The sequence below is a fragment of the Pimephales promelas genome, chromosome 20 (genome assembly GCF_988280905.1).
Source record: "Pimephales promelas chromosome 20, fPimPro1.hap1.1, whole genome shotgun sequence".
Lineage (NCBI taxonomy): Eukaryota > Metazoa > Chordata > Actinopteri > Cypriniformes > Leuciscidae > Pimephales > Pimephales promelas.
Window position 1 is genome coordinate 5,192,421 of NC_142788.1, and position 103,335 is coordinate 5,295,755.

The following is a 103,335-nucleotide window of genomic DNA, read 5'->3' on the forward strand; positions in this document are numbered from 1 at the left end:
AACCTTCCATTTCTAGAATGACGGACAAAAAAAAAAAATCTAGTTTGACGTCTCTATTCCGGAGGCGTCAAAATTCACAAATTCAAAACAACTGCATTGTTTGACAATACCTAGACACCACTCGCATGCAACATGAAGACGTCACATGCCAACAATTGCATGCAACTGTGTGAAAAGTTTCTCGCTGCATAGTGCATACTGTTTCACACACTACTTCTAAAAATAGTATGCAGTATCCGTTTTATACTACTACGAAGGTAGTATTCTGTTCTGAACATAAACTGTGTCTGAATTCGCCACATTACCCTCATTCACTAAAATGATATGTTGGCTTTAATATACTTTTTATGTCAACAGGTTCCATAAATTAACTTTTTTATGTCAACAGGTTGCACATGACTGGGTTACATTAAACAAACATCATTTGTTCATATAACTTCAACACATTCAAACAAATGATATGTTGGCTTTAATTAACTTTTTTATGTCAACAGGCTGCACATAACTGGGTTTACGTTGAGCCAGTGTTTAAGTTAATGAGATAATTAAGTGAATAATTGAGTGATGATTGAGCATTATTTAAGACACCTGATGTTAATAAGCAGAATCACTGAAGGAGAAAACTGGAATCACCATTATGGTGATCGGTGTTTGTTTTAGTTGGGCTCTTGACCCTTACATCATTAACTTTATATTTTGTTTGGCTGCTGTATCTGATTTATAACAGCCATATAAACAAATATAAAATGTGATCTGATGTTTTTGGTTGTGTTTTAACATAATCATTATATCACAATTGTTTAGGCTAGAACCCCATTTCTGAGTTAAGTTTGCCTTATGGGCTGAAACAGTACTGTTTAGTGATGGGAAGTCCGGTTCTTTTCCGCGAACCGGTTCTTTCGGACAGTTCGTTTTAATGAACCGGTTCAAAAAACCGGTTCACCAGTTCTTTTACGTCATCACGTAATGACGTCAATTCTATCATCCCGGCGGATAAAAATACTTCAAATTAAAGGCATTTGTAATCACAACTTCAGTTAAATAATAGTATGCATTGTCATAATCATCTTGGATAAGTTTCTTACATTTACATTTTGAAAACGAACCCTGCTGCTGCCTAGGCGATGTGCTAACGCGGATGTTTTACATGTTTTAAATATATAAAATGCATAAATGGTCTTCATCATTTTATTTGTTATTAAATAAACTTACATTTCGCCGATTCGCCCTCTCATTTAAGTCCTGGGTTCACCCGTACTACTGCGTGCTCATGTATCAGCACAGGATCAGCCGGCCGAAAGAAAGTTCTGTTCAGAGACGGTGCTATCACGCATGCGCAGTATCTCCAGCTCATCGGTTCTCCGTATCGAACGTGTCCGAAAGAAACAGTTCTCGGTTCTGTACTAGTGATTCAAGAACTGCAACAACCAGTTCTCGACTCGAGAACCATAGCTGTGTGCTGAGCTGAAACCTGAATATACAGTCGACAAAACTAAAAAATCGATGCATGTCTGTCTCCAATATAGCCTTCTGTAGCCATACAGTATACATCATGTTTATAATGTGTTAACATAACGAATTAAACATATATGTTTAATTCGTTATGTTAACACATTATTTACTAAGCAGTGCACCAAACCTTAGCAAGAGTTTACATCAATGATTTATATTGTTAGCCTACTTAGAAATTAAATGAGCTGTTCCTGAAAATATTATTTTAGTATAATAAATGTTTAGTAGTTAAACAGTTTTAGAATCCAATCATTATTTCCAATCGTTAAAATAATACAGTGATACAGTAATGTGATAAACATGTTTCCAAAATGTTTTATTTTGTTACACTTACTGATATGTTCAACTAAAGACATGGAAACGTACATTTCGTCCCTCAGAAAAAAAATGCACGCATGCTCAGCTCATCAACTCATCAGTTCTCAATATGTCGAACGTGTCCGAAAGAAACAGTTCTCGGTTCTGTACTGGTTATCCGACCGCTGTACCTGTATGTTCGGTAGTACACGCATGCGCAGTATCAGCTGCTCGTGCTCATCGCTTCTCTCAGCACCAACATATGTCTCCGTTCAGTGAACTTTTTGAGTTACTGAATAAAATGTACTAATGGATATTGGTTTATTTCGATTCGGAGGGACTGTCAGGCATGTCTGAAAGTGAGTAACTTTAGTAACTTGTGGTTTAGCGCTGACGCAAGACGCGAACTGTTTCGAACGATTCAGTCCGATTTAGTGTACTGGTTCGACCGGTTCACTAAAAAGAACCGGTTCAAAAGAACGATTCGTTCACGAACCGGCCATCACTAGTACTGTTATTGTAGAAAATACCATTTTTAACCTTTTCAATGAAATCCAAATGATCAAATCAAGAAACTTCTTAAAAAAAAATTATGTAGACATTAAGAACATCATACACAGACGTCAAGAATCAGACTGTGAATCTCAATAATGGTGACAAATATAAAGCATGTTGCAGTGCATTCTGGGTGCCACACATCAAAACTCATTCATGGCTCCCATCATGCATTTCTGCATGAATAAATAATGAGCTTTTGTTCAGAGTTGATCTGTTTGTCACCATTGCTGAGATTCATACGCTAATTATTGATGTCTGTCTCTGCATAGAAATGTTTGTTTTTTTATTGATTTGATCATTTGGATTTCATTGAAAAGGCTAAAAATGATGTGCTCTACAACGACAGTGCTGCTATAATCCATAAGGTAAACTTAAACATATTTTTTTGAGTGCTGAGTACGCTGGAAGGGCTGCCGCTTTTGCATAGTTTGTGCTCGATGTTTAAAGGGATAGTTCACTTTGAAATTAATTTTTGTTATGTTTTAGCTTACCTCAAGGGCATCCAAGATGTAGGTGTCTTTGTTTCCACAGTATTTTCAATTTTGTCATTTTTCGGTCAAACCGTTGTTGTCTGCCAGTCATATAATGCAGGTATGGGGGTCCACGTCAAAGAGCATGCACTGAGAAGACAAGATTAAACATGATTTAATGACTTGTAAATGTAAGTACACATTGATGGCCTAAGACACGAAACGAGCGGTTTGTGTGAGAAAACGAACAGTATTTATATCGTTTTTACCTCGTGTTACCACAGCCATGTCGAACTGATCTGAATCAGTTGTCTAATGTTCAACTGAATCATGTCCAACGTTCCGCCGGAAGTGATCGCTTGCGCGTCTACGTCACTCATTGTTTACACAGAGATCTAAACATATTTAGATATACAGGAAATCGCAATGGAAGACGATTTCGATATATCTAAATATGTTTAGTGAATGGTAAAACTTCCGAAACTTCCGAAACTTCCATGGCTGTGGTAACACGAGGTAAAAACAATATAAATACTGTTCGTTTTCTCACACAAACCGCTCGTTTCGTGTCTTCGTGTCTTTCGTGCCATCAATGTGTACTTACATTTACGAGTCATTAAATCATGTTTAATTTTGACTTTTCTGTGCATGTTCTTTGACGTGGACCCATGACTGGCAGACAACAATGGTTTGACCGAAAAATGACAAAATTGAAAATACCACAGAAACAAAGACACCTACATCTTGGATGCCCTTGAGGTAAGCTAAACATAACAAAAATTAATTTCAAAGTGAACTATCCCTTAAATAATCATCTGAAATTTGCTTAAGGGAATAAGGGGCGATTTCAGACACAGCCATAGATATTCTAGTTCCACCACTTTCTGGTTTGAGGTTGACATTGAGTCTGCTGCCCTCTGTGGTCACTGTGGGATTTGCATACAATACAGATGGCCTGAGGAATTAAGGGCTACATGCTCCATAGCACATGCTGCAATGCGTAAAGACATGGACATCAAGACGATACCTAATAGAATAATCAGCGCAACAAGGCATGGACTGATGGTGAGACAGTATGAGGAAAACCGGATAGCCTGTTGTGAGTCATATTCTGTTTAAACACAGTGACACTGGACGAGTACCCCGTAACTGCACACTGAATCTGTTATATGAACTTTGTACTAAAATACAGCAGAATGGCCTCATGAATAACTGTTCAATTGGATATTATGCTATTAGGAGTATTATATACTCATGTCTGTAATATCATTTTAAATGTAATCTGCACAAATAATGTGTATCCTGTACTTGCATAACTGATGGGTCATTTCTTTGTTCAAATCTGTTTGTAAGTATGTATATTATTTTTAAATATTTGCAAACAGATATTAGTAGTGAGCAAGCTGTTCCCCTCCTGGCAGATAAGATCAATATATATATATGTACAGTGTGGATATTTTTACTAAGATTTTTTTGATTTTAAACAAGACTGCATTGCACATCTTCAGGGAAAGTCGTTCATATTAAGTCTCTGGCGTTTTTGCCATGTTATTAGATCGGACAATCAGAGCTGCCTCCAAAGGTGTGTTGTCCTCCAGTCAGGTGATCAGATTTCCTCAACGTAATTGGCCGGGTATAAGCCTGTCCGGCCGCTGTCCAGACGACCTCTGCACCAGCCCTGGTCATCTTCCTCTTCGATCTTTGATAATTCATCACCTGTGGGTGATACATATTATAACTGACATACTTGCCATATGTATATCATAAATCTAGGGATGCACCGAAATTTTTCCCAGCGAAAATTATCGGCTGAAAATGGCACCAAAATTTGAGCCGAAAATAAACGTCGCCCTGCCTTTCAATATCCAACACTCAGGTTTCACTCTCTCGCAGCATTTTTTGTAACTTTGCGAGCAGCTACTGAGGCCGAGCAGGGCAGGACAGTCTGTACCAGCACCCAGTACAGCTCCTCACGGCCCGAGAACACGCTCCTGTACCGCTCGCACTCACTGGAAAAGCAAAGTCTGCTCAAATGCCGACATGAAATTTCTCTGTAGTAGATATTGTTCTGTTTGCAATAGCTCAACTGCTGAATTATGGTGTGTATAGCCATGCTGGACAACGCTGGTAAAACGATGCTACAATCTGTAGCAAATGTAAAGTAACAGGCTTGACGGTATACATGAAACATAACTAATATAATTCATTAATAAAATGTATCTTTGTTAAAGCTACAAAAGTAATTTTCTCTTTCACTTTTGTTGTTTGATCAACATTGGTACATTAAGCTGTTCTCTCTTTAAAATGAATGCACAGACCTAATATAGTTTTCTTTCTCAATTGTTTACATTACAAGACATAACCGACTGTGTTTACGAGGATACTTGCCGAGACGGGCATTTTCACTTCATTTTGCGTGTACGTGTCCATTTAAGCTCAAAAGAAAGAAAGAGAACTGAATTGGCCATTCACATGCTGTCTGCACGGCTCTGTGCGCACGCACAAAAAAAAAAAAAAAACAGAAAACGTCTTGGTTACATATGGTAACCCTCGTTGCCTGAAGGAGGGAACGGAGACGTAGGCCATGACTGACCAATAGGAATCTCGCTAGAGAGGCCAATCTACTTTGAGTGAAACAAAAAAAAGGCAATTCACATTGGCGTGCAATCATTTGCATCAGCTGTGCAGCCTCGCAGCGCTGGTATTTAACGAGCAGCTGTTGCGATTACACACTAGTTTTTTGCTGAGGAGCCAAGCCTGAAAAAGCTAACCACCCCAGCGGGCGGCACCAGATGAGGCAACGGGACCAACATCTCCGTTCCCTCCCTCAGGGAACGAGGATTACCGAGACGTTCCCTATCGGTCAGTCACTACAACGTAGGTCATGACTGACCAATAGGAATCCCTACCAAAGTGCCACAGCTGGAAGCCTCTACAACTTCTTGCCTGGAAAGACGATAGGAGGAGGCTTACACAGAATGAGTCTAACACTGTTGTTCCATGATAAACCATACAGTGAGATATTGGAAAACAGACAGAGTCGGGCTTCTACCCGTCTAAGGAGAGAACACGGGAGGAGACCGGCTCTACACGTAGGCTATAATATCTAGCGAACGTGTTAGGTGTCGCCCAGCCCGCAGCTCTGCAGATATCCGTTAGCGAGGAGCCACGTGCCAGTGCCCAGGAGGATGCAACGCCTCTCGTGGAGTGTGCAAACAACCAGAGCCATTATCCAGTGGGCCATCCTCTGCTTGGAGACAGCCTTTCCCTTCTGCTGGCCTCCGTAACAGACAAAGAGCTGGTCTGAGGTCCTGATGCTTTGAGTTCTGTCCACATACATACGCAAAGCGCGAAAGGGACAGAGCAAAGCCAGGGCTGGGTCTGTCTCCTCCAAAGGCAGCGCTTGCAGGTTCACGAGTGGTAGGAACCTTGGGCACATAGCCAGGCTGGGGTCTTAATACCACATGGTTGTCACCTGGCCCGAACTCTAGGCACGATTCGTCAACCAAAAATGCGTGCAGGTCTCCTACTCTCATGACAGAGGCCAGTGCAACCAGCAGCAAAGTCTTCAAGGAAAGAAGTCTACTGGTTGCAGAGGCTCAAAGGGAACATTCTGAAGTGCTCGAAGCAAGACACCCCCGGCAACGAGCAGACTGAGGAGCCGTGGGTGGTGGGGTGGAGGTAGCAGCTGACCGCCGCAGCAGGGTGTGTCTGATGGCCTCAGTCTGCTTCTGTACAGCCGAGAACTGCTCGGCAAAGTTCTTGACCGCATCGCCAAAGAGGCCGGTCTGGGACACAGGGGAGTTATGGAATGAGAGCTTGTTGGTCTCTCTAATGTCGGCACAGCCAGACACAGCCAGAGATAGGGTTCCTGGACCGCTAGTGTGGACATCGAAGGACCCACCAGCCAGGCGGTAACCTTCGTCACACGAAGCCCAAGGTCCATTGCAGCACGAAGTTCCTGGAGAACTTGTGGATCGTGACCACCCTCGTGCAGCTCCCTCAGTGCCTTGGCCTCTATAGTGTGCATGGCAGAGGAAGCTTCCCCACAGGCAGATGAAAACCTAAACGCCGAGAAGGAAGACGCGGTTCTTCGCGCCAAGTGGAGTTAGGGCACAGCTGCATTGCAGCGGCCCGCTCCACTGGCAGGATACGTGTGTTTCCTTTAGCTGCCCCACTATCAAGGGTGGTGAGGGAAGAGGAGCCACCGGAATGGTTTCTGGCAGTGAAAGGTGCCATCCACATCCCTGTGAGCTCCTCATGCACCTCCGGGAAGAAAGGCACTGGAGTGGGTTGCTGAGAACCAGCATGTGCCACCCCAAGATACCAATCAACCAGCCTTGAGGTTTCGGGACATGGTGGAGGGTTCCACATGAGCCCGATCCAGTGGGCGGTCTGGGAAAGCATGGCCATCATCTCCGGAAGACTTCTGACGCTCCCTCCGATGCAGTGATCGACATCTGGTCATAGTGGGGAGCACCAAACGAAACGACTGGTACACACCTCGAAGATGGTCCAGCACGTTCAGTTGGTAGCTCTACTGGCTGCCGAGCATGAGAGGGGTGAGGGTTCCTCGGGGGTTGGTTCCCTCGCCGTTGAGCACTTTAAACGCACACCTCACCAGCCGTGAAAACAGCTTTTCAAAAAGCTAGTGTGCAATCGCAACAGCTGCTCATTAAATACCCGTGCTGCGAGGCTGCACAGCTGAAGCAAATGATTGCACACCAATGTGCATTGGCTTGTTTTAGTTTCACTCGAAGTAGATTGGCCTCTCTAGCGAGATTCCTATTGGTCAGTCATAACCTACGTTGTAGTGACTGACCGATAGGGAACCTGAATAGAGCCCTGAATTTCAGCCCGAGCCCGACGGGCCCCGACTTATTTACACTCCTCGGGCCGGGCTTCGGGCCAATTTTAACGTCATAGTTCACACGCGGGCCGGGCCTCGGGCCTGTTTTAGGTTTATCTTTTTTATAGCCTATTTTAGATATTACTTAAAATAAAATATGAGAAGATGACTATTGAAAAGCAAACATAGAAAGACGTTTTATAACCTATCATACTGACATGTATGACTGACAGTCTGCTCACGGCACGCACACGCGCACACAGGTTTCCCGGCAACGCGCGATCCGCGCGACCGGCTCGTTCTCTGTTTAGTGTCCCGCCAGCAGCAGAAGTAGTGAGCGTGACTTCAGCGCAGCTGGAAAAAGTACGACTGGATTAAAACTTTCCTCGGTGGATGGTGCTTTTTCTGCACGATGCTCTGTAAGAGACTGTTTAGGAGGTTGTCTTGTTGTTTTTTGTTTGATTGGACTTTAGTTTCATGAGTCTATCGGAAACTTTTGGAAATACGAATGGCCATGTTCTGTAGTGAAGACTTGATTTTTGAGGTAAGATAACCTGCATGTTTGTTTTTAATGTAATTTATCTGATTTGTTAAGATTGCATTCTCTGTATTGTATTGTATTGTAAATTGTATTGTACGAGCGCTGTTGCGAGCAGCGGAGCAGTTTGCCTCAGCTTTTCAAAAATGACAATAAATGTTTAACAAACGTTTAAACTAACGTTAACTAAGTTGTTTTATATCTATGGATTTTATTGTAGCCAAGTAAAGTGTTGATTTGAGAGGCTATAAATGGATCAAACATGTTTAACTCGCTGTCAGGTGCTTGGTCGTCATAAATAAATAAATAAAAAGAAACATTTGTCTTAATTAACTTTATAAAGAAATGAAAATAATCTAAACGGTAACTACTTTGCCATTGAGGACAAAACATATCTGTTTAAATGACTGCTGCAACAGGGCAGGCTGAGTAAGGTGTTTTTTTTTTTTTAATAACGGGCTCGGGTCGGACTCGGGCTGATCATTCTGATGAGCTGTCGGACACGGGCCGGGCTAGGGCCTGGACGTCTCGGGCCAGGGCCGGGCTAGGGCCTAGATTTGAGGCCCGTGCAGGGCTCTAAACCTGAAGTCGTCTTGCGCTTGATGCCTGACTCAACTTAAAAACACATGCAAGTGATAAACTTTCACTCTATGATGGTTAAACTTTGCACATAATTCGCAAATCAAATATTTCAGATTTTAAAATATATTTTGTGACTTTACATAAAAGTGTAATTATTTTATTTGATTGGCTTGTATTTTTTATTTATTAGGTTTTATTTGGCTTGTATTTTTTTATGATTATGTTTTATTTTTTTTATTTTTTTTTTATTTTTTTAAGTACTCAAAAATTTTTGGTTTCAGCCCAGAATTGTCATGTCGGTGCATCCCCACAAAAATCATGTGGTCTAAATGGACGGCATTCTACTTAAAGACTTGTTTTCAGAGAATACATCTTGAATTATTTCTTACCCAAGTGGGAAATAGTTTTTCTTGTTGTAGGCCAATATTTTAAACAATTTAGTAATGTTCCTTGACACCAGAAAAACAACCTTTTGTAAAACTTCTTTGTAAAAGACCCGTTTGGGTTTTTTTAACTACATTTTAATGAAGTTAAAGGCCTCAAGTCTTCATAAGTTTTGTCTCTTAAAACAAGCACTTTCAAAAAAAAGTTTTACTTTAAAATAAAATTTAAATCATGTTTTAATCTTTTGTTGTGCTTTAAAGAAGTGCACTTATTTTGATGTGTTTGACTAACATACATGTAAAGTACTGATGCACTTATAATTGTAACTGTTGTGTTGTTCGACATTATATTTAAATTTACCATATTGTAAATGTACCATTTTGCACCTTCATCATTACAAATGTGTAATTATACATTTATTTAAAAACATGACAAACAAGTTTGTTTTGGTCCAGTTTGCATTAACATCACTAATGACACCTAACATCAGTTTTTTTTATTTTTTTTTATTTGAAACTGCACTTTACCTGCTTTGAAGCTCAGCTCATCCTGCTCTTGGCCTTCATAGTCATACAGCGCCCGCACTCGCACGCCTCCTCTGCTGACCGTGTCATCCTCGAAAGAGTTTCCCCCGCCGTTCGTCTCGTTCCCCGAGTATCCGGCGGGCTGATCGTCATCGGACCATTCTGTGGAGTACGCCTGGTTCTTATCATAGCTGCTCACACTAGACCGAGACAGGGGACATGTGCTGTTAGCATGATATACAGCAACCGCTTACACTTCAGGTTCTACACTTTGGTTGATGGTTGATCAACAAGGTTGAGAACCTTCCTATGGTCCTAAGGTTATTTAGAAAGCCGTTGTTGTACTGTTAAAGAAAGCAAAACAAGAGTGCTCAAGGGGTTGATGAAATGTAATGTTCATAATCATTTTAATGGGGATTTAAAAATAAGCAGTGCTGTAAACACTGAAATGATTTATGTATTTGCTGTGTAGCTTTCTAAAGAGCAGTGTTCGAATTGAGGAGAACTTGGGGGTTAAACATTAAAACTAGAGTGCTAGAAACATGAAACTATTATTTATTTATTTATTGTAAAATCATTGTGCTGCTGACACAAAGCTACATTGTCCCTTATTTGTCCCAGAGATTTTTGTCTGGAAAAACACGCTCAAGTGCGCCACACGCTGTTTTCTGAAGTCATTTACAGACAGTGATGTCACTGAGTGAAACATTGGCTGGGGAATCCTCGTTTTCACTAAATGATGATGGATTCTTTGTTTAATGATTGTTTGGTACACATGATTTACTGATATTCAGCATTTATCTTAGAGCAGAACAGTCACTAGGTTATTATAATTTTGTTATTCAAGTAGTCCTTCTGTATCTTATTCTAGCTCACTCTCTGACAGATGTAATTGGTTATCTAATGTAATTCTGAGACAAATAAAATCTCAGTTGTAGCTAGCAACCCATTCTGAATTAAAGGGGGGGTTGATTGTGATTTCACTTTTTTCATTTTAAATATTGTGTAATGTTGCTGTTGGTGCATGAACAGTATCTGCAAAGTTGCAGCGCTGAAAGTTCAGTGTAAGCAGAGATACCGTCTTTTTAAAATCCGGAAGTTTAATGCCTACAAAAACGAGTCGATTGGGACTACAGCCGGGTTTTATATGTCACTAACCCATACATTTGCATCAACCCTCCCTCCGGAATATGCAAAAAAGGGCATGGCCATATTTCTGCGGCTCGTCCAGTGAGTTGTGTTCACCCAGCTGACAGGTCTTCTGTGTTCGAGCTTCCCACGGATGCTGTACTTAGTCAACAATGGATTCAATTTATGTTTGATTATGTTCCTGAAAATGACGATCGTAATTTAGCTCTCTGTGCTGTGCATTTTATGGAAGACAGCTTCCAGAATCTCCACCAATTCAATGCCGGATTCAACAAGAAACTGTTACTAAAACATAAAGCAGTTCCAACTTGAAAACCAGAGGCAGCAGTTGTTGGGCCACAACCTGTAAGTAGGCTAAGACTTAATTATTTTAAATGGATTTGCATGTATAATTTCAGACGTAGCCTTGTGTTTTAGTTTTATGAAATGCCAGCGCTGGCTTTATAGCCATTATAGGCTACTAGTTATGCTATTTTGTGTCTACGCCAAATGCGTACAAACATTATGGACCTGAATTTTGTATAAGTACTAATGTTGTAAATGTATTTTTCATGTATATATACTTTATGACGTTATTTTCGATTTGATCAAGTACGTAACTGGGTCTGATTCTGCTTCAAACTGATACTGCAGTCTCGACACCATTATTTACATGATTGGACCAGAGGACATGCACGTTTCGCCTGTAAAGGTAATGGGCGTGAACCTTCCGGACAACGTGAGCTACAGTTTAGCCAATCACAACACACCAGCCCGAACTAACCAATCTGAGCCCACTGCCTGTTTCTGAGGAAGTGGTTTCATAGAATCAGGAAGTCAACCAGTCGTTCAAAGGACAGAGGAGGAAGCGGCTTACAATAAAGGTGAAGTTTATCAAAAATAAGACTTTTAAAAAAAGAAAAACCACGAATACATGTTATATTGCACCCCATAAACACAATCATGCAAAGAAAAAAAGCAGTAAACCACCCCTTTAAACAACTCTGTGATTTTTAAATCTCGTAACCTATTCAAAGACAGTGTTAATTTCATTAACAATATGAATTAATATGAATTATAACAAAATTTTAATTAAAACAAACAAACAAAATAAGAGATTGCCCTGTGTAAGATGTATTTTAGGTCAGATCCCTCAGAGATCAGAGTTAGCGGGCACAGTTAAATGCTTTAAATTGCTGCAGTTATGTAACCAAGATAAATTATGAAAGTAAATAAAAGCATAAAATGAGCATACATATTTTAATTAAGTATATCAATTAACATAAAATTAATAATGACTAATAATGTATTCATTGACTAACATGTTCTGAAACTGACAATAAAAAAAGAAAAGTATGTGTATATTAAGAAAAGAAAGTATATTATACGTATATGTATAGATAAGAAACGTATATTATCAGGTTGAGATTTTTTTTTTTAAGGGGGAGGAGTTTAGGGTTTGACACAATTTGAACACTGCTTAAGAGTCAAATGTAATCCCTAAATATTTTAAATAATTTTTGCCACAATAAACTCCAAATTACTGCTTAAATAGTTCATAGTGAGAATTGGACACTAAACTAAAGTGTTACCAACATTATTATTTTATTTAAATTCATTCATCATTATAATGCATTATAGCATAATTGCCTAAGTCATTTTGTGTTTTTTCTTGTTTTCCAAAGACATTGAAATATGACTTAGGCAATAATGCTATGAGGCTAACACAATGATAAACGAACCCTGTATGGCCAGAAACCATTGTTAATCAGAAGTGAGTTATTTGTTGAACTTCACAGAATCTTTATTTGAACGAGTAAATGGGACGGCAATCAACCTCTAAAAAGAAAGAAGGATATTCTCAATGAAAGAAAGGACGCCAAGAACCGATGGGAAAGCAGAAATGACGCCTGACCTGCCGCGGTCGCCGGCTTGACCCGCATGCTCTGTGTTTGGAGTAGCAGGAGCCACTCCGTCTGGCTTCTTCTTTTCTCTCTTGGCAACAGGGTTGGTGGCGTCTGCATTATATTCCTGAGAGAAACACATTCACAACAGAAAATCTGTTTCAATACACACAGCATTCCATTTTCCAAAATCTTTCAGAAAAAAAAAATCATTAAAAACACCAGCATAGTCAAACTTTTCTGAAATATGAAATCAAAAGTAATAAGAAAAGCACATATTTAATAGATTATCTGCATTTAAAATGTATTTAATGGCTTATTAGCAAACCGTAAACAAAACATGTGAAACAAAATTCATAAAACAGCAGAAAATGAAAAGGTAACAAATTAAATCTTGTATTTTTTTTTAACAAGGTTTAAGAAACCAACATGAAAACTTCTAGAGTGCAACTGGACCTTTGGCTTAAAGCCTTAGTGGGATATTAAAGTCAGTGATAACTTTCTCATGTGACCACTAACCCCGGTTTCTTGTACCTTAGAAGCACACTAGACAAGGTCACACAACTGTTAAAACCTCTTTGTTCATTCAGAGTTGTGTACCTCAAACTGGGGCCAGTTCATATGCATGCCAGGGCCGTGATTATTACTGAACCACTTGAGATCCTCTTGTGTGTTGGAAGCCAGAATGGTGCGTTCAAACTCGCGGTACACTGACGCATAGCTATGGCATGGAAAACACAAAAACACAAACTTAACATTAAGCTCTGACAAATGCATTACAGCTAGACAACAAGTCTACTAGACCAGCGGTTCCAATCCAGGACCCACAATTTTAAAACCCACCAAAATATTTATGAATAAAATATTTTAAGAAAACGTGATGAAATGTGTGTGCGCTGGTAGAGTATATGAAATATGTTCACAAGCTTGAAACGCACTCTCTTCAGTCTATATATGACCTGTGAACTCGCGGTGTTCAGTGTGGAAAGCGATCTTATACTCGTTCGGTGTGCATCTAAAAGTCTTTTCACAGACATACAGTGCATCCAGAAAGTATTCACAGAGCTTCACTTTTTCCACATTTTGTTATGTTATAGCCTTATTCCAAAATGGATTCAATTAATTATTTCCTCAAAATTCTACAATACCGCAAAATGACAACGTGAAAGAAATTTGTTTGAAATCTTTGCAAATTTATTTAAAATAAAAAAGGGAAAAAAAATACTCAAGTATTCACAGCCTTTACTTTGACACTCAAAATTGAGCTCAGGTGCATCCTGTTACCACTGATCGTCCTTGAGCTGTTTCTACAACTGGATTGGAGTCCACCTGTGGTAAACCCAGTTGATTAGACATGATTTGGAAAGGCACACACCTGTCTATATATAAGGTCCCATAGTTAACAGTGCATGTCAGAGCACAAACCAAGCCATGAAGTCCAAGAAATTGTCTGTAGACCTCTGAGACAGGATTGTTTTGAGGCACAGATCTACGAAAGGGTGCAGAAACATTTCTGCAGCATTGAAGGTCAGAATGAGCAGTGGTGGGCAGATCGAGGCTTTGAGAAACACTGAAACAGTTGAAGCAAATGTGCCGTATTGTGTCAAGGCTTCGAAACACTCCGTATCCATGGTGACCCCTAGTGGTCAAAACAGTGTTAATGCAACAAAACAAAAAACAAAAATTGAAAGTAAAATCATTTTGTTAGATTTTGTTAGTTCTATGAATGGCTCAGCTGAACAGGCCAATAAGATACCTTTAACTACCCTTATTTTTTGGATTATACAATTTTTTATATATATTTTAATTATACTAATGTCTAATCAAATAGTCTACAAATGTGATCAGAGATCAAGTAAACCCTACAGACACTTGTTCAATGGTTCTCAGTAAATCCTCATGATTTAGTGGTTGACAGAGATAATCGTCCACGGCAACCATCTCTGCAGCACTCCACCAATCAGGACTGAGAACCTTCTGGAAGATCAACCATCTCTGTAGTACTCCACCAATCATGTCTGAGAACCGCTCTGCATTTCAGACCTGAGAACCTTCCAGAAAATCAACAATCTCTGCAGCACTCCACCAATCAGGCCTGAGATTCTTCCAGAAGATCAACCATCTCTGCAGTGCTCCACCAATCAAGCCTGAGAACCGCTCTGCATTTCAGGCCTGAGAACCTTCCAGAAGATTACCAATCTCTGCAGCGCTCCACTAATCAGGTCTGAGAACCGCTCTGCATTTCAGGCCTGAGAACCTTCCAGAAGATCAACAATCTCTGCAGCACTCCACCAATCAGGCCTGAGAATCTTCCAGAAGATCAACCATCTCTGCAGTGCTCCACCAATCAAGCCTGAGAACCCCTCTGCATTTCAGGCCTGAGAATCTTCCAGAAGATCAACCATCTCTGCAGCGCTCCGCCAATCAGGCCTGAGAACCACTCTGCCAATCAGGCCTGAGAACCTTCCAGAAGATCAACCATCTCTGCACCGCTCCACCAATCAGGCCTGAGAACCGCTCTGCATTTCAGGCCTAAGAACCTTCCAGAAGATCAACCATCTCTGCAGTGCTCCACCAATCAGGCCTGAGAACCTTCCAGAAGATCAACCAACTCTGCAATGCACCACCAATCAGGCCTGAGAACCTTCCATAAGATCAACCATCTATACAGCGCTCCACCAATCAGGCCTGAGAACCTTCCAGAAGATCAACCATCTCTGCAATGCTCCACCAATCAGGCCTAAGAACCGCTCTGCCAATCAGACCTGAGAACCTTCCAGAAGATCAACCATCTCTGCAATGCTCCACCAATCAGGCCTGAGAACCTTCCAGATGATCAAGCATCTCTGCAGCACTCCACCAATCAGGCCTGAGAACCTTCCAGAAGATCAACCATCTCTGCAGTGCTCCACCAATCAGGCCTGAGAACCTTCCAGAAGATCAACAATCTCTACAGTCCTCCACCAATCAGCCATGAGAACTGCTCTGAATTTCAGGCCTGAGTACCTTCCAGAAGATCAACCATCTCTGCAGTGCTCCACCAATCAGGTCTGAGAACCGCTCTGCATTTCAGGCCTGAAAACCTTCCAGAAGATCAACAATCTCTGCAGCACTCCACCAATCAGGCCTGAGAACCGCTCTGCATTTCAGGCCTGAGAACCTTCCAGAAGATCAACCATCTCTGCAGTGCTCCATCAATCAGGCCTGAGAACCACTCTGCATTTCAGGCCTAAGAACCTTCCACCAACTCTGCAATGCGCCACCAATCAGGCCTGAGAACCTTCCATAAGATCAACCATCTTTACAGCGCTCCACCAATCAGGCCTGAGAACCTCCCAGAAGATCAACCATCTCTGCAGCGCTCCACCAATCAGGCCTGAGAACCTTCCAGAAGATCAACCATCTCTGCAATGCTCCACCAATCAGGCCTGAGAACCTTCCAGAAGATCAACCATCTATACAGCGCTCCACCAATCAGGCCTGAGAACCTTCCATAAGATCAACCATCTCTGCAGCGCTCAACCAATCAGGCCTGAGAACCTTCCAGAAGATCAACCATCTATACAGCGCTCCACCAATCAGGCCTGAGAACCTCCTAGAAGATCAACCATCTCTGCAGCGCTCCGCCAATCAGGCCTGAGAACCTTCCAGAAGATCAACCATCTATACAGCGCTCCACCAATCAGGCCTGAGAACCTTCCATAAGATCAACCATCTCTGCAGCGCTCAACCAATCAGGCCTGAGAACCTTCCAGAAGATCAACCATCTATACAGCGCTCCACCAATCAGGCCTGAGAACCTCCTAGAAGATCAACCATCTCTGCAGCGCTCCGCCAATCAGGCCTGAGAACCTTCCAGAAGATCAACCATCTATACAGTGCTCCACCAATCAGGCCTGATAACCTCCTAGAAGATCAACCATCTCTGCAGCGCTCTGCCAATCAGGCCTGAGAACCTTCCAGAGGATCAACCATCTATACAGCGCTCCACCAATCAGGCCTGAGAACCTCCTAGAAGATCAACCATCTATATAGCGCTCCACCAATCAGGCCTGAGAACCTCCTAGAAGATCAACCATCTCTGCAGCGCTCCGCCAATCAGGCCTGAGAACCTTCCAGAAGATCAACCATCTCTGCAGCGCTCCGCCAATCAGGCCTGAGAACCTTCCAGAAGATCAACCATCTCTGCAATACTCCAGCAATCAGGCCTGAGAACCTTCCATAAGATCAACCATCTATACAGCGCTCCACCAATCAGGCCTGAGAACCTTCCAGAAGATCAACCATCTCTGCAATACTCCAGCAATCAGGCCTGAGAACCTTCCATAAGATCAACCATCTATACAGCGCTCCACCAATCAGGCCTGAGAACCTTCCAGAAGATCAACCATCTCTGCCATGCTCCACCAATCAGGCCTGAGAACCTCTCAGAAGATCAACCATCTCTGCAGCGCTCCGCCAATCAGGACTAAGAACCTCCCAGAAGATCAACCTTCTCTGCAGCGCTCCACCAATCAGGACTAAGAACCTTCCAGAAGATCAACCATCTCTGCAGCTATCTGCCAATCAGGACTAAGAACCTCCCAGAAGATCAACCATCTCTGCCATGCTCCACCAATCAGGCCTGAGAACCTCTCAGAAGATCAACCATCTCTACAGTGCTCCGCCAATCAGGACTGAGAACCTTCCAGAAGATCAACCATCTCTGCAGCGCTCCGCCAATCAGGCCTGAGAACCTTCCAGAAGATCAACCATCTCTCTGCAGCGCTCCACCAAAGAAACAAAATTATCTGGTCTGATGGCAAAAATATTTATCTTCTATTCTATATCTATTACAGACCTTATTCAGAGCAGCGCCATGACAGGTATGAAAGTGAGGCTGTGAGGGATAGACTTACCGTGTTTCCAATGGCATCCGCTGTAAAAAGCGGAATAAAGCTCCTAGATTACTTACAAATTTCCACAGCTTACATTGTCGGGAGTTTTTTGTCAACTGAGATTTCTTGGAAAGATATTTTTCCAGTGTTTCATGAGCGGAACAATCCGAAAACACATTAAATAACAGTACAGCCCATTGAATAGATGCCTATCCCTCGCTTTCATTCTCATTAAAAATCAAAGATGGCGCTGCCGTGAATGAGCCGTATCTTAATAAAAAGAAAAAGTACACATACTGCTTTAGATTACACTTGGAAGGGTCATAGCACTTGCATAGTGTTGTCCTATTGTACGTTTCACTGCTTCTATTGTTCTCATTTGTAAGTCGCTTCGGATAAAAGCGTCTACTAAATGATAAATGTAAATTTAAGATTGAACTTTTTGTCCTGAACTGCAAGCTTCATGTCTGGAGGAAACCAGACACCGCTCATCACCTGGCCCTATACCATCCCTACAGTGAAGCATGGCGGTGGCAGCATCAGATGTGGGGATGTTTTTCAGTGGATCGAGGGAAAGATGAATGCAGCAATGAACAATGAACTCGATTGAACATTTCTGGAGAGATCTGAAAAAAGCTGTGCACCGACACTCCCTATCCAACCTGATGGAGCTTGAGAGGTTCTGCAAAGAAGGGGAGAAACTGCCCACAAGTGTGCCAAGCTTGTACCATCATACTCAAAAAGACTGAAGCTCTGTGAATACTTTCCAGATGCACTATATTTTCCTCATGTTTTGGTATGTAGCCCAATGCATGTGAGGGAAAAAGAACGCACTCTTACGAAATATCTCTGAAAGACATCAGCACTGAGTTGAATAGAGATGACAAAGATGAATGAACAGACCTGAAACAGTGTGACATTTGAATCTCCAGAGTAAAGCAAACGAGTTTCTGCTTGTTAAAATTGCAGACTGAGCCGCTGAATAATGAAACGAGCTGTTCTGAGACGCGGAAAACATTGTTTTTAAAAGTTGCACGCTACTCTATAAAACATGCAGCTAGCACATACAGTATATTACGGTGGCCCAGTAGTGGGCAACACAATGAAATGCAAACATAAGTTCACAACACAACGGAAGTTTGTTAAAGTTTGTTTTCCTTGCCACTGTTCTATAGAGTCGGCAGACTAAAATATATATCAACGCCACGATTCGTTTTAACAGTATGTAGCTAACCATTGTATATTGACAATTATTATTTATGTACTAAGCATACCCAGACAGCAAACTGACATTGAATCAACATGGAAACGACGTCTCTCATGACATTGAAACAACGTTGATTTTGCTCATCGAATTAACGTTGAACCAACGTCAGACGCGGCATTCTTCAAAGCTAAATGAAAATCGAAAATTGGTTTGCTTTCATAACGTTGAAACAATGCGTTGATTTCAAGTTGATTTTCCGTTAGTTTTGAAAGAATGACGCGTCTGACGTTGGTTCAACGTTAATTCGATGAGCAAAACAATGTCAGATCAACGTTGTTTCGATGTCATATTTCCACGTTGATTCAATGTCAGTTTGCTATCTGGGTATGATCCCTAAAGGAATGTCAGCCAATTCCTCCAAGTGGTAAAAATCTTATTTGTGTTAATTAAAATTACTTTTAACATTCAAAAACAGACAAGTTCAAAATCCAAAGCTTGATTGTAATGGTAAGACTGACTTACTATAGCTGACGTTTTTCCAATACCGCCCTTCATGTATTTACAGGAAACAATTATTTTTAAGAAACAAAATTTCTGTAATATAACAAAAGTTGTTTTTTTCTTTTATCATGTTTTTAAGGTTGTTGCTCCTAGTAACCAGACTGACTTATTACAGGTGAAACTGTTGCCAATAGCTCTCTGTAATTCTGCAATTCACCAAATGGTTTTGATTTATTTTTATTTATCAAATTATTTTATAATAAATTATTAATTTAGACTTACTTTTGGAAATGGCAGACATTCCCTCAGGGATCATGCGGTGTGATACGGGTCAAAGCATTATCATGTCTAAAATTAAATACACAGCTATGTAGGTGATTTTGACTCTATGGAACAGTGGCAAGAAAAACTGACTTTACCACGATGGTCGGGAGCATTTCTGTTCTTTTGTGGTTTTATTTCATTGTGTTGTGGCTTAATTCCGTTGTGTTGCGGCTTAATTTTGTTGTGTTGTGTTTTTATTTCATTATGTTGCGGCTTTATTTAGTTGTTTTGTGGCTTTATTTCGTTGTGTTTTGGGTTTATTTCGTTGTGTTGTGGCTTTATTTCGTTGTGTTGTGGCTTATTTCTGTTGCACTGTGGCTTATTTCCGTTGTGTTGTACATTTTCTGTTGTGCTGAAGTTTATTTCCATTTTGTTGTACATTTTACATTGTGTTGTGGCTTATTTCCATTGTCTTGTGGCTTATTTCCGTTGTGTTGTACATTTTCCGTTGTGTTGTGGCTTAATTTTGTTGTGTTGTGACTTTATTTAATTGTTTTGTGGCTTAATTCCATTGTGTTGTGGCTTTATTTCGTAGCATTGTGGCTTAATTTCATTGTGTAGTGGCTTTATTTTGTTGTGTTGTTGCTTAATTTCGTTGTGTTGTGACTTTATCTAGTTGTGTTGTGGCTTATTTCTGTTGTGGCTTTATTTTGTTGTGTTGCGGCTTTTTTTCCGTTATGTTTTGAGTTTATTTCGTTGTGTTGTGTCTTTATTTCATTGTGCTGTGGCTTATTTCTGTTGTGTTGCGGCTTTATTTCATTGTGGCTTAAAGGGGTGATGAACTGAGAAATCTAATTTTTCATTGAGCTTTTGACATCTAAGAGGTCATCATATTATAAGAATATCCTGTAAGTTTCAGAATTGAAAACGTCCTTGTTAGTCCAATAAAAGCTTTTATTGACACCAGCCCCAGCAAACGACTCGTTTTTCAAAGTGGGGAACTATGACGTCAAAGAGGATAAAACACCACCCCCGCAGAAGAAGATCAACTCCTACTTCAACACGGCCGGTTTAGCCCCGCCCACCGATTCACGCATTACACGCATAGCTAAATAACATAGATGCCTACCTCGTGAGGACAAACCGGATCGAGCTACCGAGCGATACAAAATATTGTGCAGTGGCTGGTTGTGGAAGCAGACAGTCGCTGCATATGCTTCCTCTGGATTCCTCTAGGACTGCAACTTTATTTTTCATGACGTTCCAGCTGATCCAGGGTAAAACATTGTCCGTCTGTTCGCTTCATTTCACTGAGGATTGTTTTGTAAACAAGACTGGATTTGCAGACCGATTAAGAGTGAAGAATGGTGCTGTGCCGTCTATATTGGATCTGACAGGAATTGTGCAACACACGGACTCTGGGTCGAACATGTATGGGCGAATCATTCCATTTGCCATTTTACAACATTGGACGTTTTCAAAATAATTTCCCCCAAGTGCATCGACGGGTGAGTTGAAACTTATTATAATATGCAAAACTGTTATCCACTCACAGCAGTGGGAGTTTACTTCCAAGTCCTCAGTGCGAGACGCCCATAAAAACCGAGCGGTTTTTACTAGGGTAGAAAATAGCCTATTACTTATTCATTTTGATGTTTTTGAATGCAAAAACCAACCGAACGTCATAAGTTGACCTCAGACAACAATATAATAACATTTAAAAAGCCAGTTCATGAACCCTTTAATTCCGTTGTGTTGTGAACTTAGGTTTGCTCTTTAAATTGCATTGTGTTGTACACTACTGGGACACCGTAGTATATACATATAATAAAATTGTTGTTTTTGCGACTAAGCAGTATCGTGATTTCATATCATGCAGCCCTAGTACAAACTGTTTTCTTGCGTGTGTGTGTGTGTAATTCACTGAAAAACATATTGATCTGCAGTCAAGAGAGTTTGCGAGACACACCTGTTCTCACTCTGTGTTTGAAAAGTTTGACCAGTTTCCCACAGTTTGAAAACCCCTGACCTCCACAGCTGCATTGCTTTAACTGCAGTGAGCTGTTCACCACTGAGACCGGATCAAGACTCGCTAGGATATTCAGAGGTCGATCACTAATGAGATCTTAACTTTTGTTTTGGTATCTTTGGTCTCTATATTGAACTAATTTGTTTGTAAATGAGCACAGACACACTGGTTGTGTGGTTTCCACTGACTTTTGGTTCTCGGTGAGGTTTAGGTGTCGTTTGATGTCCAGAAGAACCTCTTTGAGGAAGGTCAGCCGCTTGACCTCGTGCTGCTGGCACTGGTCGAACACCTGCTCCATGCACTCCATGTACTGTGGTGTGCACTTCGACAGCTCGTCCAAAGACTTCTCGTACTTCTCCTTCGCCTGCCACACACACACAACATACACACATCATGAACTCCTCCAATGGGAATTACAGCTTACCAATGCTAAAGCAATACCATTATAGGACTGTAACTTAATAATTCAATACAGTTAGAGCGATTGTTATATCTTTAAATGTCATTGCACTTCACTTAAGAGTCACTGCTCCTTTTAATAGCTCAATGTTGTAAAAAATCTCTCATATCAGTTGTGCTCTAGATCAAGTTCTTTGCTCGAATCTGAGTATTGTGTATTTACTCAGTGTAGTAGGTAGCATTGCTATATGTACACATTTGTAAGATTTGTATAAATTACTCAATTCAATTCAACTTTACAATTTACAAAAGAAAACACAGTTCCCCTTCAAGGGAACTCGCACTGCGTCATCGTTATGACACTTTGGGGAATGCCCCCAGCGTAGCGTATCTGAAGCATGAATGAAATCTGTCCGATCCTGATTGGTGCTGCGTCATGACGTAGTAAATGACGGCAAAACCGGAAGATACAAAGGGGACGCTGACACAAACAACACCAGCTTTTTTGCTCTTCAGCTAAGCGCTCTGTGTGAATTGTTTGTCCTATTTACTGTTTTTGTCATTATATCTCAAAAACTGATCATGTCTAGCAAGCATTTTAGACAGTGTGTGCATCCGTGTCCGCGCTATATTTCGGGCACGGACACACACCAGCTGTATGTGCATTGTTTGGGCGTGCAGCACGCTAAAGCGGCTCTCGAGGGAGTCGCTTGTTGCGAGTGTGAGAAGCTGCTGCCCAGAACGTTGCGCTCGCGGCTGGCCGTATTTGACGAGTCAAGCGGCCATGCTCGCGAGCCTCGCGGTTCTGGGCCCGCGGTTGCTGAGGCAACGCGACGCCGCAGCTCGTGGGGCTCACAAATGGATCTCTCAGCGGGGCACGGGACTGCTTCGGCATCTTCCCAGAGGATTCAGATGCTCTCCCGCCCCATGTGGAAGCCCGCAAAGCGGCTTCTTCCCACGAGGCGGGGGACACAATGCTACATTTATCTGGCTCTGAGGAGTTAGATAATTCAAGCATTGAGGTGTGTGATGTGGAGACTATTCAACCACTTCATGCACCTGGTCAAGAGGAGTTAGTGGAGGTTTTGACACGCGCTGTTGCCAAATTATAAATTGATTGGCCACAAGAGGAAGTAGAAATTCAGCCACCAAGCAAGCTGGATGAAAGATATTTTAAACGCAAGTCTCAACCTCCACGCCGGGACCTTTCATTATTCCATGACTTGCATAATGAGTTATGCAAGTCATGGGTGAAACCTTATTCAGCTAGACTCTCCAACCCCCCAGTGCTTGATTTTGCTAATGTGCTGGGGGCGGCTGAGTCTGGTTATGGGACATTGCCTCGGGTAGAGGAGGCTCTCGCAAGCTATCTTTCGCCCGAGGCCGCATCGTCCCTTAAGGCCCCAGTACTGCCCACTAAGCCATGCCGCGATACATCCACGCTGGTGGGCAGGGCTTACATGGCAGCTGGGCGGGCTGGTAGCTGCCTGCACACTATGGCGGTGTTGCAGGCCTACCAGGCCGACCTCCTCAAGGAGCTGGATAAGGGTGAGGGTCCTTCTCCAAGTGACATCACGGAGCTGAGGAAGGCCACCGACCTGTCTATCACCAAGGAGACGGCCTGTGTCATCGGCTGCTCCATGGCTGGTTTGTTGTGTGTGGAGAGACATTTATGGCTGAATTTGTCGGGGATGGAGGAGAGAGAGAAACATTTTCTCCTAGACCCCCCAATTTCACCTTCGGGCCTCTTCGGCGACGCGGTTAATACCGTCGTCGGGAGGTTCCAGGAGGTGAAAAAACAGTCGGTGGCCTTCCATCAGTACCTTTCTTGCCATTCTGGCTCCTCGAGGAAGGCTGCCTCCAAAGGACAGCCTCGGCCGCCTCCCAGCTCCTCGCACCGATATGTACAGAAGGAGAGTGTCGCCTCCCGTGCCCCTCCTGAGGGAGCCTGGCAAAGGAGACGGCGCTCTCATGGCAAGTCTTCTGAGCCTAAGGTCGATTTGAGAACTGTCCTCGAGGCAAAGAAGGCTTCCGTTTGCAGCCGGACCACTGAGAGCTGCCCCCCCCCCCCCCGCCCAGGGCGAAGCAATCGAGGTCGCATTCGCCCCGGAGCGCTCGCCTATTTCCCGCGCACGCACGCCACTCCCGCCGCCTCCACTAAGACCTGCGGCTGGGCAGCAAACGTGTCCGCCCACTGAAAACAGTTGTCGACCGCTCCCTGCCGGCCAGCCGCTTCTGGGGGTCAGGAACGAGTCTCGAATAACATCCGAGGCCAGCCTCGAGAGGCTGGTTCCCTTAGTAGATTATCTCGGCACATGGTTATGCCTTCCGAATATTTCTGCATGGGTCCTGCATACTGTAGAGCGGGGGTACAGGCTGCAGTTCAGTTCCCCTCCCCCGAGGTTCAACGGGGTGGTCTGGAACAGGAAGTTCAATCCCTGTTGGTCAAGGAGGCCATAGAACGTGTTCCTCGGCCAGACAGGGAGTCCGGGTTCTACAGCCGGTACTTCATAGTTCCCAAGAAGGATGGGGGGTTGCATCCAATAATAGATCTCAGGCACTTGAATCGTTCTCTGAGGAGATTCAGGTTCAAGATGCTCACTATTCCAGCTATCTTGAGTAAGATCCAGTTCGAGGACTGGTTCGTCACGATAGATCTGAAGGACGCATACTTTCACATATCCATCCTTCCAAGTCACAGGAGGTTCCTGAGGTTCACTTTTGGGGGCGAAGCGTACCAATATCGGGTTCTTCCCTTCGGCCTAGCTCTCTCCCCTTGCACCTTCACCAAGTGCATGGATGCAGCACTGGCTCCGCTGAGACTCCAGGGCATCCGTATACTCAACTACATCGACAACTGGCTAATATTGGCAAAGTCGCGAGAGATGGCAGTTCGGCATCGAGATGTCGTTCTGGGCCATATCAGGTGCTTGGGGCTGAGACTCAACACAAAAAAGAGTGTGTTGACGCCCTCCCAGAGGACTACGTTCCTGGGAGTTGTATGGGACTCCACGACAATGCGGGCACAGATGTCTCCCGCATGCACGAAGTCCATACAGGCAATGGTCTCCAGAGTGAAGCTAGGCCACAACCTCACTCTGAAGCAGTTTCAGAGACTGCTGGGGCTCATGGAAGCAACGTCCATACCTTTTGGCCTGCTACACATGAGACCCCTACAGAGGTGGTTGAGAGCCAAGGGGTTTTCCCAGAGGGGAAATCCATTCCGTATGATCAGGGTAACCCGCAGATGCCTTCGTTCCCTCGGCATATGGAGGAAACCTTGGTTCTTGTCCCAGGGACCGGTGTTGGGAGCGTCATGTTGCCGGAAAACCGTTTCAACAGATGCCTCCCTCACTGGTTGGGGCGCGGTCATGGACGGCCGCTTTGTGAGAGGTCTGTGGGAGACCCGGCACTCTTCCTTGCACATCAATTGCCTGGAAATGCTGGCGGTCTGCAAGGCTCTGAGGAGTTTTTTCCTGGACCTCCGCGGCCACCATGTCCTGATACGCTCGGACAACATGTCTGTAGTTGCGTATCTGAATCACCAAGGGGGTTTGAGGTCGCACCCTCTATGCAGACTGGCACACCAGATCCTTCTGTGGTCCCAGGGGTAATTGTCGTCTCTCAGAGCGATATATATCCCTGGGGATCAAAATCAGGGAGCAAACGTCCTGTCGAGGCAGGGGCTGAGGCCCGGGGAGTGGCGACTCCATCCCGAGGTGGTGGAGGCCATGTGCGTGAGATTCAGGCCAGTGGAAGTGGATCTGTTCGCGTCTCAAGAGACGTCCCACTGTCCACTGTGGTTCTCTCTCAGGTATCCAGCTCCGTTGGGGCTGGACGCTATGATATAGACGTGGCCGAGGCTGCGTCTGTACGCATTTCCCCCGATCGCTCTGCTCCCGGGAGTCTTGAAGCGAGTCCGCCGGGAAGGGATCAGCCTACTTCTAGTAGCACCCTGCTGGCTGACCAGGGTATGGTTCTCGGACATCGTAGCTCTTCTAGACGGCCTCCCGTGGCAGGTCCCTCTGAGGAGGGACCTGTTGTCGCAGGCAGGGGGCACAATATTTTACCCCCAGCTGGAGCTATGGAACCTTTGGGTCTGGCCCCTGAGGGGGCTCGGTACTTAGAGGCTGGCCTGTCAGCAGGTGTTGTCGAGACCCTCCTCAGCTCCAGGTCTCCTTCCACCAGGAGACTGTACAGCCTAAAGTGGAATGTGTTTTCCACTTGGTATAGAGAACGTGAGGTGGACCCAGTTAACTGCCCAGTGGTTTCAGTGCTGGAGTTCCTCCAAGATCGTTTCTCTGCCGGTCTTACCCCATCCACGCTTGGGTGTATGTGGCTTCCATTGCGGCTTTCTACTCGCCTGTAGGTGTTGGGCCTTTAGGTAGGCACCATTTGGTTGTACGTTTCCTCCGTGGGGCTCGGAGGATGAGGCCTGCGTCTCATTCCAGAGTCCCAACCTGGGACCTGGCAGTGGTTCTTGAAGGGTTGGCTGAGGCCCCTTTTGAGCCACTGAGACAAAGAACCTGACCTTTAAGGTGGCCTTTCTCCTTACCATCACTTCTCTGTGGAGAGTGGGGGATCTCCAGGCCTTGGCTATATCGCCAACTTGCCTGGAGTTTGCCCCTGGCAGAGTTAATGCCATCTTACATCCTAGACCGGGTTATGTACCCAAGGTGCCGTCTAGTGCGGCATGGTCAGTGGTTCTTCAGGCCTTCCATTCTCCACCTCATGAGACAGCGGAAGAGGGGAGACTTCACCTGCTCTACCCAGTCAGAGTTCTAAGGGTTTACTTGGAGAAGTCTTCCCAGTGGAGGAAGTAAGACCAGTTATTGGAGTGCTTTGGTTCACCCAAGAAAGGGAAGTCTAAATCCAAACAGACAATCAGTAATTGGATTTTCCAGGCTATAGCCGTGGCTTATCAGGTGCGCAATTTGCCTTCAAATTGTGGGTGGGCCACCCCGCACACCTTCATATGTTTTTACAGTCTGCAACTCCCCGTGACGCCTGGCGCTAGAGTGCTCGCGTCCTAAGTGTGCCTGGTCTCCCAGCTTCACACTAGGACGGGCGTGATTTCGGTGTGGCATAGTGGGCATTTCGTTCCCCAAAGTGTCATAACAATGACGCAGTGCGAGTTCCCTCAAAGGGGAACGTCTCGGGTTATGACTGTAACCCTTGTTCCCCGAGAAGAGAAGGGGACACTGTGTCTCACCACCACACCTATCACGAACAGAGTGCTTGCTTCATTGCAAAAGAGCTGGTGTTGTTTGTGTCAGCGTCCCCTTTGTATCTTCCGGTTATGCCGTCATCTACTACGTCATGACGCAGCACCAATCAGGATCGGACAGATTTCATTCATGCTTCATATACGCTATGCTGGGGAGATTCCCCAAAGTGTCATAACGATGACGCAGTGTCTCGTTCCCTTCTCTGGGAACAAGGGTTACAGTCGTAACCCAAGACGTTTTCTTGCATCAGGCTGAATGTGTATTCAATATATATATATATATATATATATATATATATATATATATATATGTATATAGTCAGATTAAATAACATTTTTACTTGCATGAAACCAGTTTATTTAGAAGCTTCCACATATCCCATGCTATTTAGGCTATCTGAAAAAGCTAGCGTGCGCTATTAAAAAATTAAATACAAATAAAAACAGTTTCCCACAATTATAATTCCTGTGTAAATACATTTATACCGGCTCACATTATTATACCCATTAATAAATTATCCTGCCATGCATTAAATGTTCTGTGAAACTTGTTTTTGATTTGATTCTCAAAGTACTGTATACTTGAAAGTGAATAGCACTTGGATTAGTGGTAAAACCTTATTTTGATGGTCCACTTTTGAACATTCTGTTGACAATAAGCAACTTTGTAATTATTTGTCAACTAGCTCTCATTAGAGTATTAATATATTGTCAGCTTAATATCTGCCAACTCTTCATTGTGATGCTCCTCCAACAGACATTCTGCTAACTATAAGTAACTGTGCAACTACATGTCAACTTATTCTAACCCTAACCCAGTCTATTAAAGGGATACTTCATCTCTGGAAAAATGAATGTGTATTTAGAATTCCACATTTATGTAGAAGAAATGTGAAATTATTGTCGAATTTGGAGCTTTATACACTGAGAAAAGCCAGAAAATGTATTTTTGGCTTTTGTGGATGAAAGACAACAACTCCCAGAATGCACTTGCTTCGCTGCCCCAGGAGGTCACGCCTACCGGTAACAGAGCGCAGTAGTCAAACAACAAGTCTAGGCAACTAGTGAGTCTCCGTGATGAGTCTGCCCAAAAATGTGTTTCAAGATTGCCCAAAATGTCCGGGATTGGGCTTTTGCATTCTACAGTCGCCATTCATCATGTTTACTGTGACAAGCGGGAAGAGTGAGGGCTGTGGGAGAACGGCGCGAGGCCAGTGGCGTGATTACCGATGAGCGACACCTGTGAGATGCACCGGTCTCGTATCTCTCACGGAGGAGCGGGAATTTTTTTAGCAATGTTAAAGGAGCTGTATACAAGATTGTGGCAAAAACTGGTACTGTAATCACTTTCAAATTAGGGTGTATCCCCCCTTCCCCCTTGACTCGAGGTTGCCAGATATGCTGCAGGTTCCAGCAGGAATGTAGACTGCTACAAGAAGCTTCCAAGTGACGAGTCCTACACAGTGAGTTTTTTCTGTTAATTATTTATTTCGGACTTTGTAACAAAGTATTTCGGATTCATATCAAGTTTTTTGGGGTTTCGCAATGTTAGAATTTTTTTATCCGATTCCGACAGGTTTGTATCTGCAGCTGTGGTAACTAGAGCAGAGCTGTCAACCCGAATGCCGCAACACTACTGAGTCCGTGATTGGTAGACCGGTGGAGGGTGACACATCAGAACAAAACACAACTTGACAAGATCAACATCAGTCAAAGGCTGCGACTTCACTTTTTAAATGACAATATCCTGGCCGGACTACTGTTGTCAGTGATATAAGTATTTGAAATGAACATGATTTCTCAATGTCTAGTGACATATCAGGGAAAATTTAGGATTAATTCAAATACATTTCTTGCATCCAGCTCCTTTAAAACGCACATCAACCTTGTTTAGCGTTCATGTAAACACAACATTCAGATTCACCAATCGGAATGAATTCAGTTAGATTGAAACAAAAGGTGTGCATGTAAACGATGAATGTCGACAGCAGAAAGCAAAAGCTGAATCCCAGACATCGACGGCCGGACATGTCTGGGAAAAAGACGATGCCCCTACTACTCAGCTTTCTCCACAGGACAAGAGCCTGCTAGCTTAGCTTCCAAAAAAAGATGGCTGACACTATGTGTTCATTCTGTGAGTGAGATCCCCCTCTATGGGCGGGTTAGGAACATGCGGGACAAAGACAGGCACTACTGACTGTAGTCTTTAGCCTCTGGACAAAAAATCCTCAGATGACGCAAAATGAATATTTTTGCGTCATCGGAGGATTTTTTCCAGACAAAAAATACATACATCTCTCGTCTCAGGGGGATATGAGGGTGGAAAGCGCGGTAATTCGAAAATACTACAGGTTTCCTACTAATACAAAGCTTAATGCTAAATCCTGAAATATCCCTTTAATGCTCAACTAACACTCTAATGAGAGTTAAGAGAGATGTTACTCATACCCAGATAGCAGACTGACATTGAATCAACGTGGAAATATGACATCGAAACAACGTTGATCTGACATTGTTTTGCTCATCGAATTAACGTTGAACCAACGTCAGATGCGTCATTCTTTCAAAACTAACAGAAAATCAACTTGAAATCAACGCGTTGTTTCAACGTTATGAAAGCAAACCAATTTTCGATTTCATTTAGCTTTGAAGAATGCCGCGTCTGACGTTGGTTCAACGTTAATTCGATGAGCAAATCAACGTTGTTTCAATGTCATGAGAGACGTCGTTTCCACGTTGATTCAATGTCAGTTTGCTATCTGGGTAGTCAACAGAATGTTTTAAAGGGACCATCAAAATAAAGTGAAACCGAATCGGTTTCTCTGTTTGTCGTGTGTGTGTTTTCCGCACCTTCTGCACATCCTGCTTGCATTTCTCTGTCTTCTCGTGCAGTTTCTTCTGCTGGTCTGGAGTGACAGAAGCGTCTGCCTCGCGCGCTGCAGCCAGCTTCTCCTCTTTACATGCCATGTGGTACGTCTTCTTAGCCGTCTCCATCTGCAGACAGACATGCATATAAACTACTGCAATGACGCTTGGAGACTGAACTGACTGAAAGATTTTATAAAAGTCATGGTCAGTTCTGAGGACACTAGAACGCTTTCACAAATAGTTCCTGCTAGTTTCCATTCTATTCATACTTTCCCGTCACGTGACTACCATGGATACCTGGCGGGCAACAAACGCTGACAAAATGGCGACAAACAGTGGTCAGCCAGGGGAATTGCAGCCTTTTCCAAAACTACAATCGATTAACTATTTAGACCATATGTCACTGAATGTTAAAATTAGATATCAAGAAAAGATTAACATACTACACAGATTAAAGGTGCCATCTGTAAGAATTGAGGTTAAAATATCCCAAAAATGAGCTACACGCATCAAAACAGTGAGAAGAAATAAGGTTGATGAAGTTATAGTGCTGCCGAGATATTAACCTGAATTAGCATGCTAAATTACTAGCCCCGGCCCAGCAGGTGTCATAATACCAGTTTCGAGCATGGGAGGCGGTATGCGGCGGGCAACATAACCACCAGCCAAACTGCAATACACAACTAACTCCCCATATAGCTTGACCCCACTACTACATTTCAGTTCAGGGAAGAGTTCAAAAAATTGATTGGTCGACATTATGCATGAGGAATACATTTTGGTAAGCTGTAGCATATTGTATCTTTCAACAGTGTTCGTGTTCTTTTATTATTATTAGTATTACTATTAGCTAGTAGAGATGATCAGTTCACGAGTGCTAGGGATCTGTCATGTAACATTTACAAGCGCCAAAACTGTATTTATTGTTTGAATTGCGTAATAAAATTGACAGAATCTGAGAGCTGAGTTTTTTTTTATATATCATAACTATTCTGATCTGTCTATGTCGGTCTCCGTGTCCTTTTCTGTGCATGACAAAATTGATGTGTGGCGTGAGAGCGTGTGAAAAGTGTCAATTGCATGTGTCTCACGGTGAATTCGTGAGAGTTGGCGGCTCTGAATGGCACTAGCTTGGTCAACATCAGCGAATGCTGTCTGTCAAATTAATTCAAACTAACAATAAAAATGTACTATGAACAAAACGAATACCGTAAAACTTCAAATAATAGCCCGGGTGTATTTGAGACGGCATTTATAGTGTTGAGATGTTGTTCATTGAGTCTCTAATCTCTAAAAATCTCCAAATGCTCTTCGTGAAACTGTGGTCTTCCAACCTTTTACTATCGTGTCAATTGATTTGATTAATATGCACGAGGGAGAGAGAGCAAGACAGCGCTCGCTCGTGTTGTTTGAAGACGTGAGAGAGCGCGCAGCCGCGGCACAACTCACTTTCTGGAGGTATACTGCCCCCATCTGGAATGGAATATGGATTATGATTTGATTTTTTTTTTTTTTGACAGATGGCACCTTTAAATTAGACAAAGATTAACAACCACAGCCATGTCCAACTGATCTGAATAAGTTGTCCAATGTCCAACTGAATCATGTCCAACGTTCCGCCGGAAGTGATCTCTTGTGTCGTACAGTACGTCACTCAATGTTTACACAGAGATTTCGGAAGTTTTACCTTTCACTAAACATATTTAGATATATCGAAATCATCTTCCATTGCGATTTCCTGTATATCTAAATATGTTTAGATCACAGTGAAAAGTAAAACTTCCGAAATCGATAAGCGATCACTTCCGGGGGAACGATGGACATGATTCAGTTGGACATTGGACAACTGATTCAGATCAATTGGACATGGCTGTGGTAACACGAGGTAAAAACGATATAAATACTCGTAGTTTTCTCACACAAACCGCTCGTTTCATGTCTTAGGCCATCAGTGTGTACTAACATTTACGATTCATTAAATCATGTTTCATTTGGACTTCTCTGTGCATGCTCTTTGAGGTCGACCCCCTAAACCTCCATTATATGACTGACAGACAACAGAGGTTTGACTGAAAATGTCAAAATTGAAAATACTGCGGAAACAAAAACACATACATCTTGGATGCCCTTGAGGCAAGCTAAAACATATCAAAAATTAATTTCAAAGTGAACTATCCCTTTAATATCCCACACAATGGGAAGATTATCAGTGAACAACAACCCATTTTTACACAACACACAAAATCACATATGGCTTGGTACTTAGTTTATGGTGCTTTTCCTTTAAAGATTAAGTCCTCATTATTTTGACTTTCACAGAAGAAAGAATGTCATACGGAGTAAATGATGAAAGAATTTAAACTTCATTTAAACATGCATTCACACTTCACTTGAATTTTGGACCGCATGCATTGATATGCATATTTAATATGTATTTGCAATGGGAAAAAAAGCCATAAAGTGACATTAACACAGAATTGGCAGTTAAAGCCTTTTCTTTGTACCTCTTTGAGTTTCTTAGCCCAGGGTTTCTGGGCTTTCTTGAAGCCCTCTTCTGCCTCTTTGGTCTCCTTGAAGCCCCCGATCATCTGTCTGTGGTATGAGTCTTTCTGCCAGTTTTTCACCTTCTCGATGTCCTCGTTCATCAGACCGTTCTTGACCTCTTGATGAAGCTCGCTCACTTTATCAGCCTCTGTCATCATAGCTAACCAGGCTCGCTCCACAGAACCGTACTGAGGCCCTGGACACACACACACACATATAAAACATAGACGACAAAATCAGAGATGTATGAACTTATTAAATCACAGTTCTATTAAATCCTGAGCGGATGAAGAAAGAAGCTTTGGATAGATATAGCCGACCTTTCTCGATCAGTTGCCTCCACCTTTTGGACCATTCGGTGAGCTGTGCGCTGTAGGACTTCTCTATCTTGGTACGCTCCTGAAGGCAGTTCATAAGATCATTGCAGAGTCGATGGCCGTCGTCGATTCTCTTGACTGCACGCTTATAATTCCCCACCTAGAAAAGAAAAATCATAATTCATTTCACATCATATTACATGCAACTTGATGTTCAATTCTGCTCATACGTTTACATGGTCCACGCAGAATCTGTGAGATGTTTATCATTTAAAAAGTAAATTATTATTAATAATAATATGAGAGGATTCTGAAAATTGCATTTAGTTTTAAATTGAGTACTAAAGTTATTGTACATAACAGATGTCTACATACCACTACTGTTCAAAAGATTCATTCATGTGTTTGAACAAAGTCTTTTACGCTTGCTAAGACTTAAAACAGTAAAATAATGCAGTAAAAACAGCAATATTGTGAAATATTATTACAATTTAAAATAACTGTTTTCTATTTGAATATAATATAATATAATACAATACATTTTTAGGTATTATATTTTCCCCATAAACATGTGTGGTTGTCCCAGAGCATGTAGTTCTCCCTGGTTCCTGCAGGTGGCATAAGGAAGGAGTGCGGGTGGGAGAGGAGATGATATGAGGGGGATGGGGCTCATTGTTGTGCATGTGAAGTTATGCAATGACCACCACAGCTTTTGTGTCCATGTGCTGCTAGTGCTCTAATCCTGCGCTTCACTGCACTAACAATGACATCTCGACTGCACACACGTCCAAGAAAGCTCAGCGAGGTTTAAACCAATGAAAGGCACAACGTCTCCACACAGCCTCACTGGAATTTATAAACAACACAGGTTATTTGAATGCCTTTTACAAGACTGAAGTAGGCAAAATACAATCAGCAGGTATATTGCCCGACTCTAGAGGGCAGTATATTACACAGCTCACTGAAATGCTTGATTCTTATTGGTCAGTTGTTCCCCGATAATGAACGTTGTCAATAGCACTAATGCTCACCCGAAGCTTTCTCCATGTCTCTCGTATTGCACCACAGATGGACACGCTCTCTCTCGTTTTGTTTGAATCTTGCACCTTAATTATCGATAGCATTTATTGTAAATTAAAACCAGTGCAAGACAAACGATTGTTTTGTACAGTGTTATGGACTGTAATATAACAAGCAAGTAAAATTTTAAAGTGACATGAAATACACTTTTCTTGCCTATAGTGATGTATATGCGAGGAAAATAACTTCTGGAACAAGAGTGAATTTAAGCGTGATTAAAAAATGTAAAAACACAAGACAGCCAATGTTAAAACCAACCACATGGCAGTTTAACGTAATGTTAACCCATAAAGCTAAGTGGTTCCTTAAGTTTGATAATTAATCTGCTATGTTATGTTTATGACATATTTATTGACAGGTTGTGTTGTCTTAGTAATGTCAAGTTGCTATGACAAAGACACTGACAGGTTATGATGTATTGTTTTAAGTCAAGTTGTCATATCAAAGACATCTCAAAAAATGTCATGTTCGCATTACAAATGTCATAATTGAGCGAATGACACTTAATGACAGTTGTCATAAACATGCATAAAACCTTCATATCACGTCATGATTAAGAAAGTGTCATGTCAGTCTTATGCACGCCCCTTCAAGTAAAGTGTTGCCAAAAAGTGTTACCATATAAACTGTAACCTAGTAAACTATATTATTATAACTACACGTAACATATAACAAGGGCTCTGTAAAATAAAGTGTCGGCTTCTTTACTTTTGTGGCAAGTTGGCGTGAAATAAGTAGGTTGATGTACATCTAGATACAAACCCTTTTGGGTTTTTTTTTTTTTTTTGCGAAAACAACTGCCAGGATGTCCGTTATCCTAAAGTAGGCTATATATTCCTCAAGATGAAGTAAGCATTATATAAGTTTTTGAATTAACTTTATAGTACATTCCCCTTCCGGGCAGGTTTTTTCAATGGCACTTTATCTCACACACAGTCAGTCAGTCAGTCATACAGACTCACAGTCAGTTATAGTCAGTCATACAGACACACAGTCAGTCATACAGACACACAGTCGGTCATACAGACACACAGTCAGTCATACAGACACACAGTCAGTCATACAGACACACAGTCGGTCATACAGACACACATTCGGTCATACAGACACACAGTCGGTCATACAGACACACAGTCGGTCATACAGACACACATTCGGTCATACAGACACACAGTCAGTCATACAGACACACAGTCGGTCATACAGACACACAGTCGGTCATACAGACACACATTCGGTCATACAGACACACAGTCAGTCATACAGACACACAGTCGGTCACACAGACACACAGTCGGTCATACAGACACACAGACTGTCATACAAACACACAGTCGGTCACACAGACACACAGTCGGTCATACAGACACACAGTTGGTCATACAGACACACAGTCAGTCATACAGACACACAGTCGGTCATACAGACACACAGTCGGTCATAAAGACACACAGTCGGTCATACAGACACACGGTCGGTCATACAGACACACAGTCGGTCATACAGACACACAGTCGATCACACAGACACACAGTCGGTCATACAGACACACAGTTGGTCATACAGACACACAGTCGATCACACAGACACACAGTCTGTCATAAAGACACACAGTCGGTCATACAGACACACAGTCGGTCATACAGACACACAGTCGGTCATACAGACACACAGTCAGTAATACAGACACACAGTCGGTCATACAGACACACAGTCAGTCATACAGACACACAGTCGGTCATACAGACACACAGTCTGTACAGTGGGGCTCGACAGCCTTAGTCAAACGGGTCGGCGCGTATGGTTGGGTTGCGGAAAGTTCACGTTACGGAGAGTTTGTGAGATAGTGGTTTCTAACACCGACTCCCGTATAATGGAAATCATTATGAACATCAGCTATGCTAATTATTTCCCATCTGCCTTTCTGCTGTTATCTCGGGACGCTTGTCCCGAGAAAAATGGCATTCGTCAGGTCCAGTTTTGTGTCCAGCCTCTCACAGGGATTTCGGATGCCCCAACGCCTGTGATGAGAAGACCAACGCCTGTGAAGAGACAACTCAACGCCTGCGATATGTTATGGCGCCATTTTATACATTAACAATATTTATATTTATTATTTATATATAAACAATATAAATGTAAGCCAGAGGAGAACTGGCCCCGACTGAGCCTGGGTTCTCCCAAGGTTTTTTTCTCTATCCAATCTGATGGAGTTTTGGTTCCTTGCCACTGTCGCCTTGCTTTTGGCTTGCTCAGTTGGGGTTATTTAGTGTTTAGCAATATTATTGATCTGTGTTGTACTACTTTCATGTTATCAGTGTGAAGCTGCTTTGATACAATCTGTATTGTGAAAAGCGCTATATAAATAAATGTGACTTGACTTGACTTGACAGTCAGTCGGTCATACAGACACACAGGCTGTCATACAAACACACAGTCAGTCATACAGACACACATTCGGTCATACAGACACACATTCGGTCATACAGACACACATTCGGTCATACAGACACACAGTCGGTCATACAGACACACAGTCGGTCATACAGACACACAGTCGGTCATACAGACACACAGTCGCTCATACAGACACACAGTCGGTCATACAGACACACAGTCGGTCATACAGACACACATTCGGTCATACAGACACACAGTCGCTCATACAGACACACAGTCGGTCATACAGACACACAGTCGGTCATACAGACACACAGTCGGTCATACAGACACAAAGTCAGTCATAGTCGGTCATACAGACACACAGTCTTTCATACAGACATACAGTCGGTCATACAGAAACACACAATCGGTCATACAGACACAAAGTCAGTCATAGTCGGTTATACAGACACACAGTCGGTCATAAAGACACACAGTCGGTCATAGTCAGTCATACAGACACAAAGTCAGTCATAGTAAGACACACAGTCGGTCATACAGACACACAGTCAGTCAGTCATACAGACACACAGTTGGTAATACAGACACACAGTCGGTCATACAGACACACAGGCTGTCATACAAACACACATTCGGTCATACAGACACACATTCGGTCATACAGACACACAGTCGGTCATACAGACACACATTCGGTCATACAGACACACAGTCGGTCACACAGACACACAGTCGGTCACACAGACACACAGTCGGTCATACAGACACACAGTCAGTCATACAGACACACAGTCGGTCATAAAGACACACAGTCGGTCATACAGACACACAGTCGGTCATACAGACACACAGTCAGACAGTCATACAGACACACAGTCGATCACACAGACACACAGTCGGTCATACAGACACACAGTTGGTCATACAGACACACAGTCAGTCATACAGACACACAGTCGGTCACACAGACACACAGTCGGTCATACAGACACACAGTCAGTCATACAGACACACAGTCGGTCACACAGACACACAGTCGGTCATACAGACACACAGTTGGTAATACAGACACACAGTCGGTCATACAGACACACAGGCTGTCATACAAACACACATTCGGTCATACAGACACACATTCGGTCATACAGACACACATTCGGTCATACAGACACACAGTCGGTCATACAGACACACAGTCAGTCATACAGACACAGTCGGTCATACAGACACACAGTCGGTCACACAGACACACAGTCGGTCACACAGACACACAGTCGGTCACACAGACACACAGTCGGTCATACAGACACACAGTCAGTCATACAGACACACAGTCAGTCATACAGACACACAGTCGGTCATACAGACACACAGTCGGTCACACAGACACACAGTCGGTCACACAGACACACAGTCGGTCACACAGACACACAGTCGGTCATACAGACACACAGTCAGTCATACAGACACACAGTCAGTCATACAGACACACAGTCGGTCATACAGACACACAGTCGGTCATACAGACACACAGTCGGTCACACAGACACACAGTCGGTCACACAGACACACAGTTGGTCATACAGACACACAGTCGGTCATACAGACACACAGTCGGTCACACAGACACACAGTCGGTCACACAGACACACAGTTGGTCATACAGACACACAGTCGGTCATACAGACACACAGTCGGTCATAAAGACACACAGTCGGTCATACAGACACACAGTCGGTCATACAGACACACAGTCAGACAGTCATACAGACACACAGTCGATCACACAGACACACAGTCGGTCATACAGACACACAGTCGGTCATAAAGACACACAGTCGGTCATACAGACACACAGTCGGTCATACAGACACACAGTCAGACAGTCATACAGACACACAGTCGATCACACAGACACACAGTCGGTCATAAAGACACACAGTCGGTCATACAGACACACAGTCGGTCATACAGACACACAGTCAGACAGTCATACAGACACACAGTCGATCACACAGACACACAGTCGGTCATACAGACACACAGTTGGTCATACAGACACACAGTCAGTCATACAGACACACAGTCAGGATGCAGGTGCACTAATAACTGGCTGGAAGTAGACCTCTACTTAATATTGCTCAAACAGAAACAAAAACCCACAAAACATCAGGGGCCCTATTTTAATGATATGAAACGCAAGTATCAAGCGCAAAGCGCAAAGTAGCTATTTTACCAGCGGGATAAATGACTCTCACGTCCGACGCAAGTTTACAGTAAAAGGGGTTGGTCTGAAATAGATTCATTATTCATAGGTGTGGTTTGGGCGTAACGTGAAATAAACCAATCATTGAGCATCATCCAACACACCCTTTAAAAGCAGGTGCGCATGTTGCATGGCGGATTGATATTTTTATGGCTTATTTACCAGGTGATTTTGAAGTCTTCAGATTTTTCTTGAAGGACAAACTAATTTTTAGATGTCATTATATACATGTGTCTTGCCACTATTGGGCAAACAGGTCTGATCCATCCTTACAACAATTAGCCGGAAAATTGTTTCTACAATTTTTACATCTTCATGGACACCACAATGATTTCCCTCATGTGTCAATAGTTTTCCTTGTTATAATGTATTATTTGCAAAAATAAAAACTGCATCTGCAGCTGCATCTGTGTTGATGAGAGAATTAAAGTGTATTCACGTTGTTGTGCAGCCGCTACATTATAGCCAAGCATGCACGCTTAAAATAGCATTATGAACAACGCGCAAAGCGCCACTGACTTTAGACCAGGTTCCCTATCGAGGGAACTCAACACTGCGTCGATAAAATCGACTCTTTGGGGACGCTCCCTAAGCGTGCGCCTCTGAAGTATGAATGAAACTAATCCAATCCTGATTGGTGTTGCGTCGTGACGTAACATGTGACGGCATACCCGGAAGTATAAAAGTGACGCTGTCACAACACACACTAGCTTTCGCTCTTCAGCAAGCGCTTTATGTTGAAACTGTCTGTCTTATTTGGTGTTGTTTGTCTTATTATTGAAAGAAAGTATGGCCAGTGAACAATTCAAGAGGTGTGTGCATCCCTGTCCTCGTTACATCACGGGTGGGGACGCACACTCTCTCTGTGTGTATTGTTTGGGAGTGCAGCACGCACGGGCAGCTCTCGAGGGGGCTGCTTGTGAAATGTGTGAGGCTTTGCCTATTAGAGTGCTGCGCTCCCGGCTGGCGTGCTTTGACGAGCACGGTCAGGCTCGCGTTCCCCAGGGTTCCGGTCCCGCATATGTCGAGGCGATGCGGCGACTGAGATCCTGGGGTTCGCAGCGGGATCTGGCGGAGGAGAGTGAGAATGCTGAGGCATTTTCTCGCTCGCCATCGGCTGATCCCGCAGCCTCTGAGAGTGGTGTGGGAGCCCGCGCTGCGGTTTCTCCTACCCGCGATCAGGTCCCGGTGCTTGAGCTGTCTACTTCTGAGGAAGGGGACGTGCTCAGCATCGATGCGGACGACCGTGATCTCAGCACGCCATCACGCGGCCTGGGTTATGAGGAGCTGGTGGAGGTTGTGACACGCGCTGTGGCCAGACTAAACATCAGCTGGCCACAACATGAGCAGGAAACGCAAGTCACCAGTAAAATGGACGAGCGTTACCTGCAGCGCAGGTCACAGCCTCACCGCCGGGGTCTGCCGTTTTTCCCTGATCTCCATAAAGAGATCTCGAGAACGTGGGAAAGACCGCATTCGTCCCGTATTTCGAGTCCCAATGTAATAGATTACAGCAATGTTATGGGGGCTCGAGATATGGGATATGGGAAGATGCCGAAGGTGGAGGAGGCTTTAGCGAGCTATCTCTCTCCCGAATCGGCGTCTTCCCTAAAGACCCCGGTGTTGCCTAGTAAGCCCTGCAGAGAGACATCTGCATTGGTGGGCAGGGCTTACATGGCGGCGGGTCGGGCTGGTTCGTGTCTGCACTCAATGGCGATTTTGCAGGCATACCAGGCCGACCTCCTGAAAGATTTGGATGAGGGGGAGGGGCCTACTCCTGAAGATGTCGCGGAGTTGAGGAAGGCCGCAGATTTGTCTCTCCGGGCCACTAGGGAAGCGGCCAGCGCTATTGGCCGCTCTATGGCGGCCATGGTGGCCACGGAGAGGCATCTGTGGCTGAACTTATCCGGTATTAAAGAAAAGGATAGGTCCTTCCTGCTGGATGCGCCGCTTTCGGCTTCTGGCCTGTTCGGCGACGCCGTTAATTCGGTTGTCGACAGGTTTCAGGAGTCGAGAAAACAATCTGCGGCGTTCCAGCAGTACTTCCCCCGGAAAGCGAAGGCCAAATCTAGTAGGGGGGGGCAAAGCAATCAGCCCCAGCCATCAGCCAGCTCCTCCCACAGGGCAGAGCAGAAGGAGAGCGTTTCCTCTAGAGCCCCCCCTCCGGGGTCTTGGCAACAGAGGAAACGCTCCCAAAAACCGAAGTCCTCCAGCCAGAGGGGCGACCTGAGGGACGTCATTCAGGCTAAGAGGACTTCGGAAAAGAGGTCCTAGCCAAGGCAGGACTTCAGAGGGCTGCCCCCTCCGCAGTGAGACAACCGAGGTTGTTCTCACAACGGGGCCCTCTAGGAAAAGATGCAGGTCCGCCGTTAACAGCGCTTCGGGCCGCATCAATTTCCAGCGAAAAGACACCAGAGGCCAGCCTCGAGAGGCTGGTACCCTTAGCAGATTTTGTAGAGGGATGGTATCATCTTCCCAACATATCTCCATGGGTCCTGCAGATAATACGAGTTGGGTACAGACTGCAGTTCGCGCACCGCCCCCCCCAAGTTCTCTGGGGTGGTGCTCACTGCGGTGGTCCCAGAGCAGGCTCAGGTGTTGGAACAAGAAGTACAGACTCTGCTGTCGAAAGGAGCCATAGAACGTGTTCTTCCGGTAGACAGGGAGTCCGGGTTTTACAGCCGGTACTTTATAGTTCCAAAGAAGGATGGGGGGTTAAGGCCAATTTTGGATCTCAGGGTGTTGAACCGGTCTCTGAGAAGGTTCAAATTCAGAATGTTGACCATTCCAACAATCGTGAGTCGAATCAGATCCGAGGACTGGTTTGTCACGATAGATCTGAAAGACGCCTATTTTCACATCTCCATCCTTCCTTGTCACAGGAGGTACCTGAGGTTCGCTTTCGGGGGCGAAGCATACCAATATCGGGTTCTTCCGTTCGGCCTAGCACTCTCTCCCCGCACACTTACCAAGTGTATGGACGTGGCCCTTGCTCCACTGAGACTTCAGGGGATTCGCGTATTGAATTATCTCGACGACTGGCTTATTTTGGCCCAGTCTCGGGAGATGGCAGTTCGGCATCGAGATGTCGTTCTTGGCCATATTCAAAAATTGGGGTTAAGACTCAATTTGAAGAAGAGTGTGCTAGAACCGTCCCAGGGCACGACCTTTTTGGGAGTCGTGTGGAACTCGATTACAATGCAGGCACGTATGTCTCCCGCACGTATCGAGTCAATTCTGGCGATGGTGTCCAGGGTGAGGCTAGGTCAGGCCGTCACTGTGAAACACTTTCAAAGGATGCTGGGCCTCATGGCAGCGGCATCCAACATTATTCCTCTGGGCCTCCTTCACATGAGGCCCCTCCAGTGGTGGTTGAAGACCAAGGGGTTCTCACCCAAAGGAAATCCGTTCCGTATGATCAGAGTAACGCGCAAGTGCCTTCAGTCTCTGCAAATATGGAAGAAGCCTTGGTTCCTATCCCAAGGGCCAGTGTTGGGGGTGTCATGTCGCCGGGAAACCGTTTCGACAGACGCCTCCCTTACGGGCTGGGGCGCGGTCATGGACGGCCGCTTTACCAGGGGTCTGTGGCAGGACCATCATCGCACTTGGCATATAAATTGCCTGGAGATGATGGCGGTATTCAAGGCTTTGAGGAGCTTCCTCCCAGACATCGAGGGTCGCCACGTCCTTATACGGACAGACAATACGTCAGTGGTGGCCTATCTGAACCGACAGGGGGGACTCAGATCGCGCCCTCTGTGCAAACTGGCGCATCAGATTATCCTTTGGTCCCAGGGAAAGATATTGTCAATAAGGGCAATGTATATCCCAGGGGTTCAGAATCGGGGAGCAGACATCCTGTCGAGGCAGGGGCTGAGGCCCGGGGAATGGAGACTTCATCCGGATGTGGTGAAGTCGATATGGGAGAGGTTCGGACCGATGGAAGTGGATCTGTTTGCGTCTCGAGAGACGTCCCACTGTCCACTTTGGTTCTCCCTCTCACATCCAGCCCCACTGGGGTTGGATGCCATGGTACAGGCTTGGCCGAGGCTTCGCCTGTATGCTTTCCCCCCGATCGCTCTGCTCCCAGGGGTCCTGGAGAGGGTCCGTCAAGAGGGCATCAGTCTACTTCTGGTTGCCCCGAGATGGCCGACACGAGTATGGTTCTCGGATATAATATCACTCCTCATAGCTCCGCCATGGCCGATTCCTCTGAGGAGGGATCTATTGTCTCAGGCGGAGGGCACAATCTTCCACCCTCGCCCAGAGTTGTGGAAGCTGTGGGTCTGGCCTCTGAGGGGGTTCAGTACCTAAATGCCGGCTTATCAGCTGAGGTGGTTGAAACCATACTTAGCTCTAGGGCCCCATCTACCAGGAGATTATATGGCCTCAAGTGGAAGGTGTTTCACACTTGGTGTGGAGAACGAAGGTTGGATCCAGTAAACTGCCCAGTGGCTTCAGTTCTGGAATTCCTTCAGGATCGTTTCTCTGCGGGTCTCTCCCCGTCCACTCTTAAGGTGTACGTGGCTGCCGTTTCGGCTTTCCACGCGCCAGTAGATGGTGGACCTCTGGGGAGGCACCAGTTGGTCATTAGGTTTCTCCGTGGTGCTTGGAGGATGAGGCCGGCGATCAGGTCCAGGGTGCCTGCCTGGGATCTGGCAATAGTTCTGGAAGGGTTGTCCCTCGCTCCCTTCGAACCTTTAGAGTCGGCTTCGCCTAAGGACTTAACGTTGAAAATGGTCTTTCTCTTAGCGATTACCTCTCTTAAGAGGGTGGGAGATCTCCAGGCCCTGGCGGTAACGCCAGCTTGCTTGGAGTTTGCCCCTGGCAAAGTAAAGGCCTTTTTGCACCCGAGTCCGGGCTACGTGCCTAAAGTTCCTTCGAGTACGGCTCGCTCTGTAGTCCTTCAGGCATTCCATCCTCCACCTCATGTGTCGGCGGGAGAAGAGAGGCTTCACTTGCTCTGCCCCGTCAGAGCTTTGAGTGTATACTTGGAAAAGTCTGCTTCTTGGAGAAGATCTGACCAGTTGTTAGTATGCTTTGGGTCACCTAAGAGGGGGCTCCCGGCGACCAAACAAACTATAAGTAACTGGATTGTCCAGGCTATTACTGAGGCTTACAAGGTGCGTGGGGTTCCTTCACCTTTGGCCTTAAGGGCTCACTCGACTAGAGGCATGGCTTCCTCTAGGGCCCTTCTGTCGGGAGTACCTCTGCAGGAGATTTGTGAGGCAGCCGGCTGGGCTACCCCGCATACTTTCATCAGGTTTTACAGTCTCAGCCTTCCCAGTACGCCCGGTGCACACGTACTCGGCCCTTGCTGAGTGCCTAATCAGTTTCACTCTGGGGCGGGTCTGTTCGGTGCGTGGCCTAGTGGGTACTCGTTCCCCAAAGAGTCGATTTTATCGACGCAGTGTTGAGTTCCCTCGATAGGGAACGTCTCGGGTTATGACTATAACCCTTGTTCCCTGAGAAGGGAACGAGACACTGCGTCGTGTTGCCACGCCCCCTTTTCAGACCCTTGAGCGTCTTGCTTCATCGCGAGGCTAGTGTGTGTTGTGACAGCGTCACTTTTATACTTCCGGGTATGCCGTCACATGTTACGTCACGACGCAACACCAATCAGGATTGGATTAGTTTCATTCATACTTCAGAGGCGCACGCTTAGGGAGCGTCCCCAAAGAGTCGATTTTATCGACGCAGTGTCTCGTTCCCTTCTCAGGGAACAAGGGTTATAGTCATAACCCGAGACGTTTTTTCTGGTCGGTGGCGGAATTGTTTTCTTAAACTGCAAAATAGCACTAGGGAATGTTTGCGTCGCCTCTTTTTGCGGCGACCTGCCCAAGGAGCGCAAGTTCATTTCCTAGTTTACCAACGTGCGTCTGTGGAGGGAAAAGCCCGCTTTGCGCAGGGTGCAAAATCGTAATGATGCATGCGTCAGTGTATAAAGTCATGTGCGCCGCGTGCAAGATAGGGCCCCAAGTCTGCATCGCTATCTGAGCAATGATTGAATGTTGACATAATACTGACATGATGTTAAGATTGTACTGACTGCCAGACCCTCACAAAGGACGATGCGAAGAGCTTTGGCAACATCACAGGGACCGACAGAGCCGTCTAAATAGAGCTTGTTGTGAGGATTCTGGCAGATGCTGATACTGTGAACACAACATCCCCCTGTTCTCCAGCTATAGCTGGCTAAAACACAGCACCACTATTGATGACCGGCTGAATGACTTAGCAGTGTAGCATTTAAAGGAAGGAAACGGTGGTCTTTGTACCTCCCAAAAGCTGTCCATGGCCTCATCAGAGACAGTGGATTCATCGTAGGAGCCAGACATCGTGCTGGGTGATGCGAAGCAAGACTGAACACGTCTGCAGGAAAGCGGACTTCCTCAAGCACTAAAAGAGAGAGAGAGAGACACAGAGACACTGTTTGGACACCTAAGTAACACTCAAAATGTGTATGAATGCCATTTTAATAGATAACTAAATATCAAACTAACTGGAATTTGTTTGAAAGAAAGCACAAGCACACATTTCAAACAAAACATGTCACAAAACGTTTGTCTGAAATGATAAAACAAAAGATACTCATATTCAAGAGAAGAAGTGCGATTATCAAACACTAGTGGAATAACCAGAGGACTTCATTTATAAAATGTTACGTAGAAACGTCCTCCATTTGATTCAATATCATTTTCTCAAATGTGCTAACGTGATTCAGAGAAACGAATGTGCTGTGCACACTAAAATTGTGCGCCTGTCTTCCAGTGTGAAATCTATTTCTGCGTTATCCACCTTTTCCTGACGAGTTTGGGGAAGTTCCACTCAAAAAAGACAGAAACAAACCATTTCAAATCATAAGGTTCGATGGGTTCGCAAACTGTGTGCAAATGTTTTCATGATTCATCATGAGTGAATAAGACCCAATGTCATCTCATTGTACCCACTTAAAAAAAAAAAAAAAAAAAAAAAGTGTATTATGGCGTTCACAGAGCGAACCTCTCACTGATCGTTTACCAGGAAATGTGAGTACGCCAGCTTAGAACATGGGGCCTATACCATGAAGACGGTTCAGTTTAGCTTGCACCAACCCTTGGTTTTAGGCACCATGAAAGTGGTTTGGCTTTCAGTTCACCACAACAGTAATGGCTAACCTGTTCTATGTAATAGATCTCAAACTAAAATTGGACCAATCAGCTGTGAGTAACACGTCTGATGCAATAAAGTCACTCCCCATGTTTGTACTCCAAATCAAAGGTTTTTTTAAAGACAAAATTTAGCAAAGCTTTTTTATATGCTTTAAGTATCTCTACCTATCAGACAGCAACATGTTGTCAGCCCAGATCCGGGCCACATCTGGTGCATGTGGATTTTATGCACTATTTTTATACACTATGTTGCTGTCTGGGTAACTTCACTACTTTAACTGGCACTGATATAGCAAGATTGACTTCTTTTAGTTTGGTCAAAGACAGCACTTTTTTAAAACAGTGAAAACACAAATTGCTGAAAATGTCAATGGTGGGGAAAGAGTTAACCAGACAAAAGAGGTATTATATTTAAAGTATAAAATATTTTATTGAAAATAAATAATAGGGCTGGGTATTGAGACAAATTTCACAATTCGATTCGATTTCGATTCACAAGCTTTCAATTCGATTCGATTTTGATTACGATTCGATTCAATATCGATTATTTTGGGTATCAGTTACCATAAATGGCAATTTTTCTCAAGGGAATTAAATCTCTCTAACTAATGATGTAAACTATGGGAGACTAGTTGTAGCCTACTAGGCTTCATTAGCCTAATAGGAAGGTAATAATGAATGAATCACTTAAATTACACTTTTATTTATTTTTATAATAAGATTATATGAAATATAAACATTTAAATGGTGGCTGTCATAAAAACTTGCCAGATTTATTAAAATATGCATTAAATATTGAAGAACTTTAAGATTATAATGCATATGTAATATAGTGTATATATTTAGCAAAATGCTCCTCTCTGGAGTTATTTTTTCTAGCTGACTAACGAGTTGATGTGGGTCTTCTGAGGTAAATATGACGATACATTGATTACAAGCTGTTTAACTGACGTCTTTCCACGGTTGAAACGCTGATTGAGCGAATGAATGTGACATGATACGGATTCCGATAAGTTGTACTCTATCTTTTAACACACTTTCAGATGCTCATTCATGTTTATTTCGCGCTGTGACTGGTATTATTAAGCCGGAAGAGACGAGATCAGCGCTGCTGCTTCTCTAGAGCTGCGCCAGAGCGATCTCACGCCACAGCGCCAAAACTCTATTTATGTTTTTGAATTTCTAAAGAAAATGGACGTAATTTGAAAATTGAGACTTTGTTTCATATCAATAGTAACAAAGGACAAAGATTATTGCGATTTTTTAAAAATGCGCGCGGCCGCGATACAATGTCCCATTCATTCAAATGAAACAGGATGACTAATCGATTGAGACTTGAATCGATTAATATCGAGAAATCGATATTTATTACCCAGCTCTAATAAATAACATTCAATTGAGTGAAAACCTTGCATTCAGTTTGCACTTATGCATAAAAGTATATTCTTTTGCATGTTTTCGTAGTAAAGACCCCTTTTTTCAAAAGTGTGCTAAAGTGTTCTTCTTTTCACAAGGGTTTGGCAGATGCATATATTCAAAGTTACTGCATTTAGGAAGGCATGCGTTTTATCAGAAATGACTTGCTGGAAGTCAAAGCCATGACCTTGGTGCAGTGCTCCGCTGTGTGAGCTGCAGGAACACTCCTGTGAACACTCATTCGTCTGCTGACTACATGCACAAAAAGGCCAGAAATGCTATGCTACTAATTAACGCATTTTATTTACTGCAGATTGCTTAGCAAAAGAAAACAATTGCTGTCAAAACTAATTACAGCAAAAATAAAGCAGACACTTTGTGACCCACTCTACCACAACATGGCTTCACAAGCCTAGAACTAGATCTGAGGCTGATACACACAGATTCATAACATTGTAAACCTGGACCCCTGAGCAATGCACAAGTGAATGTGGTTTAATGAGTCTTTAACCCAGTTTCTAAAACCCAGATTCCTTAAGCCCACAATGTCTGATGACACAAATTGAGCAAAGTAAAGGAAGCACAATGACACAGGCAGCCATCTTGTAAGAGTCTTCAGGTTTGACTTTATTAGCTATTTGCTCCTCATGGCTATATAATGGGCAAGGAACTAGCATGCATGCATGCATATATACGTACATACATACATACATACATTACACATTCATGCATACATGCATTCAAGCATACATTATGCATAAATACAGTATGCATATATACATTATACATACACATACATTCAAGTATACATTATGCATACATAGAGTATGCATATATACATTATACATGCATACATACATGCATATATACATTATGCATACATATATACATAAATACATGCATGCATGCATACATGCATATACTGTATACATTATGCATGTAAGCAAAATAAATACATACATACATTCATACATACATACATACATGCATGCATGCATGCATAAATACAGACATACATACATACATACATGCATGCATGCATAAATACATACATACATACATGCATACATGCAGACAAATACATATATACGTTCATACATACATTATACATACATACATGCATGCATGCATGCATAAATATATACATGCATACATACATACATACGTACATACATGCAGACATAAATACATATATACGTTCATACATACATTATACATACATACATGCATGCATGCATAAATACATACATACATACATACATACATGCAGACATAAATACATATATACGTTCATACATACATTATACATACATACATGCATGCATGCATAAATACATACATACATACATACATACATGCAGACATAAATACATATATACGTTCATACATACATTATACATACATACATGCATGCAGCCATACATGCATACATAAATACATACATACATACATGCATACATACATACATACATACATACATACAGGCATGCATGCATACGATACACACATACATACATACATACATACATGCATACATAAATACATACATACATACATACATACATGCAGACATAAATACATATACTGTACGTTCATACATACATTATACATACATACATGCATGCATCCATACATGCATACATAAATACATACATACAAACAAACATATATGCATACATACATACTGTACATTCATTAAAAAAAGTGATGTTTGCATATTCAAGGAAGCCACGCTGTACTGAAATCACTGAATAGTGATACATTAACAGAAGGGTTCAAACAAAACAGAACATACTGCAAGATCAATCAGTAGAAAATGGAGCAGATACTGGTAATTTTCTGTCAATACATTTTTTGTTAGGTTTAAAGACATTTCCTTTAAGCCTAAAAAAACAATAAAGCAGATTTCGGAACACAACGTGAAAAATCAACATGGAAAATCTAAATCTGAACACTACACTGTGCCCAATTTTCCAGACTTTTAGAGAATAAATGGACGGTTTAATGGGATTTTCTACATTGATTTCTGAGAGAGCAGTTTATTCCTTCTGCACAATGGGGTACTGTACACTAAATAAACTATTAATACAATAAAGAGTGTTTACACAGAATATATTCTTACATATTGACCCTTTTTTTTGCTCAACACACTTTTAAATGACCCTTTCTAGTGTTATCTCTACAGATTATTTAGCTGTTAATCAAATTCACATGAACCATTTAAAGGTTCTATATGTAACTATTTTTATAAAATGAATCCTTTTTTATTGCCTGTGTTTGAAGGGGTTGTAATCACACATTGCAACGATGCACTTTTCGGGTTTTGCCATTACCTCTGAAGGCCAATATTCTTATTTATATGCGAGGTCTCCGGGTCGGATTTCCTGCGAAATCCATCAGAAGTGACGTGCATGCGCGCTCTTCTGCGAGTCCCGAGCCTCTCTATCCTACAGTCTATCATGCGACCAACGGCACTTCAGCTGACGACATGGAGTCTGATAACCCCCCAAAACGTCCTGCCTCCAGCACAACACAGACTCCAACACAAACTCCACATAAATATAAAAAACAAAAAAAGTTTTTATCTGCTCAAACTCGTCAGGCAAAACGTGAATCTAATCGACTCCGGATGAAAACGCGGATCAACATAGTAAACTCAAGTGAAATAACAAGGTAAACTACAACATTACATGAATACAAAATAATGTTCCAGGATAACATTAGTATAACATTTATTATGCAACTTATTTTATTTACTAGATCTAACGTACTGACTAATGTCGTCATCCCACTACCATATTGTTTATACACATTTCCAGACACGTTCAGAACAGTATTGTTACTTCCTACGATCTTACTGAAACTGTTCAGTTTAGTTCACTAACCGTTTTCATTATCATATTATACATTCACCTATGTTGACATTGCTGATTGTGAAAGATACACGAATAGTTAGAGAAATGGCTTATGCTATATAACATCACATGTCGGCTAAATGCAGTTTATTGTAACATGATCATGGTACGAGCACAGAGCATTAGTTCAACGTCAAGCTGATAAAAGTAGGCTATTATTGTACCTGCAGTGGGAGTTTACATTAGTTTCCAGCGTGATAATTTCGTTTTGCGTTGAAAGTCTCCGTGTGGCTGGTAGTGAATGATTGCTCGCCCTTGAGATTGAGCACGAGCACGAGCGCTCTAGTTGCATTCTGAAACATCACCGCTAGAGGTCGCTAAACGTTGCATACAGCACCTTTAATGAAATCATATCCACTTCACAACATGTATGATGATGCCAAGACTTGTTACATTTATGGTTAACCAGTCACCATTTAAACAGCATGCCGTATAAACATCGAGGCGAAGCTGATATCAGCAATCCCTTTGTGTTCGGTGTCAGGAGGACAAAAGTACAAGTGGTGTTGACGAGACGGGAATATGATGGTAGACAACGTGAACAATGTTTCTATGTGCAGTTTGTTAACATATAACATTAGACGTCGTCTTTTTGTCTAATGACTGTACTTAACATTAGTCGTTTGCGGTCAAAACACTGGTATAAACACAGTTTGATATTGCGATTTTCACTGCCCAGAGCCTGTTAAACTGTTATCATGTTAAACATGTTAGCATGGTGGCGCTCTGGTGGCGAAAGATATAAAGTTTTTCTTTTATATGTTTACATTTGTCATGATTCTTATATAATTTTTGATTACAGCAGAAATCCATCTTGTAAATCATGTAAACTTGATTGAGTGTTTCATTTCCCCTTTAGATAAATAGGAGATGTGTCACACCCCACACCCAATTCGGCCATTTTTGTAGTTTTATTAGAGATATACGATTATATAGCGTCTAAGAACATTTTTAGTCACACGTTGACAAAATGTCAACAACGGAAGACTTGCCCTTCAAGCCTTACATGTGCGATCCAGAGCGAGCGAGTGGAAAAAGACAACGACGAACCTGCAGATCAACGTCTTAAAATGGATGCAGTGGTACGTAACTGTATTATAAGTGAAAGTCGATTATTTCTCTTGTTAAAACAAGCACACTGACAAGATAAATGACTACGGTCTAATCTTACCACTAAAAATCTGTATTGATAACATAATACGTTTAGAAAAGCATCAAAAAACACAGCAGCTAAATGACCATTGATGAAACTCAAGAACAATAATACTGCAGACATGTAACATTACTTCAAAACAAAAACAAAGAAAGACAAAGGTGCTGCTAAACCATGACCACCATGTGTTTTAAGAAAGTAAAGCACTTTATTTTTATTAACGATATTTACAGCTTATCGAAATGCTCTCCAAAGGTAGAAGTAATTGACCCCTCATTCAGACGAAGTCGTTCGGCAAACCCTTCTTTATATTGGCGGAGGTCGTTGAAGCGGGAATCCTTGAAGTGCTTCGGGTCACTACATCCAACAACCGAACAATTTGACTTGCCCTCTCGTAACTTCTGCATCATTGAGCTTGGACTATAAAATCAGAGCGAGAAATAAAAATAGCGGATTCCTCGAAGTGTTGGACCGTTGTCAATGTCCTTGTCAGTTCCGCTGCAAATACTGTGACATAATTGTTCATTGCTTTAATTTCAAGAAGGTCTACTACTATTATTCCGGTCTAAAAAGAATTAGAATAAAGTAATCAAAAGTAAAATAGCACTGCAAAGTTTATCATAGATAGATTTATGCTTATTAAAGCTAAAGTTATTCATTCAAGAGCTGTGAGTGATTTTTCTCTTTGCCTTTTGTTGTGTGATTCTCAGTAATGGCGCAATCGTCAGCATGTTTATTAGACTGCTGCCCCTTTAAGAACGAGTGCAGAACTAATAGTCTACTGATGCACCATATTTTCTCCCAACTATTTCCATAACTACGTCCATTTTAGACAGAAATTGTTTAAGTGAACCTCCAAGCTGGTCGTTTTGACATTTTTGTGTAGGCTACTTTTGATCGTTTAGACGCGCATATGAAGCCCAAAGTATAATTTGCTAGTCTCATTGTGGTCTCTTTCGGAGCACGCACCGCATTGGGAACAGCATCTCTTTCGCAGATTTTTGTGCTTTTAATAGCTCTTTTTATTATTAAAGGCGTCCCGCAGTTTAGCAACAGCAGAGACTGCATTCCACAATAATCACCGATCGTGCTGATTCTGTCTTAAAGTTTGAGTTTTAAGGAGAAATGACAGCGCTGCGATGGGAAGGAAGTTCTGCGCTGCTATAGTTTTGGAAATCAGACTAATATCACAGATCTAAAGTGTAACCATATAAGCTACGTTTGAATGTTTAGTTCTGTCCTCTGTCGTTACTCATTAAGCAGGGCTGTTGTGCGTGCTGTGGCACAGCGTGTGAGATCTCGCTCTTTCTCTTCTGGACTGCGAATAGCAAACATGCATCACAGACAAATAGTTTCATTAATATGGCTTTGCAAACATTGCATTTTGCTGTCTTGCTCTGCTGTGGTGTTTTCAGAGTGAAGTATTTCCATTAGCTCAATGCTATCCTGCTAGCTGGCTGCAAACTGCGGAATGGATTTCCTGAGCGGGGGTCTCTGTGTCTCATTAAGCCACGCCGCCGTTCAGGATATCCATTGCAGAGTTTGCAGCCAGCTAGCAGACTAGCCGGCCCGGCGGGAATCACTTTTGGAGTCATATCAGCAGACAACGTTAAAGCGCAGACATACAGTAGCTCATGAATAGACGAATCCGGCGAAACTACCGGAAGTAAGCGGGCGCCATTACTGAGCTGTTGCTGGGTAGCGTTGCCCCATTGCCTTCTATTGTTTTAGTTGCAACTTGCGTCCACTGGAATAAACAGCTCGAGATTTACGACTGACACTAACGTTACAACGTTAGCCCTTGTATAATGTCGAGTGGGTAAACAGTTTCTGTTATAAATTGTTTCAATGGTGGCAGTAAAATTTCAATTTTGAAGAGAAAACACTGTGAATACCCCGGGTCCACTGCCCCTGTCTGGTGCCGTACGGTAAACACAGATTTCCTGGGCGAGTACAAGACGCGGACATTCGCGTATAATAACAATTATTTAATGACATAAGTAAAAAAATATAATAAATGTGTGATATAGTGATCAGCAAAATCTCCTCTCTTGTTATTTTTTCTATTCAATTAACATGCTATGGTCATTAAATGGCTTTCCTGAGCTGAATGTAACGTTATGTGACATAATTGTTCTCCTGCTGTTATATTGACCTCTTTCCATGGTTTAAAAACAGTAGTTGGTCGATATTGTGTATACTTTATAGCTGTAACGTTACCTTACCCATGCCCGTTGCAATGTAAAAATTAGATAAATAATGGACACAAATGAAAAACATGAATTTGTTTATTTCATTTCATTTATTTATTTATTGTTGCCAAATGGACAGATCTTTTTTTTAGTTTCCTCGGTAGCAAACGTTAGCCTAGCTTGCTTGCCAAGCTATTTTCATAAATAATCTGTAAGATCGTTTGTACCTTCATCTGTGACTGGAGGCCAATGTCTAACATCATCAACCCAACAAGTCTGCCTGGCTGTAGTTGTCATCAAGGGTGCGTTATCACCTTATCTCCGAGGTTTGTTTACATCCCGGTGCATATGTCTATGCCGGTGTAACAGCTCAGTAATGGCGTCGCCACAAGATGGCAGCCTACACAAGAACGCTCGTCGGATTCGTCTATATCGGATTTCTCCGCAGGTTGGATCGGAAAAATCCGATACGGAAATTAAGCCGGTATCGGTCCCGATACCGATACTGGATCGGATCGGCCCCATTCCTAAATTCAACAAAAACAAAGAATAACTACACGATGATAAAATATAAAATAGAACTATATATATTAGGGCTGGGTATTGAGACAAATTTCACAATTCGATTCGATTTCGATTCACAAGCTTGCAATTCGATTCGATTTCGATTACGATTCGATTCAATATCGATTATTTTGGATATCAGTTACAATAAATGGCAATTTTTCTCAAGGGAATCAAATCTCTTAAATGCTGTAAACTATGGTCTATGTCTAGTTGTAGCCTACTAGGCTTCATTAGCCTAATATGAAGGTAATAATTAACTTTTATGTAGCTATACAGACACTTAAATTACACTTTTATTTATTTTTATAATAAGAAGATTATATGAAATATAAACATTTAAATGGTGGCTGTCATTAAAACTTGCCAGATTTATTCAAATATGCATTAAATATTGAAGAACACTAACGAGTGTGGACTAATGAGTTTATGTGGAGTTTTCTGAGGTAAATATGACGATACATGCATTGATTACAAGCTGTTTAACTGACGTCTTTCCACGGTTGAAACGCTGAATGAGGGAATCAATGTGACATGAAAGGGATTTAGATAAGTTGTACTCTATCTTTTAACACACTTTCAGATGCTCATTCATGTTTATTTGGCGCTGTGACTGGTATTTTTAACCCGGAAGAGAGATCAGCGCTGCTGCTTCTCCAGAGCGATCTCACGCCACAGCGCCAAAACGGCAAAACGCAAACGTTTTTGAATTTCTGAAGGAAATGGACGTAATTTGAAAATTGAGACTTTGTTTCATATCAATAGTAACAAAGGACAAAGATTATTGCGATTTTTTGGATGCGCGCAGCCGCGATACTATGTCTCATTCATTCAAATGAAACAGGATGACTAATCGATTCTTGAGATTTAAGAATCGATATCGGTTTGTAAAAATGAGAATCGATTAATATCGAGATAATAATATCGATATTTATTACCCAACCCTAATATATACAGTATATCACTATAGTTCTAGGCCAAACAACAACAGTGACATCAAAAATTGCAATCACTTTCAGAACGATTCTTTTCCCGCAACAGATGTCAATAAAAACACTGACAGCCAATCCAAATCTTTGCTGAAAGTGTGGCTCACTTCCCCATCTTGCCAGGCACCTCCCAGACAGCATCAGCATAGTGTCAGCCTAGATCCGGCCCACATTTGGTGCGGATTGAATCCACATGTCCCAGATGTGGCCCGTATCTATGTTGCTGTCAGGGTTGATATGTTGAGAGTGTGCTAGTCTAAACCACATATACAGTAAACCTGGATATATGCCTGATTATATCATTCTCCTCCATTATTTGATGAAATTTTGGTGCTATGATAAACAAAACATGTAAAAAAAACATCTCTTTTAAATAGTACAATATTAATTGTACTATTTAAATCAGCAGTCAAAGCGCTGATTTTGTGAAATGAAATAGACAGCAACATAGTGTCGGCCCACATCTGGAACGCGTTGAATCCACATGTTCCAGATGTGGGCCAGATCTGGGCCGACACTATGTTGCTGTCTGCAAAATCTATAATGTGACAGAAAGGAGGTGTGTTTGTTTTGGAAATAATTACAGTTACTTCATTTACATATGTCTGTCATGTTGTTATACAATAACTTAGCCTTGTGAAAAGAAGTACACTGTAGCATACTTTTAAATAGAGAATAAGCTTAAGTGTGAAATGAATGTATTATGTAATAGGAGGGCACTGAATAAGGGTCTTATCAAGCGAAACGATCGCTCATTTAATAAATAAATAACAAAGTTTAAGTTTTATAAGCTCAAATGGTCGCCTTGCTGTTCGAACTCGTTCATCAAAATGAACAAATCTTTTTCCGAGTCATTCGGTTCATTCAACGAACAAAACAAACGAATTGACTCGGAAAAAGATTTGTTCATTTTGATGAACGAGTTCGATCGTTTCGCTTGATGAGACCCTTATTCATCGTCTGGAATCATTTAAAGCCCTTTGAACAGTTTCCAGTTTGTACTGAAAGTGTCTTTTGGACCTTGAACCGTTTGGTTCCCATTGAAGTCCATTATATGGAGAAAAATGCTGGAATGTTTTAATCAAAAACCTTAATTTCTTTTCGACTGAAGAAAGAAAGACATGGACATCTTGGATGACATGGGGGTGAGGAAATTATCAGCAAAAGTTTTTTTGAAAAGTGAACTACTCCTTTAATGTGGTTTTTATTTTATTATGTTATATGTTTTAAAAAAAATGGTAAAATAAGTTTTTTTAACTTACATTTAAGATTTGAAGTACACTGAAAGTGCACATTCAATACAATCAAGCACATTTCTTTTTCACAGGGGAGGGCACTTGATTTGCAAGTGGTTAGTAATGTTTTTCCACCAACGTTGAGTGCAATCCTGGCACAACCGCAAAGTGATGTTGCCCTAAAGTGAAAAAATAATGGCTGCTTCTCTTCTCTGGCATTGTATCACAACATTCTCTGAACTGAGTTACAATGTACTAATTACAGTGATTACGCCTAGTCTAACCTGTCAGGGAAATTGTTGCCAGCAACTTGAAAAAAAAAAGAGATAATTATTTATTATCAGAACAGTTTCTGCTGTTTGTTTTGGATTATCCAATGAGCCACATAAGCGTATCAAAAAGAGGTTACTTACAGTATTTATATTCAGGAAACTGTTATTTGAATATTTAGAAGGAGCGAGTAGGAGAAAGTCCAGCTTAGGTCGCTCTCAACCAACTTCATGAGATTCACAGGATGTGTTTTAAACACTTAGCTGTTTTTCCTACAATATTCACTAAAGCGCACCACAAACAATAACAATAATCGCATAGCGATTATAACTTCCCCCTTATCTCTTCATGGGTTTTTAATGCACCACAACATATAAAAAAAAAAAAAAAAAAAAGAATAAGTATATTTGGATAAACATCGCAAACACCAAGGCAGGCAAGACAGGCGAGAAGTAGTTTCAACGGGACAGCATCTCTGGCCCAATTTGAGACATTCTCGCACTGTACTCCCTCTTTTAATGCACTTTAGACATTGCACATAACACACACACAAAAAAAAAAGAAAAAAAAAAAGAAAAATAGGAAAAGATAGGGACTGATGAGATGTGGGGGAAGGTTGTCTTATATTATATTATATTATTATATTATCATATTTTGTACAGGATTGACAATGGCAATTGTTACATAGGAGGAAGGATGGAAATAAAAATCTACGAAAACAATATGGGCAGTATGGTGGTAGTGGGGAGTGATGGTAATGACAATGGTAATAATAACAAATAGTTACTTTGTGTACACACGCATACACATACCCACGCTCATACACGCTCACTTACACACTTAGATCAAACACTTAAATCACTCTTGCTACTGCTGGAATTATGGATATACAAGATTGCTCACTACTGCACTATGTTGGTTTGTTTTTATGTATGTCTGACTGTTAAATAAAAAAAAAAAAAAAAAAAAAAAAAAACAATAATCGCATAGAAATGCATAGGCATATTTATTTATTAAGCTAATTTCAAGCATTTTATCAAAAGCAAAAGAACATTTGAGTGAAGTGTGTCCAAACATTTGACTTGTAGAGAATATTTATAGCAATATCAATATGGTTTTCATTAAAGATAATTCACTGATCTACTCTAAAGTGGCCAAAAAGACACCTAGCAGAACCAAACGTGAGGAAATATTCTTTCATCATACAGAATTTAACTCTTTGCTTTAAAAAAAAGTAAAGAAACCCCCCTATGAACTTACCAACAGTGAACCCATCCACAAACAATGTTAGGAACCTTTTAAGAGTAAAATGTCCCAGATATCATTAAACAGGTCCGGCTGGTGACACAATCGGTCTTCTTTTGGTTCTCCACTAGATTCTGTGTGTGTGTGTGTGTGTGTGTGTGTGTGTGTCAGGAGCTCATATAGAGGATAATCCTGCGCTGTTCTACTTGAATGGCTTAGACAGCATGAGGCAAAGGGTTACAGGGTGGAGCGAGAGAACGAGAGGGGGGGGGGTGCACTGGGAGAGGGTGAGGTCACACTCAAACACTGGGGAACATTGTGATGGAAAGTTGCCGGGTTGCTATGGTGAGGGGAAATGTGTATGCTTTCAGTTTTTCCCCAATAGAACAAGAGAAAATACACTTTCATGCAGAGGCGGCTGGTCTATTATGGGCGCTGGGATGCCGCCCCTCCTACCAAGTAAAAAAAAAAGAAGTTTTTTTTTATTTGACAAAAATATGAATTTCTTCTGCACAGGTGTACGTGTTTTACACACTAGAAGGACGGGGAGGGGGTGGGGATATTTTTGTAAGCCAGTTTATTCGTGTAGTTTTATCCTCGGGGCGCTGAGAAAAAGCGCTCTCGCTATCTAACCAATGAAGCTCTGATATCCTATTAAAACGTCACTAAACTTGCTCAATTCAACCAATCAGTGACACGCAGTGTTAATTCTCCGATGGGCGCTTTGCCTCAGCGGCCATCGGAGAATAACATGGAGTTTTGAGTTACTTGGTGTGGTCACGTAGCAGCGGCGGCAAACAAGAAAGACACCGTTCAATCTCTTCTTCAAACTCCGTTTGAAAAAACCTCTGGGGGGGGGGGATGGTCAGTGTTTCGAGGCCGCAAAGGCCGGTCTGATAAAACAGATCGCAGCCTATATTTGCAGTAAGTGTAGCTAAAACACGCCCATCACGGAACAGGTCTCTAGCGTTATATTTTGCCAATGAACTAAAATCGAAACCATGATATTGTTTTTTGCCTTCATAAAAAAGCACAAAACTTTAAGAATAGACCATTTCACAAGATGTAAACAACACTGGTCCAGAAGCACTTCCTGTTTCAGTTTTTTTAACACTACATAAAAGCTGGGATAAAATACAACCAACAGAACATTTAAAACTGAATCAAAAAGTTAAACAAACATCTTTAAGATGTTTTCTTTACATGTGAAATCAAGAAAACAGTTACAAACTGAAACAGGAAGTGCTTCTGGACCAGTGTTGTTTACATCTTGTGAAATGGTCTATAGGCATTCTGTTTTTGCTGGGCATTTAGAGAAACGTGTGCACTTTGCTCACACGATCTGGTGTTTTCTCCTAAATAAAAGCTCAAGGATTTATTTCTTGCAAGTGTAGAAATAAGGACTAAAGTATTTTAATTTTCCTATATTATAGTGTAATCTAGACTAAAATATACTTTTGAAATATTCATTTTCATTTATATAGTACATTTATAGGCTATATGGATTTTACGTCATAGGCATAATTATATAAATCATTGTTACATTATTATAATAATTGTTTGGCATCCTAAAACACCATTGGTAATGTAATGCAGACTGAGACTCTCATAATTAAAAAGATGTTTGAGCCCTCTTTATTGTCCTGGTACAAATCAATGCTTTATCTTTGTTTAACGAGCAGTTCATGGGTTGAAGCTCTTAATTGCAAAGATCACGAGACTGATGCATTTAATTTTCTAGATTAAATGCATAAATTTCTAGATTAATAGCAAAAAAGCACCTTGGAGAAACTCAACAGCTGTGCAAAATATGAAAAGACAATGCAGAAAAGCAGAACGCATGTGGCGGAAGACAAAACTTGTAGTCCATTATAACATCTACAAAGACAGCATCCACGCTTTCAATAGGGAACTAGGCAAAGCCAGACAGACTTTCTTCTCAAATATTATAAACAGCAATATAAACAACACACGCACTCTTTTTGCTACTGTAGAGAGACTGACAACCCCCCCGAGCCAGATTCCCATAGAAATGCTCTCAGACAGCAAGTGCAGTGAGTTTGCTTCTTTCTTCTCAGAGAAAATCAATAACATCAGAAAGGTGATCAGCACATCCTTGAGTTGCTCTGGGGTCAGGCAGATCAGACCACAACCTGAGAAAGTAGTTACTATGTCTGATTTCGAAGAAATTTATTAAACAATTTTGGTAGAAACCGTACAGCACCTTAAAACATCAAAACATCCCTTGACACACTTCCCACATCTTTTTTCAAAAGTGTGTTAAACTGTTTAGAAGCAGATCTCCTAGAAGTGGTAAATGCCTCACTTCGCTCTGGGAGTTTTCCGAACTCCCTGAAAACTGCAGTTGTCAAGCCCCTCCTGAAAAAGAGCAATCTGGATAAGACCATCTTGAGCAATTATAGACCGATCTCAAATCTTCCTTTCATAGGCAAGATCATTGAAAAGGTTGTCTTCAATCAGCGGAACAAATTCTTAAGCTCAAATGGATATTTTGACAATTTTCAATCTGGTTTCCGATCGCATCACAGCACGGAGACAGCTCTCATAAAGATAATAAACGATATTCGCTTAAATACTGATACAGGCAAATTATCCGTGTTGGTACTACTCGACCTCAGTGCTGCATTTGACACTGTCGATCACAACATAATTCTTGACAGGCTGGAAAACTGGGTGGCGCTGTCTGGGATAGTCCTAAAATGGTTCAGGTCATACTTAGAAGGGAGAGGTTATTTTGTGAGTATGAGAGAACATAAGTCTGAGTGGACATCCATGACTTGCGGAGTCCCTCAGGGCTCGATTCTTGCGCCACTCCTATTCAACCTGTATATGCTCCCAATGAGCCAAATAATGAAAAAGAACCAAATAGCTTACCACAGCTACACAGACGACACACAGCTCTACTTAGCCCTATCGCCTAACGATTACAGCCCCATTAACTCCCTGTGCCAATGCATTGATGAAGTAAACGGTTGGATGTGTCAAAACTTTCTGCAGTTAAACAATGACAAAACTGAAGTTATTGCATTTGGAAACAAAGATGAAGTTCTCAAGGTAAATGCATACCTTGACGCTAGGGGTCTAACAACTAAAAATCAAGTCAGGAATCTTGGTGTGTCTCTAGAGTCAGACCTTAGTTTCAATAGTCATGTCAAAGCAATAACTAAATCAGCATACTATCATCTGAAAAATATTTCAAGAATTAGATGCTTTGTTTCCAGTCAAGACTTAGAGAAACTTGTGCCTGCTTTCATCACCAGCAGGGTAGATTACTGTAATGGCCTCCTCACTGGCCTTCCCAAAAAGACCATAAGACAGTTGCAGCTCATACAGAACGCTGCTGCCAGGATTCTGAGCAGGACCAGAAAATATGAACACATCACACCAGTCCTCAGGTCTTTACACTGGCTGCCAGTTACATTTAGAATTGATTTTAAAGTATTATTACTGGTATATAAATCATTTAATGGGTTAGGACCTCAATATATTGCAGATATGCTCACTGAATATAAACCCAACAGATCACTCAGATCATTAGGATCACATCAGCTAGAAATACCAAGGGTTCACTCTAAGCATGGAGAGTCTGCTTTTAGCTATTATGCCAGCCGCAGCTGGAACCAGCTTCCAGAAGAGATCAGGTGTGCTCCTACAGTAGTCACATTCAAATCCAGACTCAAAACACATCTGTTTAGCTGTGCATTTACTTAATGAGCACTGTGCCACTGTTCGTACAACTGTTACTGCACTTCATTTTATTCTAAATAGTTTTAATTTACTGTATTTTATTTTTATCATAATTTTTATTTTTCATTATTTCTTATTTTTTATTCTAAACTGTTTTAATTATTCTGATTTCTTTTGATTATTTTAATTTCTTCTATGTAAAGCACTTTGAATTGCCATTGTGTATGAAATGTGCTATATAAATAAACTTGCCTTGCCTTGCCTTGCCTAGATGGCAGTTCAATTAACATTGTATTTTTAGACCATTGGTATTAATTGGCAAGGAGCAAAGGCCTAAAATGCACCAGAATGCAGGAAAACACATCTACGAAATTCAAAATTTGATGGGGGAGAACCAAATATATCGCCCTTTAACCAAATATATTAATTTGGTTTTACTATATTTGGATGGTCCTTTTAACACATTCAGTTGACTATAAGAAACGTTGCACCAACATCTCTACTAACTCTCACTAGAGTGTTAGTAGAGTATTAGTCGACTGGTAGGGTTAGGGATAGAATAAGTTGACTGTAGTTGCACAGTTACTTATAGTCAGTATAATGTCTGTTGGAGGAGCATCACAATAAAGTGTTAGCAGATATTAAACAGACAGTCTACTAATACTCTAATGAGAGTTAGTTGACATGTAGTTGCAAAGTTACTTTAGTCAACAGAATGTTCAAAAGGGACCATCAAAATAAAGTGTTACCATTAATGTTTATATTGTCAGAGAGTCATCACACACAGCATATTTAACGGAGTAGTTCACTTTTTAAAAAAACTTTTGCTGAAAGTCATCCAAGATGTCCACGTCTTTCTTTCTTCAGTCGAAAAGAAATTAAGGTTTTTGATGAAAACATTCCAGTATTTTCTCCATATAATGGACTTCATTGGGAACCAAATGGTTCAAGGTCCAAAAGACACTTTCAGTGCAGCTTCAAAGGGCTTTAAACGACACCAGACGATGAATAAGGGTCTTATCTATGACCCTTCGAGTCATGACTCGAGAAAAGATTTGTTCATTTTGATGAACGAGTTCGAACAGGAGAGTCACGAATGCACATCACAGAACAGAGCAAGGCGAGCATTTGTGCTTATAAAACTTTTATTTATTTTTTAAATGAGTGATTGTTTTGCTTGATAAGACCCGTATTCATCATCTGGTGTTGTTTAAAGCCCTTTGAACAGTTTGCACTGAAACTCTCATGTGGACCTTGAACCGTTTGGTTCCCATTGAAGTCCATTATATGGAGAAAATCCTGGAATGTTTTCATCTAAAACCTTAATTTCTTTTCGACTGAAGAAAGAAAGACGTGGACATCTTGGATGACAGTAAATTATCAGCAAAAGTTTTAGAAAGGTTTGCTTTAATGCATCTAATATCTAATTAAACCTGCAAGCAGCCGTAGAAACAACACAAGGCTCCTGAAGCGAAGCCTCCACAGGTTTGGACCTAACAGAGGAGACAACTAAAATAAATCCAGTGACGGAATAAGGGAATAATCAGGTGAACTGAGGGGACGATGTTCTGGTTGACATGGATTGACAGACCGTGAGAGAGAGAGAGAGAGAGAGAGAGAGAGAAAGAGAGAGAGTGTGTTTCATGTTGTGTGTGATTATGGGGTGCAGAGCGACATGTTAGCATTAGCATGACATCGTCACCTTGACAACAGTGATGTCATGAGAAGACATGCCATGCGTTCGATGCGGACTATAGTTTGTTCCCCTTCAGTATGCATTTACAGATGTTTAGTACTTTGCTTGCTTGCTCTCCATCTGTCTTTCCTTTATTTACAAGGACTGTCTATCAATTATTCATTATTTAAAACACTAAATTAATGTGGCAGATTAATTACAGGAACAAACTGGTTAAGTCAATATATTATCCATTTGCACACACTTTATTTTAAGGTGTCATTTATAGTGTAATTATAAATTTAAGTACTGAGTAATATTCACAACTACATGCACTTAGGGTTAGGGTAGGATTTGGTTGAGGGTTAGTTGCATGTACATAATTTACAGTTATTACAATAGTAAGTACATGTAACATAATTTTACTAGCGAACTTGCAAAAAGACGTTTTGCATTTGGTTCTTCAAGCTTTAAATGTGACGCCTCTTTTTTTGGCTTAAATAGATCAATCTAAATGAGTGTTTAAGTGCAAACATGTTGAAGATGATCCGATGGGCTTTCGAATCATTAAATGATAAGCTATTCCTCATAAAAGGGGATTATTCAGCGTAGTGAAGCCTCTCCTCCATTGACATCCATCATTTTTTTTAAAGGGCCTCGTCTCCTTCCCTGTGCACCGTAGCATTAGCATTAGCATTAGCCTTTGTCCAAACGCTGTCGTGTTAATAACTGTGACAATGAGCACTGTATGTAAAGTTGCGGTTGCAGTACACTTGCACAATGTTCTTGAATGAATAATTGGTAACACTTTACAATACGGGTGCACTAATGTGCATTAATTCATCCTTAACTAAATCACAGATATTCATGAGTTAATGTATAACTAATGAAGAACTAAACCATTAATTAATGATTACTGCATCAGCAACTAATAAAGAGTCAATATGATTAATAGATTAAGTAATACATGAATTGCTATTAATTCAATGTGTCATTGTGTATTAATTCCTTAATAACATATTTTATTAACTAATAGTGTAAATTAATGTGTTAATTACCACAATTAGTCAAAGCTATGTACTTCAACTTCCAGTTGTCTGCTTTAATTAATCATTAGCTAATGATTTGCAAAGGTATCATTATGTTATGACTTTACTTGATGAGGCACATCATTATTAACTAGTCATTTAGTAATTGTAGTAATTTGCACATGAATTTGCACTAACAATGAAGTAATTAATCATGTATTAATGCATATTAGTATACCTGTCATATTACCTGGAAGTTGAAATACAAGGCTTTGGCTCATTCTGGTAATTAACATATTAATTAACGCTATAAGTTAAAAAAAAATGAGTTATTATGGAATTAATCCACAATTACATATTTAATTAATAACAATTCATGTATGAACTAATACATTAACCTTACAGACTCTTAATTAGTTCCTAATGTGGTAATCATTAATGAATAGCTTAAATAATCATTAGTTACACATTAATTCAGTATTATCTGTGCATTAGTTAAGCATGAATTAATGCTTATTAGTGCACACGTATTGTAAAGTGTTACCGAATAATTTATTAGATGCACGCCGGTCTGTTATTGTAGGGACATCGAAGTGACATTTTCACACCCCAAAACATGATGCGAATCAAAACGAACTGTGACTGGTTGCTTTACATGTCAGTCAGATGAACGTCTTGCTACGTGAGACTAGTTGAGCTTCAGAGAAACCAAAGAAGAGGGGAGAAATGGAATCAGGACAAAGAATAAATGTGACTCTGAATTGTGCAACCTGGCCCTAATTCATTCCAGGAGCACATATGCTAAATGCTCCACTGCTTTGTTTAATGAAATAGTGCATAATGCCACTATTTCTTGGATGGTTTTCTTTGAAAATACTGTGTTAACAAATGTCTGGTGAATAAAAACTACCGCACATACATGTAAACCTATTATAGTAAGCAGATTTCAGAGACTTCTGCTAAATATATCACACCAGTCTCCCTGCAGCAAATGTTCTCATGAATTTACTGAGTCTGATCCATACCAGACTATTATGTTGAACAGTTATTTGTTATAGGCCCTTTGCTATGTTTTATATATAAGAAAGCACTTGCTTAGAACATTAATGTAAAATGCAAAATTAATAAGTTTATCAGCAAGGAATGTGCATCCATAATTCATGTTCTTACCTTTTATATGCAAATACTTATTGCATTATAAGCAAACATATCTGTTGCATGCAGAATGAATTTTCTCACAAATTGCATGCATGAACAGTTCAGAGACACACAAGGAACGTGAAACCAATGAAAACGGGGATACGAAGTTTCTAATTAAAGGTACAATATGTACGATTTTTTTCCTGAAAAAAACAAATTTCAATGACGCAATATCCGCGCTATCCTCGGTTTCCCTTCACACTACCATAGCCATGACGTAACCATGGCGACAGATGTGGACAACAGTGTGGTGCATAACGCTTCTTTCAAACATAGACCATGGCAACCAGACTTTGGGACATACAAGAAGAACTAAAATGAGGATCAATATCAGCGTGGCGTTTTTTTGAGATGCCGAGAGCTAGCATCCGCGACTAACTTGGACTTGGCGGAGCTTCACGAGTCACGACTTGACAGCTTTATTAGACAGGTGAGCAAATGTACATAAAACAAATCAATGTTATATAACGTTATCTCAACATGATGAAATGTTAGAATACGGTCAGTGTGTTATTCTAATGTTGATCTAGATCGCTGCTAGTTTCGTATAGCAAACAAACTAATACGTAGTATAACATTATAACTTTCAACACACATTTAAATGCCGTTTAGTGTGATAGTGTAACTATAGAGCAACTGTAGCAGCGCTGCGTTACCTCACAAGTTTAATTCGTATAATAAACTGACCTGTGTGAGTAATCCAGCACTTGCGTGTAGTTCGGTCGAATTAAATGTCCTTATTCCTTTATATCCGCGGGACTCGCGTGTGATATCTGTCTCTTTAGCAATCGCGACCTGCTTCATACCACTGTAATGTTAAAAAACATGAATGTTTGCACTCATCCATAGATCCATCAGCTTGACAGCAAGTCCCATCATTCAGCTCATCACTGCGTCATAAACCTACTCCTTTGTTGTAGTTGCAAACTGCGCCCTCTTCTGGTGAAGTCTTACATATTGTGCATTTAACAACTTAATATTAGATTACTTTCATCCAAAGTCACTCACAGCATTGCATTATGATTTGCAGTGCCTACATTTCCAGTCATTTGACTTTAATTATGCACATTGTATTTGAAACATCTGAAAAGCAGTTCAAACCGACTTTTGATCATAATAAATTGATTTCTGAAAGGGTGCTTGACTGGATACATTGCTCCATGTTCTTCTCCATCATTAAAAAGCTCGGATAATGCTCCTCTCCATCATTTGATAAATTATTGCAGCCATAATTGCTAGAAAAAAAGTATATTTTAAACAAAAATCTGTTCGCTTCCCTCAAGTGGAAATAGAGCATTGTTAATTGTGGCAGACAAATGAGGCGCAATCTATAATAAGCGTAATTTACATAAAAAGGAGGCATGATAGTGCTGAAAAAATCAGCACAAAATAACAGCACTAAAAAATCCCCAAACTGTCACACACATACATAAACAAACCAAAACAAAACACAAGGTAAAGTCCAGGCCTGGTCTTCTCTCATCCTTCACTGTCGTGAGAGATACCAATCTCATTATCAATCACGCCACTCATCCTGCTTGCCAGAATTAGGGGCCATTTACACAACACCGTTTTCAACTAAAAACATTTTGGCCGTTCACTTACACGACAACACCGTTTTGTGTGCGCGAAAACACAAATTTTAGAAAATGGGTTTCAAAGTGTAAGTTTTTGTAAACGGTCTCCGTATAAAAAACAAAATGCGTACAGTATGTGTTCAGTCTATATACTGATTTCACGCAGCCGCCATTTTGAAATCGAAAGCGAACCCCGGAAGTACAGATATACAACAATGCCTTGGACTACCAACCTGAAGCTGCTGCCGTGATTTACACTATTGGATGTTAATATACCAATATAGGATATGTACAGTACATAGTTCATTCCAGCTTCTTTTTGTACGATCTGAATTATATATAAAAAATGATTTTATTTATAAATTAATTTCACTGCATATAGTCTAAAACATGAAAGAAATGTACAAAGTATGTATATTTTTAGAATAACTAATTTCTACATTAAAGGGTTAGTGCACCCAAAAATGAAAATTCTGTCAGTATTTACTCACCCTCATGTTGTTCCAACCCCGTAAGACCTTCGTTCATCTTCGGAACACAAATTAAGATATTTAAGATATTAAGATCGCTCCTGCATACTAGTCCATAGGCTTCTTGAGGGACTGGCTCTTGCTGTCCCCGAAAAGTCATTAAAGACATCGTTAAAATAGTCCAAGTGACTACAGGGGCTCAATCTTAAGTTTATCAAATGACGAGAACACTTTTGTGCGCAAAAAAACAACAAAAATAACGACTTTATTTCAACTATTCGTTTATTTCCCACTCTGCGCGAGTCAGGTTACTAGTTTAATAGCGTAAGCTTCTGCTATTGTACGTCACACGCATCACACACACATGACCAGCGTCGGCCAATAGTGAGCCTACGTGTGACGTAGCTCTACGCAATCACACTACGTTAACTGACTTACAGGCTCATGGAGAAGGAAGTGAATAGTTGAAATAAAGTCGTTATTTTTGTTGTTTTTTTGCGCACAAAAGTGTTCTCGTCGTTTGATAAACTTAAGATTGAGCCCCTGTAGTCACTTGGACTATTTTAACGATGTCTTTAATGACTTTTCGGGGACAGCAAGAGCCAGTCCCTCAAGAAGCCTATGGACTGTATGCAGGAGCGATCTTAATATCTTAAATATCTTAATTTGTGTTCCGAAGATGAACGAAGGTCTTACGGGGTTGGAATAACATGAGGGTGAGTAAATACTGACAGAAATTTCATTTTTGGGTGAACTAACCCTTTAAACACAACATTACGCCATCGTATTAGCGACTCTCCTATGATTAAAGGCGACACTTCCGGTTTTCTTCGCACCGGAGCCATTTCAAAACGGCGGCTGCGTGAAATCACCGTATAGTGTTTCATCGCCATCTAGTGGTCTGGCAGCAGAATACAGCGTTTTTAGCCGTTCTTGCGCATCCGTGTGAATGGGGATCGTTTTGACAATAGAGTCGTCTTTACATGGAAAGCTCAAAGGAACACTTCTCCATTTTGAGCACATCGTTGTCGTTGCAGGTCAAACTATTAAAAAATGGTGTGAAAATGAAATCAACCTTAATTCAATCCATTTTTCCAGACTCTTCAGCTCATGCATTGTGTTGCCGAGTAAATAAAACAGTTGATAGCTCTGTCAAAAATATTTGAACCGCAAGGAAGGACTTCCCTTTGCCTGAGATAAACAAAGAAACTGGGAACAAATGAAAGTATGTAGCAAGTGTTGTCAGTATTATGGCGAGGGAGGAGTGTAAGAGAGAGAGAGAGAGAGGCCGATCACCCAGGTGAGCTCTGGCTAAACTGATCAGAGCAGAGACGCCACAGCTAATAACCGAGGAGCTTACAGCATGTAAGAAAAGCATGCTGGGAGTTGCCAGGGAACAGCGCTCCCTCAGATAGGGCTTTCATCAGAAGAAGCCTGATTGGCTGAGCTGTGATTAAGCAAGTCATGTGACTGGAGGTTCAAGGGGTCTGATGTAATGTGGAAGAAGCAGCCATTATGAGATTAATCATCAGCGAGAGAGAGAGAGACTGTGTTTGTGATCCTCTGAGAACACTGTGATCGTTATAAATATCCATTTTCCAGAATAATTTTGTGATTATAGTAAATAGTAAATAAAAAGTAGAGATGATCTAGTCTAGTGGTTGAGCTCCACTTTTAGATGTTCAGTGGTTTATCTCTAACTCAGCTTGAGACGCTCCCATTAGGCTGTTGGCAAGAGTAAGCGTGAGCAAAATCAAGATAGAAAGAGAAACAGGCGACGGGATGAGAGATTCAAAGCTACAGGCCCAAAAATGTGCTATTTCCCTGCATGAGATGCATGCAGTCCTGGCTGTCACAGATCATCACTCTTCGCCAACGCAGTCACATGACCAGAGGGAGAAAGCATTTTCTTTACAGTAGATTATTGATGTGCCTGTAAACGAATTCATTTGTACACTGTATTAGTAAACAAATCGTTAATTAAATTACTTATTAAATCATAATCATACTCCAAACCCTGTTACAAATGTATAAAATATGTGTCTGTATGTGCTAAAGCATGAATATTTTTGCTTATTCAATTAAAAACAAAAAAGTACATAGAATATTTATTTTGGTTGAGGATTTTATTTTAATAATCTGTTATTTGTGTTTTGTTAGTGTTGCTTATTGAATATGCAAAAATATTTAATTATCAAAAAATTATGTTAGATACAGCCATTAAGCCCAAAAATGAAGAAAAAGGGAGAACATATACTTTCAGTCTTTTTATATACTTAAAATTGCACTCAAAATTCAAAGTAGATTTGGCCTATACTTAATCTTTTGATTGTTAGATAATTAAGTATTAAGTATACTTGACTCTTTTGATTGAGTATAGCCTATTAAATACTTTTTTCAAATAGTTTTACATGCAGTCTTATAAACTTACATTGTTCGAAAATGTTGATTTATAAAGAGATATGTTGTGTAGGCTAGTCCACTGGTAGTGTATGGATTAAAACAGTTAAGAGGGTTAAAACAGTTTATACTGTTACTCTTAATAAAAGTATACTTTTATACACTAAAAAGTGGGACAATTCAGTCCTAAACAGTAGACTTAGAAGTATACTTCTAGTACATTGATATTAGTATGCTAACTACATAAACTAAAATGTACTTGTCGTATACTTGTTTTTTAAGGGTTAACAAAGACAATTCACACACATTAGTTTTAATATAACAGAGAAAGACACTGTCACGTTCGCCACGGAATCATTTGCCACACAACAATACATCTAAACACAAGCTAGTTTTGTAGAACAGATGTTCACCGCACTCCTGGAGAAACCGTTCCCTGAAGCAGGTGCTGTTATTACATAGCAAACTCATCACTTCTGCTTGGGCATGCTTCAAACACATTTAAAGCGATAGTAGCAAATTCAATAATATATATGCTAATGGACAAACTTGTCACACATTTAAGCTCATCAAATCATAGAACTGAAACGGGACTGGAAGATTTATCGGATGAAATCCTTCCATACTGTTTCCATTAGCAATAAGTTACAGACTACCAAACATTAAATGATACAATGGCATACATAATACTCAAACTTTTACTACAAAGGAAAATGTAGGCCTTGTCCCAAAACCTATTAACCTTGGTCATGAAAATCTGCACTCATTGAATTTTTGGAGAACAACAGAGAACCATATAAATGACATGGTATATAAAAGGTTGTCTTTTTGTGCCATTATCCTGATAGGGATAGAGCATTTTTTTTCCGCAAGCAACATATACTGTAAACTACAAATCTATTCGTAAATCTAGTTTACAAGTTAAGACTCTTAAAAGCATGAAATGGGCTTGGACAGTGTGTCTGGCGGCTTATGATACTCTGAACGGTGTGCTGTCATCTGCACAGTCATGGTTTTTGAGCAAAAGACTCTATAAGCAAAGAGCAAAACATTCAAAGCGTGCACTTTCAGAAACTACTAGATGGACGGGAATGCTAACTAGCCCAGTCCAGGTATTATAGATTTAGCTAAGCTAACAATACCTACTTTGACCTTAAATTTGAGGTCACAAAATTACATTGAATAGGGAGCATATGCACATGGTTGCCATTTAAAACTCTTTATTTACTTGTAAAAACGTATTTAAAGGATTAGTTCACTTTTGAAAAAACTTTTGCTGATAATTTACTCACCCCCATGTCATCCAAGATGTCCATGTCTTTCTTTCCTCAGTCGAAAAGAAATTTAGGTTTTTGATGAAAACATTCCAGGATTTTTCTCCATATAATGGACTTCAATGGGAACCGGATGGTTCAAGGTCCAAAAGACAGTTAATAACTGTTTCAGATGCAGCTTTAAATGTCTTTAAACGATATCAGACGATGAATAAGGGTCTTATCATGCGAAACGATCGGTTATTTCAAAGCTTATTCCAAAAATGTAACTTTTCTAAGGACAAATGCCAGCCTTGCTCTATTCTGTGAGGCGCGTTTGTAACGTCATGTAATACGTAATTACGTTCAAAAGGTCACGGGCGACGTAGCCAGAAGTACAGAGTCAGAGTGTTTACAAGTTGAACGCATAGGGTGAACGTGAAAACTAACTCAAACGCCATTTACAAAAAAGGAATTAAAAGGAAAAACAACGATGTCGGACGATTTTGATTCTGTACTTCCGGCTACGTCGCCCGTGACTTTTTGAACGTAATTGCGCATTACGTGACGTTGCAAACGCGCCTCACAGAATGGAGAAAGGCTAGCATTTGTTCTTAGAAAAGTTACATTTTTGGAATAAGCTTTGAAATAACCGATCGTTTCGCATGATAAGACCCTTATTCATCGTCTGGTGTCGTTTAAAGACATTTGAAGCTGCATCTGAAACTGTTATTAACACTATCTTTTGGACCTGAACCATCCGTTTCCCATTGAAGTCCATTATATGGAGAAAAATCCTGGAATGTTTTCATCAAAAACCTAAATTTCTTTTCGACTGAGGAAAGAAAGACATGGACATCTTGGATGACATGGGGGTGAGTAAATTATCAGCAAAAGGTTTTTCAAAAGTGAACTAATCCTTTAAAGTTAATATTCATACTGAAAATAGACCAATAGATGTTTTTACAGTGCTTAAAACTAATAAGAGGTCTAAACCCTGTGATCGAAAGATGTTAGAAACCTACTCATCTCAACTCAATTGACATCGATTATGTGGAAGACACAGAGTGGAATTGATGGATTGTGTTTTGGGACCAAAAAAAATGGTTCATGTTTCCTGGTAAGAGCTAGAGTATGGCTGTTATTGCTTACCTGTTATTAAACGGTTTATTTAATATAGAAACAGCCAACCTGGAAGAACCTGGAGGCTAAATGTATTGATCGAGGCCTCAATATTGAAAGGTTATGTTCCACTTCCTTGACAAATGAAAGTTAAATTAAATAAGTTAAACTAGTTTTTACAGATATTGTAATGATAGTCCACTGCAGGCCAGTTGAAGAGAAGTTAAACAAATACAAAAAACACTAAAATAGACAAACTAAATGATGACATGAACTTGAGCAGACTCAAACTTTAATACACGTAAAGATTAGCGATGGGCGATTGTGAACCTTTACTCAGTCCCTCCAGAAAAACGCGATTATGCGATCGCTGAATTCAATGCAAAATCAGCCAAGGTCCGCATATTTATGCGGGGGCCGCATTTTTTCAAATACGCCGCACTTTCGCCGCATAAATTGCCGATTTCCGTGCAAAATATGCGGGTTTGCATAATTTCATAATCCTCGCATTTTCGTTGCAAAAAAAGTCACATGTATCTTAGCAAAAAGTTGAAAAATGTTGCGTTTGCTTCACACAAGAGCAGCCATTTACCCCTGTTTCCATGGGAACGGTATGAAGTGACGCAATTACGCGACGCCAGACAGACTCGCGGAGGCGATTGACATCTCACAAATCGAACTCGTATAACTGTCTGTCACACGTTCTACCGTCACATCGTTACTTAATAAACAACATAATATAAAAGAAGTAGCATCAAACTGAAATTACCCGCACACATGGGGTGTTCGAGGCGCACATATAACACTGCAGAGAGTTCAACAGGAGCGCGCAGCTCTTAAAGGGGCCACACCTTATTTACACTCGTTACAGTCTGAAATAAAACAAGATGAGAAATTAAATATTCCCAGCACTTTCTATGATGTAGTATGCTTGCTTATCAAAGGAAGTAATAAGAAATGACTCTTACATTAGCCTAGTGAGAACAGGATGTTGGGGGAATCACTTTTTTTCTCTTTTTCATCAAACCGCAATTTTTGCAAGTTCCCTCAATTTTTGCAAATTCCTGCAATTTCATCGCATAAAATTGCATAAATATCCCGCATATTCCATCGCATTTTTAAAGAAAACGGGCCACGTAATCAATCAATTTTTGCCAGCAACAATCACAAAAAAAACTCAGCATTTTTCTGGAAGGACTGAATACTATTATGGTAAAGGTTATATATAAATCGCAAATTTTTTCACAAATTTTTGGAAATTACCACCACAAAATCAGTCATTTTGATCGCAAAAATCACACAAAAAAATCGTGAAATCCTGGTGGGACTGCTTTACAAATCTTTTGTGTTGAGTCAGTTGTTCAGAGCATGTATCACTGCTTTAAACAGTATGCCAATGGTTCACTGCTGTTGGGGCGATGATCCCATGTAAACCCATGAATCATATAGATTTACTGAGATCGCCCCCCAGTGGTGATCCATCGATCAAGATTTTACCTGATCTCTGATCAGTTTTATACATTTGTACACGTTTTACTGAGACATTAGTATAATTTAAAGGAATAATAGTAGTTAATAGTTTCTTATTAGCATGCTTAGCTGAGCCATCCAAGAAACAAACAAAACAAGCCTTGAAAATTGATTCAGAAACACATATTACACAGACAGGATATATGCTGCGTTCACATGCTATGGAAAGTAGGATATTTTCCACTTGTGAACTGGTATTTACCAGTGTGTTGCGTTCAATTGCTTTTTTGTCGTAATGTGGTAAAAAGATGGAGATTCAGACCTGTTATTTAGCTAAAACTATTTTAAATTGCTTAAGTCATCTGCAACAGCAAGAAAATGATTTATCAAAACTCAAAAGGTAAATAATGCTGTAGCCTATATTTTCAAGACCATGAATAGTATATATTTTTACCATTCACGACTCTTGCGGTGCTCTCCGCCATTTTGAAAAGTTCAAAGGTTATCTCATCTCGGCAACTCGTCCATCAAAATATTCTACGAGTTGCCCAGTGGAAAATACCACATGAGGGGGTGTTCATGTGCATTTTCCACGTCGGCTTTTGGTATTTACCATAATTACCATAGCACATGAACGCAGCAATAATCTTATTAGATGATTAGTTAATTGACCCTTCGCTAAGCCACGCCCGAAAACCGCCACTGGCCAATCATGTCGTAGCAACCGTAACTATGCGCGGGAGGTCTGGCAAGCTTTCGAACGAGGGAAACATGCTGAAGCATTGTGCGTATGGATTGTGCAAATCTGATACCGGTATACTAAAAGTTTGGACGGGGAGAGGAATTGTTTTCCTTCCAGAAAATCTAAAAGCCAAGGGGAGAAATGATTGGCGTGATCTAGCATCTATGTGCGAGACCCATTCACAACTAACGTTACTGGTAAATGTCGACATGCTTAACAAAAACACCTATTGCTTGGAAATATTGACGGTTCTTTGGTCATAATGATAACGTAAAATAAGACGATTAAAGAGACTAGACAAAGGCTCACTGACATACTTTAAAATATATTTCAGCATTTTGTTAATCGACGCCCTACGATCGCGGCTCTCCCGGTATTAGTGTTATTCCAGAAGATTTATTGATTAGCTGTTTGATTTATAATTATTAAGATTATTTTCACATACCCTGCTGTGTATGAACATAGCTGTTCCTCAATTTGTGTTTTCCATTTGAACGGTCAGTGTATGAGGCGCTGCTGCTTGCGCTGGGACTATAACGTTAGGCTTTAACTTCAATTTTTAAAAAATTATTCCCTAATTGGTTGCATATAATGTAGTGAATATATCCCTCGAATGCATACTGTAGTCCCTTTTGTCTTGCTCTCTCAGATATTTCACTTGTTCGCCGAAAATTACTAATTATCTCATTGAAATGTCTGATACCGGGTGCATCCACACTATAATAGATGGACCAGCTGCGAAAGCTTGACAGGCGTAGCAACAGTAACTAGGGAGGGCGGGGTTTAGCGAAGGGTCAATTGCATTTGATAGAGTTTTCTTTAGATAACACATTTGCAATAGATTTGTAGGTGTTTTAATGCATGTTTGGCCTGAGTTTGTGTTGCATTTCCACTGTTCCACCAGTGAACGCTTCGAATCATGAATCATTTCACGAAGCAATTGGTTCATTTTATTCAAAGCTTTGTTTCTCCCATCACTATTGAACATGAACCATGAAATCAAGACTCGCAGACACCGGGTTGCATTTAACAATACACAACAAGCAAATGTGGCAAACATGAGGGCTTAAAAGCATGGACATGGGGAAACGCATCACCTCAACAACCAATGGCATCGAACTGATGAACATGAACAGGTGAAAAGACTTAAATGATAAGAAGATAACAAGCCAATGAACCAACGAGAACAGCATGAACAAGCAGGAAACTGAGGTCACATGACGGGAAACACATGACTAAATCACATGAGGGAAACAGGAAATCACATGACATGAAAACTTAAAACAAGAAGATAAGCAACATAAACACCAAAACAGACATGACAGATATGTATTGCTCTTGCCCATTGTTTGGTGGAACCAGGGTTCAGACGGCAGCGTTCACACTAATACTTACACACCGCACTAATAGAGCAATCGCACCAGGGTTCGTTTTAACCCAACCAAACATGCCAAGTGTGAACAACACACCCAGGTGAGAAACAACAGCATTACCAGATTTATTCCGCTTGCATTGTTATAAATAAAATAACTTTTATTTCTATCAGCATCTAGTAGGGTTGTAAAGGTTCACAAAATTCACGGTGATACACTTCGGTTCGGTTCGATACGGTTCGGTACGTTTCCAATACAGCAAAAAAGAGAGAAATTTAATTTTTTAAATGATACATTTATTAAAACTAACATCATTCAGTATGATTTTTTTTTTTAGTTTGAGCAATGATGTGGTCTAGTAGTAGTTGCTAACAGTTGTGTGATCTTCAATTGAGAATGAAATCACATGAGTTCTGACATGCCCGTTCACTTCACTGTGGCAACTACTGACTGTCTAGTCTCCCTGTAATTTAGAGAAATCTCATAATCTTTTATTTAACCCAAACAATTGGTTGTGCAAGATAGATTAATTCACTTCCTCATCACATTCTGCTAAAATATTAGACCTGCGTAGTGCGTACTGATAAATCATTTAATACGGTGTAAATTGCTTTAGACAAAGGCATCTGGCAAATGCGTAAATACTTCAGTCACTGAACATTATTTAAAACTGCCTCAGGTATATTTTTGAATCCATTCAATTCCCAGTGAAAGCTTTCTAAGACAAGCAACTGAAGTGCTTAACAAAGATAACTATTTCATTTTTTACATATAATAATAATTGCCCAAACAATTGGCTGAGAACAAGAAGAATGACGTGTCTGCACTATAATGTATTCACCAATCTTTCCTAAAGCACTGAAAAGTCACTGCTTTACCCTTTATGCAGAACGTAAGTTCATTGTTAGCATGACTTGTCCAAGAGTGTGTGTAACATGGAAACTCACCCTTATGGTTTATAGTCTTTTAATGCATCCACAGTTACTCAAAATGGCTGTGGACTCCACACTGTAAAAAATATTTTCAAGATTTGTAATCACAACATATTTTCTTTTGTCAAATCAATTATAATAATTTATCTAGTTGAGATAACTTATTATTTTGAGTTTCTGATGATTAAATTAATCTCCTTCATTGTATTAACTCGCTTTTTCCAGTTCAATCAACTTAAAAGTTTAAGGCAACCAGGTTACTTACTTTTTAAGTTAAACCAACAATATTTTTTTTACCGTGTAGTAATCACAACATTTTTTCTTTTGTCAAATCAACTTAAATAATTTATTTAGTTCAGATAACATATAATTTTGAGTTTCTGATGATTAAATCATTCTCCTTCATTGTATTAACTCGCTTTTTCCAGTTCAATGAACTTAAAATTTTAAGGCAACCAGGTTACTTACTTTTTTAAGTTAAACCAACAATATTTTTTACAGTGCACTGATGAATCTCACCCCATCCTCTTCATTGCAAATGTTAGCATCAATAGACTTAATCCATAGACCAATCACTGTTGTAGACGACTAACTATTTTGCTGAGTACACACTCTTTTAAATCTGCATTTCTGTTTGTTTCCTCTGCTCTCTGTGGAGCACTTTCAGCATCTGTAACTGAAGCAGCAGTTTCCCATTTAAAAGAGTTTTTCAGCAGATCTAGCTGCTTTTTAATGAGCTTGCTCTGTTGAACAGTGTTCCCAAGCATCAGTTCAGGTTATGTTAGAAACAGGATGAGTTTGTGACCTCTCTGACATTTATGTTGTCTGTGTAGCCCACATCTTTCTTGAACAACACAGATGACATTTTATTGAACATTTATCACAATAAATAACACAACCTAAACTGACCCTCAGGAAAAGGTTTGTGAACACACTAGTCCCCAGAATGAGATAAGAATAGCCAGCATTTCCTTGTTAGTTCTGAGAGGTAGAATTCTGTTGAACAAAATGAAGAAATAAAGAATGGCATCCATATTTGGCTCGGTTCGGTACGTCTCGGCTCGGTACGGCTCGCTTTAAATGTTACCACCTCTGTTGAGGTTCCAAACGTACCGTACCGATACTAAAATGTGACGTGAACACACTGCAGATCACTGATTGGTCAGTCAGACAGAATCGTCACTACCATTGTATTTGCGAGACATCAAACCCGCTAGACTTGGTCAGTGGACGAAGTGCAGTCGTTCCTCTCGTTGGTTACAGAGGAGATGATAAACTTTAACGGTCAGACTATAATCCCACCCACTTTGAAGCGGAACTAACTGCAGTGGAAAAGCAAATCGAGCTAAAGCGAACCGAGCCGTGCCGTGCCAAGTCGTACCGCGCAGTGGAAAAGCGAAGCGAGCCGAACCGTAGCCGTACCAGCAGTGGAAAAGTGACAATTGTGCTGCCTGTTTGTCCAGGTGGGATTTGTGGGAATCAGTTTATATTGCGAGGAGTGTCTGTGTCTGTGTTATGGAATTATGTGTAATTTCGTATAATATGTTTTGATTATGTATATTGTTTGTATTTTCCATTATGGGGGATTATCACGCTGATACGTAGGACTTCCGGATTCAGTGATCTTTGTGCACTGCCACTTCCGTTGAATCACCGATCTCGCTGGCGAACTGATGAAGGACTACACTAAGTTTATTAAGCTACCTTGTTTTATTTTAAAGTTTTAATCCAGTTCTTCCTTATACTCAATTCAGTCGAGAATCCATGAAAACTTACGTAGGGTTGGCGTTGTTGGTTAGATTTACAAATTGGAACAGAGCAGTGACATATATAGCCTTCGTCTCAGCCATTGTTGAACTGCGTCGGAAGTGGACATGCACAAATTTGACAAATCCCGCCCATGAAACCCGGAAGCGTGATAATCCCCTATTGTTATTTCGGTGTTTTTTTATTGCTGTTCTAAGCAGGATCCCCTGATCCGCTACGGGATGGCTCCACCATAGACTGTAAAAAAAGATGGACGACGCCCCTTCGCTCTTTTCAATCAGAGAGAACTGAAGCCGCCAGTGTCTCGATATGGCGCTGACATCTTGGAACTTGAGTCTGCGCACTTACGTTTTCGGGACCAGACATGCGCAGTCGTGAGCAGGAAGTAAAGCCACGAAATCAAGGCCGCGTCCTCATTCTCGCTGAATCAAGCGCAAACACACGCCCCACAATTTTCTTAAGTGGCCTCTGTCTGCTTCGTTCCTCTCCAATGATGTCTGCTGATTGCAGTGCCTCGTAAAAATAAGGTAAATACAACTACTAACCACAGTCAACATTATGAAAAAAAGTCTGTTGGTGCTTCAGTGACTACCTCGCACAGAGAACCTGTCAATCACAACTTATTTTAAAAACAAACACTTGAAATTACATCAACGTGATAGAAACTGCAATAAATGACAGAAACTATCTTTGGAAAAAGGATATGTGAAGTGTAATTGAATTGTTTAGTTGGTTTCACGTCCTGTTGAATAGCATTAGGGTTATGACCTATACTAGGACCGGTCACTGGGGGGCGATCGAGACGTTTCGGCTTCACTTTTGAGGGCTTATGCAGCACGCTTGGGCTCCACCCCTTTGATAGACGCGAGTTTAAAACGATCCCTTCTGCTCTCTGAAGTTGAGCTGTTGCGATTTTGCGGGCCAGTCACACTTGTCCTGTCTCCTCTCCAGCCGTAAGACCATTATTGTACATGATATAGATTTTGTTATGTCGTCTTTTCATTGACGATGTTTTGTAGGGTTGACCTGCCCTTTTCTTTGAAATCACATCAGCTTTGTTTTGTTAGTATATTTAGGGTAATTTGTTGGATTTTGATACTTCAAAGAAAGTTGGTTTGATATTTTGTTTTTTATCTGTTTTATCTATTTTGGGGCTTGGGTCTTCCTGAAGATTACACACCCACTGTGTGTGTGGAGCTTCTTCCACTATCCTGGTGGTTTATCACAGTCCAGTGTGATCATTTTAGACCAGTCTTGTTTGAACATATTTATGGACCTCTGAAATGTCTCCATGAAGCATGAAGAGAGAGAAATTTGTCCTTAAAGTATATAGGTCAAGGATGCCTAATGAGGTCCCCATCTTCGGCTCCACACTACTCAAAGTCTGGGAAACCTTCTTAAGTTACTGTGAGAGATATTGAGGTATTGAAGGGCAGACTGGGTGGACATGTCACAAAGGCTGATTCTATCCAGTTGTCAAGCTGGTTTCTCAAATTTACCAAGCTCTCCCAGATATTGACAGTTTTGGAAAGGCAGTAAACGTGGAGTAGTTACCCTCAGAATTATCCTCATTAGTTGAAGACAGTAGGGGCGAGGGGAAAGTGAGGGCAGGAACCCTCCAGTCAAGTTGTGGGACTGTAGATAAGACTAAAGACGAAGGGACAGATCAGTTACAAACAGGTCAGTTCAAAATATAATAGGCCTAGTTGCACTTTGCATCTCTATTGTGTTGTTCAGTTGGACCAGTTATACCCATAACGGCTTCATCAGTCTGTAGCTCACTTCAGTTGTTATCTTCAGACCTTACACTCTTAAAAATAAAGATGCTATTAAGATGCTAATAAAGATGAATTCATTTTTGGCATCTAAGCTTCCATGAAGAACCTTTAACATTCCATTCCACTCAAGGTTCTTTATAAAGGGAAATTGGCTCTTTAGATCAGTAAGAAAGTCAGGATGAAGAGTGGTAGACAAAAAGCACATTGGAGAAACTCAACAGCAGTGCAAAATATGAAAAGACAAAGTGGAAAACAAAACGTGTAGTCCAATATATCATCTACAAAGACAGCATCCATGCTTTCAATATGGAACTAGGAAAAGCTAGACAGACTTTCTTCTCGAATATTCTAAACAACAACTTAAACAACACACACGCTCTCTTTTAGAGAGACTGGCAAACCCCCCAAGCCAGATTCAGAGAAATGCTCTCAGACGGCAAGTGCAGTGAGTTTTCTTATTTCTTCTCTGAGAAAATCAATAATATCAGAAAGGTGATCAGCACATCCGTGAGTTGCTCTGGCATCAGACAGATCAGACCACAACCTGAGAAAGTAGTTACTATGTCTGCTTTCAAAAGAAAGTGAAGGCACAATTTTGGAAGAAACCGTTCAGCAGCTTAAAACATCCTTGACGCACTTCCAACATCTTTTTTCAAAAGTGTGTTAAACAGCTTAGAAGCAGATCTCCTAGAAGTGGTAAATGCCTCACTTCACTCTGGGAGTTTTCTGAACTCCCTGAAAACTGCAGTTGTCAAGCCCCTCCTGAAAAAGAGCAATCTGGATAAGACTATCTTGAGCAATTATAGACCGATCTCAAATCTTCCTTTCATAGGCAAGATCATTGAAAAAGTTGCCTTCAATCAGCTGAACAAATTCTTTAGCTTGAATTGATACTTTGACAATTTTCAATCTGGTTTCCGATCGCATCACAGCACAGAGACAGCGCTCATAAAAAGATAATATCGATATTCGCTTAAATACTGATACAGGCAAATTATCAGTACTGGTACTACTCGACCTCAGTGCTGCATTTGACACTGTCGATCACAACATAATTCTTGACAGGCTGGAAAACTGGGTGGCGCTGTCTGGGATAGTCCTAAAATGGTTCAGGTCATACTTAGAAGGGAGAAGTTGTTATGTGAGTATGGGAGAACATAAGTCTGAGTGGACATCCATGACTTGCGGAGTCCCTCAGGGCTCGATTCTTGCGCCACTCCTATTCAACCTGTATATGCTCTTAATGAGCCAAATAATAAGAAAGAACCAAATCGCTTACCACAGACGACACTATGCAGACGACACACAGCTCTACTTAGCCCTATCACCTTACGACTACAGCCCCATTGACTTCCTGTGCCAATGCATTGATGAAGTAAACAGTTGGATGTGTCAAACTTTCTTCAGTTAAACAAAGACAAAACTGAAGTTATTGCGTTTGGAATGGAGACAAAGATGAAGTTCTCGAGGTGAATGCATACCTCGATGCAAGGGGTCTAACAACTAAAAATCAAGTCAGGAATCTTGGTGTGTCTCTAGAGTCAGACCTTAGTTTCATTAGTCATGTCAAAGCAATAACTAAATCAGCATACTATCACCTGAAAAATATTTCAAGAATTAGATTCTTTGTTTCCAGACAAGACTTAGAGAAACTTGTGCCTGCTTTCATCACCAGCAGGGTAGATTACTGTAATGGCCTCCTCACTGGCCTTCCTAAAAAGACCATAAGACAGTTGCAGCTCATACAGAACTGCTGCCAGGATTCTGAGCAGGACCAGAAAATATGAACACATCACACCAGTCCTCAGGTCTTTACAGGTCTCCCAGTTAAATTTAGGATTGATTTTAAAGTATTATTACTGGTATATGAATCATCCAATGGGCTAGGACCTCAAAATACTGCAGATATGCTCACTGAAAATAAATCTAACAGATCAAACACTCATCTAGACCATAAGACAGTTGCAAGGGTTCCCTCTAAGCATGGAGAGTCTGCTTTTAGCTATTATGCCGGCGGGAGCTGGAACCAGCTTCCAGAGGAGATCAGATGTGCTCCTACAGTAGTCACATTCAAATCCAGACTCAAAACACATCTGTATATCTGTGCATTTACTGAATGAGCACTGTGTCACTGTTCGTACAACTGTTTGTACTGAACTTATTTTTTTTTATTCTGAACTGTTTAAATTATTATTCTTTCTTTTGATCGGTTTTAAATTCTTCTATGTTAAGCACTTTGAATTACATTGTGTATGAAATGTGCTTTATAAATAAACTTACCTTTCCTTGCCTAAATTCTTCACACTAAGAAAAAAATTTTCTTTTAAGAACTGTACACTAAAATTTTGTTAGAGGATCAAATTCTTCTATGGCACTGCACAGTTTGGATGTCCCACTCATCTCACACACAATTTAGCTCATAAGCTCATTGGTTGAGACCGCAGAGGCAATTCTCAATACCAAGTACACTAAATTCGGACTTCCGTCCTTGGTAGTTCGGACTGAAGTTTGACACATAGGACGGGAGGATGCAAGTATGGAGAATACTGCAAATGGTACAGCAGCGTACTTGAAAGCATCACTTTGACTACTACGGTTATCTCTGTGTACATTTTTGAGCAACAATAAAATGAAACATGTTACAAAACAGCACTCTGCATCTTTTCGTGCTGATTATTTAAAAAACATTAATAGTCACACAAATGTGTTCAGGCAAAGAGTACATTTATCTTCACTGCATGAATATTTATTACAAAATTAAATATCTTTTTATTTAAATTAAAAATGTTAAACAATAATATGTGGTTCAGGAAATATACATGTCCAGCCCGTTCTTTGGCATTATAGAGGTGATGCCGTATGACATTTCGTCGAAATACTACGCACATGATGGCACCCTTTAGCATCAATATAACACGCAGAACCCAAGGCGTCATACAGGTGAGTGGCATCCTTTAGCGTCAATATGAGACGCAGACCCTACCCAAGACCTAAACCTACCCATAACAGTGCGTGTTATACTGATGCTAAAGGGTGCCATGTGCGTATTTCAACGTAATGTCATATGGCATCACCTATATGACGCCAAAGGATGAAAATGCGTTGGCATGTCCTCTGATTATCTTCACTGTAATAAAATGAAATACGACGAAACACAACCGTCTGTTTTAGCAAACAATTCAGTGAAATGTACAAAGTCAGCACTCTACTGTACAATGGTAAACTTAAAGGTGGAATACCTAAGATTTTTGCATTAAAATATCCCAAAATCACAAGGCCAGTGTTATACATTTAGTAAAGATGATAACTCACAATATTCCATATGTTTCAAACAATATTTAAATCGCAAGAAAATTGAGATTTTGACCAAGGAAACGGGACGTGTGAGCAGGGGTGAGCTGGGAGTCGCGAGTCAATCGCGTCATATCCGCTTACCTCGGTTTCCGCTCGTTGTAGTCCTGGACAAATGCGGTAGTTGTGCGTTAGCGTCTATCAAACGACAGCTTGTTTCGCGCATTTGTTATGGAATGGAGCACAATTGTTCTTTTCATTTATTCTCGGAATGTGAACTGTTGGCTGTAAAGGGGGTCGCACACCGGACGAGAAGCGCCGCGTCACGTTTAGGACAACTCCACAGTATCGAACACCGGACGCGCACTTTCTCATCAGTGTATGGCCAGGAATATTGTTATGTTTAATGACAGAAAATGAAGATAATGTCTGTTCTATGTCTGTTCTATGCTATGCAATCGATGCTGAGTCTGCATTCTGAAAACTTTACCTCAGATCATCCGTTCACGGAATGAATTGAGAATCTCACCTGAAAAATCGAATAATAACATCAGCAATTGTCATTCAAGCAGCTGATTTCTGTAAATCACTGCAAAACTAAATGCATATTGCAGCATAGGGCAAAGTCAGGATCCATTAGCAACGGTTTGAGAGAAAAATAATTACAATTTTATATAAAACTGAGTAAATGGCGCTCTGTGGCGCAGCAGGATTTTGAACACGGTCCTGATTGAGGCGTTGCTGGGCGCCGCGGACAGACGCTGAATGGCGCCGCCGGTATGTGTACACTTATAGATAATAATGTGTTCGAATAATTATGTGGTGCGACGCGGCGCTGCAGCTTCTCGTCCGGTGTGCGACCCCCTTAACGTTAATTTTGAGAAACTGTAGCTGTGGTTGAATACTTACACGACATGAAAAGATGTGTCAAATGTACATTAAATTGATTTTTTATTTTTATAAAGTTACCAAGGAGGACCAGCCACGTCAAATCCTTGCAAGAGACCTGCCCTTTCAAACCCTCTCCACCATAGCTTCGTCCAGTGACTCGTACAGTAACATCTGTGATAACTAATTTACTTTTAAACCTGACTTTTCTTGCGCGGTTATTTCAGTTTAATGAAAAACAAGCATGTCATTAAACGCAACGTTTATAGAAATCGAACTTTACCTCATCCATGACAACTAATTTTCGATTCCCGTCTGACTGATTTATCCACGGTGGAGTTGAAAACAACAGTTCCCATCATTCCGCGTTCCTCCACGTCGTCATCAAGCAAAGCCATTGTGGTTGTTTTGAATGTAGCGCCCTCTAGCGGCATCTAAATCTTAGGTATTGCAGCTTTAAATAGCTTAAATATATAAATAATATATATAAAACTTTGCTCTCAGCCAAAACGATTTTCCAAGGAACAAATAATAGATTGATGAGTCAGTTAGATACACACTAGACAAATGAAATCTCACGTTTAACCACTACAGAGACATCAGAGCCAGCAGCAAACGTCAGAAGCACTCCCAGACAGCAAACTGACATTGAATCAACGTGGAAACGACGTCTCTCATGACATTGAAACAACGTTGATTTTGCTCATCGAATTAACGTTGAACCAACATCAGACGTGGCATTCTTCAAAGCTAAATGAAAATCGAAAATTGGTTTGCTTTCATAACGTTGAAACAACGCGTTGATTTCAAGTTGATTTTCCGTTAGTTTTGAAAGAATGACGCGTCTGACGTTGGTTCAACGTTAATTCGATGAGCAAAACAATGTCAGATCAACGTTGTTTCGATGTCATATTTCCACATTGATTCAATGTCAGTCTGCTATCTGGGCTAGCCGATGAGAGGCTGTTCTCTGCGGGGTTTAGGAGCGCTGAGCGCCCGGTGATTGATTAGAACTCAGAAAACCTCAGATCAAATTTTTATTAATAAACCTGATTTGAGCTTTAGACAACTACTTTCTCACCTGAAAAAACTCTTAAAACTACATTGCGCGACACAATAACAGTAGCATTTTTAAATGACGCTGGTCTTCTCCTCTCTCTTTTCACGCTTGCTGGTTAGTGCGAGATGCATTCTGGGATACCTGGCTGTTTCAAGTCCCCACAAGTCGCCTCTCGATGTATCCTCGATTAAAGCGGCGGATCAAGAACACATCCGGGGATTTGAACTGGGCTTGGTTGTGGTTGAACTATGAATCAGAAGAGTACTTGGGCAGAGACTGATGGCGTTTCACCAAGTCCACAAGAACACAAGTACAGACAAGAAGGCATATTGAGAAATGGCGGAGCCATTCTCAATTGAAGTGAGTGTGACTGATGAGGCAGAAATCCCAAATGTGCAGTGGTGGGGGGTTCTCCAGGAGACCAGGACAGGTTTGAGAAGCACTGTATTATGGCACCACTGCCAAAACCTTTCAGAACTTTTATTTTAAAGAGTACTTTAAGAGCTCCTGTTCTTGTTTCCTTCATCCATTATCCAGCATCAAGTTGGGGATGAGATGTATCTAGTTGCCCAGATGGATTTAACAAAGTCTGAAATTAGCACTTACCAATGTTGAACAAGAACATGATCTGTAGGGAGCACCCTGGACGGATAATAATGGTACAAGTGTAGCATCTAAAACCTCATATTGGAGAGCTATAGAGTTTTAGAGTTGTCAGCTCTCATCAATTATGGATTTGCTATATAAACCATTTCACAAGATGTAAACAACACTGGTCCAGAAGCACTTCCTGTTTCAGTTTTTTAACACTACATAAAAGCTGGGATAAAATACAACCAACACAACATTTAAAACTGAATCAAAAAGTTAAACAAACATCTTTAAGATGTTTTCTTTACATGTGAAATAAAGAAAACAGTTACAAACTGAAACAGGAAGTGTTTCTGGACCAGTGTTGTTTACATTTTGTGAAATGGTCTATACATATGTAGGGAGCATAATACCAGTCTCTCTTTATCATTTATTGGTCAAGACACAAATGACCACTGATGGGCAGTAACGCGTTAGAAGTAACGCGTTACTGTAATCTGATTACTTTTTTCTAGTAACGAGTAAAGTAAGGGATTACAATTGAAAAAACAGTAATTAGATTACCGTTACTTCCCCGTAAACAGCCTGCGTTACTGCGTTAGTTAACCGTGATTTTGTTTAGTCAGACTGTCTCGTGACATGAGTCGTGCGTGAATAAAAATGATGAATGAGCGCCGCGACATCAGTGAGAGACGACTAGAGCGCGGGAGAGAGCAGCCGAGCTATCAACTCTCACACACGCTCACACGACACACCCCCGATTTCTCGCGCTGAAGTGTCAATCCCGTCGGTCAAATGCCTGAAAGATGACTATATCTATAAATCTAACCGTTGAGCCACATTTGTGATTGACTAGTTACACCGCAAATTAGTTAAAATCTCCCGGAATCTAGAGCGAGCGCGCATGCGAGACTGTGTTCCAAAGTCCAAACTTCGTATCGCGCGCACGACGAGGAGAGCGAGAGAGAGACTTGCGTACTATGCAGAGAGCATCCTGATCTAGAAACTGGACCCCCGTTGGAGAATGTCAAAATTCTACCTCAAATCTGAGCAAGCATGTCACGAAACAGTCTCACACATAAAACAGCAAGCCGGTACAGGAATGTGAAACTTACTGAAAAAACCCCTGAACCCCCGTCTGACATGACCGCTGCGGCTATGGTACATCCACCACTGTTTAACTCCGAAAGTAAGAAAAAAAACAAAAAAAAAACTAACAAACTTGAAGCCAAAATACGGCATGCAACAGCATTTTCTGTTTTGATCAACTAATTTTTACTCCTCTCTGCACTTTACTGTTAAAAGACGTAAGTGTTAATACTTTGTAAAATAGTCTATGCTTTAGCGTATTCAGGTCGTGCATTATGTTTTTGAAAAGTAACTTAGTAAAGTAACTAGTAAAGTAACTAATTACTTTTGAAAATAAGTAATCAGTAAAGTAATTGGATTACTTTCTTGGAGAAGTAATCAGTAATCAGTAACTAATTACTATTTCCAAATAACTTGACCAACACTGCAAATGACAGATTTCAGATAAGCTATATTAACTTAGAACTGTTCCCTCCCAATGTGCTGCGCGCTTTAAACCCAATACTGACTTTATAAAGTCCAACTGCACATACTTTAAACACAGGTTAATCTTGCATTGTTCCTCTACACTAAGTGATTCATCCGATTTGTTGACCTGTGAAGTGTGTAACCAATAGATTCTGTCATGAAATAGACATTTAGCAGTCATTAATATGTGTTACTGCATTCGAAGCTATATCTATTTAAGCCATTGATTTTATTGTCTCTGGCAAAAAAGAAAGAAATACATCATTACAGTGCTAAGTGACCTGTGTAGACAATTGAGCAAACTTTAGTTCAGGCTTGTTAGCTCTGAGTAACTCTTCTGCAAAATAAGGCCATTTCTACAGCAATGATGCACACATGCTTTGCTATTTTTTAAGGTAATTGGTATTTTTATGCATAATTAAATCGTCTTGGAACAATTGAAACGCTAAATGTCACTAAATAACGCTGTTTTTGTGTGGCTAACAAGGAAATCTTTTAAATATTTCTATTAAAAAATCAGACTCATGTGTACAACATGGAAAATTATTATTTTTATAGAGCTACAAAAGAGAATCCTCTTCTTATTTATCTCGTATATTAAACTTAATACTTTCTAATATAATCAACAGAAGCATCTGTTTCAGCATTCAGTTAACAGGTGCTAGCCACGTTATTATCCTCATCTATTGACAAATATTATGTATGACCTTTTTTGAAATTGTTACACATTCTGACTGTTATATCCATTCCAGGTTGTGATGTTTCTGATCTAATTCTACTTTATACACAGTCATATAACATTATAATACCAAAGAATTTTTCATTGTAAAAAATAAATGACTGTTGCCTTAATTGTATTTGATTGCTGTCCTACATTGAGCATTCAGTGATGACATGCAGCTTCATGCGCTGACTTTGTAAAGGTTTTACTGAGTAAAATAATAATATAAAAGCCAAGACTACTTTGTCCATTTGATTAATGGGTAACACTTTACTTAAAGGGGTGTGCATAAGACTAACATCACACCTTCATGATCATGATGACATGACACATGTTATGAATATGAAGGATGTTGTATGCATGTTTATGACAACATTCGCTCAATTATGACATTTTTAATGCAAATATGACATTGTTTGAGATGTCTTGTTTGACATAAACCAATACATCATAACCTGTCAGTGTCTTTGTCATGACAACTTGACATTACTAAGACAACACAACCTGTCATAAACATGACATATCAGATTAATGATCAAACTTAAGGAACCACCTAGCTTTATGGGTTAACATTATGTTAAACATGTCAAGCCATTACAACATTTTAATGGCAAATTCAATTAGAATCAGTCACAGAAAACATTCATGACACAGTTATAATGGCCTCATGACAGCCAATGTCAAAGCCAACCACATGACAGTTTAACTTTAGTTGTAATTTATTGTCAAGTTGTCATGACAAAGACACTGACAGGTTATGATGTTATGGTTTATGTTAAGGTGTCATAACAAAGACATCTCAAACAAAGTCATATTTGCATTACAAATATCATTATAGAGGAAATGACAATTAATGACAGCTGTCAAAAGAATGCATAAACTCTACTTCATATTCAAGACATGTCATGGTTATGAAGGTGTCATGTCAGTCTTATGCACACCCCTTCAAGTAAAGTGTTACCATTAAGGTAACCGGTTATTAATAAAGCATACTTGTCGTACTGAAAGAGCCATTCAGCAGACATTTCAGAGGCTGTGTTGTAAGAGCACAGCTAAAGTCTTAGTCTTTTATCTACATGAGATCACTGCCAGACACAATTGCCTCATTTAAGATTCATGCTGTGATTAAAAAACGATTTCCTCTTGGTATAAAGCCTGGGTGAGGACATGTAAGGGCTACTAGTGATCTAGAATGAAATCTGGCACTGAAGACTGTTGCATACATTTGTGCAACAGAAACACGATGCAAACTTTTGCATGGTTAGCATAAAATCTGCATTGCCTCTTCATTGTAACAGTATAAAAAACAGAGAAATTGAAGAAATTGATCAACTTAATGGTGAAACTCAATAATCATGCCGTAAAGAGCAACAAACACGACATCTGTGGGAACAGCAGCATAGTTTGCATGAGTCATCCCTGCTGCAGTGCATGCTGGGAACCAGTTCTGCCACTGAAGAAGAGGAACTGACGGCTGCCTAAGGGGCGCTCTTGACTCTCAAGAGACATGACTGTGGCGGGTGTAAAAATGGAAACAGTCCAACCTTCTCCACCCAAGAAGTCATCTGAATCTGTGACATAACTAACGTTACTTAGAATAATGAACAGGCCTGTTAATGTAGAAAACAGCATTAAAGGTGCCATGTGTAAGAATTGAGGTTAAAATATCAAAAAAATGAGCAACACGCATCAAAAGAATGAGAGGAAATAAGGTTGATGATGTCATTAAAAAACTGACAAGTTATAGTGCTGCCAAGATATTAAAGGGTTAGTTCACCCAAAAATGAAAATTCTGTCAGTATTTACTCACCCTCATGTTGTTCCAACCCTGTAAGACCTTCGTTCATCTTCGGAACACAAATTAAGATATTTAAGATATTAAGATCGCTCCTGCATACTAGTCCATAGGCTTCTTGAGGGACTGGCTCTTGCTGTCCTCGAAAAGTCATTAAAGACATCGTTAAAATAGTCCAAGTGACTACAGGGGCTCAATCTTAAGTTTATCAAACGACGAGAACACTTTTGTGCACAAAAAAACAACAAAAATAACGACTTTATTTCAACTATTCGTTTATTTCCCACTCTGCGCGAGTCAGGTTACTAGTTTAATAGCGTAAGCTTCTGTTATTGTACGTCACACGCATCACACACACATGACCAGCATCGGCCAATAGTGAGCCTACGTGTGACGTAGCTCTACGCAATCACACTACGTTAACTGACTACAGGCTCATGGAGAAGGAAGTGAATAGTTGAAATAAAGTCGTTATTTTTGTTGTTTTTTTTGCGCACAAAAGTGTTCTCGTCGTTTGATAAACTTAAGATTGAGCCCCTGTAGTCACTTGGACTATTTTAACGATGTCTTTAATGACTTTTCGGGGACAGCAAGAGCCAGTCCCTAAAGAAGCCTACGGACTGTATGCAGGAGCGATCTTAATATCTTAAATATCTTAATTTGTGTTCTGAAGATGAACGAAGGTCTTACGGGGTTGGAACAACATGAGGGTGAGTAAATACTGACAGAATTTTCATTTTTGGGTGAACTAACCCTTTAACCTGAATTAGCATGCTAAATGACTAGCCCCGGCCCGACAGGTGTCATAATACCAGTTTCGGCCATGGGAGGCGGTATGCGAGTAACTCGCATGGCTTGTGTGTGTAGTTGAACCTGATGTCAATCGTGTGGAAAGTATTTCAGTTCAGGGAAGACTTCAAAAAAGTATTCGTCGATATTATGCATGAGGAATACATTTTGGTAAGTTGTAGCATACTGTAACTTTCAACAGTGTTCGTGTTCTTTTACCATTAGCTAGTAGAGATGATCGGTTCACGTGCGCTAGGGATCTGTGGTGTAACATTTACAAGCGCCAAAGCGGTATTTTTTGTTTGAATTGCGTAATAAAATTGACAGAATCTGGGAGCTGAGATTTTTTTATATATCATAACTGACCTACTCTGTCTAGTCTGTCGGTCTCCGTGTCCTTTTCTGTGAGTGACAAACTTGATGTGTGGCGTGAGAGTGTGTTGTCTCACAGTGAATTCGTGAAAGTTGACAGCTCTGAATGGCGCTAGCTTGGGCGACATCAGCGAATGCTGTCAGTAAAATTAATTCAAATTAACAATAAAAATGTAATATAAATAAAACGAATACCGTGAAACTTCAAAAAATAGCCCAGGCTTTTATTTTCCCATATCGTCAAAATATTTGAGACAGGCGCCTATAAGACGGCCTTTGTGATTTAGTGTTGAGATGTTTTATCATTGAGTCTCTAATCTCTAAAAATCTCCAAATGCTCCACGTGAAACTGCGGTCTTCCAACCTTTTACTATCGTGTCAATTGAGTAGATTAATATGCGCGAGGGAGAGAGAGGAAGACAGCGCTCACTCATGTTTTTTGAAGACGCACGCGGCACAACTCACTTTCTGGAGTTATACTGCCCCCATCTGGTGTGGAATATGAAGTATGATTTGATTTTTTTTTTGACAGATGGCACCTTTAACAAATTTGTCATATATATATATATATATATATATATGTATATATATGAAGAGTTCAGATGCAAAAGCCTCTAAATGCCATTTGAAATTTTCTTCTTTAATGATGATTTTTTATCAAACTTGTATATTTAAGTTCAGTAATTTCACTTAAATAACAATTAATAGGTAATTATCATTATCATTTAAGTGAAATCACTGAACTTAAATATACAAGCTTGATAAAAATCATCATTAAAGAAGAAAATTTCAAATGGCACTTAGAGGCTTTTGCATCTGAACTCTTCATATATATATATATATATATATATATATATATATATATATCTGGGATCTGGGCCGGATCTGGGCCGACATGTTGCAGTCTGGGTTGGCATGTTTGGTTTGATTCGGGTTTTTTTACGCACTAAAATAAAGTTTTCTACACAATTTGCAAAATTCTACTCCAATGAGCAAAACACCTCCACAGATTTGCACAACATTACACACAATGATTTGTAAAACTATACACACATTAGACACAGATAGGGATTGTGAGGTTCCTTGAATTTGTAGTAACCCTAAATTGACCAAGCAGAAAATGGAAAGGCCTTTATTTTTTCAGTCTAAGAAGTGTGTGGAGCTCATGAGTTTGGAGAAAAGCTGTTTGGCGAACATTCAGACTTCCAAAAGTGTCTGAACTGAAGTTTTTTTTTTTTTATCCAGATCCCAAATCATTTCAGTCTGATCATTACATGAACACATTATTATGTAAAGCAGCTTCACTTTGAACCAAACTTTGCTCGGGTGTTTGACTACAAATGAACTTGATCTAACTGAAAAGTGAAAGTCTAAAATCTAAATCTAAATCTAAAGTCAGACTGAATCTGACAGACAACTGCTTCATTAACTGCTGTAGAAACACACACATATTACAAGGAATGACACTGATGGTGAATGCCTAAGACGTGTTTGAGGGGGAACAGGAAGGAAAGTACAGCTTGTACTTTTTGTTCAGATGCTACAATGATTATGTGTATGGCAGACCGGAGCGCAATGAAGGGAAACTTCCTTCTGTTGGTGGTTTAATGGTTAAATCTCGCAACCGATGAGCCATTTCACCTTGAGCGAGACACATAACCCCGGGTTACTCCAGAGGGAATGAAGCCGAGAGTTCATGGCGTTCATAAAAGTCATGGAAAAACATCCACACATCCTGATGGAGCGGCGATAAATCAAGATGAAATAATTGCATATATTTCTCCCATCTCTTCTAATTAGGCTTTTGAAATAAAAGCTATAAAATGATCAGATGGTCTTGGACTGACACATTGAAAGCTTTACACTCTTCATTACCACGAAGCTTCAACATGGTAGATTAAATCCATTCAGCCACTGTTGGTTGTGTGATCGAGATTCATCTACAAACATTATGGCTCCATATCAGTCAAATAATCATCTTCCGACAGAACACAAACACAGAAAAGGGAAAAGCTTATTTGCTTCTTTTAAAAGCTTATTTTTGTTTCTTTTATGACATGTTTAATACCAGGACACTGTCATTTTGGCTGGTGAGAACGATTTTTATGGAAAGACTGGCTAAAAGACATATCGAAACTCTTAAGAGGACACAACTGGTTTCAGCACCATGGACAGCGACCAACACACAGCGAACATCCACAACTATAAGAAACAATGCAATACACACAGCAAAACAAATATTTACCCAGTCATAACACTGCAGGAAATCTCCAAGTATGTAGTAAAAATGACTGAGCAACATCAAATTATATTAAAAAGAAGATTAAGGGACTACTATTAACAATATCATACAATTACATGGACATAATTCCATATTTAAATGAACCGATGATTTGACTGACCAACCTGAACTCAAAGCCTGTTTGCGTTATCAAAATGATATGTGTATGATATTAAAATACAGTGCCTGATAGACCTTATGTGGTCATCTGAAAGAATGGAGCAGTATGATTGGCTACCGATTTATTTATTTTTATTTTCTGGCTACCAAAATTATCTGTGTAGGCTAAACATGCAATGGATGATGACGCAAGGGCGCGCCAAAGTCCATCACAATCTCCTGTAGGTTTGCAGGAGGTTCTTCTGATCGATATACACAAGAAGCTTTTGCCAGTCAGTTGTGTTTTTCGTGTATAATACGGTTAGGGGGACATATCGATCAAAAACATGAATTATCACAGCCTATAATCAGAATAAACGCAAAATAAAAACACAAATGCATTCATATCTCTTACTGTGAGGTAAATATCGCGGATTCTGTCACGGTTTGGGCTTTTCTTCATCGATGACTGCAAGTGTTCAGTGTTGTTGTTGTTGCTAGCTGTTACGTAACGACCCGTTGAGATGCCTTCCTTGAATTGCGTTATTTTCCGACAGCAAATGTGCCCGATGACTGAATGATTCTCATCGGATTTTTGAACGAAATAATCCCAAACAGACTGATATTTCTATATTTTCTGGTGATATTTGATTTGTTTTAAATCACCCCTGGACATCTGCCACGCCAGCAGTGCTCTTGAAGAAAAAACATCTAAATCATTGGTGATAGGCCTATTTCATAACATTAGAAATAAGCGATCCTGATTATCAACATGGCTCTGCTCTGATTTTTCTTCGGCATGATTTTGCTGTAGGCTATTCAAAGTGACCTTTCTTTTTTATGAAATCCCCGATATTTCATTCACTACAGAGACGTTTTATTTGAAACAAACCAATTTACTCGATGGATGGATAGCTTGAATTTAACATTTTAACTAGTTAAGGTCGGTCGGTAAAGCCATAACGACGCGCGCGTTTGTTTTCTTCGCTTGGACATGTCGGTATTTAACATGATATCTTGCCATGATGTGCACGAAATACACAGCAAATACTCAAGAAAAAAGATTTAGTGTGCAAAAATGAAGAGAGCTCCACAGAAGAAACACTTCAACGCACAGAAACACCCAGTTACAATATGCACCACACAATAATATTCACCATGCCGTAACATGGAAATAAGATTGTTTCCTACCGAAATGAATGCCGTGCGTGCGGTTTCCTCGCTCGCTCGCTCGCTCGCTCTCAGTGATGGAAGGTGACCCCGCGCGCGCGTGTCCCTCCGCATCCACCGGATCACGATGTGCGCAACGACGCGCTCGCGCACTCTCCGCACGCCGGTGGGGGATGGTCCAACCGGGGCTGTCAATCACCGGGAACCACCGCGATCCACGACGCCTTTTCCCCAAGGATCAGGGAAAAATACGCGCCTGCTGCTTATTTCTATTTCTTACCATCTTCGGGAAGAAATGTAGGCTATGATTTTTGAACTGTTTTGTTACCTCTATATCACAGTATAGCCTATTCACGTTGTTTATGTTTATGCCTTGTTCCTTTTTGCTGTCAAACAAATATTAGGCCTACAAATTATTATTTTTAGATAACAGCGGCTACTACTTCCACCTCCAGATGCATCTTCTAATCTTCCTCTAACACTAACCGAGAGAAGTCAAGTCAACCTTTATTTATACAGCGATTGTTTCAAATAAGCAGCTTTACAGTGATGTCAGGATAATAATGCAACCCTGTGTGTGTTTGGCTATGCTATAGTGATGCACCCATGCCCCTCAGGTTGGCCAAACTTTGACCATTATATAATCGGTGCTCTGAGGATATACATATTATTATGTAAAACACATTAGTACAAAGCACTCTTTCATCACACGGCATCTTCCTTCTAAGCATTAAAATTAATCTTTACCGCCTGATTCACAAATGGCTGTGTGGGAGTATCGCCAGGTGACGCATGGAATATTTATCTATACTGAAGCTGTTACAATTCACAGCGTTTGTTGTTCTCTACACACATTGACCAGGGTTTATTAAACCGTCTATATGATGTCTGCTTTTAAATCTGCAATATGTCTCCAACACGTTTCCTGTCAGATGTTAGACATTTACAAGATGTCTAAATATGTTAACAGATGTTTTCCAGATCAAGCAATCAATGGAAGTTGTGATAGTTTTTTTCCCCCTTGTTGTGACGAACAGTTTGCTCACAAAACTTTTGCGTTCCCCAGATAAACTGCATTTCGTTCACATAACACAAAGCTACTCGGGGGAACGCAAAACATTCACGAGAATGCAAAATCATGGATCATTTTTTCCATCCTTTCTCTTTTTTTCCCATCACAATGTCCCTTTAGGGTTTCCGAGATGACACTGCAAGAAGAAAGCTTTTTATTATTATTTAAGATTACAAGGGCACATATTTAAAAATAGTAATAATAATGAAGTGCACATACAAATACTGAAATATTCAGTGGAAAATAAGAATATTTCATGCTGACTTTAAGAAGTCAAGTCATTTTCATTTATATAGCGCTTTTGACAATGCAGATTGTTTCAAAGCAGCTTTCCAGAGATTAACTTAATATAATTTAAGGTAACAGAGATTGGTTTGGTTTTACAGTGGTTCTTGAATAATATTGTCCAGCTAAAGTTAGTTTTGATTGATTCACTTCCGTTGAAATTATTATTTGATATTCTGTTTTTCGTTCTCTCTAAACAGACTTTAAACTGAACCTGTGATAAACGCTGATGGCGTTCACATGCGCATCAATAATTGATAGTTATGTGCATTTGAATATACACTCACCTAAAGGATTATTAGGAACACCTGTTCAATTTCTCATTAATGCAATTATCTAATCAACCAATCACATGGCAGTTGCTTCAATGCATTTAGGGGTGTGGTCCTGGTCAAGACAATCTCCTGAACTCCAAAATGAATCTCAGAATAGGAAAGAAAAGTGATTTAGGCAATTTTGAGCGTGGCATGGTTGTTGGTGCCAGACGGGCCAACGTCTGAGTATTTCACAATCTGCTCAGTTACTGGGAAACGCACAACCATTTCTAGGGTTTATCAAGTATGGTGTGAAAAGAGAAAAACATCCAGTATGCGGCAGTCCTGTGGGCGAAAATGCCTTGTTAATGCCAGAGGTCAGAGGAGAATGGGCCGACTGACTCAAGCTGATAGAAGAGCAACTTTGACTGAAATAACCACTCGTTACAACCGAGGTATCCAGCAAAGCAGTTGTGAAGCCACAACACGCACAACCTTGAGGCGGATGGGCTACAACAGCAGAAGACCCCACCGGGTACCACTCATCTCCACTACAAATAGGAAAAAGAGGATACAATTTGCAAGAGCTCACCAAAATTGCACAGTTGAAGACTGGAAATGTTGCCTGGTCTGATGAGTCTCGATTTCTGTTGAGACATTCAGATGGTAGAGTCAGAATTTGGCGTAAACAGAATGAGAACATGGATCCATCATGCCTTGTTCCCCCTGTGCAGGCTGGTGGTGTAATGGTGTGGGGGATGTTTTCTTGGCACACTTTAGGCCCCTTAGTGCAAATTGGGCATCGTTTAAATGCCAACGCCTACCTGAGCATTGTTTCTTACCATGTCCATCCCTTTATAGCCACCATGTCCCCATCCTCTGATGGCTACATCCAGCAGGATAATGCACCATGTCACAAAGCTCGAATCATTTCAAACTGGTTTCTTGAACATGACAATGAGTTGACTGTACTAAAATGGCCCCCACAGTCACCAGATCTCAACCCAATAGAGCATCTTTGGGATGTGGTGGAACGGAAGCTTCGTGCCCTGGATGTGCATCCCACAACTCTCCATCAACTGCAAGATGCTATCCTATCAATATGGGCCAACATTTCTAAAGAATGCTTTCAGCACCTTGTTGAATCAATGCCACGTAGAATTTAGGCAGTTCTGAAGGCGAAAGGGGGTCCAACCCCCTTATGTATGGTGTTCGTTCCTAATAAACCTTTAGGTGAGTGTACAGTATGTGCGCATAATTCCCTACAAACCATGCCTAAACAAACTACTTGTCTTGTCTATAAATTTTGATACAGAATTTTATTTTAACACTTCGAGGTAGGTCCGTGAAGCCTAAATTCCACAACGCTTTATCTGTAGAGTGGTATAGGGATCCTCCATAGGGAGAGGTTGGCACTTCAGCACTGCATTGTCATCGGGTCCAAGCGAAGGTCTTGATCTGGATCCGGCCTGGTCTCCCAATTCAACCCAACGGACCAAGGAACCACACTGTAATTACATACGTTGTATAAAAAGCAGCAGTGTTTGTTTTGCTCACTTATCTCAAAATGAATCTTCAGGTAACCTAGAGCTTAGCCGAAGTGCCTCTTTATTTTAAAATGCTGCCTAATTGCTCTTCTCTGAAATAGGTAAACGGTAGAATGCTGTCCCGAAATCCTGATTCCTGTTACAAACTGTACATAAACACCTGCCGCGGCTTGCCCATAGAGGGCGCTGGACCAATCTGCCTGTCTGGGTTTTTTTTTTTTTATATTTAAAATATTTTTTTAATAATCTCTCATTTTGAAAAATAATCTGTGTTAATTACATGCTAATTATGCATTTACTTTGGAATGTGTTTAGAACTCTCCAGAATGATATTTGCATTCACTTTCAACGTCGTTACGTTTATCGTGTTGGTGTAGTAGTAGCCAATAGGTTGTCTTCTCAGGGCTCCAGTTCGCTCAGCCCTACAGTGTTGGAATTTAAGCCAATGGTTCCCCGGTTGCTACCCTAAAAGTTTATAGTTTGCCAATCAGCGCCGTTGAATTTTATGGTTTGGGGACTCTGAATATATCGCCCCTAGTCCCAAGATTAGAGGAGTGCACCTGCTGCACGACGGGACATTTACCTCAGAGAGGAGTGCAAGTGAAGCATGGCGGCGACGTCGAGTAACGTTAGCACTAATGTAGTCATGGGAGTTGAGCTAGCCCCAAATGCAGTTAAATCTCTACACCTGAATCCTTTCGAAAGAAGAACATGAGCGGAAAAACTCGTTAAAGAACTCGGACCAGACAAGCCAGAAGTGAATGTAACCCAGCAGGCGCGAGAAAAGGAGAAAACCTACAAGAGAACCTGTTCCCGAGGTTGGTTTGATCGAAAGGCTTGGCTAACCACTGCTTTGTGGTTACGCCATGCAATATATTGCTTCCCTTTCTGTTTAAAACAAGTGCTTGTGATAGCTCGTGGACACAAGACAGGGGTGACAGACCTGAAACATATGTCAGAACGCATTAAGAAACATGAGCGGGCAAGAGTGCATACGGACAACTCTGTGAAGCTAGCCCTGCTAGGCCGAATTAGCATAGCCACACAGTTAGATGAGGGACACCGCATTGCCACAAGAAGGCACAGTGAGGAGGTGGACAGGAATCGGCATATTTTGTTAAAGATCATTGAGACCGTGAAATTTGGTGTTGCCTTTGAACTTGCTTTGCGTGGTCACGATGAGAGTGACGCATTAGAAAACCCTGATATCTGCTGTCTAACTGATCTTGTGGCCTCAATCGACCGTGAGTTGGAGGTGCACCTGGAGAACGCCACTCTTTTTAAAGGCACTTGCAAAATGAACTGTTAGACTGCATGTTGTCAGTCTTCAAAGGCTGCATTCTGGAACAGGTGAAACACTCGGACTATATCGCCTTTCAGGCAGCCGAGAACACCGACATCTGCACTCATTGTCAGCTCGTGCTTTTGCTACTGTACATAGATGGCCACAACAACATTCAAGAATACTATTTTGAGTTTATCGCGCTTCCAAATGCGACTGCTGATACGATTGCCACTGCATTATTGGAGTCTGAAGACCATTCTTCCTGTGGGAAAAGAGAGAAATGTAATTGTCCAGGCCTATGATGAGGGGTGCTACTGGTGGAGTGCAGCGTAAAGTGCAAGTTGTCTACGCCGGGATCACATCAGTTGAACTTATAATGCACCAGGCAAGATCCTACATCCCAAAGATTGGCCATTTTTTTTCAGACATTAGGAGGTTTTCTACATTTTTCCCAAGTCATTCAATACTTGTGGGGTCCACACAATGTAATCTAAACATGACACACACACACACCATCTATCTCTCCAACTCACTCACTTTAGACCACACACACACTCGCTGTCATTATCTTACTCTCTCTCTCGCACACAGACCTGCTATTTCAATTTAATAAGCTTTATTGGCTGTCTCTGTCACTCTCTCTCACTCACACATACATGCACAGAGGAAATCACCTCTACGAAATTCAAAATTTCCTGGAGGTACCCACACAACATAATCAAAAGAGTTCATCAAAGTTGTCCTAAGACAAGAACAGGTATTTTTCAAAATTCATGTACAACCCAATTCCATAAAAGTTGGGACACTGTACAAATTGTGAATAAAAACAGAATGCAATGATGTGGAAGTTTCAAATTTCAATATTATATTTAGAATACAACATAGATGACATATCAAATGCTTAAACTGAGAAAATGCATAATTTTAAGGGGAAAAGTTGATTTTAAATTTAATGGCATCAACACATCTCAAAAAAGTTGGGACAAGGCCATTTTTACCACTGTGTGGCATCCCCTCTTCTTTTAATAACAGTCTGCAAACGTCTGGGGACTGAGGAGACAAGTTGCTCAAGTTTAGGAATAGGAATGTTGTCCCATTCTTGTCTAATAAAGGCTTCTAGCTGCTCAACTGTCTTAGGTCTTCTTTGTTGCATCTTCCTCTTTATGATGCGCCAAATGTTTTCTATGGGTGAAAGATCTGGACTGCAGGCTGGCCATTTCAGTACCCGGATCCTTCTTCTACGCAGCCATGATGTTGTAATTGATGCAGTATGTGGTTTGGCATTGTCTTGTTGGAAAATACAAGGTCTTCCCTGAAAGAGACGATGTCTGGATGGGAGCATATGTTGTTCTAGAACTTGGATATACCTTTCAGCATTGATGGTGCCTTTCCAGATGTGTAAGCTGCCCATGCCACATGCACTTATGCAACCCCATACCATCAGAGATGCAGGCTTCTGAACTGAGCGCTGATAACAACTTGGGTTGTCCTTGTCCTCTTTAGTCCGGATGACATGGCGTCCCAGTTTTCCAAAAAGAACTTCAAATTTTGATTCGTCTGACCACAGAACAGTTTTCCACTTTGCTAGAGTCCACTTTAAATGAGCCGTGGCCCAGAGAAAACTCCTGCGCTTCTGGTTCCCGTTTAGATATGGCTTCTTTTTTGACCTATAGAGCTTTAGCCGGCAACGGTGAATGGCACGGTGGATTGTGTTCACTGACAATGTTTTCTGGAAGTATTCTTGAGCCCATGTTGCGATTTCCATTACAGTAGCATTCCTGTGTGTGATGCAGTGCCGTCTAAGGGCCCGAAGATCACGGGCATTCAGTATGGTTTTCCGGCCTTGACCCTTACGCACAGAGATTGTTCCAGATTCTCTGAATCTTTGGATGATATTATGCACTGTTGATGATGATAACTTCAAACTCTTTGCAATTTTTCTCTGAGAAACTCTTTTCTGATATTGCTCCACTATTTTTTGCCTTAGCATTGGGGGAATTGGTGATCCTCTGCCCATCTTGACTTCTGAGAGACACTGCCACTCTAAGAGGCTCTTTTTATACCCAATCATGTTGTCAATTGACCTAATAAGTTGCAAATTGCTCCTCCAGTTGTTCCTTATATGTACATTTAACTTTTCTGGCCTTTTATTGCTACCTGTCCCAACTTTTTTGGAATTTGTAGCTCTCATGAAATCCAAAAGAAGCCAATATTTGGCATGGCAATTCAAAATGTCTCACTTTCAACATTTGATATGTCATCTATGTTGTATTCTAAATATAATATTGAAATTTGAAACTTCCACATCATTGCATTCTGTTTTTATTCACAATTTGTACAGTGTCCCAACTTTTATGGAATTGGGTTTGTACACGACTTGTAAATTTGGTCCGTTGAGAAATGTTGCCTTGTGAAGCAAACCGAGCCAAGAAGAAATTGCAAGAAACTGTAATGACTGCACCAGAGATTCATGATATGCATGTAGCATTTATGTTTTATTAATTAAATTGTTGACAACTGTTATACAGTCAAATTTTCTTTTCCCAATATCAGATACAGCAGAGCGATACAGGGTATACTGTATGTGCTTGAAACGTTACAAAAGGAAATACAAAGGACTGAGGAAAGATTTGAGATTCTTGAAATGTTTTCGAATACTTTACACCAAAACAAATCTCTCTACTAAACAAAAATTGAAGAAGTGTAAAAACTTATTTTCAAACAATGCAGCATTTACAATTCAGGAACAAATCTGGCATGATTTCAGTACAAAGAGTGTTTTGTTCATTGCTTATTCACATTTCACTAATGATTGCCATACATGGGTAGAGAAAGATCATATTAATCATAAATCATTAGACGGTCATCACCAGTGTCTGCCACAGCTGGTAAAGGTGCAGTAAACGATTTCTGAGAAACACCGTTGAAAGTGGATCAGACCGAGCATCACAACAAACGTGTAGCCAGCATCAGGGGGCGTGTCCACTCATGATGGGGGAGGAGTTAGAGTGAGCGAGCCGATCAGCTTTAGGGGTTGTTTCCACTCATGATGATGGAGAGTGAGCTAATCAGCATTAGGGGGCGTGTTCACTCATGATGGGGAAGGAGATAGAGTAAGCAAGCCAATCAGCATTAGGGGTCATGTCCACTCATGATGAGGGAGAGTGAGCCAATCAGCATTAGGGGGTGTGTCCACTCATGATGAGGGAGAGTTTGCAAATCAGCAGTAGGGGTGTGTCCACTCATGATGAGGGAAAGTAAGCCAATCAGAATTAGGGGATGTGTCAACCCATGATGAGGGAGAGTAAGCCAATCAGCAGTAGGGGGTGTGTCCACTCGTGATGAGAGAGAGTGAGTGTGCCAATCAGCATTAGGGGGCATGTCCACTCATGATGAGGGATGAGAGTGAACCAATCAGCACTAGGGGGCGTGTCCACTCATGCTGAGGGAGGAAAGTGAGCAAAGAAGGGAGGGGTGTGTTTTTTTTAATTTATTTTCAAATATCAACAGTGTTTAAATCACTTACTGCACCTTTAAATGTGCTGTTGTTGTGGCACAGGTTTTACTATTGAAATCACATTGATCAGTATTAAAATAAAATAAAAATGTATACACACATTGGAGGACCATTTTTGGATTGGGTTTAGTGAACTAAACTTATAGCAAAACAATATATTTTTAGCTTTCCAATTAATAATTAAACATTGAAATGCTGATAAGACAAGTTCACCTAAACAATTCCCATCTAAAGTACATGTTTGAGAAAAATGTATAAATCAGAAACAAATAAAAATAACTATTTATAATTAGGACAGATTAAATAGGTTTAAGACCAAGAAAGGCGCCTTTTAAAAATGAAATGACACCATTATTAACAGTCATCATCAACAAATGAAAAGAGGTCAGTGAATATCCAGTGTCCGAA

General features: G+C 40.9%; 1 protein-coding gene across 3 annotated transcripts; it reads right to left on the reverse strand.

Moving 5' to 3' along the window:
- Positions 1–3,552: 3,552 nt before the first annotated feature.
- Positions 3,553–95,103, reverse strand: pacsin1a (protein kinase C and casein kinase substrate in neurons 1a). 3 transcript variants are annotated; one of them, XM_039689916.2, is made up of 10 exons: positions 94,989–95,103; positions 45,007–45,127; positions 32,983–33,139; positions 32,623–32,858; positions 30,101–30,244; positions 21,813–21,988; positions 13,347–13,467; positions 12,758–12,873; positions 9,718–9,914; positions 3,553–4,553 (listed from the first exon to the last, which is right to left on the reverse strand). In XM_039689916.2, exons 2-10 carry the CDS (start codon positions 45,064–45,066, stop codon positions 4,444–4,446), a joined length of 1,317 nt encoding a protein of 438 aa, XP_039545850.2. In that variant the 5' UTR covers positions 45,067–45,127; positions 94,989–95,103; the 3' UTR covers positions 3,553–4,443. The 3 variants fall into 3 exon arrangements, with proteins under 3 accessions (XP_039545850.2, XP_088980393.1, XP_039545852.2); XM_089124267.1 differs by lacking the exon at positions 94,989–95,103 and adding an exon at positions 94,213–94,231; XM_039689918.2 differs by lacking the exon at positions 94,989–95,103 and adding an exon at positions 57,874–58,011.
- Positions 95,104–103,335: the final 8,232 nt, after the last annotated feature.

What these genes read in the sequence shown, in the direction of transcription:
- pacsin1a (XM_039689916.2), bottom strand. Translation starts at nt 45,066, where the DNA reads ATGTCTGGCTCCTACGATGAATCCACTGTCTCTGATGAGGCCATGGAC. An exon ending in AACCTCACCGAGAACCAAAA is followed by an intron (nt 13,468 to 21,812) that starts GTCAGTGGAAAC and finishes TCCATGCCATAG; the next exon opens with CTATGCGTCAGTGTACCGCG. An exon ending in TGAACTGGCCCCAGTTTGAG is followed by an intron (nt 12,874 to 13,346) that starts GTACACAACTCT and finishes TGTTTCTCTCAG; the next exon opens with GAATATAATGCAGACGCCAC.